Source organism: Mesoplodon mirus (genome assembly GCF_964341445.2).
Source record: "Mesoplodon mirus genome assembly, chromosome: 10".
NCBI classification, from domain to species: Eukaryota; Metazoa; Chordata; class Mammalia; order Artiodactyla; family Ziphiidae; genus Mesoplodon; species Mesoplodon mirus.
Window position 1 is genome coordinate 51278073 of NC_138986.1, and position 121896 is coordinate 51399968.

At 44.1% G+C, this 121896-nt stretch overlaps 1 protein-coding gene across 1 annotated transcript; it reads left to right on the plus strand.

Annotated features, from left to right (window-relative positions):
- The first annotated feature begins 6729 nt into the window (after positions 1–6729).
- Positions 6730–120274, plus strand: SCML4 (Scm polycomb group protein like 4). The gene is made up of 8 exons (XM_082633944.1): positions 6730–6845; positions 60412–60626; positions 80843–80972; positions 83179–83379; positions 87750–87944; positions 107870–108160; positions 116913–117058; positions 119655–120274. Exons 2-8 carry the CDS (start codon positions 60471–60473, stop codon positions 119778–119780), a joined length of 1245 nt encoding a protein of 414 aa, XP_082490070.1. The 5' UTR covers positions 6730–6845; positions 60412–60470; the 3' UTR covers positions 119781–120274.
- The last annotated feature ends 1622 nt before the right edge of the window (positions 120275–121896 follow it).

Sequence of the window (121896 nt, forward strand, 5' to 3'; positions counted from 1 at the left end):
CCATGTCTGTGGGTCTGTTTCTGTTTTGTAAATAAGTTCATTTGTATCTTTTTTTTTTAGATTCTACATATAAGCCATATCATGTGATATTTACCTTTGTCTGGCTTACTTCACTTAGTATGATAATTTCTATGTCCATCCATGTTGCTTCAAATGGCATTATTTCATTCTTTTTTATGGCTGAGTAATATTCCATTGTGTGTTTTGTGTGTGTGTGTGTGTGTGTGTGTGTGTGTGTGTATACCCGACATCTTCTTTACCCATTCATCTGTCAATGGATATTTAGGTTGCTTCCACATCTTGGCTATTGTAAATAGTGCTGCAATTAATATTGGGGTGTGTATGTCTTTTCCAATTATAGTTTTCTCCGGATATATGCCTAGGAGTGGGATTGCAGGATCAAATGGCTACTCTATTTTTAGTTTTTTAAAGAAGCTCCATACTGTTTTCCATAGTGGCTGTACCAATTTACATTCTCACCAACAGTGTAGGAGGGTTCCTTTTTCTCCATATCCTCTTCAGCATTTATTATTTGTAGTTTTTTGATGGTGGCCATTCTGACTGGAGTGAGGTGATACCTCATTGTAGTTTGGGTTTGGATTTCTCTAATAATTAGCAATGTTGAACATTTTTTCGTGTGCCTATTGGCCATCTGTATGTCTTCTTTGGAGAAATGTCTATTTAGGTCTTCTGCCCATTTTTTGATTGGGTTGTTTTTTTTTTTGATATTGAGCTGTATGAGCTGCTTGTATATTTTGGAAATTAATCCCTTGTCAGATGCATCCTTTGCAAATATTTTCTCCCATTCTGCAGGTTGTCTTTTTGTTTTGTTTATGGTTTCTTTTGCTGTGCAAAAGGTTTTAAGTTTAATTAGGTCCCATTTGTTTATTTTTGTTTTTATCTCTGTTACTCTAGGAGATGGATCCAAAAAGATATTGCTGTGATTTATGTCAAAGAGTGTTCTGCCTATGTTTTCCTCTAGGAGTTTTATAGTATCCAGTCTTACATTTGGGTCTTTAATCCATTTTGAGTTTATTTTTGTATATTGTGTTAGGGAATGTTCTAATTTCATTCTTTCACATGTAGCTGTTCAGTTTTCCCAGCACCACTTATTGAAGAGACTGTCTTTTCTCCATTGTATAGTCTTGCCTCCCTTGCTGTAGATTGATTGACCATAGGTGTGTGGGTTTATTTCTGGGCTTTCTATCCTGTTCCATTGATCTATGTGTCTTTTTTTGTGCCAGTACCATACTGTTTTGATTACTGTAGATTTGAATATAGTCTGAAGTCAGGGAACCTGTTTCTTCCAGCTTCGTTTTTCTTTCTCAAGATTGTTTTGGCTATTCAGGTTAAAAAAGAGTAAATTGCATATACTCTACTTTATTTGAAGTCTCTTTTTCTGTCTCTTTGGAGTATACATACAGGTATGGCTGAGGCTCACTTTCTCTAATTCTAGGAGTTTCTCAGCATTCCAACATTGATCGCTCATATTTAACTTGGGGAAAATATTTTAGGAGCTTAAAGGAAACCTATCAAATAGCCAAAAGTGTTTGGAGATCACCTTTATGAATGCTGAATAAAAATTCATCAGTTTCAAACAAACATGGCTCAAAGCAGAAGTGATCCCAAGGAGATAGCATTTTTAGAGCATAAAGGTAGAGGGAGATAGGAAAGGGAAGTCATCCTTTCAGTTTTAACAGATTAGGATTTTTTTTTTTCTGATGGCAGATATCCAAAGTCAGTCACTTTTTGGGGGGGAAAAGGAATCAGGTCTAAAGCCTATACTAATATTGATTAAGATTAGGTCACCTTTTTAACCACTAGTTTCTTTTATTCATTAAGCAATAATTATTTGTTGATTTCCTACTACAGACCAGACACATGTTGGGGATTCAGTGGAGAACAAGACTGGTTCCTTGGCAGCTTGGAATCTACAGACTAGTTACCAAAGAAAAGTCCCAGCTATTGTCCCCTGCAGCTCTCCTGGCTGTCAGCACATGCCCTCACTGACTAACCCTGTTACCAGACACTGCACCTGGGATGAGGGTCACTGGACTTGCTACCACCAAAACTGCCAGACCCTGAGACAAATATTTCCACTAAGTCAATCCTTGAATATCAGCCAGGGCCACAGGCCCAGAGCCACAAATACAGTAGGCCCCATCTGAAAGGAACTAAGTTTTAGGCCCAAGAGAATTTTAATGAGTCATTTTTTCCTTGGATGGGGGTGATTTTCACTTCATTCGATCACCTTCTCCCCTCACCAACTCGTTTATCTTTAGAATATGGCTTTACTAAAGCAAGACTGAGTCTCATCAGGTGTGAAAGGACCCCACAGACCGTGGGAGCCCTTGGGTGTAGAAGGATAGGGAGTCTGTCCCTGATTTTGTGTTAGTTGTGCTGGATACGCTGCATGGGCTCAAAGATATTAGGTGATGGTGAAGCCCAGAGTGGAGGACAACAGGATAACTTGAGAGAGTTGGGGAGCAGTCTTCAAGCTTGAAGCACTGGCTAAGGCCATGGCTGAATGTAGTTTAGAACCACCAGGCACAGGATTTATTTTTATTTCATTGATGTAAAAGAAATTTGAGGTTTAAGATTTATGAGAATTATAAGCAAATATGTTTGCAGATGTGATAAGGAAAAATTGTCACTAATCAATTAATTCACATTAACTTTTTATTACCACATAAAGTAGGTGTTCCTTTATAGAAAATATAAAAAAGAGAGATTAAGAAGATAAAAAGTACTCATAATCCTGTCACCAAGGGATCATCACTATTACCATAGCTCCAGTATTTTTCAAATCTTTTTCTTTCTTTTCAAAATAAGATTCTATTCTGCATATTCTTTTGTAACTTGCATTTTTTGGCAACTATATATTGAGAACATTTTTTCACGTCATGGCTTTCTATGACATCCTTTTGGTTGGTTGGTGGTTACATTGTATATTCTATAGTATGGACACATGATACATTAACTTAAATAATCTCTTTTTATTGGACATTGAGATTGTTTCCCGTTTAACTTCACTACAAAGAACAGTTTTGCTTCTAATTTTGAAAGATTCCTGCTTGTGTAGTTTAAACAAAGATCTGGCCCTGTGGAAGGTAGGGCTTTGGGTTGAAGAAGTGGCAGTTTGGAGGAACTAGGAGATCTGGGTCTACTAACTGTTTACCTCTCGTCTGACTAATCAGGTTAACCATCTGCTGCCTTGATTTCCCCTCTGGCAAAATGGGATCATAAGCCTCATACCTTCCATAACCCTGAAACTTCTCAAATTTTCAGGAACATTCAGGGAAAAGTCTGTGTTGAATGATGTGGAAGCAGTGTCATGGGGCTTCTTGACTGTGGGAAACTGGTCTCCTTTTGCTACTTCAGGAATGGAGTCTTGGCCTTTAAAACTTCCCTATTCTTTCTCTACGCTCTCTCCCCTCTACCTCCATCCCAAATTGACAGTCCAAAGCACGAGTTTATCAGATCTTATTCTAATGAAAGAGAGGGTGCTATTTTCCCCCTTAGTAGTCATGGCCATAGCCACAACCATAACTGAGTTCTCCTCCAGCCCAAAGCATTTGCCTGTTCCAGCCCAGCAGATAAAGCAATTCATTGGACTGTAGAATGTCAGGACCATAAGAGACCACAAAGGTGATCTAGTCTCCTACTCCTATCCCCATGTTATAGAAGGAGAGTGTAATAACATTCGACCAATGTTTTTGGGTTAATGGCAGAGCTGGAACAAGGGGCAGTGCCAGGAGGCCATGTGGCCAAATGACTAAGTACTGTGTCTTTGGGGACAAAATGCCTGGGTCAGTCCTGTATGCAACACTTCTGAGCTGCATACTTTAAATAAGTATTTAAATTTAAATAAGTTGCCCAAGCAACTTATTTAAAGTCCTCAAGTCTCAGTTTCATTTTCTGTAAAATGGGGATGGTACTCATAATACTTATTTCATAGGGTTGTTGTAAATGAGATAACATATGAAAAGGGCTGGTACATGATATTTCCCCAGTAAATGTTGGCTATTATTATGATGACAAGGGTTGTTTTTCCCATAGCACTGACTCCTTTGTCCAGGACACAGCCCTCTCCAACTGATTCTTGTGTTGGAACCAGAACTCTTTACCAGCAGCTGACATAGGGATTACTCTTCAGAGAGAGGCTACTCTAAGTAGGTTTGCATTTGGGATGCCCTCAAATTAACCTGTTCCCTCTGGCTGCCTCTTGCTAACCACCAACCCAGTAGCATTTGTGTAGAAAGAGTGAAACGTGCTGCCTGTGGTCTGAGACAGAAATGTAACCACAGTACCAAAGAAAATTAACAACGTGGCATAGCCTAAGCATCCTGATCCTAGCCCAGGGAAGTATAAAACCTGGAGATACATTAGCTCGGAAGGGCCCCTTGTCTTCTCAACAGAGCCCTTAGCTTGTATGCAGCCATCCCACCAAATTTCCTTTCTCTTACATGTTTAACTTAAATTTTTTTTGGAATTAAAAACACTGAGGAGGGCTTCCCTGGTGGCGCAGTGGTTGAGAGTCTGCCTGCCAATTCAGGGGACACGGGTTCGTGCCCCGGTCTGGGAAGATCCCACATGTTGTGGAGCGGCTGGGCCCATGAGCCATGGCCGCTGAGCCTGTGCGTCCGGAGCCTGTGCTGCGCAATGGGAGAGGCCACAACAGTGAGAGGCACACGTACTGCAAAAAAAAAAAAAAAAAATTGAGGATTTTTAAAAACATGAACTTAATTACTTAAGACCCACAGTCATGGTTGTATAAAGAAAGAAATCCCAGTAAAATTACCTATCTATCTATCTATCTATCTATCTATCTATCTATCTATCTATCTATCTATCATCTATCTGTCTATCCATCAAGCATCTATCTACTTTTTAAAAGCAAGCGAGGTTTAGTTAATTTCCATTTTAAGCCTCATTGTGCAATTGACCTGTGATGCCAGTGCCTGCATCCCAGACACACTTGACTTAAGGATGGGTCTTATGCACCCCAAGGACCAGAATCACAAATTCTCTAGAGCTGGGTAGGAAAACTGAAAACTCCTTTATTTCAGGCAGATCTTGACAAGCCTTTTTCTTCTTTTGCAGAAATTGGGAAATATTCTAGATTATCTAGGAAATTTTTATTTGATTTATCTGAAGAAATATTTTAAAGCAAAGACTGGTCTAGCATCTCAGGCCAAGGTGCTTCACTGAGTGTAGTGTAGGATTGTGTTCAAGGCCATGGGCATAAATACTACCACTGTGGCTGCAGCAGAAATGCTGGCCAAATTGAACTCATCCATTGGGTCCTGTTTTCTTTCCTCCTCCTCTTCCTCTCCCTCCCTCCTCTTCCTCCTCCTCCTTTAATGAAATGAACTTATATTAAATGAGCAAAATGAAAAACTACCAAACTTGCCTTTTCCCACACAAAACAAAACAACAAAATTAGATGATTAAGTAGTGAATTTACTTCTTGTTCAATAAGTACAATGCTTTGACTTCAAAAAAATTTAATTTTTTTCTATGTTTATAATTTGAGGAGAGAGATTTCTTATTTCTTTCTTTTGTGACTCTGTATATATATTTGGAAAAACCTCAAATTGTAATTTCATTTTTTTCATTCTCAGTAACTGTCCAAGTTGTGGCCTAAACCTTAATTATCCCTGGTTGATGTTTAGTCCTGGCTAAATTTGCTTGTTGTTCACCCCCAGGAATAAGCCTGCAGGTGGTCACATATTAAACAGATGTTTCATCTTGTAGGAAATACTTGGGAATAAAGTGCCAGAATGGGGTGAATGAAATGGGCAATTGGGAGCCTTGCTCCACTTTACAAAAAAAAAAGAAGAAAAAGTCCCTTTACCACTATAACTTGATTTGCCACAGAGAAAACAATAGGGCATGGAGGATGAATAGTGGCCCTTATCCCATGTGAGGACCATTCTACCTCATGCAGGACCCGACCATGTTTATGAGTGTAAACCATGTTTACGGTTCTGCACTTACACACAGATCTGGAGCCCAAGTCAGTGCCCCGTTTAAAAGAACTAATCATATGTGTTGTATGCAGCTGTAGAGTCAGTACGTATGAGCATGGTGTGCTTACCTGTATAGGCACACTCCTCCGGCAAACACACAGTCTCTCCTGAACAACGAGGTCATTAGAATAATTCTTTTTATTTTATTTGTTCAAAGTCAAGCATTCACTCCTTCAGATCACCAGTATCTTATAAGCCCGGTGCTGGCACACTGCTGCAGGACTGGGACAAAGAGATGATGTTACAGTCTGGTTTCTATGGCAACAGAGGAGGGGTAATGAAAACCGAAATGTTGGAAACACCCATTCTGACAATTGTGACATAATTCAGGTTATTACAAGGACGTAACTACCAAAGAAGCAGAAGTGTCATTACCTTGCAGCTCATGTCAGCAAAAAGCTACACTGCACATTTCTCTTAGTTGGGCTGCTAAGAGGAAGGAAACACAAAACACACACACACACACACACTCGCACGCCTCGTTTTCTGCATGTAAAATGTGTGTGTTCTTTAAAAGCCAGTGGTTGGCTGGTTTTCTGGACATGATGTGGTTGAAGCTGTCATCGTAATGGAAATTCATTGCTGTAGCTATGGTAAATCGAGTTTTCTGCCTGTGCTGAATGCATTAGTCTAATGAGATGTTTGCAGCCGGAGAGCGGGGCTGCTGGAGACTAACTGTTAGCTACTAACACACGGGTGGAAGATTAGCTTTTGCAATACTCGGCTTGCATGTACTGAAAGTCATCTGTCTTCTGAGTCAACATTCCCGACCTGGTAAAGAACCTGATCAGGGCTCTGGTGAACGAGCTGTAGGTAAGGGAGATGCACAATCGGAGGGTGTGCCGTTGACATGGGATCCTTCTCTTTTCACTATAAGCATAACAGATTACCTGTTTTAGTTCTTCTGGATTGCATGCCTACATTTACGGCAATGCACGAGTGTCCTGCACTAAAACCGCTGAGGCAGGCAGGTAAACTTTAGTTCCTCCGACTCAAAATACAGTGTTTGATTTCTTGACCAGATCTCAGAGGGGAAGACATAGTATAGAATTATATAGTTTATCAATTTGGGGTACATATACTACTCTTTCACTCTGCATTTGAATATGTAGAAAGTTATTTTTTTTCCCAAATGTGCACTCAAATAATTGGTTAGTTTTTTTTTTTTTTTTTTTTGGCATGATGATTTCACTTTGCTTTGTTCTGTTTTTTTAATTTAAAAACTTGTAGTATGTCTTGGGATAAAAATATTTACCTAAAATTTAATTTTTATAATCAGTATGTTGTGAACATGTAAGAGTGGTTTTTAAAATTGGATTTTGTTTTTTATATCTCAGATGGAATATTTTTTATGTCTTTGTACTAGTTTCTCCTAATTTACCAGGATAGATGAGAATACTATTTACTGCTAGTTGCTGGTGTTGGTTAGTTTTGGGGAAAAAAACCAGGTGACTATGGAGTGTCAGGAGCAGTTTTCCCAAGTTCAAATACAGAGTCACCTCCTTCCCAGGTAGGGCTTTGTGTGACTTGAATCCAGGGGCGTGATTGCTTGCTGCGCAGGATAGGACAGTGGATGAGGGTGAGGTGAGGGCTGCAGGTAATCATCAGATTGATGGTTGAGGTGCTCAGAAGTTCCTTCCGTTACCTGTAACAGTGAAGGAGAGGAGGCGCTGGATTCTGTGATGATACTCAAGAGGATCCGACAATCAGTAGCTTTCTGAGAAAGTGGCTTTTTGGTTGGTCTCAGAAATTGCGGTATTTGAGAAAGTAATCCAGGCACTTCAGAATCCAGATGTTTGTTGTATACTCTGTTTTTCTTCCTTTTCAACCAGAGGAACCATTTTTGAAGAGTGAGAAACATAGTTGCTTTTTTTTCCTCGAGACTTTAAAATATATATATAAGATAGGATATTTGGAGTGAAAGCATAAAAATAACTATGAAGGAATTTATAGTGTGGAAAAGTAAACTACCTAGGGGTGCAATATTCATGTGCAGCATTTTTTGTGTGTGTTGCTTGGTAGAACTAGCCCGAAAAAATGAAGCGGGTATTTGAGCAACAGTGCTTGGTGCAGATTACCTAGAAAAGCAGTAGTGAATTGTCTAGACTCAAATAAAATGTGAATGTAGAGCCTTCAGTTTTAGGGAACTTGTCTGGTGGCTTCACAATCTACCTTTCAAACATACTTGTGACAGATATTTTTAAAAATATGAATGTGTTTTCTTTATCTTTGTGTGTGTGGAGAGGCTGTGTAATATTTTGGTAAATAATTTATGTCTGCTTGATTTGTGGAATTATAAGAAAAGTGAAAATTCCACAAGCACCCAGTTCTTTTATGTTTAACGTGTTTAAATTTCTTCCCTATGCCACTAAAATGACTTCTATTTTTGCTGCCAGGACCCACCCCCCCAAAACCACGACAACAGCAAGAATAAAACAACCTGAGAAGTAAATGAACAATAATAGAAAGAAAACAATAAGAGATACAAGAGTAAATTGCTTTGGGTCATTTATCTGCTTTTGGTAGTGTGTTTTTGAGGCAAGTGAAACCAGCAGCAGTTTCACTTTCTAGTTCTTGGCTTCTGTGGGCTGGGGTCGCAGGGGCTCCTCCAACAGCAGGTAAGACAAGCAGACCAGCTGCTAGAACACAAGCCAGCCCCAGGTACTGTCTCTGCTGTAAAACTTTTATATTGAAACTTTGAAAGAATAATGACTTTTAAAATGTGAAATAATATTTGCTTATTATAAAATTCAAGCGATGCCCCAGAGTACAAAGATAGAATTAAAAAAAAATTTTTAAACTTTAAATGATGTGAAAAATCACAAGCAGAAACCTCTCATATTGTGGCGGCTTTTATGTATTGTTTAATCTAAATTTTGGATCTTAAATATTTAAACAAGTTTAAGGAAACATTGCTGAAGTGCCCTTAAATCAAAACAAGGAATGCTCAGAGAGAAATAATCTTTACGCACACGTGGGAAGTTATAGTTTAGAGTGTTTTGGAGGTCTGCAGTTCGGCGTGGCTGGCTGACACATCACACACATTCACTCGCTCCTGAAGACACTTTAGAGCGAACACGGGGTCCTGGCAGGCAGACGTCGGGTGGAGCTCGGAAGTGGCTCCCTGGGGCCCCGGGCAGGGCTCCGCGGGACGAGGTTCCTCCCGAGTCTGTACCCCTGGAAGTCTCAGCGTCACACTGACGCCAGGTGGCTGGGCGTGCTTACCCCGATCAACACGTCCTGGAGAGAGCAGGAGGCGACACTGCCTGGGAGCTTCACAGCCCAAGCACCTCCAGTTTCATTCAGTGAGGCTTTTCTTCCACGGAGCCTCTGCTTTTATTTGCAGATGGTGTGGGAGAGAAGGGAAAAGAGATGAGGAAAGACTCTTTTCCCATCAAATTAACAAAGGGCATAAAATTAGGTCTCACATTTTGGAAATGAAGTTTGTGAAAGCAGTCCCTTTTGGTGTGAGCACATGTGATTCTTAATTTCGGTGGACAAATCTGACATTTCTAGGAGAGAGCTTTGTTTAAGTGTCTTCTGGACATCTTACTTCTTAATCCTGCAATCTCTCAAAAGGCTAGTTTGAGATTTACATGTTTTTAATGTTTTTGTTGCCTTCAAAGGCAGACAGGTGAGGAGAGGTGAGGGGGGTAAAAAACAGCCCCTGGGAGAAAAATCAAATGGTTTTATACTATATAATGTAACAGAAGCCACCACTGTGTCTAGTAAATTACTCTAAATTTTAATTGAGTCACAAAAGCCACACCATAAGCTTTAAAAATTACCCCTTTATCAATAAGGTGATAATTAACTTTCTCTGGAATTAGCAATTCTCTCAGCCCCGGGCAGTCTGCAGCCTAGTAAGTTCTCTGGAATCTTGCCAATTTTTAACAATTGGTCTTTTGGCAAACCTACTGGACTTTAATTCAAACATCTATTGCGACATTTCCCAATGTGCTTCGAAGACCATTAGGATCACTCAAATTGTAAAATATCTGAGGTTGAAAGAGTGACTCGGAGTGTTTGGATTCATTTGCATCTGTCGCTTTCTCTTCCTTCATTTTCCTTTTCTACCTTTCCCCCCAAACCCTCTGCATTTGCAAGAGGGCCACACGCTAGTCTCTGCTGTAAATCTCTGCTAGAATCTCTGCTGTAAATCGCTGTGGCGAATCGTGCATTCGTTGGTCCGTTCAAACCAAGTTCGAGTGTTTGGCTGCGAGCCCACGAGGTTCTAAGTGTTTTTCATTGTTGCGCTCATCTCGGCTTCAGTTCTGGCAAGGGTTTGTTCCTTAATACGTCTTCAGACTCTCACCCTGGGGTGGTCAGATGCTGAGATTCAGACTGAGGCTCAAAGTAGAGGAGCTGCAGGCCATTTTAGACGTGCTCAGGGCTGTTTGAAATTTGGCTTATTCTGACCTATGTGTATAAATGTCTGAGGAGGTACAGGAGCTCTGGGCATTTCAGAGCAGCCTGCTCCACAACAAAACCCCCGTGCCCCACTCTCCAGTGCTGTTGGTCACTTGTGGGTGGCATTCAGGGGCAGCCTGAGGAGGGACGCTGCTATTTGGGCACAGCAGCTGGAAGGCAAGTGGCGATGTGTGCAAATCACTCCTTCCAGGAGTCAGACCTCTCTCTCCACCCTCTGGGTTCTTCAAATGTCAGCGTTGGTGAGCTGTTGCTCCTCTCAGCTAATAGACATGGAGACAAAACTTCCTGCTGGGTTAAACTGGCAGTTCTGACACAGTCAAGAACATCCCTGCCTTCAGGAGCGGGGGACGAAGACGAACAGCCAGCAGGATTTCTGCATTCTGGAATAAATCAGCATTTTTCAATCTGAAGAGGCACTTTGCCACCACTGAGGAGATAAAACACCTCTTGCTTCTTGAAGTGATTACTTCGTGGACTATCACTGCCTCTTTTTTTTTTTTTTCATTTAATTTTTAAAAATTTATTCATTTTTGGCTGCGTTGGGTCTTCGTTGCTGTGTGCAGGCCTTCTCTAGTTGCGGCGAGCGGGGGCTGCTCTTCGTTGTGGTGCACGGGCTTCTCGTTGCAGTGGCTTCTCTTGTTGCGGAGCACGGGCTCTAGGCAAGTGGGCTTCAGTAGTTGTGGCATGCGGGCTCAGTGGTTGTGGTGCATGGGCCTAGTTGCTCCGCGGCATGTGGGATCTTCCCGGAACAGGGCTTGAATCCGTGTCCCCTGCATTGGCAGGTGGATTCCCAACCACTGTGCCACCAGGGAAGTCCAGTCTAGACATTTAAATCATTTTTTTAACTGATGAATTATTTGAAAAATTATTAGCAATATACAATAAAGGGATAAAACTTTGAACAGTTATTTAAATCAACCTAAGGTACAAATAATCAGCTTAAGGGAAGTTGTGATTAAGAACCTGGCAGTCCAGTGGTTAGGACTCTGCACTTCCACTGCAGGGGGCACACCTTTGATCCCTGGTCGGGGAACTAATATCCCGCATGCACATGGCCACACACACACACACAAAAATGCCGTTTCCTCCTGTTGATATAGTAACAATCGTCCTCAAGCTTCTTCTTCAGAACTTCAGGGATTTCTATAGTTATTGTTCTTTCTTCCATTTCCTTTTTTGCATGCAGCTCTGGTTCCTCCTTCACTTCAGTCTTTTCTTCAATATCACTTTCTTCACTTATTTCTTCATCCTTTTCTTCACTACTGTCATCAGAAGAACTGCTTATTGAGTTTTCAACATTTTCATCTTTTTCTTCAGCAGGGAGGCTTTTTAAGACAGAATCCACACCAGGCAACCTGCAGCGCTTCTTCTTTCTTCCTGTGCTTCTCAGGCGAGCTACAGCTTTCCTTGCCAATTTACGCTGTAATCTCCGATTTTCATCGGTGTCACGAAGGACATGATCTTCAGCTGCCCATCTATCCCAGCTTCTGTTCCAACCATTAAAATGGATCAGATATCCTGGGATCTTTCTGCCTTTTTCGTCTTTCCCAACAATAACATCGACAATCTTGGCATCGTACAGCACTCGCGCCTTGGTGGGGTCAGGCTCGAAGCACAGCACCTTCTCCCCTGAGTGGAATTTAAATTTCATGCCCTCGCTCGCGCTCATTTGCTCATCGTATCACTGCCTCTTGCAGTGATTATTTTAGGACAGAAAGGAGTTTATTACCCAGTGGCAATTCTCACTTTGCATTAGGCCATTCCACTGAGTCTATGTGACACCTGGAGTAACAGGAGTATATTCCGAGATCCACGTTGCGGGCTTCCCTGGAGTTGCTGTTGTTACTGTTTGACCAGTTGTGATTTAGAGAGAATCTGGTGGCACCAAACTGTATAAACTCCTCTTTACTCTCCCACAAACTCAGACACGTTCTCCCTAAATTTTTATTTGTGGGGAGGCAGGTGTGCATTCTTTTTCATCAGCTTCGTTTATTGATCACATAAATGGAACTTGGTCCCAGTGTTGCTGCTTTTTAGGAAGGATTGCACCCTCCTTTGAGCACTTTGGGGTGGCCTTACTGTCTCCAGAGGGCATTCAGTGCAGAAGCAGAGGAGTGGAGTTGGCTGTTGTGAGAAAATTAATGTGCCAGGGAAAAATAGTGTCAACGCTGTGCTTTGAAAGGTGGTGACGTTGTCTGGTTAGCCCTGTGATGGTGACTCAACTTTCGTGAGCTGAATATTTGGTAACAAAAGACTTTGCCCTTTTTGTCTCTCTGTGCTGACCATTCTAGAGCAAAAGCCCAGTTCTTTCAAAACACACACATAGGGCTGAAATTCATTCTAAAGAAATATACAGCCTTTTATGAAGACGGACCCTAAACTTGGGAGCAAATGCTGATCTGGGCAGAGCAAAGAATTACTCTGGTTAGGTCCTAGTCCAGCCCAGGGAAAATGGCACTGAACAAAGATAAAACCCAGAGGAGAGAGCCTATTCCATCCCTCTTCCAATGAGGACTTGGGCATCACCCTCCCTCCTGTATCCCCTGGTGCAGTTCAGAAAGGATTCGGTAATAGCCAACAGGAGCACAAGGCTGTCAGCTCACAGAGCTTTATGGGTTGTTTGTCTTCTTTTGGAGGGAGAGATTTTCTATGTTCCCTTTCGCATTTGTCCACAAGTCATCCTGGGACATCATCATTCTAATGAGAAAACCAGGGTGGAACGCCAAGGAGTGTGTTTTCCTCTGGTCTCCGGAGGCAGGCCCTGAGCCCTCTCACCAGACTGATGTTAACCCTTAACAGCAGCCATGTGTGAGGGTCTGCCTTGGATTCAGTCTTTGAGCAGGCCTGGAACTGGCCTCAGGATTTGAATCCTGTTTTGACAGGGCCTTGGTAAAAGAAAAAAAGAAGAATTGAGGAGAAAAACCCAAGGTGAAAACCAACTTCGGGGCATTCACAATTTTTGTTTTGGAGCCAGGATTTGGAGGTTGTGTTACTTAATTCCTTTGGGCCTCGCCATGTCTAAACTATTACAAGCCAACAGGAATCATTCTCATTCTTTGTGGCCTTCCAGAAAAGAGGCTGACCTCTTTCCTTCACAACCTCTAGGATTCAGTGCTCTCACTACTGGGAAATTATGATGATGCCAAGGCTTAATCAAACAATTAGCTTTTAAGATATGCTATTTATCCTAAAGTGAATAACTCAGAAACATTGGGGGAGGCATTGGGTTTATTGATCAGGAAGGAACTCCACTGTGGGAATAGAGTTGTGTCACTTTTCAGTCCTGAGAAACCTGTGGTCACTGGTTTGATTCATACTGTTGCCCTTGTTGCTTGTGCTAGGGGACTTTGCCATGAAATTTGGGAGTCAACCCAATAGCCATCAGTGCATTCCCACTTCTATTGAGAATTCCCCCTTACAGATGCCAAAAGATACTCAAGCATGTTTGATTTATCACTTTAAGACCTCATTTGCAAAGATGCTTCAAGTGGAAAGCTGTAGAAAGCTTTAAATTTTGGTGCACAAATTAAGCATAGAAACAATGAGAAGAAAAAAAACAACAACAACTGGCTCTAACGCCTGAAATCACCACCTACAGTGTGAAAATATAGCCCTTGTACTGAGTGTTTGTAATGTAATTAATACTAAGTATTTAGCACAGTACAAATGTGTATTGTATTAATGAAAGCAGGTGAATATAAACTGTCTCCAGGGAACTGAAGTCAGAAACTGAAGTTGGGATGCAATGGTGTGTGACGATGTGTGGTGGTATAATTGACTGGTCCTTTCTTTCTATTGCCCTCCTTTTAGTAAGAAGTCTTGTGGCATGAACCTAGTAAAGAATAAAGGACCTAAAATTTCTCTGATAGCAGAGTAAAGAAAAAGCACATTCAGAAATGTTTGTCTTTTACACACGTTTCCCTGGAAGCAGCCCAAATCTGCTAGTGTCAGGTGTGGAGAAATTGAGTTCTTATTAGTTGGCTTGAGACCAGAGTAGTGTGGAATAAATGGGAAGTATAATCATTAAAAAAATCTATTTCTGTTAGGCCACTGCTTTTATGACTATATTTGGCATTTTCATGCCTGAGGAAAAAATATTTCCATGGGACCAAAGACTTAGCCAGTCTTTGTAGATTTCTAACAGTGGACAGTTACATGGCTTCCTGGGCAAAATTAAGCAGTCCCAGGCTGCCCTTTGGTTGAGATTTCATGTATTCTGCTTGTGTACTTGGTAGACTGATTATCAGTTTCCAGGGGGTTTTGTTTTTCATCCCTGAGAATACGGATTTGGGACAGGATAAGAAGAATTTACACTGGGACCATGGATCCACTTAAGTCCCAGACCATTTTCTAGCCAGGTCACCCCTCTGTGGAAGCTGGAAGGTTAAAGTAATAACCTAAATAATGAGCTTAAGGGAAAAACATCTGACATTTGAAGGGAAGAGTTAAAAGTAAAAACCTCTACTCTGAGAAGTGATCTCTAAGTGATTCCCAGATTCTTTAACTGAATGGGTTTTGAAGGCCTCCCTCCCAGGGCAGCCTCAGTCTCTCCCCTAGTGTCTGCAAAGGATGCAGCCTACATCCTCAAGGGGCTGCCCCTTTCCACTGTTGGAAGCTCCAATTGTTAGCAAGGGAATCTCTCCCCCAGAAGTTCCCTCGGCTTCTTCCTCCAGTAAATTTTTCCTACCGTGAGGGTGTTCTTTTGTCCTCAGAGCTGCACATAATAAATCTGAATGGAGCAGCATGGATTTTGAGTGGCTACCAGTGTGACCCAGTTCAAGTATCGTGGCAACTCTGGGTCGTCCTGAACCTCCCCTCCTCCCAGGGATGGTAGTCCTGTTAGTCCCCACTGCTGAGGCCCAGTGCCTTGAATATGCCAAGTGCTCAATAAATATTTGTTGAATGAATGAATGAATGAGAAAATGAATAATGTCAGCATGGGTGGAGGCAGCATAGTGTTGTGGAAAGGGCATGCACACTCTTTGGTGTTACCCCTACTTTACTAGATCATAGGATATAATATTTCAGAAGTTGGGAAGATTACTTGGGATAATGTATATAAAGTTCAAAGGAGACAGTATATAGAAAAGAGCATTATAAACTGTAAAGTGCTGTATGAACAGTAATGTTACCAACGAGGGTTCTTAGCCTCCTTAATCAATGGAAATTGATCAGAGGCTAGACAAGAAATTCAGGCAAGGCTTTATTGGGGCCCCTGGTGCAGCAGGAGGGAGCGAGGACAAGTAAGTTTCCCTTGCTCACTTGCTGGCTTCCTGAGGGCAAGCCAGCTGGTTCCTTATATGGGGTGAGGGTAAGGGGTGTGTCCAGGGGTCAGGCTGGAGGGGTAGCTTAGGTGGTTTGCCCACCCCTTTGGTGGTGTTGTGTGCAGGGGGCATGCGCAGTGCCCTGCTTTTGCTCCCAGCACCTTCCTTTTGCTCCTGGCTCTTCAGAAGTGGCAGTTGGGTTTTTGGTCTTTTGGTCCATGATTTGCCCCAACTGCACATGCACACAGCTATTTTTAGTCCCTTATAGTTTCTTCGTATTTTGTTGCTTCAGGAGACATTTGTCCGGGTGCAAGCACTGCAGCAACGGGTCCCAGGTCCCAGGTCCCAGCCTATCTCAGTAATAAATTCATGTTTCCATTTATTGAGCATTGTATGCTCAGGGGTGCTGAGGGAAGCACTAAACATGCTTTATCTCATTTGTTGGATTTAATCCACATAGGAAGTCAATATGGGAGGGGCTATTTTTATCTCCATTACACAGATAAGGAAACTGAGGCTTAACTTGTCGTGTGTCACATGGCCTTGTGAAGTCTCCTGAGTCTTGCCTTAAGTTTTGAAAAGCTGATGAAGCATCCATGTCTTTTCACCTGTGAGGGCTGAAGAGAAAGAGCTCTTTCATGCCTCAATGCCAGCTGCTCCTGCTTGGCCTGGCTGGGCTGCTCCTAGGTCCAGCAGGTTCCAGAAAGGAAATGATTCCTTGGTGTTTCCACTTGGAAAGGCATTTTTGATCCACACAAACTTCTTTTTTTTTTTTTTTTTTTTTTTGCGGTACGCGGGCTTCTCACTGCTGTGGCCTCTCCCGTTGCGGAGCACAGGCTCCGGACGCGCAGGCTCAGCGGCCATGGCTCACGGGCCCAGCCGCTCTGCGGCATGTGGGATCTTCCCGGACTGGGGCACGAACCTGTGTCCCCTGCATCGGCAGGCAGGAAAGCCCAAAACTTCTTCTAAAGCAGTGGATTCTCAGGCCTGTCACCCTCAACCCTCATTTTTATTACAAATATCTTTAATGCCCTGTTTACAGTCCTGAAGTGAATTTCCCAGATAATATAACCCACCCACATCCGCAATTTAAGAAAAATCAGCATGATGTCACACCTGAGATCCAAAGAGGAACGAAGGCAGCGTAATTTGTAATTACTTCCAGTGCAGGTGCCTGGCTCTGGATGCCAGTGACGTGATCAGGTGCTTGACATTCGCTACCTCCAGTGCAGCTAAAACAGGCGAGTGATACTGGAGACTTGAATAGCACAAGCTTCTGCTGCTGCCAGTGACATGATTTTCCAAAATGGTAAACAACTCTTGGAATTCTGAACAAAATAGAGACAGTCTTTCCTTGGTTTATGTACTACTTGAATTCTTGGAAAATATTATAGCTGAATAGAAATACATTATGTTTATACGCAAAACGAAGTTAGTTCTAGATTCAGAAAAACGAGGTCTTCACTTATGTGACTATACGGTGAACAAGTGCTTCATTATGTGCGACAGCTGCGTGCACCCAGCGTCCCTAGTCTCTGCCCTCCAAGTACAGTAATGCTCACCCTGCCCCCTGCATTGGACCAGCGCATTTCCAAAATGCCCCTCTGCAGGGATGTGATCACCACCGCCGAGCACCTGTGGATCAGAGCATGCCAGCTGCCATGGATTTCACTCTCTCCTCCCTCCCCAAACACCTGATTAATTATGGCTTAGAAAAGAGATGGTTCTGTTTTGCCAGCTCCCTACATGATTACTAAGCAGAGCCATCTCAAATATCATGGCAGGAATTTGGGGGTGACTTTGACATTCTGAGAAGATGCTCGCTAGCGAATTTCCTCCAAAAACTGCAGCTTTAAGCTAAGTGAGAAGGCTCTTTGTATCATGTCTCATTCTCCTTCAGAGTATGAATAGGTTTTATCATAAATACAGTATTTTAAGAATACCTTTGTAAAATCATCAGTTTTTTCTGGGTTTGCTTAAAAGCATTAACTCTTACTGACTAAAGTAAGGCTTTTTACTAGGTATCCACAGGGTAGCCCTGGAACATACCATTATTCCACTTTACAGACAACACTCCCCCACCCCCGAGAGTCAGTGAGTTTAAACTCAAGGTCACCTGGCAAGTGGTATAACTGGTGTCAAAGCTAGGTGTGTCTGACTTCAAACTGATGCCTGTGCTCCAGTGTGACCTGGCTCCTGCCTTAGTTCTTAGACGATACACTTTTATCCATGATGTGGAAATCCCATGTCTGAGGACTTTCTCCTTTTTCAGTACATAAGAATGGAATGAAGGAATAAAGATGGCACAGATTCTTTGACATTCCTACCATGGAGCTGTGGAGTCTAATTCCCTCTCTTTGACTCTGGGCTGTCCTAAGTGACTTCCTTGGCTCATAGGATGTGGCGGAAGTCACGTTCCAGGACAGACAGGAGGAACCTCTGGGACTCTCCGAATGCTCACCCTTGGAGCACTGAGCCGCCACATAAGAAGTGTGACTCGGGCCTCCCTGGTGGCGCAGTGGTTGAGAGTCCGCCTGCCGATGCAGGGGATACGGGTTCGTGCCCCGGTCTGGCAGGATCCCATATGCCACGGAGCGGCTGGGCCCGTGAGTCATGGCCGCTGGGCCTGCGCATCCGGAGCCTGTGCTCTGCAACGGGAGAGGCCACAACAGTGAGAGGCCCGCATACCGCAAAAAGAAAAAAAAAAAAGAAGTGTGACTGCCCCAGGGCTACCAGGCCATGAGAAGTCAAAGCTCTGTGGAGAGGCGCTGGAGGATGAGACACCAAGGGGAGAGAGGAATAGGCATGAAACACGGAGCCACTCGACATGTGAGTGAAGATACCATCCTGGAAGTGGATCTTCCTGTCCCAGCCTCCCCAGCTGATGCCACAAGGATCAGAGACAAACTGCCCAGTGGAGCCTTTCCTGAATTCCTGACCCACAAAATGGTGAGACCTACACGATAAGCCAAAGCTTGGAGTAGTTTTAAGTGTAGCAACTGATAACTGAAGCACATAGTAATGGCATTCTCTCTGTTGTATTGTGTATTGAGTATTACTTTTGATGCCTAAGAGGAAAGGATTTTCCACTTGAAAGGAGGGTAAAATTCACTATAAAATATAGTTGATCTCCATTTGCTAGGGACTGAAATGAGAGAAGTTTTGTGCCATATACAGTTACCATCAGAAGTGTGTGTTTTCAGGGGAACTATTATTTTAATAAGTGTGTATTTAATTTTACAGTTAGCTTATATATTTATATTTTTAACAAAAATATTTGATTTAAACTTGTCAATATGACAAAGTTGCATTTTAAAATGCATTTATTTAAATAAACTATTTAAAGATTTAGTAGGTATTAAGTAAATATGGTACAGGAGGTGTATTATTAGGGTTCTCCAGAGAAACAGAACCAATAGTATAGATAGATAGATAGACAGACCAATTAGAGATAGAGATCTATTATAAGATGTCGGCAGGGAATTCCCTGGTGGTCCAGCGGTTAGGACTTGGTGCTTTCACTGCCGAGGGCCCGGGTTCAATCCCTGGCTGGGGAACTAAGATTCTGCAAGCCATGCGGAGTGGCCAAAAAAAAAAAAAAAAAAAGGAATTGGCTCCCATGATTATGGAGGCTGAGAAGTTCCACGATCTGTGGTCAGCAAGCTGGAGACCCAGGAGGGCCAATGGTGTAGTTCCAGTCTGAAAGCTGGAAGACTTGAGAACCAAGAAGAGTTGATGTTTCAGTTCAAGTCTGAGGGCAGGAATAAAATGATGTCCCAGCTCAAAGGCCACCAGGCAGGAGGAGTTCCCTCTTACTCAGCCTTTATGTTCTATTCAGGCCTTCACCTGATTCGATCAGCCCCACCCACATTAGAGAGGGCAAATCTGCTTTACTCAGTCTACAGAGTCAAATGTTAATCTCATCCAAAAACATCCTCACAGATACACTTAGAATAGAGTTTGACCAAATATCTGGTCACCCCATGGTTCAGTGAAGATGACACATAAAATTAACCATCATAGGAGGTGTTCAGACATGACAAATATTGCGAAGGTTGTAGCTAAGGATCCAAAGTTTGCTAAGCACTCCACTGTGCCCTAGGCCATCCCTATCTCTGGTCTGAGGGTTTGGAGCTGAAATCCTTAGTGATATTGCTTAGTTCACCCATAGAGACTGTGATCCTCTGAATTCTTCCCATAGTGTCTCCTGGAAGAGTTATTCTTTGGCTTTCAGAGCAGCTTTTAGAGAATGTCCCTGTTGGTGACTCTACTTCTGGGGAGGTTTGAGCCACCCTTCAGACTTCTGGCTGCCTTCCCGGGAGTGGCCGTTCCCTGCCTCTCCCAGCTGGCTGCCATGTTTGCTGTCGGTGCCTTGAGCTGCCCACAGTTCTGCAGCTGCCATTCGGGCTGCCTGCCAGCTCCTGCACAGGATTGTATGTCACAGCAAGCTTGGTTCTCTGGTGAGAGAATGTCTGCCCCAGAAGTCGGGGTCACTGGACACCCTGTCTCAATATGTAATGTGAAGCCTGGTTCAGTGGTGACAAGGAGCTCAGATGTGATGTATACGATGTGACATCATAGGAGCTATGATAGGTCCATGTCTCATGACCATGAAGGGAGCTGAACATTTTCATGTCCCCCTCTGGGCTGGGCTTGTTTGGATGATGCTATGTAGCACAATCAATTTCACTTACCCACTGTCCCCTCTCTGTGAATTTGTGTCTAAACTGCCCTTGGAAGTGGAATAAAAAGTCTTCAGGGCAGCATTTTTATCTCTTTGACCTCTTTGACTTAATGTCATAGCAGAACAGAAAATCAGTGGTGGGCACTTCAGTGGGATTGAAGAAGACACATCTTCTTCTCCAGGAGGATGCCTTTTGACTGGGGGCATTCTGGGCAGCCCTCATTTACACAAAGTGCTGCAAATCAGCAGAGCCTGTAATTGTCTTCACCCTATCTTCGATGTCTGAGAGAGGGATGAAACTTCCACTCCCTGAAGTGATGAGTTCTGGTCAGACTAGAGAAAGGAGTAGGGGTAGGTTGATTCAGAAGTAACATGAGGAAGAACAAGAAGCAAACAATACAATAAAGAAAACAAGGGGGCTTCCCTGGTGGCGCAGTGGTTGGGGGTCTGCCTGCCAATGCAGGGGACATGGGTTCGTGCCCCAGTCCGGGAAGATCCCGCGTGCTGCGGAGCGGCTGGGCCCGTGCGCCATGGCCGCTGAGCTTGCGCGTCCGGAGCCTGTGCTTTGCAACGGGAGAGGCCACAACAGTGAGAGGCCCGCGTACCACACACACACAAAAAGGAAAACAAGGAAGTTCACAAAAACAAGTTGTGTTTATTTTGATTATATATCTATAGGATGAAAACAGCAGTGATCTCTTTCTGGTACTAAAGAAGAAAATATTCATAGTGCCTGTGTTAGTCTGCTTGGGCTGTCATAATAAAATACCAGAAACTGAGTGGTTTAAACAACAGAAATTTATTTTCTCACAGTTCTGGAGGCTAGAAGTCCAAGATCAAGGTGTTAGTGGTTTCACTTCTCCTGAGGCCTCTTTCCTTGGCTTGTAAATGGCTACCTTTTTGCTGTGTCCTCACACAGCCTTTCCTCTGTGCGTGAGTACTCCTGGTGTCTCTCCCTCTTCTTATAAGGACATCAGTCCCATTGGATCAGGCTCCCACACTTATGACCTCGTTTAATCTTAATTACCTCTTTAAAGGCCCTCTCCAAATATAATCACATTGGGGGTTAAGCCTTTAACATATGAATTTTGGGGGTGTATAATTCAGTGCACAGCAGTTTTAAGATTTCAACGGACAGTTTTCATCTATTTCCTTGGAAACTATCAATGCTAAATGTGCCTCATGATGGCCTCTCATGGCTTAGCAAACACCTACTTTTCTTTGAATTTTAGGTCAGTCACATATCTGTCGAACCCACTCCAGATGGCCGGGGGACCTACCTCACAAAGGTTCCAACTCTCCACCCAGGGCAGAGGAGGTGATCTGATGTCTCCAAATTCTTTTTAAATGGCAACTGGAGTCTCCCGCTCTCTCCTCTTCCCCCAGCGGTGCAAGTTCACAAAGTTCATGAAGTTGATGGAACTCAACCAGGAGGGTTGTGCTGATAGCACCTCAGAGTTTATGCTGTGGTCGCAGCTCCCACTGTGCATTCTACCTTTCCCAGGAGGACACAAGGCATCTTAGGATGTCTTAGGAGACATCCTAAGATGCTTTGTTCACCAGTTGGGTGGGGGAGTCTTGAGGATACAGATTCTATTCAAGTGAAAATTATTAATCTAAGTTTCATCCCTTTAACTAGATTTTCTTGAACTCTTCAATCTGGGAGTTCCCTCTTATTCTTGAGAGATTAACCAGTTGAAAATGAATAATAATTGTTGTGACCTGAATTTTGACACTGATGTTTGGATGCATGTGCGCTGGTACCAAGCTTCGTTGCAAGGAGACTGATGCACCCTTGCTGCAGGGTCTATGACAGTAGTGGGGTTAGGATGAAGAGCTTGCATTCTTGAATCCCAGGCCAGAGCCGCTGTCAACGTGAACCTGTAAAGTTTTCCTAGAATCCCTCATTTGAGGATGGGCAATATGTGATGGTTGTGCATGAGGAAGTTCGAAAATACATTGCAATAACATATAACTCAAGCACTCTCCTCACTCATATCTGATGGTGTGAATTGGCTTTGACTGGCCTGTCATGGATTCGGTTGGTGTCCAGGCATTGAGGGAAAGCACTGGGATAGCCGCCTTACTTGGGGGCCAGGGGTTTTCTGGGGGCTTTTGGGGTGACTTTATTTATCTGCATACCACTTGATGCCCCTGACTGAAGATTTCCGGTGACTCTTGGCCCCGATGTGGCAGGCAGTGTGAAGAGGGCTGTAGTGAGGGGAGTGAGAATGAGTGCCCCTGTGCTTGAATTCCTCAGCTGATCGTGGTAGCATCAGGATTGTTGTGTGAGCCTCCAGGACAGAGGCCATGCTTGAACTGGCTAGTGCCTTATCCGCCCACGAATGGCCTCTCTGTTAGCCGCCCCTTCCCTGGACCACGAGGGCAGCAGGCCTGGCGTGGAGCTGCTCCCTGTGTTTTCCAGAGGGATCGAAGGAGATGTATGGACAGAAAGCGGGATGGGTGGTTACCTGAGGGGGTTATGCACCCACAGACTTGCTTGGCTAGCTTCCCAACTTCCAGGTTGGCATTTCAACTGTTTTCATGGACGTCTCCACCCATGTGTTCCACAGGTACCCTAAACTCAACATTTCCAAAGCTGGGCTCATTATTTGCTCCCTTCCCCACATCTTCTCCTTCTCCTTTATTCTGACTTCATGAAAGCGATCACTGCTTCCTCAGCTACCCAAGATAACAGTTTCAGAATCCCTAACTCTCCTCACCCCATGCCTTCCAACTAGAAACCAAGTTCTAATTGATGCTACTTCCAAAAGAGTTCCTGCACTTTCAGGTTCTCCCTCCACCCTCTATTGCCCTTGCTCAGGCCCTCACTGTCACCCTTCTCCTTGACCACGGGCTTCAGCCCTGCTCCTCTGCCTAGTTCCTCCTCCCGTCACTCACTTCGTGCATGGCAGCAAGGTTACCTTTGTAACACATGGATCCACTCTAGTCACTCAGCTGCTTAAACATCTCACATAGACTCCACTGCTTACATCAATAGGTGCCAAATGTTTGGACTGTGTTCTCCATCATAAATAATTCCTTGAGCGCACATTTCCAGTGTATGTATAGTCATAGATTATATACATACACTTGTATTAATGCAGTATACATATTATAAAACATATGCAAAAATAGAAATGAAAAAGGCCATATGAGCCTTTTGCCCTTTCCCATACATTCTCAAAGCTTCTGTGTTTTTTCGCTTTCTCTTCCCATGTCTTCCCTCACTTCTCCATGTGATGAAATTCTATGTCTTTTAAGACATTGCTCACATATCACTCCCCTGACCCTGATTCTCCACACATATTCTCCACACAGACTTTATATATAGTATTTAGATCCTTAACCTTCTCCTGCTGCACGACTTGAGAATATTTTTCTGGTGGGCAAGGAGGAAGAAGGAAGGTATCGGGATATGCATCCCTGTTGTGGCCAAGAACAAAATTGTAATAGTAACATGTCTTTCCTTCCTTGTCAAACATCCCGAAGAGGTTTTTGTTTTCTTTTTTCCTCATCCAACTTCTCTATTACTCTGGGTAAAATACGTCTCCCACAAATGAGTGCGGAAGCAGGCAGCCAGACAGACAAAGCAGGAGGGAGTAATTGAGGGAGATGTGCAAAAGTAAACCGAATTCCAAATATCAAGCAATTGGGCTGAAGTGATTTGGAACAACGTGATGGGTGATGTTTGTGTTTGTTTTCCCCTCACACTGTAATTAATTCATGGAAGTGCTGTAGGTTGTTAAGTTTTAGTAAACAGATAACAGAACCGTTCTTTGAAATAAAAACAATGGCAACAACCTAGTCATCTTACAGTTTCGTGAATGCAAGACAATTACAGTTTGCGAGAACTTCTCCATCCAGTGCAGGAACACCGGCAGGGCGGCTTGTCTTTGGCAGGGAGTTGCTGTGAGCACAAATTGCAAAGTTGATGCGTGTTCAGGGAAATGGCCAAAATGGCCAAGCATTTTCCCCATCTAGCCAAGGAGAGTGCTTAACTCACTTTTCAGATATTCCAACCAGTGTCCAACAGGGAATTGTGCTAATAAATATGACAATAACATTGTAATGGGACAAGAAAGGCTGACACAGTGTTTAGTTAGTGTTCAGCCTTAGCAGGGAGCTTTGCAACCCCTGGGCAATGAAGCAGGAGCATATTGGTTGACTGTAGGCATTTTAATTAGGGGTCTTGGGAATATTTCTGTGCTGTGGCAGCTGAGTGAGACCTGGCCCCACGAAGTTTACCCAAGGTGGGCTTTCCTCCTTGCCCTCAGCAGCCATTAAAAGGTTTTACCTGAGGCAGGGGTCTGGAGGAAGGGAGGAAAATGTTTCTAAGAAGAGGAGGACTCCTGGTGGGCTGGGGTCCAACACCAATTAGCTACTCGGCTGTCAGCACCCAGAGCCCTTGTTTTAACCAAGTAGTGGCAAAGATTGACATAAATGGCTCGACCCCATGATGGGTCCCAAAGCATTTTTAAAAGGTTCTTTTGAGTCTTGCTACCTTTTCATAATTTGGCATAAATACAGTGCAAGAATACAGACATCATAAATCAAAAGCTGTTAGCGCACATGGCCCCTGAAATTTATGGGTATTAAGTAGAAAAAGCTTAGGAACATTTCACCAAATAATTTTCCAATCCCCTAAGACTCATTTAAATTTCCCTCCTCGGGCTTCCCTGGTGGCACAGTGGTAGAGAGTCCGCCTGCCGTTGCAGGGGACACGGGTTCATGCCCCGGTCCGGGAAGATCCCACATGCCGCGGAGCGGCTGGGCCCATGAGCCATGGCCACTGAGCCTGCGCGTCCGGAGCCTGTGCTCCGCAACGGGAGAGGCCACAACAGTGAGAGGCCCGCGTACCGCACAAAAAAAGAAAAAAAATTTCCCTCCTCTCCCTCCCCTGTTGCTGATGTACATTCTCTGGCTGCCAGCGATTTATCAATTATCACACAGGAGCACCTGAGCCCTAAGGCAGGGGAAGCCAGTTCTTTGCCATCAGACAGGCTGGAGGATTCTTACAGGGCGGAGCTCAAGGCTTCATCCAGCTACCAGCACCACATGGGCAAAGAGCCAGGAACCAAGAGAAAGATATGGCAACTGCCCTCAGGTCAGAGATTTGGCCTTGGAGATGGATGAATGAGAGATGAAAAGAGGCAGTGGCAGGGCTGGGATTCAAACCCTGGGCTGCTCGGACACCAATGCTGCATCACAGAGCCTTGAGCGCCAGGCAGCAGCTGTCCTCAGAGTTTGCCCTAAGTGTGGAGAAGACATAATTGTGTGCGCGTGCACGTGCGTGCACACACACAAACACACAGAATAGATAACCTCTGACCTAAGGGAGCAGCGGATTGAGGTGCAGACCTGAATGCCCCTCCAAGAGAAAGAACAAGAACTGGAGAAAGACAGGGAGGCTTCCTGGAGGAGGTGGTCCTTGAAGGGCAGGAGACCCACTTCTGGTGCTAGTGGACCTGACTTTGTCTATCTGCATGGCCAAAGTAAGTTACTCCATGTGTCTCACCCACCAGAGGGGCTCAATAATTATTTGACAAGTTCACTGATTACAAACAATTGTAACATCCCTAATTGGTTTCTACTTCTCCACTAGCAGTGAGACCCAGTAACCACCATCCAGGGCACAGCTGGGTGGGTCCGCTCCTTAGTGTTGACCTCTGGTGGGCCCGCTGCTCTACAGACATGAACACCTATATCACAGGTAGCCATGGGGAGCAAATGAGGTAAGATGGGTATAACACTTTTAGCATGTTGCCTGGCCACAGGGAGTGTGCAGTAAATTGAAGCTGATATGATACTGTCATTTAGCACATGGATTGTCAGCTGAGCCCCTGTTCACTGTCTATTAGGACAAAAATCTCTTTTTGATTGTTTGTCCTTCTGAGTTGACAAGGGGCCCTCTAAGTTGAAAGCTGCCTGTGAGAAGTAGAGAAGGTGGTAGGCATAGGACTCTCTGTGGTATCACCTGACCCCGTGATAAATCTTATTTTGTTCAATGAGGAAAGAAAAGAAAAGGAATGTCTCCTTAGACCTTCTTCTGAGGCTGACAGAAATCTATAGATCATGAACTCATAACTGTGGCCTTCTCCACATGAATCCCTGGGTTCTCGTGCCCTCTGATCCCCTGCCAATCCTGGGTCTCCTCGGAGATAATGTCTGTCCATTTCAATGCCATTGTTCTCATTATAATTAGGAATATCATATTTCAGAACCAGGCTGATTTCTCATCAGGTCTGATTGCGAATATTATAGCTGCCGTGTGCTCTTAGATCTGAGGGCCTATAAAACAGCTCACCACATATGGGAAACTTTACATCACTCATTCCTAGGCACTTAGAGGCCAGCTGTAAGAGGAGTTCCCACAAAGCGCCATGGGTCCTCGCTGTTGGACAGGGTAGGGAGTCTTGCCAAGAAAATGCCCTTGGAACCATCTGGAAGGATGACTTTGAGTGTGCCGGACAGAGAAGGGAGGTGGGAAGGGATTCCAGCAGGCTGAACAGTATGTGCAACACAGTCTGTCTGTGGATTAGGGGGAGCATGTCCTGGGTCTGGAATGGAGAGAGGCAAGATGAGAAAGGCAGACTGAAGGTGTGAGTCTCACCATGATCCTCTAGAAACATAAAGAATTAGTCTTCCATATGGAGGGGAAAGTGGACTTCACATGTCAATCCAGAGATAGAACTAGGGCCGGGGAGAGAAGTTTCTGGGAGGCAAGGTTGAGCTCAAGATTAGGAAGAATTTGCAATCAGTCATGTCCAGCAGTGGAGCAGGCTTGAGAATATTTTTCTGGTGGGCAAGGAGGAAGAAGGAAGGTATCAGGAAGGTATCAGCGTGCTTGCTTGCATGCCTCCCATGTGTGCCAGCAAGAGCCAGGGCATGTGAGGGCAGCAAGTACGGGGGTGTGGTTCGTCTGGCAAACATAGAAGGCATTCGTGAATGGGATGAGGGGGAGAGATGAACTTGAACCCCACCCCACTCAGATGACCGGTGCTGGTCTCACGCCTCAGGCCGGGATGAGACCAGGGCCTCTTCCCAGGTAAGGGCCACGTGTCCAGCTCGGCTCTGGGCTGCCTCGACAACCCCAGTTTTGTCACACTTTTTCCTTTCAAGGGCTGAGAAAAAAATGGGACAACTGGATAATATCCTCTGCTAGCAGGAGAAATTTGGAGGGCTAGCCAATTCTTTTTTTTTTTTTTTTTTTTTTTTTTTTTTTTTTTAATTTATTTTATTTTTTTGCTTTATAACAAATTTAATCAGTTATACATATACATATGTTTCCATATCCCCTCCCTTTTGCGTCTCCCTCCCACCCTCCCTATCCCACCCCTCCAGGCAGTCACAAAGTACCGAGCTGATCTCCCTGTGCTATGCGGCTGCTTCCCACTAGCTATCTACCTCACGTTTGGTAGTGTATATATGTCCATGCCGCTCTTTCACTTTGTCACAGCTTACCCTTCCCCCTCCCCATATCCTCAAGTCCATGCTCTAGTAGGTCTGTGTCTTTATTCCTGTCTTACCCCTATGTTCTTCATGACATTTTTTTTTCTTAAATTCCATATATATGTGTTAGCATACAGTATTTGTCTTTCTCTTTCTGACTTACTTCACTCTGTATGACAGACTCTAGGTCTATCCACCTCATTACAAATAGCTCAATTTCATTTCTTTTTATGGCTGAGTAATATTCCATTGTATATATGTGCCACATCTTCTTTATCCATTCTTCCGATGATGGACACTTAGGTTGTTTCCATCTCCGGGCTATTGTAAATAGGGCTGCTATGAACATTTTGGTACATGTCTCTTTTTGAATTATGGTTTTCTCAGGGTATATGCCCAGTAGTGGGATTGCTGGGTCATATGGTAGTTCTATTTGTAATTTCTTAAGGAACCTCCATACCGTTCTCCATAGGGGCTGTACCAATTCACATTCCCACCAGCAGTGCAAGAGTGTTCCCTTTTTTCCACACCCTCTCCAGCATTTATTGTTTCTAGATTTTTTGATGATGGCCATTCTGACTGGTGTGAGATGATATCTCATTGTAGTTTTGATTTGCATTTCTCTAATGAGTAAAGATGTTGAGCATCCTTTCATGTGTTTGTTGGCAGTCTGTATATTTTCTGTGGAGAAATGTCTATTTAGGTCTTCTGCCCATTTTTGGATTGGGTTGTTTGTTTTTTTGTTATTGAGCTGCATGAGCTGCTTATAAATTTTGGAGATTAATCCTTTGTCAGTTGCTTCATTTGCAAATATTTTCTCCCATTCTGAGGGTTGTCTTTTGGTCTTGTTTATGGTTTCCTTTGCTGTGCAAAAGCTTTTAAGTTTCATTAGGTCCCATGTGTTTATTTTTGTCTTTATTTCCATTTCTCTAGGAGGTGGGTCAAAAAGGATCTTGCTGTGATTTATGTCATAGAGTGTTCTGCCTATGTTTTCCTCTAAGAGTTTGATAGTGTCTGGCCTTACATTTAGGTCTTTAATCCATTTTGAGCTTATTTTTGTGTATGGTGTTAGGGAGTGATCTAATCTCATACTTTTACATGTCCCTATCCAGTTTTCCCAGCACCACTTATTGAAGAGACTGTCCTTTCTCCACTGTACATTCCTGCCTCCTTTATCAAAGATAAGGTGACCATATGTCCGTGGGTTTAACTCTGGGCTTTCTATCCTGTTCCATTGATCTATCTTTCTGTTTTTGTGCCAGTACCATACTGTCTTGATTACTGTAGCTTTGTAGTATAGTCTGAAGTCAGGGAGCCTGATTCCTCCAGCTCCATTTTTCGTTCTCAAGATTGCTTTGGCTATTCGGGGTCTTTTGTGTTTCCATACAAATTGTGAAATTTTTTGTTCTAGTTCTGTGAAAAATGCCAGTGGTAGTTTGATAGGGATTGCATTGAACCTGTAGATTGCTTTGGGTAGTAGAGTCATTTTCACAATGTTGATTCTTCCAATCCAAGAACATGGTACATCTCTCCATCTATTTGTATCATCTTTAATTTCTTTCATCAGTGTCTTATAATTTTCTGCATACAGGTCTTTTGTGTCCTTAGGTAGGTTTATTCCTAGATATTTTATTCTTTTTGTTGCAATGGTAAATGGGAGTGTTTCCTTGATTTCACTTTCAGATTTTTCATCATCAGTATATAGGAATGCCAGAGATTTCTGTGCATTAATTTTGTATCCTGCAACTTTACCAAATTCATTGATTAACTCTAGTAGTTTTCTGGTAGCATCTTTAGGATTCTCTATGTATAGTATCATGTCATCTGCAAAGAGTGACAGCTTTACTTCTTCTTTTCCAATTTGGATTCCTTTTATTTCCTTTTCTTCTCTGATTGCTGTGGCTAAAACTTCCAAAACTAGGTTGAATAAGAGTGGTGAAAGTGGGCAACCTTGTCTAGTTCCTGATCTTAGTGGAAATGGTTTCAGTTTTTCACCATTGAGGACGATGCTGGCTGTGGGTTTGTCATATATGGCCTTTATTATGTTGAGGAAAGTTCCCTCTATGCCTACTTTCTGCAGGGTTTTTATCATAAATGGGTGTTGAATTTTGTCGAAAGCTTTCTCTGCATCTATTGAGATGATCATATGGTTTTTCTCCTTCAGTTTGTTAATATGGTGTATCACGTTGATTGATTTGCGTATATTGAAGAATCCTTGCATTCCTGGAATAAACCCCACTTGATCATGGTGTATGATCCTTTTAATGTGCTGTTGGATTCTGTTTGCTAGTATTTTGTTGAGGATTTTTGCATCTATGTTCATCAGTGATATTGGCCTGTAGTTTTCTTTCTTTGTGACATCCTTGCCTGGTTTTGGTATCAAGGTGATGGTGGCCTCGTAGAATGAGTTTGGGAGTGTTCCTCCCTCTGCTATATTTTGGAAGAGTTTCAGAAGGATAGGTGTTAGCTCTTCTCTAAATGTTTGATAGAATTCGCCTGTGAAGCCATCTGGTCCTGGGCTTTTGTTTGTTGGAAGATTTTTTATCACAGTTTCAATTTCAGTGCTTGTGATTGGTCTGTTCATATTTTCTATTTCTTCCTGATTCAGTCTTGGCAGGTTGTGCATTTCTAAGAATTTGTCCATTTCTTCCAGGTTGTCCATTTTATTGGCATAGAGTTGCTTATAGTAATCTCTCATGATCTTTTGTATTTCTGTAGTGTCAGTTGTTACTTCTCCTTTTTCATTTCTAATTCTATTGATTTGAGTCTTCTCCCTTTTTTTCTTGATGAGTCTGGCTAATGGTTTATCAATTTTGTTTATCTTCTCAAAGAACCAGCTTTTAGTTTTATTGATCTTTGCTATCGTTTCCTTCATTTCTTTTTCATTTATTTCTGATCTGATTTTTATGATTTCTTTCCTTCTGCTAACTTTGGGATGTTTTTGTTCTTCTTTCTCTAATTGCTTTAGGTGCAAGGTTAGGTTGTTTATTCGAGATGTTTCCTGTTTCTTAAGGTGGGATTGTATTGCTATAAACTTCCCTCTTAGAACTGCTTTTGCTGCATCCCATAGGTTTTGGGTCGTCGTGTCTCCATTGTCATTTGTTTCTAGGTATTTTTTAATTTCCTCTTTGATTTCTTCAGTGATCACTTCGTTATTAAGTAGTGTATTGTTTAGCCTCCATGTGTTTGTATTTTTTACAGCTCTTTTCCTGTAATTGATATCTAGTCTCATAGCATTGTGGTCGGAAAAGATACTTGATACAATTTCAATTTTCTTAAATTTACCAAGGCTTGATTTGTGACCCAAGATATGATCTATCCTGGAGAATGTTCCATGAGCACTTGAGAAAAATGTGTATTCTGTTGTTTTTGGATGGAATGTCCTATAAATGTCAATTAAGTCCATCTTGTTTAATGTATCATTTAAAGCTTGTGTTTCCTTATTTATTTTCATTTTGGATGATCTGTCCATTGGTGAAAGTGGGGTGTTAAAGTCCCCTACTATGAGTGTGTTACTGTCGATTTCTCCTTTTATGGATGTTAGTATTTGCCTTATGTATTGAGGTGCTCCTATGTTTGGTGCATAAATATTTACAATTGTTATATCTTCTTCTTGGATCGATCCCTTGATCATTATGTAGTGTCCTTCTTTGTCTCTTCTAGTAGTCCTTATTTTAAAGTCTATTTTGTCTGATATGAGAATTGCTACTCCAGCTTTCTTTTGGTTTCCATTTGCATGGAATATCTTTTTCCATCCCCTTACTTTCAGTCTGTATGTGTCTCTAGGTCTGAAGTGGGTCTCTTGTAGACAGCATATAGATGGGTCTTGTTTTTGTATCCATTCAGCCACTCTGTGTCTTTTGGTGGGAGCATTTAGTCCATTTACATTTAAGGTAATTATCGATATGTATGTTCCTATTCCCATTTTCTTAATTGTTTTGGGTTCATTATTGTAGGTCTTTTACTTCTGTTGTGTTTCTTGCCTAGAGAAGTTCCTTTAGCATTTGTTGTAAAGCTGGTTTGGTGGTGCTGAACTCTCTCAGCTTTTGCTTGTCTGTAAACGTTTTAATTTCTCCATCAAATCTGAATGAGATCCTTGCTGGGTAGAGTAATCTTGGTTGCAGGTTTTTCTCCTTCATCACTTTAAGTATGTCCTGCCACTCCCTTCTGGCTTGTAGAGTTTCTGCTGAGAGATCAGCTGTTATCCTGATGGGGATTCCCTTGTGTGTTATTTGTTGTTTTTGCCTTGCTGCTTTTAATAGGATTTCTTTGTGTTTAATTTTTGACAGTTTGATTAATATGTGTCTTGGCGTATTTCTCCTTGGATTTATTCTGTATGGGACTCTCTGTGCCTCCTGGACTTGATTAACTATTTCTTTTCCCATATTAGGGAAGTTTTCAACTATAATCTCTTCAAATATTTTCTCAGTCCCTTTCTTTTTCTCTTCTTCTTCTGGAACCCCTATAATTCGAATGTTGGTGCGTTTAATGTTGTCCCAGAGGTCTCTGAGACTGTCCTCTGTTCTTTTCATTCTTTTTTCTTTATTTTGCTCTGCAGCAGTTATTTCCACTATTTTATCTTCCACCTCACTTATCCGTTCTTCTGCCTCAGTTATTCTGCTATTGATCCCATCTAGAGTATTTTTTATTTCATGTATTGTGTTTTTAATCGATGTTTGATTCATCTTTAGTTCTTCTAGGTCCTTGTTAACTGTTTCTTGCATTTTGTCTATTCTATTTCCAAGATTTTGGATCTGGGAAATAGAATCTTGGATCATCTTTACCATCATTATTCTGAATTCTTTTTCAGGTAGAGTGCCTATTACCTCTTCATTTGTTAGGTCTGGTGGGTTTTTATCTTGCTCCTTCTCCTGCTGTGTGTTTTTCTGTCTTCTCATTTTGCTTATGTTACTGTGTTTGGGGTCTCCTTTTTGCAGGCTGCAGGTTCGTAGTTCCTGTTGTTTTTGGTGTCTGTCCCCAGTGGCTAAGGTTGGTTTAGTGGGTTGTGTAGGCTTCCTGGTGGAGAGGACTAGTGCCTGTGTTCTGGTGGATGAGGCTGGATCTTGTCTTTCTGGTGGGCAGGTCCACGTCTGGTGGTGTGTTTTGGGGTGTCTGCGGACTTTTTATGATTTTAGGCCACCTCTCTGCTAATGGGTGGCGTTGTGTTCCTGTCTTGCTAGTTGTTTGGCTCAGGGTGTCCAGCACTGTAGCCTGCTGGTCGTTGAGTGAAGCTGGGTGCTGGTGTTGAGATGGAGATCTCTGGAAGATTTTCGCCGTTTGATATTATGTGGAGCTGGGAGGTCTCTTGTGGACCAGTGTCCTGAAGTTGGCTCTCCCACCTCAGAGGCACAGCACTGACTCCGGGCTCCTCAATTTGGGATGATGTGTTGTCTATTCATGTATTCCGCAGATGCAGGGTACATCAAGTTGATTGTGGAGCTTTAATCCGCTGCTTCTGAGGCTGCTGGGAGAGGTTTCCCTTTCTCTTCTTTGTTCTCACAGCTCCTGGGTCTCAGCTTTGGATTTGGCCCCGCCTCTGCGTGTAGGTCGCTGGAGGGCGTCTGTTCTTCGCTCAGATAGGACAGGGTTAAAGGAGAAGCCTCTTTGGGGACTCTGGCTCACTCAGGCCGGGCGGGAGGGAGGGGCACGGAGTGCGGGGCAAGCCTGCAGCGGCAGAGGTCGGCGTGACGTTGCACCAGCCCGAGGCGCGCCGTGCGTTCTCCCAGGGAAGCCGCCCCTGGATCCCGGGACCCCGGCAGTGGCGGGCTGCACAGGCTCCCGGAAGGGCGGTGTGGGCAGTGACCTGCGCTCGCACACAGGCTTCTTGGCGGCGGCAGCAGCAGCCCCAGCGTCCCACGCCTGTCACTGGGCTCCGCGCTTTCAGTCGCGACTCGCGCCCGTCCGTGGAGCCCCTTTAAGCAGCGCTCTTAATCCCCTCTCCTAGCGCACCAGGAAACCAAGAGGGGAGAAAAAGTCTCTTGCCTCTTCGGCAGCTCCAGAGTTTTCCCGGACTCCCTCCCGGCTAGCTGTGGCACATTAGCCCCCTTCAGGCTGAGTTCTCGCCGCCAGCCCCAGTCCTCTCCCTGCGCTCTGACCGAAGCCCGAGCCTCAGCTTCCAACGCTGCGCGCCCCGGCGGGCGAGCAGACAAGCCTTTCGGGCTGGTGAGTGCCGCTCGGCACCGATCCTCTGTGTGCGGATCTCTCCGCTTTGCCCTACCCAGGTATGTGGGGAGTTTCTTGCCTTTTGGGAGGTCTGGGGTCTTCTGCCAGCGTTCAGTAGGTGTTCTGTAGGAGTTGTTCCACGTGTAGCTGTATTTCTGGTGTCTAGCCAATTCTTAAAATTAAAGGTTGTATGTGTCTGTGTGTGTGCACACACATATACATAGGTATAAAATACTGTGTTTGGATTCCAATATTAGGTCTACTTGGATGCTTAAACAACATATTGCAATTTGAATCTGGCTCCCATTTTCTCTGTCTCCTCTGGACTCCCCTCTGGGTGTCCTGCATCTGTAAGGCTGAAATGAAACTTGAGAAGCAAAGCCCTGGACCCCATCTTACCTTCCCAGGGGGCCTGACCTTAAATAATGGTGGGCACTCTGCCAGGACTTAACTTTGTAGCAGGCTGTTGAGGGTTATTTACTTATTTTAAATTATTTTTTCAAGATATACAAGTTGTACACACGCATGTTCATGTTTAAAATGAAAATTAGTAAATTGGTACAGAATTCACATAGCTGTGCTCTCCACAGCAGCCAGAGCGAGTCACATTATTTCTCTGGCTTGGAAACGTCTGGTGGTTCTGCATCTCAGAGAAAGAACCAACACTCATAAGTGGCCTACGGGGTACTACAGTCTCTGGCCCCTTATTCTCTCTCTCACCTAAGCTCCCATCCTCCCCTCAGACAGTCTACGCCCAATATCCTGGCCTCCATACTGTCCTGGAACACCCAAGTACATACCCACCACAGGGCTTGGAACTTGCTGTTTTCTCTGCTTGGAACCCTCTTCATTCACATATCCCCATGGCTCATTCTCCAAGTTCCCTGAAGTCTCTGCTCAAGTATCCCTTGATGAGAGAGGCCTTCCCAGGCCATCAATATAAAAAAGCACCCTCATTGCCATCAGGCTTTATCCCCCTTAACCTAATTTATTCTTATAGCATTTACCATCACTTAGCTTATAACATATTTGTTTATTTGTTTGTTTATTGCCTGTCTCTCCCCATTAGAATATAAGTTCCATGAGAGCAGTGACTTTTTGTTGTTGTTCATACTATATCCTTAGAGCCCAGAACACTGGCAGATAGTAGGTGCTCAATAAACAGTTGCTGAATAAATGAATGAATTAACAAAGATCATAGTAAAAAGTAAAAATGTCTCTCTTTACCCACTTATGTGCTCACTCTCATTCCACACTTCTCAGTCTTTAGCCTTGTAATAGCATATACTTCTGGAAACTGTCTTTGCATGTGCAAGAATACCTAGAGGCTTCTACTTCCAGTTAGGATGTAAAAAAATGTGAAATATTTTTGGGCATGGGAAGCAACAAGAAAAACTTAGAAAAATAAAACCTATACTTTTCAATGGGACTAGCAAAAAGTGATAGATGCAAAGAAACCTTGATGAACTATATTCCAGAGAGAAATGAGCCCTTCCTAGGTGTAGCAGAGAACTCTAGCTTCCATACCTAGGGAGTGAGCAGGTATAGGTAGATGTAGGAATGGGGAGTTTCCTCAAGGAGATGCCCTTTGAGCCATCTGGAAGGATGACTTTGAGTGCACCATGCCAGGAAGGGAGGTGGGGAAACATCAAAAACCAAAATATACTTAATGATAGATTTAACAAAATGTGTGAATGATATCTACACCAAAAACTACAAAAACATTTCTGAGAAAAACCAAAGAAGTCATAAATAAATGGAGAGGTATACTACGTGTAAGGATGGTAAGACTCCATACTGGTAAAATTTCAGTTCTTCCCAAATTCATTTATAGTTTCAATGCAATCCCATTCAAAATGCCAGTAGGTTTTTTTTTTTGTACCTATGTGGAAATTCAAATGTAAGTTATGAAATAATATTGAAAAAGGAAAATGAAGTTGGAGCACTTACATTACCTGATTTTAAGACTTACTATAAAGTTATAGTAAGCAAAAGAGTTTGGCATTGGCATAAGGATAGACAAATATGTCAGTGACAAAGAATAAATAGCCCAAGAAATACACTCAAATTCATACGGTTAATTGATTTTTTTTTTTTTTTTTTTTTTTTGTGGTACGCGGGCCTCTCACTGTTGCGGCCTCTTCTGTTGCAGAGCACAGTCTCCGGACGCGCAGGCTCAGTGGCCATGGCCCACGGGCCCAGCCACTCTGTGGCATGTGGGATCTTCCCGGACCGGGGCACGAACCCGCGTCCCCTGCATCGGCAGGCAGACTCTCAACTACTGTGCCACCAGGGAAGCCCCGGTTAATTAATTTTTGACAGAGGCACCAAAGCAATTCAATGGAGAGAGAAAAGCCTTTTCAATAAATTGTGTTGGGGATGACTGGCTAACTATGTGTGGGAATGAATGAATCCTGAACATTATCCCACACCACACACAATAGTTAATTTGAGATGAATCAGAGACCTTAAACTGTAATAAGTAAAATCACAAAGCTTCTAAATTAGAAGAAAACAGGAGAATATCTTCATGATCTTGGGGTGGGAAAACATTCCTTGGAGAGGGCACAAAAACCACTAATCAATAAGATGTTGCTATACTGGACTTCACTGAAAAAAAAGACCAACCCAAACTTCTGTTCATTAAAAGACACTATTCAGAGGGTAAATAGGCAAGCCACAGACAGGGAGAGAAGTTTTGTAGTACAGATATTTGACAAGGACTTGTATCCAAAATATATAAAGAACTCCTACAGCTCAATAATTTAATAGGCAAACAACCCAATAAATATTTGGGCAAAAGACTTGAGCCGGTACGTTAAATAGAGGATACGTGAATGGCCGATACACACATAAAAAATGTGCTCAACGTCTCTACTCATCTAGGAAATACAAATTAAATTCTACACACTAGAATGGCTAAAATGAAAGACTGACAGCACTGATATTGGTGAGGATATGGATCAGCTGGGCTCTTTCACGCTGCTGGGGGAGCGAAGACGGTGCAACCATTGGAAAATTGTTGTGCAGTTCCTTATAAAGTTCAACATAAACCTACCCTGTGACCCAGAGATTCCACTCCTAGGTATTTACCTTAGAAAATGAAAACATATGTCCACAAAGGACTTGTACATGAGTGTTTCCAGCAGATCTGTTCAAATACCTTAAAAACAGAAACAATCTAAATGTCTATCAACAGGTGAATAGATTAACAGGTTGTGGTATATTCATATAACAGGATACTATTCAGCAATAAAAAGAAATGAATTACTTATATGTGCAAAAATATGTTTATGAACTAAAGAAGCCAGATGCAAAAGAATACATACTGTATAATTCCATTTAAATGAAACTCAAGAACAGACAAAACTAGTCCATGGTGAGAGAAATCAGAATAGTGGTTGGCTTTGGAAGAGTAAGGTTGACTGGAAAGAGGCATAAAGGAACGTTCTGAGGTGACGAAAATGCTCTAAATTTTGGCTGGGATATGAATTACATTGTTGTATGCATTTGTCAAAACTCATTAAACTGTCCTTTAAGACCTGCACATTTCACTGTATGTAATTGTGTATCAACTAAAACAAATATTTTTATCTGGAAAATGTAAATTTAAGTGGAAAACTTTACTTGCACAAATTAGCTTGAAGGTAAAAAAAATTATGGTTAAATTACAAGAAGGGCTATCAGATTTTCTTCATCTTCCTAGGGGATGTAGGAAGAAAAATACTTTAAATTATAGCAAAAGACTTCTATAGAAATTCATATTCTAGTTAACATACCACCACAGATGGTAAGGTAAAGACAGTATTTCCCCCAAATGAAAGGTCGATGCATACTACTTGTACTGGCCTGGATAGTGTGCCCCCCAGATTTCACATCCATCCAGAATCTTGGAATGTGATATCATTTGGAAATAGGATCTTTGTAGATGAAATTGGTTAAGGTGATGTCTAACTGGATTAGGATGGGCTGTAAATCCAATGACTAGTGTCATTACAACAAGGCCATGTGGAGGTACAGAGACACACAGAGAGGGATGAAGGCCATGTGACCATGGAGTAAAAGACTGTAGTGATGTAGTTGCTGGCCAAGGAATGCTAAATATTGCTGGTGGCCACCAGAAGCCGGGAGAGAGGCAAGGGACAGACTCTCAGATTCTGCCTCAGGACCCTAAGGAGGGACTAAACCATGCTTGGCACCTTGATTTCAGACTTCTGGCTCCTGAACTGTTAGAGAGTAAATTTCTGTTGTTCTAAGCCACCAAGATTGTGGTAATTACTTATGACAGCACTAGGAAACGAATTCACTACTCAACTAGGTTATCAAAGAACAAAGTTTAAGTATTGGAACATTTGTTTGGTACACTCAAGTAGATTTTAATCAATAAAGTAAACAAAATGTGCTCTGAAAAGTACATACGCCTTTTCTTGTATAAAACAAATGAGATAAGTGTACGTGCTAACATACTCTTTGGCTACTTCTTATTGTTGTTTTCTAATGGAACAATAAATCCTGGAGACATTTCCCTGTTAGTACACAGAGAGATGCCTGAATGTGCCCCTCTGGGCTGTTCTGGGGCCAGGGAATTAGTCTTTCTAAAGACTGCACAGTGTTCCAGGATATGGATTTCCCATGATTTATTTTGTCAACCCAGCTCAGTTAGATGACAGTTTATTAAATGCCTCATCCTGAGCGCTTCTATTTAAATCTGTTCAATTCAATCCAACATAGTGCAAACCAACTCAGTAAGCATCTATGGAGAGCACCTTCCTTGTGCCAGCAACTCTGCTGTGATCACATCTTTGGTTTCATCTTAATTGACTACCTCTGCCCCTCAGGTCTCATAGCAAACAAAGATTCTTCTTGAAAATCTATTATGAAATATAATACGAGACTGATAATAAGACCAGAGTAAAAGAGTCTGATGTTTGGAATGGATACAATATTTTTCTTTTCCTATACTGACCTTCTTGTTTTAATAGGCTCTAATGTCCTTACTTAACTGGGCTTCTTAGAATTTGGGATTTGCCCCAGATAGAGAGGTGCAACTCAGCCTATAAAGAAGTGACAAAAGAGATGAAAGCAGAAAGAATGTGAGTCCACCTGAGTCACAGTGAGACAGATGCTCGCCCAGAAGCAGTGAGGAGGAAGCCAATGCCCTGTCCTGTTCAGCTCGTGTTAAGTATTTGTTTGTCCGGTATGATTCCCAGTTATTGGTTCTGTGTTTCACGTGCATGCAGGGGCTTCCTGCCCCGTAGAATAAATACCCACTGGCAGTAATACATAGTATCTCACTCAGTTCTTCTTGCTGCTGATGTAAGGAAGCACATTAATTACTGCTTTCCCAGTTTTGAGTTAGACTGGGTCTTAGATTATGAGAATTCTGAGTAATCAATGTTTCTGTTAATAATTTAATTTAAATTCTTGACACAGTGTGGGAGTGGAGATGGGGATCATCGGGGGCCATTTTGGAGGCTGCCTATTATATTCTGGTTCTGACTCGTGCCACATGGAATAATCAATCTCTTCTCCAAGCTAAGGGTCCTCAGTTATTTCAACTGTTCCACAGAGGAAAGTTTCCATATGCCATTTTCCCCTCCTTTTGGATATAATATTTCCTTTAATTTTTGCCCCCAGAAACAAGTGTAAAACTCTAGATGTTCTGCAGACAATGAGGTGGTTTCCTTTGATCTGGGCACTATACATAATCTATAATCTTGTGAGCTTTTTAATAAAATAGCCCACACCATAGTCTAAAAAAGACTTGTCGTTAACTAAAATTCCTAGATCTTTTTCACACAGAAAGCCTTCCTGTCAAGTCTCTCCTGTACATCTGTGAAGGAGGATTTTAAGTATTTTGTCTTTTAAAATTTCTATTTGATTGATTTGGTTTACCAGGTTAAAAATTTTTTTAATCTTAATTCTGTAACCTGTAGCATTAGCTGTCCCTCCCAGACTTGTGTTATCCACTTTTATTTGATAGGCCTGCTTTCCAAATCTTCATCCACGTCATCAGGGAGAATATAACTTACACTAGAGACCTGTGGCATGCCACTAGGGACAACCTGCAGATCAGTGTTGTCATTAGTTATGCAACTTAGAGCCTAGGTGGTATCTCATTAGTTACAATTCTACCCAAAAGTATTATCCTTCTACTCACATGTACTATCTTGATCCATGAAATAATCTTGGGAAATTTTGCCAAATACTTTGTGGTAATCAAGACAGCCCGTGGTTATAGCATTCCTGATTTCCAACCTAATCCCTACTTCCCCACCCACCCCCTCGCCCCACCAATAAATCTAGTTAGGTTAACCCTTAAACTTTAAGGGAATTTGCTCTTAGCGAGCCAATGTTCCAATATTAGTGATGGCCACATTCTTTTATAAGAGTTTACCAATTTGTTTAAATATCCGTTCTGTAATGGCTTATTCACATCCAGAATTCAACCTGTTTCGAAAATTGGGATAAAATATGCCCCTCTGCTCTTCTAGTACTTCTCCACTTTCCACGATTTCTCAGAAATTTCCAGCAGCAGCTCTGAGACCGTATGAGTAAACTCCTGCTGCCCTGGAGGAAGGGTTTGTCTGAGTCTGGAGAGACTGAGCTCACTGAAGTGATGAACAGTTACCAATTTTTCTGTCCCGACCCAGGGCAGCCGACCTCTTGCTCACCCTGTGTTCTGCTCCCTCCAGTTTGAGATCCTTCCCCTTCCCGTACTAAACAGGAACAAATAGTCCCCGAGCCTTTTGGCAGCTCACTGTCACCTGCGAACTCTCCAGTCTATTTTAAGCAATAGGCTAATTCCATCCTTGTTCTTCTTGCTTTGAAAAATAAAAGTTAACCCAATGGCACATCCCTGTATTCTTTAGTGCTTTTTGTCACTCTCAGCTCCTTCTGTGCTTTGATCTCTGATGAGACTTTTCTGCCTGCCTCTTGCAGTAAGTTTGCAAGGTTTGTCCCAGACCAGGCAAGCCTCCCGCTGCAGAAACTTTTCTGTTTGCATGCTTGTCCTGATGCCCCTTTGTATCTCCAGGGCCTGGCACACGTGCCTTGCACCTAGTAAGTGGTAAGTGTTCAATAAATATTCATATAGGTATGGATTTTCAAAAGGTAAATGTTGAAAGCTAATTAAGAATTGATTTAACTGCTGTTGCACAGCCTCGGGAGACCTCTGAGAAGGGGAGAAGGTGTAGAAAATTATCCAGGAAGCCCCTGTTTGCTGACTGCTAACCCATGGGAGAGAGACCAGGATGAGAGAGTCATTATTTTTTCCTTTTTTGACCTTTTCTTTCACAACCAAGCAGTAGAAGGCCACAGTTGTGTTGTTCTATGCTCCCCTCCCTCCCTTTCTTTTTATGAGTCAATCAAATCCTATTTGCTGAGGATTCACTGCATGCAGGGCCCCAGCAGGTCACATAAGCCTTACCCAGCCCAGGTACAGCAGTAATAACATCCTTGACGTCTCTCAGGTTGTGTGCAAGGCTTCCAGACTTTTCGGTCAGACATTTTAAAATATAACATCTCCCACTCCACCTCCAGCCAGAAACAAAAGCCCTGGGAGATGACACCCCTTGGGTCTCAGTGACTAGCATCTTGTTAACCAGGTGCTGGTGGTGAGAGGCTGTGTCTGGCACAAGGCACAGAGCCTCTCTGAGCCATCACCTGTGTAGCTTTGATAGACTCTTCATCCGTGTCATGGGGATACATAATAATACTTGTTTTAAAGACTTGTAGTGAGAATTTAACAAAATAATGTACGCACAGTTACCCGCTTCTGTTGTCCATTTACTTATTCATCCACTGTTTGTTACCTTGTTGGTCCTGTGAGCTGGGCCCTATGTGTAGCCATGTCTACCAGGGAGAGCGCCTGCAGCATCAGGGGCACAGGTGTGAGGGAGACGCTGACAAGGGCTGGAGGGACTGGGAATCCCGTGCTCCATGGGTGGGGTATCCCAAGGGAAGAAGGAGTTGCTCAGGGAAGACCCGCACATGAACTTGGCTGTTGTGCCATGGGCTGGCATGCTTGGTCTGCAGAGGCTTTGTATTTGTGGTTACCAGCCACCCCTCCTTATCTGGACTGAGTGTGTGCTGTGACTGCTTTTCCTTGTTGAGTGACCTGCGAGCGTCACCAGGCTAAGAGCCATCCTGGGAGATGGAGACTGAGAATTTGGCTGTGCTGTGCACACCACAACGTGCCATTGTGGCCCCCCTGGAAGGAGGTGTGCGCGTGCGTGTGTGTGTGTGTGTGTGTGTGTGTGTGTGTGGTCACGATGGGCTGGGACTTGAGGACACGTGATGACCTGTAGGTGCTCTGCTTTCCTTCTGTCCTCCTGAGAGTCTCTGGGGAAGGGATCACTCTGGGTTCATCTTCATGTCCCCAGTGGGCTCTGCACAGGGCCTGGTACACAGTACTGTGCCCAGAAAATATTTGTTGAATCACTCAAGGGATGACCAAGGGGATAAGAGTCCATTTCTGACCAGTGCTTCCCTTTTGAGAGCCAAGAAGTTGCTTTTTCGTCCCTAGTCTTGTAGTACCGTGAACTCTGGGGCCCCAGGCTGTTTAAGGGTGGCCACTGGGGGACACCGGTCCAAGAAGTAGTGACCAGCCCACCGTGTCCCTGGTGGGATGATGCTGCAACTGCACTTAACAGGACAACTGGGAAGCCTTTGTGACCCTTGGTGATCAGAAGCAAATTAGGACTACACTTTGTCTTCCTTTTTTACGTTAGGCAAACAAATACGGAACCAAAGAAACAAAAAATACCACAGGGAAAAGTTTCCCAGTACTGTTTGTTCCAGCCCCTCCTTCCCTTCACCCGTTCTATTCCCAGACCTGGTGATGGTTTCCATTCCTATTTAAAGACCCTGGGATTCTTCTTTGTGAAATAAGGGGAAGAGTGAACCAGTGCACAGTGACTGCACGTACAGATGGTGGATGGTGACAGTGCAAGGCACCAAGGACCCCTCCAGCCTCACAGCCTTCTAGAGAGCTCTGAGTCCCCCAGATGCCAGGGTGTCCATAGCAGCTTCACTCCCATGAGGAGGGTATAATCTAGCCGGGAGACAGGACTAGTGTGATGCTCTGCAGATGAAGATGAGGAGCGTGGCGTTCTCTGGATGCATTTGGGTGTATTTCTTTAATAATAATAAGATTAGGATGGGCTCTTGTGGTCATTTTCTTATCGGATTCTCAAGGCAGCCTGGTGTTGTGACCCTGGCAAGTACTGGTGTCTCTGTTTGACAGGTCAGGACACTGAAGCCCAAGCGTCACACTGCTTTTCTAGTTACTTCCCACTTCAGTTCAAAACCGGCCCTCCTGATCCTTGCTTGCTGGACCCTGACCACCAGCTCCTCCTACTGGCCCCTCGGTCAAAGAAACACGGCCCTTGTATACTGGGGAAGCAAAGCTTTCCACGCCCAAACACAGAGGACCAAAATCATTTTCAAGATAAGCATGCACCTGCTGTTGTCTTTCACCTCTAACATACATCTCTCCTTGACTTGCAAAGAGGTGAGGGCATTGGTTCCTGGGTTATTTTCATATTTGTTTTCTGTTGACTGCTGTATCCTGCCTATGTGGAGCCAATGTGTATATCTTTCTTAGACAGTCCAAGGTGTGTATCTTTCTTAGACAGTGAGTTCTTCCAGGGCAAACGTTCAGTTGCTAAGTCTCATTGCAGACCACTAACAGAGTGTCTTGGATACTTCAATGTTTTGCAAAGAGTATCATAATGCAGATAGCATAGTTTCACATTTCTGTGCCTGAAAATTTTTGTGAAAATGTTTGTGTTGAAAAGGATGCTGTCTAAAACATCCCTGTGTGAAATCCTTGAGGAATTCACAACCCCCAGGACTGCTGAATGGATTCCCATTCCGTGAGGCATTGATTTAGAGAGTTGTGATTTGTCTTATTGTTAAAGCTTTAAGAATTTTTCTTAGCAAAGTATTTTAAAGGAATCTAGGTCTACAGTTCAGTTATATGACAAAACATCGTCTTGAAAAGAAAGTTTGCTCTGTTGATAAAGACTGAACTAGAAACAGCCAAAACACCAAACCACCAGTGCTTTCTCAAAACTAAATGTAAAGTATAAATAGAGAACAAAACAGGAAATTGTGGTTTTCAAAAAAAGAAATAGTTGTAGTTGCCCTAAAAAGTGCCTTTCCCTACACTGTGGACTGAGTTCAGAGACCGAGTGACGGAAGGTCACTGGCTCCACCTCCCAGCAGAGACAGTGTCTTCCAGCACACGCTGCCTTACTGCTGCCTGCAACTGCTCTTTGTAAATCTTTCAAAAATCTTTGGATGAGTCTGTATGTCACAGGCACTGGCCAGATAACTGTGCTCCTGAATCTGTCCAGTCACCACATGCTCAGTGAGTTGATTGGGTTGCCTGAGACCCCCTAAGCTTTCCCTTAGTGTCAGTGTCACCTCTTTACATCCTATAGAGATGTGGAGGTGTGTCTTGAAGGGTTGGGCTTCCCTCCTGTCCCCCTGACCAGCTCCATTGCCAGCTCCTGGCATGCCACCCAGGGCTGACCCTGGGAGGCAGCTGTAGGGATCTGTGCAGAGGACCCTGGGGTGGAATCTGAGTTCTGCCCACTAATGGGTGATCTCATGCAACCTCTCTGGGCCATAGCTCCGCATCTGTAAATCCAAGGACAGTAATACTTACCTTAGAGAATCATGAACGTGAATAGAGATGAAGTAGGTGAAGGCCCATCTTGGGATCATGTGGGGCACTGTGTCTTGCTGGGGTGGCCTTGTTGTAGGAAAGTGGCTATTGTGGGGTAGAGTTCTGAGCTTGCTGGTGGCAAGTGCCCTGGGCTGGATCCAGCTGCCTCTGTGCTGGGGAGGCGAGGGAGTCCTGGAAGAGGGGCTGGGCTGTGATCCTCCACTCATCGTTTATTCAATAAATATTTGTTAAGTCCCTAAGTTGTACTAGATGCTAAATTAGATGGGATATGTTGATCAAGATACAGCGCCTCCTTCAAGGAGCTCAGATATATTAGGAGACACAGACAAGGATACAAATAAATGGAATGACATGTTTGTGGTGTCGTGATAGAAATTGTCAGTCACAGACACTGGGGAGATGTAGAACAGAAACATCCTATCCAGACAGAGCTGTGTGGGAGGAGTCTCTAGAAAGCCACCTTCTTGAGGAAAGTGATTCCTTTTTATCTAGCCAAGGGGAAAGGCCTCTCATTTCAGGGAAAAGCTGATGGCTTTTGGAGAAAGGATAGATCTCTCTCTTGAAAAGCTGGGCAAAGATCAAGTAACGGCACTTCTCTGACTCCGACCTTAGAGGAAACTGTGAGTGAGGGCACCACCTTAGAGGCTTCTGAGGAGACTTGTTGTGATTCAACTCACTCACCTTGAGTTCTCCTTCTACCCTTCAGTCAGACTGGAAGCGGATCGGTTTCACCACTGTGTTCAAGCCCATGAAAGCTGCCTGAAATGAGCTAGGAGTAGGTAATAGGGCAAAATTCCAGGGCTGCATCAGGGGACCCCCTTCAGTTTGGATGTCCTCTCGGTTCAGTAGCAAAGGGGAGGGTGCCCAGGGCCCCTCGGGGAGTGCCAGCCTGCAAGGACCTGTGGAGGGTGAGGTGGAGAGAGGTTAGCAGGCCCCATGCTCTGACTTCCCCTTGGTTGTTCTGTGGCCCCAAGAATCTCAGCCCCACAGACCTCTTCTCTCTGAGCATCCTGGACCCTTTGGTCCTCATCCTAAGGGTACAAGCTGCCTCAGAACCGTCCTCCTGCCATATCGTGTACAAATATCTCTTCTCCCCTCCTCGGTGCTTAGCTTCTTGAAGGCTGGAGGGGAGTATGGGGACCAGCTCAGCCATGGCACCCTGGGGATGGCACGTCTCCATGTAGGCCACCAGGCAAGGCTCAACCAAGCTGACATGTCTTGGCAGAGCCCCTGTGATGCTCCCAGGCCACGAGCGTGTAGGAGGCCTGTGAGGGGCTGCTAGCAGGCCGCTTGCCACTCACCTCCCAATCTGCCCAGGGGCCGTCGTGGGACAGTCTCCCACTGCCTCCTGGGCGAGGCCTTCGCCTGGCTCTCCCTGAGGGTGCAACTGCAGCCTCTAAAACTGCTTCCTGCAGCGTGAGGGCTCCTCGGCAACAGGGTGCAGTCATGTGGCCCTTTTTGTTTCTGTGTTGTCCTATGGGACAAGGGACACGGGGGCGTTGCTGCTCTTCTCGCTGGTGCTTCAATGTAAAGTGAGAAACCGTCTGGATTGAATGAGGGCTTGTTGTCTTCTTACTGGAGGTATCTGTCAGCTTTGTTCTTCAGGGAGTTTAGAGATAAACCCTGCACAGATTAGAGGGGGGCCGGGAGGGTTTGAGTGGTCTTTATCTCTCTGCCTGTTAGGAACAGAGCCAGGACTAGAGGCTAGCGCCCTAAATCTGGGGTCATTTCCACTAGCGCCTGATACTATGCCTTATGGCCTATGAATGCCCGTTGAAACAATTGCTGGTCCAGTCAGTCAGGTCATTGGGGTTATTAGTTGTCCTGGTCAGTACAAATGCACACAGCCATGGCACCCAATGAGCGTAGCACCCACATATCGGCTTGTGATTCGTGGTCCTTGCAGGGTCCAGAGCACCTGGCCCATCCTACCCCGTACATACTAGTGCAGATGGCCCTGGCTGATCAATGGCTGCGGATGGTAGAGCCACTCATTCATTCTTCTCTGGAGTAAGAGATTGTGGATGAGCTCATTTATTTGTTTGTTATTTTTAGTTTTGAATAGACACAAAATACAAAAGGTAGAAAACAGTATGCAGAGAAAAATCCCCGTCCTCCCACCGCCAACCTCCAAGAGATGAATGCTACCATTTTTAAACCCTTCCTGGGGTGTTTTATGCATATGTAAGTGGATATATGTGTGAGTGTATGTGTTTGTATGTGTCTCTTCCTCACCCACCATATGGTAGCACACCATCCATGCTACGATGTAAACTTAAACATTGATCTTGAAAGTCAGCTGCTCTTATTTTTCTTAGCCACGGTTCTGCTGACCACAGCAATGGCAGAAAGCATTCTATCTCCTCCCTCCTCCAGGTTCCTGCTCACAACCCATGGGTTTGCATGTGTGCAGAGCTCCAGGTATGGCCACAGAGAGACAGACTCCATTCTTGGAGGTGGCAGGAAAGATGGGAACTTCCCAAAGGAGCCTTTCTTACAAAGTTCTGCCCGGTCATGAACTGACCTGCCTTTCCATGTCAGGCTGTCGGGGTCTAACTAGGAAACCTCTTTAGTATTTTTAAGGCGCTGGGCATGTAATGCAGGGAAATGGTGGCACAGTGATGGAAGAGCCAACACAGCAGGCTGGACCATTAGCCACGGTCCCTGGAGGTGAGCCACTGTCGGCTAGAGGGGCAGAGGGACGAGGTGGTGTGGCAGGAGGCAGGCCCAGGCCACCCAGCAGAGCGTGGGACCACGTGGGCCTGCCCGGCGGGAGCTAGAGCCTCAGAGGAGAGGCAGCTCCTGGCGGAGACCCAGCAAAGCAGAGTCAGTGGGTGACAGAGCCCGGGCTTCACCCATGCCAACAGCCACCTCCAAACACAGACCGGCACTTCCCATTGAGCAAATGCAGCCAGCAGCCAGCTGTCACGGCAAGCTTGGCAAACAGCTTTGGGGACCAGGCCCCTGGTGTAGAGAACTGCTGCGCGGTATAGGGGGCGGAGCTGAGGGAGGCTGCCCAGGACTGGCCCGTGGAATCTCCCGAGGGCTGCCTTCTCTAAGGACATCACCCGAGGGGGGAGGCCTGTCAGTGTGGGGGACTGGATTTTTTAAAAAGGGGTGAACACTGGAAACAAGGAAGTGGCAGCCAGTCCCTCTGGGGTCTGGCCTCTGCTTTCCCTTGTCCTCTGAAGTTTACCTTCTGAGGAGCAGCTCTAGGCCAGATGGCGGTGCTGGAGTTAGAAGCAGCTCTCTCTTCTTCCTGTGCCAGCTGAGGGTACTGGCAGGACCCAGAAAACAGCTGATTGAGGGTACTGCCGAGCAGCTGCCCAGCCAGTAAATAATTCATACCTCTGTGGTGTGCTTGTCTCTCATTCTTTCAAATGTTCTAACATTTTTCCAAACCCTGCAGATTGGAACGGGTGTTTTCCCCACTTCGAGGCTCATAGTCTCTGCTCTTCCTTCATGTATCTTTCCTCCTTCCCCTTAAATATATGAATTTTGGCTCTCTATCACCCTGGCTGCTGCACCCTTCCTTGATGCAGAGAAGGTTGCAGAATCAGGGAGGGAGGGGCTTTTATAAATTCAGCCAGGGGTAGAATGGATGTGACAGGCTTTAGAATCTACCCTCTCAGCCAACGGCCAGTTACAAGGAGGCGGGAAGCCCTTGCGCCTACCCAGCAGCAGAGCTGGGAGTTCTGTGCAGGATTTGCCTGCACCTTGAAGTCTCCACACACTTACTATGCACATCTAGAAGCTTCATCTCTGGGGACTGAGGGGGTAAGTCTGCACGTTAGAACCCCTCTAAAGACACTGAGCAGATTCATCGCCTTCAACGTTCTCTTGAACCCACTTTCTACCTGGTTATTATGTGGCACAACTGGGGCTTGTTCCTGGGTCAGTTGCTATTTTTCCAGAATAAGCTGGCTTATTTATAATTTCTGTGTACTCACCCATGTGTATTTAGACGTGGAAAGACAAGGGCATATCAGTATGCAATCAGTGGATAAATAAATTATATTTTATTCTATTCTCCCTTCTATTGTATTAAAACAATTACAAATAAGAGTTTGGGGCCCCTTAGCTTAGTCTCCTGAGTATCATAAAGAATTCATAGCCTTTCACAAACAGTTATTTCAATTCACTATATTACCATTGTTATTATTATGGTTGATTCATAAATTGTTACAACTTGCTTCTTTGTCCTCTTAGCACCACCCCTGATATTCTTTAAGTCATCCTTGTCTGGTAATAATAAGATGTTCCAAGCTAATTCTGGCCTTTCTCTGTCCCCAAGATACAGAATTAGCTACCTCTAAGGAGTCTTGGTTTTTATTTCCAGTGGAAAATAGTAGCAGAGAACAGAAAGTGAGTGCCAGGAGTGAGTACACATGAGTGTTGGTTTTGGCTTCTGTTGGCCCAATTTTTGTGACAGAATTGGGGAAAAATATATATTAAGGGAATTCTTTTTCTCCATTCAACAGATTATATTGCTGTCCCTCTTCTTATGGTATGAAGCTTTCATTGACCAGCAAAGTGTTCTATTACGTTCATATATTTCTAGCCAAAATTAAAACATACGAATGCTCAGCTCTGACACCAGCTGTGGGCCGGGAGCCTCGGTGAGATGGCGGACTCCAAGGCGAATAGTATTGCCGCAGGTGCCAGGTGCACTCTGTGGGGGCAACATTGCACCAGGTGCTGTGAAGAGCATAGTGACAAATGAAAGAAACATGGCCCCGGGCCTCCAGGGGTGGACAGAAATCACTTACGTGCTTGCAATGAGAAAACTACATAAACCATCATTTAATCAGTGCCTGCTGAAACTGGCGGCACAGGCAATAGGTGGTGAAGGAGTTGAGAGAAGGGAGAGATCAGTGTGTGGAGAAAGGAAGGACCCTGAAGCAGGAGGGCTTACGTCACCTTGGAGAGTGGTTGAATTTTAGATAGATGCCAAGGCACATCCTAATTGCTTGAAACTACCTCACATACAGACCTAAGCAGCCTGGGGAGCCATGGGTATTAGGGTACGTATGAGGCTGCTGGCAAAAGAATGATGCTAGAGACTCTGGCTTATGGTGAATGCAACATGGTGCCTCCAGAACGAGAGAAAATAAGATTCCGGTTGTACTTTTTTTTTTTAATTAATTTTTATTGGAGTACAGTTGCTTTACAATGTTGTGTCAGTTTCTGCTGTACAACAAAGTGAATCAGTTATATGCATACATATATCCCCTCTTTTTTAGATCTCCTTCCCGTTTAGGTCACCACAAGAGCATTGAGTAGAGTTCCCTGTGCTGTACCGTAGATTCTCATTAGTTATCTATTTTATATATAGTAGTGTATATATGTCCATCCCAATCTCCCAATTCATCCCCCCCTCCCCTTCCCCGCATGTGTCCACATGTCCGTCCTCTACGTCTGCCTTTCTATTCCTGCCCTGCAAATAGGTTTATCTGTACCATTTTTCTAGGTTCCACATATAAGCAATATTATACGATATTTGTTTTTCTCTTTCTGACTTACTTCACTCTGTATGACAGTCCCTATGTCTATCCACGTCTCTGCAAATGGCACTATTTTGTTCTTTTTTATGGCTGAGTAATATTTTATTCTATATATGTACCACATCTTCTTTATCCATTCCTCTGTTGATGGACACTTAGGTTGCTTCCATGTCCTGGCTATTGTAAATAGAGCTGCAATGAATGTTGTGGTCATGTATCTTTTTGAATTATGGTTTTCTCAGGGTATATGCCCAGTAGTGGGATTGCTGGGTCATATGGTGATTCTATTTTTAGTTTTTTGAGGAACCTCCATACTGCTCTCCATAGTGGCTGTACCAATTTACATGCCCACCAACAGTGTAGGAGGGTTCCCTTTTCTCCACATCCTCTCTAACATTTACTGTTTGTAGATTTTTTGATGATGGCCATTCTGACTAGTGTGAGGTGATACCTCGTTGTAGTTTTCATTTGCATTTCTCTAACAGTTAGTGATGTTGAGCATCTTTTCATGTGTTTGTTGATCATCTGTATGTCTTCTTTGGAGAAATGTCTATTTAGGTCTTCCACCTATTTTTTCAGTGGGTTTTTTGTTTTTTTGATATTGAGCTGCATGAGCTGTTTGTATAATTTGGAGATTAATCCCTTCATTTGCAAATATTTTCTCCTATTCTGAGGGTTGTCTTCTGGTTGTACTTTTAAAATGACAGTGAGAAAGAGCATGACTGACACCAAGGTCAGAAACCCATCCCATGCAGTTAATAGAAGGAAATAATCTCGAGTCCATTAGGAGGATAGAGAGCCTTGTAACTACCTCATCTCAATGCTTTTAGAAACAACAGAAAGCCATTGGCCCTGCTTCCGGTCTGGCTGGCCCATCCCTTCTCCATGCACCACCAAACATCCCTGAACGTACCTGCTGTATCGCCAGCTCTGTGCGTTTAGCTTGCTCTGCTTGGAAAATCCTAGCTCTGATGTCACCTTTTTGTGCTTCTCCTGCATCCACTCTTTCCAACCCTGTTAAAAGAAATGATTTCTTTTCTCCTTGATGTTCTCATAGCATTTCATAGGAAACGTTTGTTATACCATCTACCTCACATATTATTATTGCCTCCTTACTTGTCTGCTTCTCCGTAGTGCATATCTTAGGGAGATGTGTTTTATTTATTCTTGTCTGTAATCCAAGTGTCTGTGCACAATACTTGACACTCACTTCATATTCAACAGATATTTCTTGGATGTATTAATAAATGAAACAGTGAATGAATGAATGGATACATGAACACATGCCTCAGGATTGAATTAGGTGACTCAATGGCCCCATGGGACTGGTGTATGCTTTGAATTTGGTAATTCCTTGTTCTTTACCTTGATGAAGTACCATTAGCCAGGATCTTGATTTATGTGTATTAGATCTGCAAGGCAAGCAGGTAAACTGTCATCCCCAAATTCATAGACTAGATCTTAGTTTCTCTTGGTTTCAGCTATAATATTTCTAGCCAAGCCTTTTTTTGATAAGAAGAGGGAGACTTCAAAAACCAGCAGCAAATCACTTGATTTAATACGTTGTCAGGATTTGACAACCACTTAAAGGTTATAACTTGGAGATTTAGAGGCCTGAATGTTAGGTTGTTCTAAGGACAGAATCTTTTAATGTTTACTAATGCTCTTTGCTCTAAGATGGCTTCTAATTCTGAAGTGAACTGAGGCAGTCTGTATTTACTGAAGTCCGCAACTGAAAGCAGAGAAATTCAGAGGTATCATATATACTTCAGGATTTTGACAGTTCTCAAATGATTTATATAGTTGGATGTATCAAATTATATGCCCATGGCTAGGATGTCCTTGGACAGCACTTGAGGTCTTTTGAAGGTCTTTGGAGATGAGTGGAAATCTTTGGGGGAAGGGCAGTAACCCAGCTGCCAACTGGGTGGAAGTGCCTGCAGGGAGGTGGTATCAAGGCCAGTAAACACAGTGAGCTGGTTCTCTCAGGAGCCCAGCAAAGCACCCCTGTCCACCATCTGTTTATGGACATTCTTAGCTCTGAAACAACTTTCTCTGTATTATTGGTTATAAAGTCTTTTGCCTTTTCGTTACAATTTATTTGAGATGTTAAAGCAGTGGCCAGTGAAGTTCTGTGGCTTAGGAGCCAAAACCATTAGAAAACAAGAAAACGAAAGGCCATCTAAAGAAGCACATATTTCCAATAGAAACTTCCGGAGAATGAGAATTATTCACTCATTGTTTATTTTCCCTTTATACTATTTTTCTGCCTATGGTTTAAAAATTCAAATAATGCAAAATGGTACAAAGAAGAAAACAAAATCATCTTTCAATATTTTTCTGCCCAGAGCAACTACCATCAGCCTTTTTGATGATTATCTTTCTCAGACTTCTTTCTATGCCTAAACACATGCAGATTTATCTCTATCTGTATATGTAAAAGAGATATGAATAGAATCATACTATAAATGCTATTTTTCAATCTTCATAAATGCATGTATATAGGTATGTATGTATATACACACAAATGACTGAGTAGTCCATTTTATGAATGTGAAATAATTTATTAAACGAAGGCTGCTTTGAGAGGGGCCTTTTGATTGCTTTCAGTGTTTTACTATCATAAACAATGTTTGAAGAATATCCTTGGCCATCTATCTTTGTGTTCTTCCCAGATTATCTTCTTAGGATAAATCCTTAGGAGTGATAGAGCTAGATTAGGAAGTGTGCACGTATAAAGCTTGTAAGTGATTTTCAAATTGTCCTCCAGAAAATTTAACCAATTTCTACTTCTACCAACAGTAAATGGGAATTTCCTCTACCCCCTTGCCAACATGGAGTATTATCAGGGTTATTCACATTTATCAATGTGATAAGTGTCAAATGATATCTCAGTTTACCTTTTGGAAGGTTACCGGTGAAGCTTAGAATCTTTTCTTGTAATAATTGATCATTTATTTCTCTCCTCTCTCTTTCCTCCCTCCCTTCCTTCCTTCCTTTTCTTTCTTCTTTTTTTTTCTTGCCTTCTCCAACGCACCCCCTGCCTTTTGTGAGTTGTCCGTGTCCTTTGCCCATTTTTCTACTGGAGTGTTAATTTTTATTTTAGTAATTTGAAGGAGTTCTTTGTATTAACCTTCTGTGGGTTCCGTATGTAGCAAATGGTTTCCTCAGAGTTTCATTTATTTTCAACCTTATTCACGATTGTACTTTTGCTGTATGAAAGCATTCGTGGTCACGTCCGTCAGTCTTTCCATGTCCACTTCCTGAGTTTTCCATCATACTTAGAAAGTCCATTCCCATCCCAAGAGTATAAAAATGTTGACTTATATTGTCTCCGGCACTTCTTAATGTGTCTTTTATTTTTGTATATTTTAGTCTTAGATATTTCTAGGATTTATTTTGCTGACGTATAGTTAAAATTTTATTGATTTCTAAGTGCCAGTTGTCCACAAATTATTTATTGAGCAGTCTGCATTGATATGAAATGATCCTAAATTTCAAACAAATGGAAACTTAATATACATTTAATTTCTGGACTAACTTTTCCATTAATCTGATCGTTTATTTCTGTACCATAATACTGCCATTGTTATAGTTTTATAACATATTTTAAGAACCAGAAGGGCAAGTCTGTCCTGCTGGCCTTTGTTTTGTCTTTCTTTTCTTAAAATCAGTTTGGCTTTTTAATGTGATTACACTTAATTTATAGAATAATTTAGGTTAAAATTATACTCTTGAAATATCCATCTGTCCAATGATAGATTAATCCTTTAATTTATTCACCTTATTTTTAAGGCATAAGTAGAATTTCAAAAACTATTATTTTCTTCATGTGACTCCTTCCACTTCTTATTAAGTCTATATGAAGAACAGAGAAGGGTCTGAAATTTTATCCTCTGCAAGCAGACAGGTTAGCCCACCCAGGTGTTATGGATGCTGGCAGAAGAAAGGTGGCTGCTAGATCAGAGGCACAGCAGGTGGTATAACTTTCATGTTCTCATCTGCTTCTCTTGTCCAAGTTCCAATGTGGATGCTTTACATGCAGTAGCCACAGCTGGGGAACTCTAAGCTTAGGGAACCCTAATGAGAACTCAGGGTAAGTTTCCTTGAGCTAATTGATGAAGAATGAGGGGACTAAGCCAGAGCAGGAGGAAAGAGCATTGTAGGCAAAGGCCCTGTGATGGGAGAAAGTGTGGCAACGATAAATATCTGGAAAAATGGCCACCATAGTGATTCCATTATCTTCTGGCTAATGGAGCTGGGGACAGCTAGCCTGTTTATTTTTCCTATTGTAAATGATCTGTTTGTTCTGCCTAAATGCTTATAGATTTTCCCCTTTGCTGTTGAGTGTATTTTTTTTAGGATTTTGTTTGTTGTTGTTGTTCTTTTTTTTTTTGCGGTACGCGGGCCTCTCACTGTTGTGGCCTCTCCCGTTGCGGAGCACAGGCTCCGGACGCGCAGGCTCAGAGGCCATAGCTCACGGGCCCAGCCGCTCCGTGTCATGTGGGATCTTCCCGGACCGGGGCACGAACCCGCGTCCCCTGCATCGCAGGCGCAGCATCGGCAGGCGGACGCCCAACCACTGCACCACCAGGGAAGCCCGTTGTTGCTCGTTCTTAGAGGAAGTTTCTTAAGACACAGAGAGGCTCTTTATGCTTGATGACAGCCTCTTAATATATCTTTGAGTATTTTACTTTGCTATTAGTTTTGACCTTTTCCTTAAATATTTGATAAATTGTGATTGTCTATCATCCATAATTTTGTTTTCCCTAAAAAATTTCGATCTGTTTTGTTTCCATTGCAGTCCAAGATTGGGACCTTTCTTTATTTTCAGTATTGATCTTTGCTATTTTTACTTTTTGTTGTTGTTGTTCATGTCTTAGTTTGGGAAAGGGAGACTTTGGGGACCCTGCAGTTTTGCCACCATCTTTTCCAAAGTGTTTGAATCTGGGGTTTTTTGTTTGTTTTTTTTACCCGCAATAAATGTGTATTTATTTATAAATTTCATACATGTGCTACACTGCAAAATTATGTGTTATAAAATGTACACTTGGAACAACAGAAATTTTAAAAGATGAGATAAAGAGAAATACATAAAAAGGTTTTGATACTTTTCTCTCTAATGGACCATCTTGATCCCTTCCGTAGGCACATACAGCCCACTTTCAAGACACTACCCTAGAGATAAAGGCTGTCAAATGTGATGCCTATTTCCCCAGCCTTTTCTCAGTGCATGTACTAACGTATATATCTTATTTGTTAAAAACGTTGAGGGCATGGCAGTTCTTTGATTGGCTTTCTCCATATAACACCACATGTTGGACAGCCTTCCTCTCATTACATAAATCAAGCTCATGATTACAGCTCCACAGTAACCCATAATCAGAAACAGTTCATTTCTTTAATCAGACACTTATTAGACATTTAGAATCTCCTGATAGACATTTAGAATGCTCCTAATTGTTCATAAAGACAAAGAACACAACAAGGACCACCACTGTGTGTTCACAGATTATTCATTTTTTTTAACCAAACATGTGACTAGAGCTGCATGGTTAATAGTCTGCTCACACCTAATAAGTTACTCGATTTGCCCAAGTGCCCTATGGAGTAGGCAGTATAGAGAATCCTTCTCATTCTGTGGATGGAGAAATGGAGGTTCCAAGAGACTACCTGATCTAACACAAAATAATAAGAGCCACTACGTTCTCCATGTATCATGCTAAGAACTTGACATAGATTATCTGATTTAATCTTCACAAAAGTCCTAGAGGATAGGTATTACTACTATCCCCATTTTAGAGATGAGGAAACTGAGGCTCTGAGAAGTCAGCAACTTACTAAAGGGCACACGGCGTAGTGGGTAGTGGAGTGAGGTCAGACTCTGCAGCCTGGGTATTTTTCTGCCTGCCACTCACTCATTAGGGCTAGGGTTGGGTGGGATTGGAGGCCAGCACACCTACAGCCCTCTTTGAAATAAAGTACCAGCTACAGCTGCAGTCTGGGATGGCCTTGACACTCTGCCCTAGACCCTCCCTTGGTCACATCCTCATGAGCAGGGAGAACATTATACGCAGGGTTAGTAAAAAATATTTCAGGCAACGAATTCAAAACTGAACTGTATATCACAGGGAGCTCTGCTCAATATTATGTAACAACCTAAATGGGAAAAGAATTTGAAAAAGAATAGATACATGTATATGTATAACTGAATCACTTTGCTGTACACCTGAAACTATCACAACATTGTTAATCAACTACACCCCAATATAAAAATAAAAACCAGAAAACCTGAAACGAAGTTAACAGAAAAATCCCCCGGTTCTTGAAACTTGTTCTCTCTCTGTTGAGTTAATCTCTGTCCCACCACCAATGTCAAAGGTTTCTGGCTTCTTCCTCCTGGGTGGGGCCAGCTTCCTCCCATAAGGGGCACCTGTCAGTGTCAGTCACGTGCTTCTCACGCATTACTCACATGATGCATAGACATGGGCGGCCCAGTTGCCCCGCTCGTGGGGAAAGGTGAGCACCCGGCCCCCGTGTTTTGCGCTACCATCTGCAGGCCACTCCTCGGTGCCTGGGAACATGTCCAGTACACTGTCGGGTACTGGCAACTTCTGGCTGGGAAGGGGGCTCTGGCCCCGACTGTGGCCTCCAGTCCCCGGCTGGCCCCAGGCCCCCGGCCTCAGCCTCATCCTCGGAGCCACTGCTGCCGTAACCCACCCGGAGTGCCACACTCATGGGGGACCCCCTCCACTATAGCACAGCCTGCCTGCCAGCGGTTGAACCACACCAGGAATTCCTCTGCGCAGGAAGTTGGATCTGTTATTGAAAGAATCATTTTGTAGATGCTTTCCTCCAACTCTCTAAAATTATTCCAAGAAGACATTTTGAGAATCCCCCATGGTTAAAATAGACTATTCAGTTTTTAACAACTTTCTGTCCCATTACTTAAAATTGGATTTATTTTTGTGTTAAAATGGTATATATTTGTAACAAGGAATTGGGGAACAGCATCTTCTTGATTGATGGATGAAATACATAATCATTCAGGTATGGTGAATTGAGGAGACTGTGGGAAGATTCCCTATCTCCAAGTATCTCCCCAACCACTAACCAGTACTTAGTATTCCATTAAAAATACTTCACTGTTGTTCCATTAGCATGAAGTCCGTTGATCAGATTTAGTTATCTGGAAAGGTCCTTCATACTCCTGCGATGGATGTGCTTCTATAGAAGGGAGTGGAAAGTAGCACGAGTCCTGTTTTTTCCTCCCGCCGGGGAGAGGGAAGTAGAACAAAAGAATCCAGTTTAAAAGATGACTATTTTTCCTAGGAAATTATTTCTGGCATATTAGAAATTTGGGGATACTTAAGTGTAATTTTGAGTGATACAAATTCTTAGGATAATGTGCTCATTAGTTTGTTACTCTTCCTTTTTTAAAAAAATTAATTAATTAATTAATTTATGGCTGTGTTGGGTCTTCATTTCTGTGCAAGGGCTTTCTCTAGTTGTGGCAAGCGGGGGCCACTCTTCATCGCGGTGTGCGGGCCTCTCACTATCGCGGCCTCTCTTGTTGCGGAGCACAGGCTCCAGACGCGCAGGCTCAGTAATTGTGGCTCACAGGCCCAGTTGCTTTGCGGCATGTGGGATCTTCCCAGACCAGGGCTCGAACCCATGTCCCCTGCATTGGCAGGCAGATTCTCAACCACTGCGCCACCAGGGAAGCCCTGTTACTCTTCCTTTACTCTTCAAAACCTGTTCAACAAGAAGAGTTTTGTGAGGGAGTGTCTCAGTTAGCAGACTATCCCAACTCACGAGGGAAGGAGTGCTGCTAATTGAACCTTCCAGAGGACTCACATTTTCATGAGAGGAAAGAAATTCAGTGCCTTCTCTGATTGTGGATTTTCTCTTGTTGACTTTTGATCTTGATGTTATTAAATACATTGCTGACCTCCTCACTAGAGGAAAGTAGAAAGGCAGAGAAACTTGTCCTAGACTAAGAAAATTCCTGTTTCCAAAATCTGTAAAGATAAACTAATTATGAAGAAGCAGAAACTTGATCATCGTAGTTCAAAATGGGATTCAGATAAAGTTTCACATAGCAAAAACCTTACTGAGTAATTTTTGTGGTTTCTCAATGTTTTTCAAAGCGTCTCTTTTGAAAATGAATATTTGGGTATTTGTTGGCACTGTGGAGCAGAGATACTAAGTCTAGAAATAGTCTAGATGTTTACATATTTGTTTATATATGGGTTTATCTGCATTGATCATAATTCCTTGACTCTAAGATGTCTTTAAATATATCACATGTCATTATTTCATATACCACTAAGAAAGAAAAAATGCTCCCTATGGAATTCTGACATGCTTACAGTGCTTTAGGGTGCATCCTGATTTCAAAGATGTTAATATGTGAGAAAATATGCATCATAGAATTGATGAGATATAGTATTTTTCTTAAACTGACAAAAACAGAAAATTGATATCCTTAATAACTTGTCCATCTATCTGAAATATTTAACAATACAGTCAATAGGTAAATTTATGCTTTAAAAATCTATTTACTAGGTATGATATTTCTAAGAAAAATCAAGACATTGATAGAATACCATTAATATTCACAGAATTAACAAAGCGACCTTACATCTATAGAAGATATGCCCCAGATTTCCCGTCATGTTTTTTTAATTTTTATTTTATTTTATTTTTATTTTTAATATTAATTTTTTTATTTTTATTTTTGGCTGTGTTGGGTCTTAGTTGCGGCATGCAGATCTTTCGTTGCAGCATGCGAAGACTTCTCTCTAGTTGTGGCACGCAGGCTCAGTAGTTGCGGTGCCCGGGCTTAGTTGCCCCGTGGCATGTGGGATCTTAGTTCCCAGACCAGGGATCAAACCAGCGTCCCCTGCATTGGAAGGCAGATTCTTAACCACTGGGCCACCAGGGGAGTCTCTTCCCTGTCATGTTTTTAAGAATTCCCACTATTTGATATTTTCATTCCTGAGTAAAGCAATCTGGTCCCTGCAGTGCTGCCCAGACCAGGGTGTAGGGATTGCTTCTATTGTCTTTTCCAACTCTTTCAGCAGCCTTTTGAGAAAGAGCCTCTCATTTCCACTATTAGGTATCACTAACGCTCAGAAATGAATTTTATCACCTAACATCACCCCTGAATTAAAGTCTAAAGTTCTGTCCCACTTGCCACTTTCCTGAACATTCCAGGAAATGTGATCCTTGAGCTCATGATACAGCTGCGTTCTCTAGGTTGAGGTTGATCAACTACCTCTTGGTGCAAGATTTAGCCAACTTTACTTGAGAAGCTTATTATAAGTATTTTTAATGCTAAGCATATTATAGTACGAGGGGGAAAGGATTTGTATGTGGTGAACAGTTACCCATAGTCCCACTATCTTTGCCATTGGCAGCATTTTCGCACATTTCCTTCTAGTTTTTCACCACATAAATTTTTGCAGAGTTGAAATAACTTTTATGTGCAATTTGTGTGATGCTTTTTCACTCAACCTCATGTTATTAAAAAGAGTATTGTTAAAGGCTTGTAGCTAGTTGACTGTTTTATTCTGTAGATATATTAACCATTCCCCTATTGCTTGTTATTGGGCTCTATCCATTTTATATTTGCAGTTCTGAATCATGTCAAAATGAACATCTCTGTATGCAAATCTCTGTCCACATTTTGATAGGGGACATAATCAACATTAATCCAACTGATTTGTACTGTTAAATTTCTTTCATGGGAAAAAAAAGGTCATAACAATCTGTCACCCAACCAAAGGGTAGGAGTGAATGTGAGAAAATGGTTGTGTTTATTTAATACTGTTATTATTTCAGCTCAGAGTTGAACTGGGAAACTGAGACACATAGGTAAAGCTGTCTCCTTGCTGGTGACACCATCAGTTGTGCTTGTTGCTGGGAAGCTGTTGTCCTCCTCACCTAGCCAGTGTCTTCCCTACTTCACTATAGTCCCGTGGAAATTCACTATCCTTGAAATTATACCAGGAGCCCAACAGCACTTTAAAAGCTCCTAATGGTGCCTGGCTCTCTCATATTTGGTTTTCCCCTCCCTAAGGGGTAGGTATGGCCAAAATCACCAAACCAGATCCATGTTTGCCTTGCAAACCAAACAAACACTTCTGTTTTTGTTTTGCTTTGTGTCTGGACTAATTCTTAGCACCTCTTCTGCCTGTGAGCGATTTGCCACTTCCTTCTGTAAGACTGGCACCAGCAGAAATGCAGTCTCAGAGGATCCCGGGGAGAAAGCGAGGCCGACCCCCACTTCACTCAACACCTATGAAGATGGCAGTTCATAACCTTTATTCTGCTTCAGCTGGTTCTTTACCAGCAGTGAAGATCCCAAAGAAAAGAGGGCGGAAACCCGGGTACAAGGTATGGCTCCATCATCTCCTTTCTCCAAAGTGGAACTGGGCTGGGGCATGGCGCTTGGGCAGAACTCCAGTGCAGAATGTGATGAGAGGTTGGAAACTGGGTAAAGACAGGGTGAGAAATAAGTTTCTCTCAATGAAGCATGTGACAGACGAGGCTTCATTGTTGCAACATGGCACACAATACATGCTGTCGCTGTCATGTGCATTTTTACAAGTGGAGAAAGCAAATTACACCAGATGGGGAAAGTTGTAAGGCGAGCAGATTTTAGGGTCATAGCTAAACACACATTATTAAGCCTCGCATCTCAATTAACGTTTCAGACACTGAGCTTTCCCCTGACTGTTCTTATGAGGGCGGCTCTGGAAGCCACTTTCCAGAACTCATTTGTCATTAATTTCAGTAGAAGCAGATGATGTCCCTGAGACATTTAAATTAATAATGCGAGCAAGCTAGTGTCAAAGGTCGTGAAGAGTTTTCCCTAATAGAGCCTCAATAAGGGGACTTATCATGAAAATTCAGGGTGTTAATTCATAGTTTCCTGCTTACAAAAGGCACTGACGTCAAGATTGGCTACAAGGAGACATATCAGGCAAAATGAAAATCCTGTTACTCTTTCAAGAATTAATGATTTGGCGAGGCTGTGGGGTGGAGAATAAATTCTCTGATGTAACTGAAATCACATAAAACAACCCAAACCCGAGGGAGAGCTTCTCCTCTAAGATGTTTTTGAAGAGTCTGCTAGCAAAGAAAGATCATTGAGTTGTTTTCCATGAGCCTTTCGGGCATTAGAAAATGAGCTTCAGAAGTTTTCCTTCGTCTATTTTTCTAGAAATAAAGAGCTTATGTTTCCATCTTGAGATCTGAATACGCAAACCAAAATGCAAATTGGCAATTAACTCCCATATATTTAGGAAAATGTATGGAAATTATTTCAGGTCAGCAGAAAGACAAAGCTTCCGGAAGAATTGGTAATGAATTCAACCTCTATCCCTTTGGTTCTTCACAGTTCTTCCAACTGCTGGAAAATAGACACAATAGGTAGGGGGAAGGTGATTTAAAGTTATTTGGGGGTCACTGGTTTTAGTAAAAGAAGCTTTTACTCAGCCAGCTCTTGAAGCAAAGCCTTCTGTCACTGGTTATTTTTTTTTAACAAAGAGAGCTTCCTTTTTCTCATGGGCACACCGGTTTCAGAATTGTGTCTCTGAAGCTGGCCCAGGGCAGGTCTTTCTGCTCAGCTACCTGTGCAGTTGCTGCGGTCTGGGAATTGCATCTGAAAGGCTGGAGCAGGGCAGCCCTTCTGTTTATAGAGCCAGGGAGTGAATCCAGGATCTAAAGAAACACACTGAAAATTTTTCTCTCCTATTTGGCCTTTCTCCTGCTCCCCTGGGAGCTGTGACCCAAGAAAGAAAATTACCGACAGACACAGCATTTCTGGGGCCAGGAAAAATGGAAATTCACTCTGTGGAATGAACCCAACTTTGCAATTTTCCTGTCTCCTGAAAAAGGCAGTTTTCAGTTCTCCTAACACTCAGAGACAGCTCAGGGCAGGAAGAAAGCTTTGGAGACAGTTAGCTGACATACGGGCCCTGCACATGGCAGGTGGATCTTATTCCCATGCCTCACAGGGTCTCTTTTCTGGGGACAACAGGCCACAGCTCTTCTTTCAGTCCACCTCCCATATATTTGAGGAAATTGTGGGAATTATTTCAGGCCAGCAGTTCCCAGATATCTCCCCACGCCACGGGCTTCGTGTTCGAGAAAAAAGGCTCCAAACCGGGTGCCAGTCTATATGAAGTTCCGACCCGCTCCTGGTGACAGGAGAAAAACGTCTAAAGTCTTCACAAAGCTAAAATGATTCTACCTAAAGGATCATCCTTTATTCTTCTTTTTTTTTTTTTTGGCTGTGTTGGGTCTTTGTTGCTGCACATAGGCTTTCTCTAGTTGAGGCGAGCGGGGGCTACTCTTAGCTGCGGTGCGTGGGCTTCTCATTGTGGTGGCTTCTCTTGCTGTGGAGCACAGGCTCTAGGCTAGCAGGCTCAGTAGTTGCGGGTCGTGGGCTCTAGAGCGCAGGCTCAGTAGTTGTGGCGCACAGGCTTAGTTGCTCCGCGGCATGTGGGATCTTCCCAGACCAGGGCTTGAACCCGTGTCCCCTGCATTAGAAGGCAGATTCTTAACCACTGCGCCACCAGGAAAGCCCCAGGATTGTCCTTTATTCTGAAATATGTGCTTCCTGCTATTTTGGTGTTAAAGTTTATTAAGTGTCATATATTGTGAGCGTTTGGTAATCTTAAAAAAAATGTCCTTACTTGGCAAAATAAAGTTAGCAACGTATTAAGTCTCTCCGGTTTTATTTTGACAATTTCTTAGACCCTGAAGCCCCATTTTACCAGTAATGAAATGGTTTTAATTGTGGAGATGCCAGCAAGGAAAGTGTACAGTTTGATTCCATTTACCAAATGGCCACTCATTTGGCAATTTTAACTACCTGGGACACAGCTGGGGAGCCAGAGTTGTTAAAAAAAAATCCTGAGCAAGTGAAATAAGATATTACTTGGTCTACCCTTAAAGATCCTGTATTTTATTACTAAGAAAATGCTTCCAAACCCTTCCGCAGTGTCTGTTTACCTTTATTATAGACGCATTTCTTACAAGCTTGATTATTGCAGTTTAATAGCCTTTGATTTGAAGGGGAAGATATTTTGGGAAGAAGATTGCACACACAGCTGGATACTGAAAGTATAATTATATGATATCATGTTAATAATTTAGAACAATAAAATATACAATAATATTATCAGTTATAAAATAATAACACTATAACTTTATGTCAGCACATTATTATATTTATATTAACAATATTATCATAATAAAATGATAAGTTTTGAGCCAGGATATTCTGAGGATGCCTGGTTGTACCAACTGTATCACAGGTTTGTGCTGGTTGACATCTGTCGCTTCTTGCCTGGTGCTGTCCCAAGCTGCTCTGTCAACCACCTCTGTGTCCCTGCACGTGTGGAAACTCTCTCTGGTCCAAGTAAGGGTATAAGCCTCTCCCTTTAAGACCCAAGCACAGCTAACACAGGCTGTGATATATAACCTCTTCTCTGAGTCTTGAGAATAACATGAGCAAATTATAGGCAGAAAAGGAAGGGTTTAACTGGCATTCAGATGTGAGTGCTCCAGAGTTCATGAGTCATTCTTCCTCCCAGGGCGCATCTGGCCATGTCTCTTGGCCCCGGCCTGCAGCCGCTTTGCTGGGGCATGCTTGCTGCTGTGAGTATCATTCTGTGGCCTTGCTGCCCCCTTCTCACCCCAGTCAAAGGAAGGAAAAACCTCTTAACGTCATATTTTCTCCGAAGAGCCATACTCTGCCATGAAAACAGCTTTCTTCATTATAAAACAGAACATTTACATCTCAGTTTGAAGAATCTGCTGTTGATTTAGGTCCTCGGTTCAGAGACTCCCCAAGGTCAACAGGTAGATTTTCCTTACATTTCATGACTAAGGAGACCATGGAAGTCTTTTTAAAAAGGTAAAGAGAGAGGGTCTGCACCAGGGATAAACCCTAACTTCCATTCAGTAGACATAGCTGATTATAATGGCTCCAAATAGCGGGATTTTCAGCTTCTGTGTCTTTATGATTTAAGCAGGAAGAAAAAAGTGCCGGTTTTTTAAGATAGCCATTTGTTCCCAGTACACAATAATAATAATTAATACTAATAGCAATAATAGTCATAAGTAACACTTACTGAGCACTTCTACATTTGAGTCTCTGGGCTTAAGCACTTTATATATATATTTCTTATAGATCCTTGATAATTTCATAGTGAGAGGAGTCAGGAAAACTGCAGGAATTAGGCATGAATTAACCATGACCCGCAGCCTGAGGCCACATACTGTCGGGCCAGCAGCCCTCGCCACCTCAGCAATCTCTTTGCATTATTGTTCAGAATAGTATTTGTGGGGCTTCCCTGGTGGCGCAGTGGTTGAGAGTCTGCCTGCCAGTGCAGAGGACACGGGTTCGAGCCCTGGTCTGTTCGGAAGATCCCACATGCCACGGAGCAACTAGGCCCGTGAGCCACAATTACTGAGCCTGCGTGTCTGGAGCCTGTGCTCCGCAACAAGAGAGGCCGCGACAGTGAGGCCCACGCACCGCGATGAAGAGTGGCCCCCACTTGCCACAACTAGAGAAAGCCCTCGCACAGAAACGAAGGTTCAACACAGCCAAAAATAAATAATAAAATAAATAAAGAATTATTAAAAAAAAAAAAAAAAAAAGAATAGTATTTGTGTTTCCTGGTTCAAAAAAGAGTAGATTACTTTCTGTTTGCTCTGTTTAACTACCTAAGAAAAGTGTAACATGCTCTAGAAAGAATATCATCCCTGAAACATTAAAAACAAATAGTTTATATGTTCTAAAATGTTAATAATTGTATCATTCAGCATACAAATTCAGCTTCTGTAACAAAGGCCAAAGAACAGTGGCTTAAAGAAGATAGAAACTAATTTCTCTCTCATGCTACTGTCTGGGAAGGCCATGTGGGGCTGATTCGATGACTCCACCGTGTGGAGGACCCAGGCTCCTCTTATATTGTTGCTCTGCTATCTTAAGACACAGTCTCTACCTCATGCTCTAAGGTGGCTCCTCCAGGTCCCGCCATCCCACTACTTCGGCCAGCAGAATGGGGACAGAGGTGGTGGAGGGCACGTTGTTCCCCTTTAAGGGTGAAACCTTCAGAGTTGTACACACCCTCACACTAGCAACTCACTGGCCGGAAGTGAGTCACTTGGCCACACTTAGCTCCACAGGAGGCAGGAAAATGTAGTGCTGAGGGACCACGCGATAAGCTGAAATCCAGGGATTCCATTAATAAATGAAGAAAGGAGCATGGATATTTGGGAAGAGCCAGCAATTTCTGCTAACTATTTAAAGGACAGTCTTCCATTAACTGGTAAATTCACTTTATAAAGAAAGTAATTTTCTAAAGAGCAAGAGTAAATGCAACCTTTTGTTTTGTTTCTCCTTTCTTATTGTCATCCTTTTCCCCCCCGAAAAAGTATGTGTTCTTGGCACTGTGTAACAAGGACGTCAAGTTAACAAAAATCTCAGTTAAGAGAATGTTCAAACTTAAGTGGAAAGGGTTGTTTGTTTGTTTGTTTCAACATTTGTTTAAAGCCTCTTTCTAAAGTGTGTTTTTATTATAACTGTTGAGTTGGTTTCTGTGCTTCTTTGATTCTCCAGATCTTGTATTGCCTTAAGAGTCATAGTTACGAACACTAATGGCAGCCTAATAGTATGGAAGGGAAGAATCGACATCTAACCTTTCCTGTGCCTACTTTCAAGGTCCCCCTCTTGCTGATGGTGCATATGAAGTACCACCTGTGGCCCATGAGGGAAATGACTACACAGGCACTAGGCAGGGGCCATTCCCTTGGGCTGAACAGTGTGCAGCACCTAGGGAGGGGACGGTCTCTCCTGGGGTTTTCTGTGACCCTCCTGCCCTCAGCCCAGAGCTGGAGCAATGGTCAGGGGTGAGGCTAAGCAGTGGATCTGGGGCAGCGGTATCTGGTGAATGTTTCCTGACCAGCATGCTGAGTGTAACTCAGACATGAATGTTAGTTGGTATTTTCACTTATGTTAAGGAGTGAGAGAAATGTAAACAGTGAAGTTGAATGTTGGAATTTCACTCATTTGTCAAGGATGTGGTTGACTTCTTTTCTGAATTGGATAATAGTTTGTGAAAACAAAAAATATTTGTTTTTTCATTCTATTCGCTGTGTAATGGCTACAGACAAGACACACTTTTAAGTTTAATTTGCATTTTTAATATTTTCTCCATCACTCTCTTAAGCCTATAAGTCAACAAAACAGTAAATCCAGCCCTATTTGTAGCATTTGCCAATTTCCAAGGTGTAAATATTCCCAACATGGCCAGTTTCCAGGCACCAATGTGACTTTCCTGAACGTGGAGTTGGTCAAAGATGTGCTGCGGTATCACTCTTGTACTCTATTTCCACACAGATGCAACAGTAAAAATAATTAGAAAGTGATAAGTTTTGAGTATCTATTACCTTTTTTTTTTTTTTTTTTTTGGCGGTATGCGGCCCTCTCACTGTTGTGGCCTCTCCTGTTGTGAAGCACAGGCTCCGGACGTGCAGGCTCAGCGGCCATGGCTCACGGGCCCAGCCGCTCCGCGGCATGTGGGATCTTCCCGGACCCGGGCACGAACCCGCGTCCTCTGCATCGGCAGGCGGACTCTCAACCACTGCGCCACCAGGGAAGCCCTGCCTTTGCTCTTAATGTATTTTAAAAATTAATACTCTGTAAGTGTATGCACTTTAACTTTTAATAATTGCCGTGTTTAACAAACAACTTGCAATATTCCTGAAAATTTAACAATCACCTCTTGTAAACCAATAGAAGCTGCTCCACCTCCCCACTGCTCTGAGCTCTGCTATGCACAGGATGCCTGTAAGTGTATGTTCCATATCCCCACTCTCGTCTTCAGGGCTGACCCCACGCCTGCTGATGCATAGGACTTGGCTCCCTCACCAGTTTCTGTAAGAAACTGCATCACAGCAAGCATTCCTTGAAATGTGTGGTCTCTACTAAAGATTGTTGGAGTCACAGGGCAGCGTCGACATTTATTAAATACTTCACATGGATGGATCTGTTTTTCTGCATCCCACTTTATCCAATGATGGTTATTTTTGTTTTCCTTTTTCTTCCTTCTGTCTCCTCGTACTCACGGAGTACGGGCTTCACGGCTTCATTGGTTCCTCTCTCGGCTGCCCTCTGTCAGGAGGAAATTAACCCATTCTTCTCAGCCCCACCCAGGCAGGATGGTAGCACCACCTCCGCCTCCGTGCACACTAACCCTAGGGCGGGGAACTGTCTCTCCTGGGGTTTTCTGTGACCATCCCCGCCCTCCTGCCCTCACCCCAGGGCTGGAGCAATGGTCAGGGGTGAGGCTAAGCAGTAGGTCTGGGGCAGCGGTATCTGGTGAATGTTTCCTGACCAGCATTCTGAGTGTAACTCAGATATAAATGTTAGTTGGTATTTTCACTTATGCTAAGGAGTAAGAGAAATATAAACAAGGCCAAAGGATACTGGCCCCTCCATCCCTTGCATGTTTAATCTCTCCCAAGGGAAAGGAGAAAAAGGTGTGGGTAAACCCAGAAACAGGCTGACTCCTCGGGAATTAGGCCATTGGCCACAAACTTCTTGTTGTTGGAGCTGATTTGCATTTCCAACAGGCAAGTTTTTTAGACTAAAGTCTAAGGTTAAACACGGTGAGGTATTCAATTTTCCCTAACCCTGCTCCCTGAATCTCCGAAGAACCCTGAGGGAGTTTCGTGTGAAGAAAGAGTGAGCCTAAAGGAGAAGTGTGCCCCCAGGGAAAGCTATGGGCAGGGACGTGGACAAAGCTATCCTCGGATGGTGTGGGAGAGGAAGGAAGGGAGAGAAAACATTTTTAAAAAATAGAATCTGGTACATCAGTTTCCTAGGGCTGCTGTAACACAATACAACAAACTGGGTGGCTTAAACAGTGCAAATTCTTTAAATTTTATTTTTATTGAAATATAGTTGATTTACAATGTTGTATTAATTTCATGTTAGATATACATATATATCACTTAATATATATATACATGTTAGATATATGTATTACTTATATATGTGTATTACTGAATATATATATTCTTTTTCAGATTCTTTTCCATTATAGGTTATTATAAGATATGGACTATAGTTCCCTGTACTATATAGTAGGTCCTTATTGTTAATCTATTTTATATATAGTGGTGTGTATCTGTTAATTCCAAACTCCTAATTTATCCCCCCCTCCTTTCTCCTTTGGTAACCATAAGTTTATTTTCTATGTCTGTGAGTCTATTTCTGTTTTGTGAATAAGTTCATTTGTATTATTTTTTTAGATTCCACATATAAGTGATATCATATGATATTTGTCTTTGTCTGGTTTACTTCACTTAGTATAATAACCTTTAGGTCCATCCATGTTGCTGCAAAAGGCATTATTTCATTCTTTTTTATGGCTGGGTAATATTCTATTGTGTACATATACCACGACTTCTTTATCTATTCATCTGTTGATGGAACAACAGAAATTTATTGTCTCACAATCCTGCAGGCTGGAAATCTGAGATCAAGATCAGCCAGGTTGGTTCCTTCTGAGGGCTGGGAGGGAGGATCTGCTGTTGCAGGCCTCTCTCCTAGCTTTGGGGGGCCTCCGGTGTTCTTTGGCTTGTGGATGGCATTCTCCCTGCGTCTTCACATTGTCTTCCCTCTGTACATGTTTGTCTGTGTGTCCAAATTTCCCCTTTCTATGAGGACACAGTCATATTGGATCAGGGCCCACTCTAATGAGCTTATCTTAACTTGATCATCTGCAAAGACCCTATTTCCCAATAAGGTCACATTTACAGGTACTAGGGGTTAGGACTTCAACATCTTTTGGTGGGGAGACACATTTTAATCCATAGCATCCAGTATAATAATCTTTATCTTGTAACTAGACATTTAGTCCATTTATATTTAAAGTAATTATCGATAAATTTGGGTGTAAATCTATGTCTTATTTTCTGTATTCTATTTGTCTCACTCATTCTATGTTCCTTTTACCTGTCTTTCCTGCCTTCTTTTGGATTTTTAAGCATATAATTCTTTCTTTTCTACTTCTTGAAGTTTAAGCACTATGTTTTCTATTGTATTACTGATTGCTCTAGAAATTACAGCATGCTTACGTACTAGAGTTTTCTAAAGTTAACCTTACCTTTGCTTCTTCCTAGATCATACAAGGACCTTAGGACACTTTAGCTCCATTTATCTCCCCACGTCAATATTACTGTCGTTACACATCTTAATTCTTTTTTGCTTTTTTAATCCCCCAAAACAATTATTTTTGTTTTGTACAGTTATTTTCATTTAGATTCACCTGCTTATTTACCACTTAAAAAATTCTTCATTTCTTTTTGCATATCATACATTCTACCTGAAATCACTGTCCATTTCCTGCAGTACATCTTTTAGAAGTCCCTTTAATATATATCCTCTAGTGATGAATGCTCTTAGCTTTTGTTGTCTGGAAGTACTTTTATTTCATCTTCACTTTTGGAAAAAAATATATTTGCTCGGTGTAGAATTCTAGGTTGTTATTTTCCTTGCAGCACATTGAAGGTATTATTCCATTTATCTTCTGGGGCCCACTGTTGTAAAGAACTCAGCTCTCCATCTGGTTTATGTGAGTGTTCCCTGGCAGGTTTTGTATTTTGAAGCTAATTTTAAGATCTTTTTCTTTGTCTTCAGTGTTCTACAATTTCATTCTGTTGTGTCTACCTGTGGATTTCTTTTTTATTCATCTTATTTAGAGTTTGTTGGGCTTCCTGAATCTGTGGATTAGAACTTTCATCAGATCTGGAAAATTCTTAGCCATTATCTTTTCAAATATAACCTCTGTTCCATTCTTTCTGAAACTCTAATGTTAAAACTTCTCATATTCGCATTGTCTTTTAACCTTCCCTCAATAGTTTTTATCTATTTGTCTCTATGCTACTTTTTGGTGAGTTTCTTCTGACATATCTTCTGGCACACTAATTCTTTCTTTAGCTATGTTTAGTATGCTGTTAGATCTGTTTATTTAGTTTTTAATTTTAGTTATTGTATAGAAGTTAAATTTGGTTCTTTTACATTTTGCTATGCTATTTTTTATAGTTTTCTGTTCTCCAGAGATATTTTCAAACTTGTTCTTTATATCTTTATACATAGTATCACACTTGCTTTTAGAATCTAAGTTTGATAATTGAAATATCTTATTTTATTTATTTATTTATTTATTTATATTTATTTATTTTTGGCTGCATTGGGTCTTTGTTGCTGTGCACAGGCTTTCTCTAGTTGCGGCGAGCAGAGGCTACTCTTCGTTGCTGTGCGTGGGTTTCTCATAAGAAGAAAGAAGCGGTGGCTTCTCTTATTGTGGAACACAGGCTCTAGTCGCATGCAGGCTTCAGTAGTTGTGACGCGTGAGCTCAGTAGTTGTGGCGCACAGGCTTAGTTGCTCCACGGCATGTAGGATCTTCCCGGATCAGGGCTTGAACCCGTGTCCCCTGTACTGGCAGGCGGATTCTTAACCACTGTGCCACCAGAGAAGCCCCGTTTCTGGGTTTTACTGCTATGTGTTTTTATTGCCCATTCTTGCTTTGGTTCCTTGCTTCCTTGTGTGTTTGGGCTGTGTTATTCACTGACTTTGAAAAATTATTTTGGGGACTTCTTTGAGACCTTTCTCCAGAGATGATTTGTGTTTGTTTCTCCAGGCAACCTGGGAGCACTGCCAGATTGGGTAATTTTTAAACTAACTTCACAGCCTGAAGTTTTCTTGGTTGCCCAAGTTCTGTGAACTTGAGCTGCAAATCTGTGTGAGCTCTGGCTTGTGGCGATATCTTCCCAGGGATTCTGCACACCCCCTCCCCCAGTGTCAAGGCAACTTTCCTTAGAGTCAGGTATGGGTGGGGTAGGGCAGGACAAGTTTACGGCTAGCTTACCCTTACCCTGAGGTTGTAGCCCTTTGGGTGAGCCCTGATCCATGGCAACTCCAAGGTCTAGATTTCACCTATATTTGGGCCCAATTATCCTTTATATATTGTTAGCGCCTCCATACTTTTACTAATCTTACATTTTATCCATTGTTGTTTTCAGTTAATCCAAATAAGATAATTTTCTATATTCCCAGAAACAAAACTCCAAAGAAATTTAGGATGCCTCATTTCTTCTAATCAGCATTCAAAATATGGCACTGACACTGGTTTTATCTCACACTCTTTAATGATTTCAGAAATAGTCTAATGCAAGGTACATACACAACATTACGAGTTGGAATAGAACTTAGAAACCAACAAGCTGGGATTTCGCAGGTGGTCCAGTGGTTAAGACTCCGTGCTTCCACTGCAGGGGGCACGGGTTTGATCCCTGGTCCGGGAACTAAGATCCTTTATGCTGAGTGGCAAGGCCAAAAAAAAAAAAAAAAAAAAAAGCCAACAACCCTACCCGCATTAATGGCTTTGGAAGATGAAGCCCAGAGGCACTGAATGGGTTGCTCAGAGTCCCATGTGAGTCAGGGGCAGAACCAGGATTAGAACCCCAGCCCTCTCTGAGTTCTGTGTTCTCACCACTCCCCTGCAGCTCATTGGGCAATATGAAATCATGTCAATTCTCAGTGTTCATTTCCCAGATGAGGAAATGTGGATGCTCGACTTCTTTTTCACGTCCTCTCCCAGAAGTTCTGCATAGAATGTTTCCTGTAGTATTCTGAAATTTTACTGCTTGAGTATTAGAGGAGGAATGTTTTGAACCTTAGACACAAGCCAGTATTATGGCTTCCCCAAAGTTAACTAAATGAGCAACAAGTAAAATGCTAATGTTTTAAACTAATGTAATAAAAATATACTATCAAACAAAGTTTATGTGAATAAATCTAGAAGTTATCTTTGATTTTGCACTTTCTCTCTCTAATCACCTTAATTTCACCTCCAGAGTACACCTGAATCCAACCAATTCTTTCTGTCTTCACTACTTTCACCCTAGTTCAGCCACCTATGCCTCTTGTCTGGACCATGTGATAACCTCCTCACTAGTATTCTTTTCTCTATTTTGCCTCTCCCCACCCATTCTCTGTATAGCAGCCATACTTAATTTTATAAAATAAAAACTGGGTTGTGTCTTTCTCTGCTTAAAATTCTCTAATTGTTTCCATAACTCTTAGAATAAAATCCAAACTTTTTAATCTGACTGTATTTATTTACTAGGAGTGCTATAACAAAGTACTACAAACTGGGCGTCTTAAAACAACAGTTCTGGAGGCCAGAAGTCCACAATCAAGGTGTTGGAAGGGCCATGCTCTCTCTGAAGTTTCTAGGGTAGGATCCTTCCTTGACTCTTCCTAGCTTCTAGTGGTTGCCTGCAATCCTTGGTGTTCCTTGGTTGTAGACATATCACTCCAATTTCTGCCTCCACTGTCACATGGGATTCTCCCTGTGTGTCTGTGTCTGTGTCCAAGTTTCCCTCTTCTTATAAGAACACCAGTCATTGGCATTAGGGCCCACTCTAATCCAGTATGACCTCATCTTAACTTGATTACATCTGCAAATACCCTATTTCCAAGTCAAGTCCTATTCACAGGTACTGGGAGTTAGGACTTGAACAAGTCTTTTTTGAGAGGGACACGATTCAGTCTACAACACTGACTTAGAAAGCCCTCATGATTGGGCCCTGACCACCCAGCTAACCTCATCTTGCATCCTTCTGCCTCTTGCTCATAATTCCAGCCACTCTGGCTTCCTGGTTCTTTGAAGAAGCCAAGCTTTAGGAGGCTTACACTGACCACTCTGTCTCCTTCAAAAGTTCTTTCCTCAGCCTCCCTCTTTTTTTTTTTTATAAATTTATTTATTTTATTTATTTAATTTTTGGCCTCATTGGGTCTTTGTTGCTGCGTGTAGGCTTTCTCTAGTTGTGGCGAGCGGGGGCTACTCTTCGTTGCGGTGTGTGGGCTTCTCATTGCGGTGGCTTCTCTTGTTGCAGAGCACGGATTCTAGGTGTGCGGGCTTCAGTAGTGGTGGCATGCAGGGTCAGTAGTTGTGGCTCGTGGGCTCTAGAGCGCAGGCTCAGCAGTTGTGGCACACAGGCTTAGTTGCTCCGCAGCATGTGGGATCTTCCCGCACCAGGGCTCGAACCCGTGTCCCCCGCATTGGCAGGCGGATTCTTTTTTTTTTTTTTTTTTTTTTTTTGCGGTACACGGGCTTCTCACTGTTGTGGCCTCTCCCGTTGTGGAGCACAGGCTCCGGATGCACAGGCTCAGCGGCCATGGCGCACGGACCCAGCCGCTCCGTGGCATGTGGGATCTTCCCAGACCGGGGCACGAACCTGCGTCCCCTGCATCGGCAGGCGGACTCTCAACCACTGCGCCACCAGGGAAGCCCCTGGCAGGCGGATTCTTAACCACTGAGCCACCAGGGAAGCCCTCAGCCTCCCTCTTGTCATTCAGATCTTGATGTAGGTGTCACCTCCTTATCAGCCTACCCTAGTCACCTGGTCCCTTTTTATCACATCCCTATATTTTACTTCTCAGAGTAGTACTTATCACAATTTGACATTTTTGTTGTGTTTCTTATTTGTTTCCTCCACTATGATATTACCTCATCAAGAACAATGACCTTATCTCCCCCATTTACAGATGTATCCTCAGCACCTACAACAGTTTCCTGCACACAGTAGGTGCTCAATAAATATTTGTTGAGTAAATGACTGCTTCATGGAATGAATTTTTTTCCCTTTTTAGACTTAGCTTAAATGATACAACTTGGAAAGGGCAGCTCCTGCCTAAGCAATACTTAACATACTGGGAATATTTCTTAAAGGGGATTATGTGCAATGTGTAAGGTAGGAGGGTGGGTTTTCAAAGATTTGGGAAGATGTGATCCCAAGTGGGTAAGTGTAGAAAATGTAGATGGGTCCTAGAAGAAAGGCGGGCAATTTCCCTTTCCTGCCATGGCTACATGAACAAGAAACTTGGAACTCACTTGTATTTCTAGAATTTCTAATAATAAAATTATAATACTAGCAGCAATAATGATCAGAAATACTTACTGAGTTCTCACTTTGCACTAGCCCTATGCTAAATGTTTACTTCATTCTTGTCACATCCTTGTGAGAAGGTGCTGTTATCCTTACCTTACAGATGAGGAAATGTAGGCTCTGAAAGTCTAAGTGGTGAGACTTAGGACAGGGTTAGTGAGTGACTGAGCTGGGCTTTGAACGCAGACCCAAAAGCTAGTGCTCCATTGTATGTGCCTACTGCTATCCTGAACTTATTTTAGTTTTGCTTTGCTGCTTCATCCTCTGCTGATGTGCAGGCAGGCTCTACACATCTTTATAGTCCCCCCGACCACATTCTGTATCCTTCATTTACTAACCTCTTGTTGTCAATCTAACAAATACTCTTTAGTCAGTACTTCTGTTTCTCCACACTTGCATATTTCTGGATAAATACTTGAATTTTACATCAGCTGATCCCTTCTTCTTTAGTGTGCCCTGGCCACACATCTCAGTTTGCAGACAAATCCCCTCCCAACTCTTTGCAGTGATTTTCTAGCAAATGTCTTAGAGAAGGTCTTCCCCTGAAGACAGTGGGAGCAAGAAACTCTCCAGGTCCGTATTTTGGATCTGTGAATGGAAAAGAAAGATGAGCTGATCCCAGATTCCCCAGCCCCTTTGGTGGAGACTACAGCTGGCAGGGGCCGCCTCTACGCCTCTGCTTCACCCCACCATGATGCTTTAAGAAGGCAAAGCACAGCCACTGGCAACCATACCCTGGATGAGGAGTCGCCTTACCCATTTGATCGAGGTTTTGAATTTCAGGTAAAGGTGCCAACTTTGCCAGCAACTGTACAGGGCTGTTGGCTTTGAAGGCCAAGGATTAGCTCCTGCATGTCAGAGCAAGGCATCCTGGGCAGCAAATCTTCTTCCAGTCTTATGCAGCCAAGAAAGAGGCCTCTCCTCCCTCCTTCCTCTTTATTTTCCCCAGTTTATTCTGCCAGATTCTGTTTTGGATATTTTAAAAATAAAGTATACTTTAGAACAGTTTTAGGTTTAGTGAAGGGTTGCAAATCTACAGAGGATTCTCATGTACCCGACACCTAGTTCCTCCTGTAGTTAACATCTTCCATTATTATGGTACATTTGTCACAGCTAGTGAACCAATAACCATACAGTATTGTTAAACAAGGTCCATATTTTATTGAAATTCATTAGTTTTCCCCTATTTTGTTCCAGAATCCATCCAGGATACCTCATTACATTTAGTCCTCATGTCTCCTTAGGCTCCTCTGGGCTGTGAAAATTTCTTAGACTTTTCTTGTTTTTGTTGACATTGGCAGTTTTGAGGAGTATTGGTCAAGTATTCTATAAAATGTTCTGCAACTTGGGATTTTTGAAGTTTATCCCCTGAGTAGACGGGAGTTATGGAGTTTTGGAAAGAAGATCTCAGAGGTAAGGTGCCATTCCCATGACGTCATATCAAGGGTGCGAACTATCGACATGGTTTATCACTGTGGATGGTGATCTGGATCCCCTGGCTGAGGTGGTGTGTGACCAGTTTCTCCACTGTAAAGTTACTTTTCCCCCCATTCCCATACTGTCCTCTTTGGAAGGAAGTCACTGTGTGTGGCCCACACTTAAGGAGGAGGAGTTATACTCCACAATAAAATATTTGGAATTTTTATACATGGGAGATCTGTCGATTCTCCCCATGTATTTTTACTTAGTCAGTCACTCATTTATGTGAGTATGGAGTCATGGATATTCACTGTATACTTTGAATTATAATCCACTACTACCTTCTTTATGTGTTGCTCGTGTTGCTCCAGGTTTGGCCATTGAAAGCTCTTTCAGTTGACTCCCGTGTCCCTATGACCTACCCCTCTCCCTTTTCTAGGTTACCTTACTTTTGATTCATTCTTTATATTAAGCAATGAGATAGAAATTTCAGAATGCTGAGTCAAAGGATATTCCTACTGATGATTTATCCTCTTACCAAAAGGATATTTTTTAAAAGTCATATACCACCCACAGTTGCATGAGGTTCCTTCTTTGTTCAAAAGTCCCAGAAGTTGTTTTACAGGTTGAATGAATGAGTGAATATGTAAGGTTTTTCCTGCAACCAGCTGACTTATTCTAATCCCTTTCATTTGCTTCACCTGGGCAGAAATTATGGGCAGAGGTAACAGCCAACTATATTATTTCATTGGAGGTGGGTTCAATGGACAGATCCCCCTCTAATAAATATTAAAATAGTGAGCAAGTATTAAAGTTAGGGTCATTATGAAGTTTACCTGAACAGTAAACAGTGTCTGCTATCTAAGTCTTAGCTGCCGTCATCCTCCTTCTCATCATCCATCTCATCATCACCATTGTCATTTTTCTCGGGAAGGATCACACGGATCTTTGTGTAATTTACTTAAAGAACACAGGGGGGGAAATGACGACTTACTAATCCTGTTTATTTTCCCCCACCAACACCGTTATCTGTATGTTGGGCATTGAAGGGCTTTAAGCCTGTAAAGGAGGATTTAGCCAAGGTTCTTCCAGAGCCTGTTGCCCACGGTCCTTGGAGACTGTCACCACCAGCCTCTCCATCACAAGCTGTACCTTCCTAGAGATACCACTCCTAGAGAGACCACCAGGGGAACCCTTGGTGCCTGAGCTGGGAGAACAGGCAGAGTGGCCGCAGACCTCTTCACACTTGGCAGATGAGGAAACCCTGCCATAGTCATGGTGACTGAGTCACAGGAGGTTTCCCATCCACTGTGTCCCACCACTGAAGTTTCTTTTAAATTATTTTTGTAATACTTAGTATGGTATTGCTACATGATGAGCCTTTTAATTTTTTCAAATGCTAAACTCAAATTAAGATGAACTATCTATTGTTAATTGCTGCTTCTGATTAACACAGGATCTCTAGCAAGAGCCCCAGACTCTGCACACATACAGCCTTGTGTACCCAACATGCTCACTTTTGGCCTGTCTCCTTTTAAATTCATTTCAATTAATTTAAATTCATTTCCGCACATCCCACTCTGCCCTCAGTGCTGCTCAGCAGCCACATTCCATTCCCCCCATGGCCTCCCACCCTCCTAGTTCATTAACCCACCCTCCTCCACCCTCACACACAGCTTCCAGCATCACTGAGAAATTAGAAGCCATTGCAAAAGGCCTTCTGTAAGCTCCCACCTCCACATCCACCCAAATCCAGAGCCTCATATTCCTCCTTCCTTCCTACTGCAGTAGATGAAAAGTCCTTGTTTCTTTCTAAGGCCATAGCCCAGGTCATTAAATCTCATCCTCTCTCACCTGTTCAGAGTCTCAATACCAGCAGTTATCCACACACTCCCCTGTATCATCAATTTTTCCCTCTCTACTGGGCTATTTCCACCAGCATTAGAACATATTTCCCCCTTCTCAAAAACAACAACAAAAAATCTTTTAAAAATTAAAAAATATAGGGCTTCTGTGGTGGCGAAGTGGTTAAGAATCCACCTACCAATGCAGGGGACATGGGTTTGAGCCCTGGTGCAGGAAGATCCCACATGCTGCGGAGCAACTAAGCCTGTGCACCACAACTTCTGAGCCTGCTCTCTAGAGCCCGTGAGCCACAGCTACTGAGCCTGTCTGCCACAACTACTGAAGCCCGTGTGCCTAGAGCCCATGCTCCGCAACAAGAGAAGCCGCTGCAATGAGAAGCCCATGCACCACAATGAAGAGTAGCCCCCACTCGCCGTGACTAAAGAAAGCCCGCGTGCAGCAATGAAGACCCAATGCAGCCAAAAATAAAAATAAAATTTTTAAAAAATTTAAAAAAGTAATTGTGATAAAAACCACATGGCATAAAATTTATCATCATAACCATTTCTAAGTGTACAGTACAGTAGTTTAAATATATTCACGTCGCTGTGCATCCAACTTCCAGAACGTTTTCACCTTGCAAAACTGAAACTCTATACTCATTAAACAACGACTCTCCCTTTCCCCCTCCCTCCCTCCCTTAGCAGCCACCATTCTTCTTTCTGTTTAAGTGCATTTGACTACTCTAGGTCCCTCATATATGTGGAATCATACAGTAGTTGTCTTTTTGTACCTGGCTTATTTCACTTAGCATAATGTCCTCAAGTTTCATCCATGTCGTAGCATGTGTCAGAATTTTCTTCCTTTTTAAGGCTGAATAATATTTCCTTGTATGTATATACCACATTTTGTTTATCCATTCATCTGCTGATGGACATTTGTAGTTGCTTCCACAATGACTATTATGAATAATACTGCTATGAACATGAGTGTACAACTATCTCTTGGAGACACTGCTTTTAATTCTTTTAGAAGTGGAATTTCTGGGTAATTCTATTTTTAATTTTTTGAGGAATGCACCATTTTACATTCCCACCAATAGTGCACAAGGGTTGCAGTTTCTCCACATCCTCATCAACATGTGTTATTTTTAATTTAAATCTTATTTTTTTTATAGTAGCCATCCTAATGGGTGTGAGGTGGTATCTCATTGTGGGGCAAAAATCTTTCAGTCCTACTTTTCCTGCTGCTATGGCTAATTGGCCACTCCTTTTTAAGACAAGACTCCTTGCAAGAGTTGGCTTTACTTCCTGATCCAGTGCCTCTCTTCCCACTATTTCTTAAGCTTATTCCAATCAGGTTCTCATCCCACCTACTGCACCACAGCCTCTCTTGTTGAAAAGTTGCTACGTGGCCACTTCTGGTCCTCCGTGTCTGACCGAGCATTTGACATGGTTGGTCACTCTCTTCTCCATGAGACACTTTCTCCATCTTGTCCCTGCAGTGCCGTGATCTCCTGCTTTTCTTTCTACCCCACTGGATAGAGTTCCTGGTTTCTTTTGCTGGTCACCCCTCTCTCTCCGACTTCTTCATGTTGGAGTCTTTCAGGGCTCAATGAATGGATCATCCTCTTCTCCACCTACCCTCAATTCTCTGATGATCTCATTCATTATCATAGCCTTAAATATCAACTCGCTACTTACGATTCCAAAATTAGATCTCCGTTTAGACTTTCCCCCAGAACTCCGTAGTCCAGTATACGTAACTGCCTACTTACCATCTCTTCTTGGATCTAAGCATCTTACACCTGACATGTCCAAAATCAACCCGACCTTCCCTCATTGTCTCCACCCTCCCCTCCTCCTTCCCCCACCTGCAAACTCCCTGGCCCAAACCCTCGGAGTCATCCTTGACTTCTTTCTTTTTCTCTCACACACTACCTCCAGTGTGTCAGAACGTCCTTCTGGTTCCACCTTCAAAATCTGTCCAGAATCTGTCCCCTTCTCTTCACCTCCACTGCTCTCACCCTGATCCAACCTACCATCGTCGCTCACCTACTCTAGATTAGTGGTCCTCTCACTTTTGCTCCTTTCATCTCTTCTCAATACAACAGTCAGAAAGATTGTTAAACATGTCAGTTTAGATTCTGTAGTTTCTCTGCTCAGAAGGGCTCAGAGCAAACGTCAAAGAACTTACAGTGTCTTGCAAAACCCCGTGGTTTTACCACCTCTCCAACCTCACTCTTGCCTCCTTCATGTGGCACAAACACTCCAGGCATGCTCTGCTGCAGGACCTTTGCAGTTGGTATTCTCATCCACTGGAATGTTTTTCCCTTAAACACTGGTATGACCTAAATGAATGAATGTAGAATGGTTGGAGAACTAGCAGTATGAATACTATTTCTCCAGGACTACTATTATTATTACGTCCTAAAAATCCAGGAATCAAGTTAGGATATGGATGGGAATTGCACATACATTAACAACAGAATGTACACCCTTGCTACTCAAAGTGTGGTCCATGGACCAGCAGCATCAGCATCAGCCTTTGATGGTCTCCACTGCAGGAAATAAACCCTGAGAAGCATGTCACCTTTTGGAAGAATGGCTCCTGCTGTCTCTTCTAGCAGGACCCAGTGATCTTTGTGAACAGAAAGTTCAGCAGAGTGAGCAAAGCTTCAGGATTGGTCACTGGGTGGCTGTCAGGAAAGACCTGTCCACAGGAACCTCAGGAACACAGGGGCTCAGGCTGGGAACTGTCCCCCACCCTGCATCCTGCACTCAGGAGGCTTATAGGCTGCAATTCCTCACACCTCGGTGTGTCCCACACCCGCTGCCTGACACAGTCGTTTCCTGGGTGGCTCCACTGTAAGGACAGGGTGCAGAGCTGGCCTCTGGGTGTGACCCAAACTTGAATCTTTTTTTTTTTTTCTTTTTTTTGCGGTATGCGGGCCTCTCACTGTTGCGGCCTCTCCCGTTGCGGAGCACAGGCTCCGGACGCGCAGGCCCAGCGGCCATGGCTCACGGGCCCAGCCGCTCCGCGGCATATGGGATCCTCCCAGACCGGGGCACGAACCCGTATCCCCTGCATCGGCAGGCGGACTCTCAACCACTGCGCCACCAGGGAGGCCCCCAAACTTGAATCTTGATTGTGAACTTGAATCTGAAGTTCAGCCCCCAAAGCTGCACAATAGAAAGGTGTGGAAGAATGACAGAGTAGCAGTGGTTAACTGAGCCCAGGAAGGATCCTGGGAAAGTGTAGAGAGCATCTCCAGATTTTCATTGACTCCCTGGGTTCTCTCTTGCAGCTCAAGTCTCGGGTTCTCATGACGCCTTTAGCCCTCTCACCCCCGCGGAGCACACCAGAGCCCGACCTCAGCTTCATCCCTCAGGATGCAGCCACCATACCCAGCTTGGCAGCACCACAGGCTCTCACAGGTAGGTGAGGCGAATGAACTCCAAGGCTGGGATGGCCTGCCCGCCAGCTAAAGTTACTTTGTGAACTAGAGAGCTGCCACTGAGGTCGCTCAAATGAAGGATTCAGTGTGTCAGCTGGACAGTAGATAGGATGACCAAATTCTCTGAGAACAGGAGTTTAGTGTCTCACAGCTTGGATTATTTAAAATTGGTTTTCAATGCATCTTAGGTTCAGCTGGTTGCTGTGGGTGGGTGGAGTCTAGAAAGAGTGGTTGGCGGCCCAGACTATCTTCAGAGCCACGTTTACTTTGCACCAACAGTGAGCCTGCTCACCTTGAAGAGTTTCTATCCCTGTGTTTGTACTTCCAGATCTCCTAAGGATCCTAATGCCCCTCAATCCCACCCAGTGCCTTCCAGTCCAGTTCAGGGTGGAGCTCGGCCCAGTCTCTCTCATGGGGCATCCACCAGCCAACAGTTCCATCTTAAGAGTAACAGCAGTCGGATGGTCTCTCTCTCTCTCTCTCTCTCTCTCTCTCTCTCTCCCTCCCTCCTTCCCTCCCTCCCTCTCTCTCTCTCTCTCTCTCTCTCACACACACACACATACACATACACATCCATAGTTCACCCTCATCACAAACCATCCGCAGCCCCATCCCACTTAAATCCCTCAGTGCTCTCCTAATGCTGTTAGGTAAAGACCAAATTTTGTAGTATGGCCAACAAGGCCCTGCTCTTAGTCTCTAGGGCCTGTCATAGGATCGTAGCATATTCTCTTTCCTTCTTCTGGAATGATCTTTCCTCTGGGGTCAATCTATTCCTCCCTTGTACCTCAGCTCAGGTACATCCCTCCAGAAAGCGTTCACTGACTTTCCTGCCAAGGTTCCCAGGACGGGCTCTCCTAGCATCTCCCTAATGTTTCTTGTAGCCAAGGTCCCACATCACTTCCTGTGATTCTCTGAGTAGGTCTGTCTCCCCTTCTGGGCCCTAAGTTCTCTGAAGTCAGGGATTGTGTAGATTTTCTCTGTAGGGCCTAAAACACTGCCTGGCATGAAGGTCCCTTAGCAATTAGATTTTCCTTAATCATGTGGGATTCGTTGAAGAAGGAAGCCTGGTAGAGTGAAAAGAGCACAGGCCATGACATCAGAAAGACGTTAGTTAAAATCCCTATTGCACCATTAATTACGCTTTCTGAGCAGCCACTAACCACTTTTAACCTCAGTTTCTTCTTTAGTAGAGGAAGTAATAATATTTAATTCTCAGGCTTATCTTGAGAATCAAACAAGATAAAGGATACACAGTGCCTGGAATATAGTAGGTGCTCAATACAAACTAATTTTCTTCAACTTTGTTGTTACTGTTTAATCCTTCCAAAGTCCTATTGGTCTCCTCCTAAAGTCCCTCTTTAACGCTTCTCTGCACTAGTGGCCCCCAGGGTAAGATGCTCATACCTGGGCTGGGGGCAGGGGGAGACATAAGAGGAGTCATTAACCTGTGGAAGAAAATATGACACCTACTATTAATATTTCTTTTTATCTCATCCTTTAAAATTTTCTATTTTTTGGTTACATCTTTAAAATGTATGTAATACATTAATACGGTTGAGAATGTATATAATCTATAAATAAACACATGTTAGGGCATGTGGTAAAAATTTTTTTACCAATGGGGTATATTACTTTAAAAGTGTGGGGACCATTGGTTGGGCTCACCTAAATGGACTGCTGAGTGTTCATTATCCTGAGATTGTAAATAGAATCCTCTTTAGAATTTCATCGAATATGTAGTCTTTGGAGTAATTAGCAACATGTTGATTTTTTTAAATTACTGAAGGTTAACAAAAAAAATGGCAAACATTATATATAGCTTGATAGCTTCCTGGCAGGAGAAGGGAAGATTTTGTGTATGTTCCCAGCACATAAGTACATTTATATACATGGTCCACAATTGTTCATAATTGTCTACAATTCAGATTTGAGTACATCGGAGGGGACATGCCTATTTCTTCCCAACCAGGAGGCCTTTCTGAGAGCAAGCCCTGGCAACTGGAAGTGATTGACTCTATTGCCTCTTTTACTTCTTAAGTTGGGAAGAACTGGTCCCACTTTGGCCTTTGGTTTCCCAAGACCAGGGCCAAGGGGACATGGCTGAGGCACCCCCAGTGTGCACGGGAGCCACCCCTGGCCTGATGTGCTTCGATGCTGAGGGCTTTGTGGGTCTGTTTCCACAGTCTGCCTCTACATCAACAAGCAAGCCAACGCAGGGCCATACCTGGAGAGGAGGAAGGTACAGCAGCTCCCCGAGCACTTTGGGCCCGAGAGGCCGTCGGCTGTCCTGCAGCAGGCTGTGCAAGCATGCATCGACTGTGCCCACCAGCAGAAGCTGGTCTTCTCCCTGGTCAAGCAGGGCTACGGTGGTGAGATGGTGTCAGGTAAAGCCCTGGAGCAGGCTGTATGAGGAGGGCCGTGGGTGTGTCGCCAAAGAGGAAAATAGTTATAATCAGGCTTGGGGGACTGTGGCCAGGGTCTGTCCCCATCTTCTGGGCTCCAGGGTCCTTAAATGAGCCTATGTGCCAAAGGTGTCTCTTGGGGCTTGAGGAGAAGATACTTCCAGATCTGGATAAGAAGACTGGACATCTGAATCCTCTCCTTTGACTTGCCTCTTTTACCTCCCACTTCCAACCCATCAATAAATCCTATTGTTCTAACTGCAGAATATATCCAGAATCCTTTCAGAATCAACTTCAAAATATATCCAGAATCCTTTCACGATTCTGGTTCTTTCAAAATCTAAGTCAGATCATGCCCCTCCTTTTCTCCAAACCCTCAATGGCTCCCATGTCACTCTGAGAAAAAACCCACATCCTTACAAGGGCCCCCAGGTCCTATGTGACCTGGTCCTGGGAACTTCCTTGATCTCCTGGTCACTTCTGTTGAGTCCCAGACTCTGCTCTGGCCACAGTGGCTTCACTCCTGTGTCCTCCAACCATGCTCCTCCTGCCTCAGGGCCTTTGCACCTGCTGTTCTCGCTTTCTGGAATGCTCTTTCCCCAACTGTCCACGTGACTTGCTCCTGGAGTTCCTTCAGATTCCTACTCAAATGCCACCTTATCAAAAAGCCCTTCCCTGACCACATTGCTAACACATCAGCCCTTGTCACTATTTATTCTCCCTTCCTCTGCTTTATTCCTTATTCATAGCACTTAACACCATGCAGGGAAGTGGGGAAAGTTCATGGTCTAAACCCCACCTCACAGGACATTTTTTTTTTAAACAAGAGCCTTCAGGGTCAATCCCATCTCCCATTGTCACCGCCCTCCTCCAGTTTCCACCCTGACCCAACAGCATCCAGAGGGAGTGGAAACTGTCACCACAAGTCTGAGGCAGAATTGGGAGCTCTGTCCCCTTCAAATGTTTCCCCGCAGAGGCTCTGTCTGTCTTACCTGAGGCTCTCCACGTGCACAGTGGTTGTTACCACCTGCCCTTAAGCCCTGGAGCTCCAGGCCTTTGCAAGATGCTTTGACTCCAAGGGGACAGCCTGGTGTCTTCTCTGGCCCAGCATCATAGACACAGCCTCCATATCACCAGGGAAAAGGGATACAATTCCCCAGCCTCGGGGCAGTGCAGGTGACCCTGCTGGCTGGCTAAGATAAGGGTCGGGGAGAGGGGCCTTTAATGTGGCTGCGTCCTGAAAAACCAAAGCATAAGTGTTTTATTTAACTCCAGATTGATCCTGAGGGCTTGCAGATGGGGAGATTTTCCAACACAGCTTTACCAGCTCTGATTGATTCAGCCCTCCTTCTGGAGCTCCCTCTGAGCAGGAAGCTGGGTCTGACTTGCTGGTAATTGATTAAAATAGAACTTGGCAAGGTCTGGGTGCATGTGTCTGACCCAGGGTGACTTTTAAGAGACTTCAGCAGATGTGCGCAGAGACAGGACGAAGAAGTACTGCACCAAGAGAGGCCAGGAGGAGAGTCCTGCTGTCAGGCCTCTGAGAGCTCCTTGGCTGTTCTTCTTCTGGGTTCTCTTTGAGAGCCAGGTTCTTGATCCTGGCCTGCCCTCTGAGGTTGAAGCCCTTGTCCTTTTCCTTGCTAAACAGCAGGGCTCAAGACGCAGACGCAGTGCTAAGAGAAAGCTCCTCCTGTACCGTGTGTCCCCACTCTTGAGTGAATCTGTCTGAGTTCTTTGTGGCCCCTGCCCCCCAAGCTGGGAGAGCTGACCCCGTTCTCCCTGCTCTCCCGCTCAGCTTTTCTGTGGCCTCAGGGGCCTCGGTGCTGGGGAGGAGGCTCTGCAGTGCCTGGCATCAATGCATGAGCGGGCAGAGCCCTGCCAAGTTTCCCTTGGCTGAGGGATTCCCAGGAAGGCCGGAGCTGAGGACTTGGTCATGGAGAATGCAGTAGCGCTGAGGGGCCTTCTCATGCCACCTCCTTAGGTTGTGAGGTGGCAAGGTGGGCGTTCACGTTTCTGATGGTGATGTGGCAGCCCAGCAAGGTGGCGCTAGCCCCCAGGTGGTTTAGGGAGGGACTCAAGGAGGAATAGTCAGACTCTCCCACTCTCCACCTAGAACCTGATCCTTAGGGCACTGCTTTCTAAACATCCCCATGGCACAACATGTAGAAAATGGTGAACACTGGTGCTGGCACCATGGGCTACGGGAATTTAACCTGCTGTGGCTGGGCCTTGGGCCACCCCATAGGCTGAGGGGGAATAGTATCTCAGTACCCATGACCCATTCCTAGCACACCTGTTGGGACGCTCTGCCTTAGTCACACTCTCCCAGAGGGGTAGATTTTGTGATCTCACAAATTCCATGTCTGCTTCCAGGAGGTGGAATTTTCCTACTATGTGACCATCCAGGCACCTCTGGGAATGTATACACACTGATTTATGGCACAGGCCTGATGACCCCGACCTTCCTGCTGTGGGTTCAGTTTCCAGCACACCTACTCTTTCAAGGTATCGGAGGCAAGCAGCAGTGCCCACCTAAGGGGGAATTTCCAGAGTGTTCGAGTGGCCAGGATGACCCCCTTACTGAGCATCTAAGCAGCTCTTTGCTGGCTCTCCTAATCTGAGTCACCTGGAGTATTAAAGTGACAGGCAAGTGCCACTTACAGGCCTCATGAACTGGAAAAAACCACTCTAGGCCTTCTCCTCAGTTTCCTCATCTGTATTATGGAGTCATAACCTTTTCTCCACTGTCCTCACAGGGCAGTCAGAAGGCCTAAATGAGGTGACAGGTGTGAAAGCTCTTGTCCAACTATAAAAAGCTACACAAAAGAAATAGATTGTTTTGATTTCTAATTTAAATGGGTGTGGAGTTTTTTTGTTGTTTGTTTTTTAGCTCTGAAATCAAAACTAGTTCTGGTAGCCCTGCCCCAGCCCTTACAGTGTGCTAGCCTTTGAGAGATATAGTATAAAAATCCAGGCTGCCTTCCAGGTGCTGGTGCTGAGGGCAGAGCCCAGGTGGGAGCAGAATGTCCTGCTGGGGATCTTCTCATGTGTTCTGCACCCTGGAGCTGCTGTGCGAGCTTCATGCAGCAGCAGAGGGCTATGAGGAGGATTACAGAAAGAAACATGCTCTGGGCTGGAAGAACCAGGTGTTTCTTCTAAATTCTGGTCACCCTAGAGAAAATGAGTTTGATCTAACATCACTGTGGAGACATTATTGTTCTTTTATAGAGACTCCTCCCCTTTAGGCTGAATGAACCCTGAACACTGTGGTGCTGTGTTAAGAGTTGGAGATCTCAGTACGAACTCAGGTTTATTTGAATATACCTATATGTCTAGATCTAGACGTATCTATGTAGACCTAACTATTGATCTAGATCTATCTATCTAGAGTTGCTTAAAATAAATGAGGGTATGTCACAGGGACACAGGAGTCAGTCTGAAAGATCCCAAAGACAAAAATGGGAATAATTTAGCAATAAGATACATAATATAGTATTGGACAACCCACGACACAAAATAAATATATATTTTTAAAACTTTTATTTATTTATTTATTTTTGGCCACACCATGTGGCCTGTGGGATCTTAGTTCCCCAACCAGGGACCAAACCCAGGCCCTCGGCAGTGAGAGGGCTGAGTCCCAACCACTGGACCGCCAGGGAATTCCCCCAGAATAAATATATTGAGTCTGCACTGATATTAATGAATAAACAAATAAATAAATGAAGGAAATGGGACAAGTCTTCCTTTATAGAAGAATTCCAAATGATATAGAGACTCTTCCCTCTCCAGGAGGTAGAGTTTAATCCCTCCACGGCCCTTAACTGTGGGTAGGACCTTGTGACTTATTTCCCAGGAACAGAATACGAAGAATACAGTGGAGAAATGTGGCACACACTGTCTTGGCCAGGAGATAAAGGTTAACATCCCAGTGATGAACTGTGGCTATCATGTACCACCCCCCACTGCCTCTGTGGTCTTCCTCCTCAAAAACCTATAACCCCAGTAAAATCATAAGAAAAACATCAGACAAACCAGATCGAGGGACGTTTTACAAAATACCTGACCAGTACTCTTCAAGACTGTGAAGATCATGAAAAACAAGAAAAGACTGTGAAACAGTCACAGACCCGAGGAGACGGAGTTCACACAACAGCTACACCCAATGTGGTCTCCTGAATGAGATCCTGGAACTGAAATAGGACATTAGTGAAAAAAACTGGTGAAATCCCAATACAACTTAGTTGAAAACAAAACAAAACTGAACAAACCAAAACCTCTTCCCCAGGGCTGACGGGCTGACGGCTTTCTCCAGAGCCCCGCTCTGAGTCGCTGTCTCTGTGCTCTTCCAGTCTCCGCGTCCTTTGACGGGAAGCAGCACCTGAGGAGTCTGCCCGTGGTGAACAGCACTGGGTACGTCCTCCGCTTCCTTGCCAAGCTGTGCCGAAGCCTCCTGTGTGACGACCTCTTCAGCCACCAGCCGTTCCCCAGGGGCACCAGCGCCTCCGAGGAAGCCCCTGAGAGCCAGGAAAACAGGATGGAGTCAGGTAGGGTTTGCCCGTCTGTCTTCCTGGGCCTGCAGGTGGTTCCAGGTGTCCCCGCCCTCCCGGGGCAGGTGAGGCTGCCACTAAGGGGGCTCCTGGGAGCTCTGCTGCTGGAAGCTCACGGGCTGCTCCTCTGGGCGCCTGGGGAACAGTCAAGGCTGACCAGGACCAAGGACACCCCGACGGTCCCTGCCCAGGCTGCAGTGGGAAGAGATGGCTCCAGCTACTGAGAGCTGACATTATAGCTTCTAGGCCTATGTTATTAGAATTTAGACAATGAGACCACATCACATGCAATGAGTGATTTTTTTCCTCTCTTGTAATTAAGTCTCTTGGGCATTTATTCATCATCGTTGAGTAATTGAAGGACTACTAGCCTAAGGAACAGAGAAATCCTGAAGAAACAAGGGCTAACGAATTGATTACGTTGGTCCTGTCTGGGGGCCTCAGATTCCTATCCAGGTCAATAAAATGTGTAACAGAGTGTCTGTCGTGGCAGGAATTTGACCTGCCCATAAATCACATATGTCCTCCAGTGAGAGTGTTTCTCTCTCATCACAGGATAGAAAGTGACCCAGGGGCTGAACGCCTTTTGTATCACCAGCCCCAGAATAGCTCAGCATAGGGAAGTGGCCAGTGGGAAGGGTAGCAAGGCCACATGGGCAAACTTGCCACACCGCTGTCTGCCCAGTGGGCTGCTCCTTCCTTCCCCTCTTCCCCCCGCCCACTTATGGATTTGCAAGGAGTTGAACATGAGTCCAGGTTCTAGATTCCAGGTTCCCAAGGATGAACAGGCATGTTGCCTTTTTTCTTTCTCTGGAAGCAGTGTTGTTGATACATAAAGAACACATAGACAGTGAAATGGAATCTAACCATTATGTCATTCTGCAAACACATGCTGAACCTCTTCTGTTCCAAGCACCATGTGAGACCCTGTCTTGGAATAAGGCAAATATGTATGTGAGCTTAGGAAAGTTTTTGAGGTATTGAGTGACCAGTATGAATGATGAAAAACTTACATTTGCAGGTATGTGCTCACAGACAGCCTTAGAGCATTCAACAAAAGGATACTTATAATAGGAGTGGCTATGTTTTAAGCCTAGGAGGACATCAGGGAAGGATAAAGTTAGATTCTAAGCATAGATTTTTCTCACAACCTGTCAAGAGCCTTGTCTACAATTTTACTTTAAACTTTCAGAGACCTGGGAAACAGGAAGAAATCTGGCCTTTAAAAAGAAATGTACCTAATTAAATATAGTTTGTGTGAGCAGATGCTATATACTTCTGTGTTTTTCTTGATGCCTCTATATGTGTGAGCTTGGGAAAGTCTTCTCATGTCTCTGGGCCTCAGTTTCCTGTGTGAAATGATGGGCTGAGTTGCTCATGTGTAATGTTCCGGTTCTGACAGTCTATGAATCTGGCCTCTCCTGTAAACCTTAGTTGACTCAGAAACATATTGTAAAGCTCACGTATCTTCCAGTGAATCTTGCAATGAAAATAGCAGATGATGATCTGATTTCACTTCGCACACCCCAAAGTCATGGTTACATTGAACAAGCAGTGACCCATGGACATAATCATAAAGCCACATAATTCATGTCTCCCATTCTCCTTTAAATGAAAGTCTCCTGTGAGACCACTTCTTCCCTGTCCACGGATGAAATTTAGGGCAAATCTCGTGACTTTTCTGGCTCCTTTCAGATAACAAAACATTCTCTAGTAAATAATTAATATGTCCAGGTCAGTGTGATCATCAAACTTTAAATTTCACTCAAAGATGGAACTACTCCCCATTCCCAGCTCAGCCCTGCTTCAGGCCAGTTGCCTGCAGCAGTAAAGGAGGGCATGGTTGGCTTCTCCCCACCTCCTGCCCAACCCTATGTTTTTGCCCCTTCCTTATCTAGCTAATAATGATTCCCAATCCTTCCTGATCAGAGTGAGGGAAGGAGGAGAGGCAAGAGGTAGGAGGGTTTTTACTTGACTAATCCCGCTGTGAGCTGGCATCAGCCTCCCTGGTTCTGGCAGGTGTTTCAAGTTGATTCTGCATCCTGTGGGCTCTTGCATGGGTCCTTTGGTGATCCTACCATCTCTCATCTGCACGTTCCTTGACATGGACAAAGGTAACTCTTCTCTGGCTGGTCACTTACAATTCTTCCCACAGCCTCAAGGCATCCATGGGTACATCTCTAGCTTCTTTCTGCTGAGGCCCCCTTGTGCCTCCAGACAGTCCTATGGAAAGGATCTAAGACCATCTCACTTCAGATCTCTCTTCTGATGGCCCGCATCTGGTCCCTTAGAAACATCCTTTGCCCAAACAAATTCAGGGCGTGCAGGCTGATCTCAGCAGGCACCTCGCCTTTGTCCTGCCATCACAGCAGCCAGACTTTTTGGTTTCTCATGGAAATCAAGCAATAATCCATTGTGTCTCTTGAGCTCCAGGGACAGATATCAAGCTATTCACACGGCCACACTGAAGCCCTTGGATCACATGGGGCAGTTCTCTCCACAGTTCATCTTCTATTCAACCTGCTTTTCGACCTCTACAATTTCTTTTGCAGGCTGCATGTGGGTGATCATCTACACAGGTAAAACTGGCTTCCCACCACCTCTTTTTGCTAGATCTCCACACTTCACTCTGGTATGGGGAGACTGTTGTCTTGCAGCTTCAGCAAAACTGAAACTAAAATAGTTTCATTTTAACGTCCTGTCCCAGGAACCCCCCTTCAGCTTTCCTTAAGCGATCACTGAGGAAACCTTTGCCTTGGTTTCCTCCTTATTCTTTCTCCTTCCAAGCTCACCATGCTGACTGGAGTTCCTGTCTTTTTCCTGGGAAAAGTGTAGTGTAGCCACCTCACTTCTTCCCTTGGCTGAGGCCGGTATTTCTGCCTGCAAGCTGGTTTCTTTCCTAGTTGGCTTGGCTTTGGAAGTAATGACTCCAGTTGTCTTCATGAGCCCTTCCCTAGCCTGTGGCTGCTTTGAAAAAATGAATTGCTCCAGTTCTTGTGGAAATTGTTCCCCGTGCCCTGGGTGCTACAGAACCAAGCGCTGTGTGTTTCTTGTGTCTGGGGCCCCAGGGGGGGTGGAGGAAGCAGCTACGGCACGGTAAGATTTGAACAGCCCCCTGGCACACATCTCTCCTACCCGTCTGCCATGGGGCCTAGGATGACACCACTAAAGAGTTTGCCTTTAGACTAAGACATTGCCTCTTTAGGATTGCCTTGTCAAAGTTCCCTTAAAGGATAACATATCAAGTTATTATTACCTTGGATGAGGAATTAGTTTATTACCCACTTTCCCACGATTGTGGCAAGAAAGGCAGGTGTATTTATAAGCGAAGGGATGGAGGTCTTCGTTGATTTTAGGCTTCATATCCACCCATAGGACCACGTCGTTCCTAAACAAGATCGTACAGTCTTGAACTCATTTGAACCAGATCCTCCTCTGCCCCAAGGTTGTGCAGTCAAAGCTGGAGTGTTCCAGGTTTGGTGCCACACAGTTAGAGGGTTTGTCAACACTCATTAGGACATTTCCAAAAGACAGTTAATCAGACAACAAGAAAATGCAAAGCCATGACACATAAGGAACTTAAGGAACTATATAAAGAAATGGATGATTTGGGGAAGACACAATTTTCTGTTCTAGGATATGACAGCAGGTCATGTGGATTTGTTCTCTGTGGCCCTGAAGATAGATTTAATTAAACCTCACGTCTTGCCACTCCAACTCTGGTCAGGAGCACTGTCATAACCTGGGAAAGGGAAAGCTCAGTGGCCCTCCCTCACTCCCACAACAGATCCCAGGTGTTTTGAAGACACTTAAAGTTGGAGAAGCCTGGTTTCAGGAATACTCTCCCACGTAGAGGACTTGGCAGCTGAATAACCAGGTGGAACTCTCAGAAGACAGCTCCCTCAGGATTCAGCTGGGGTTGACATTGTAAAGAACTTTGAAAAGTCAAAGCCATTCAGAAGTAGAAGGAGCTGCTTGGATGGAGATATCTCCTCATTACTGGCGACAAGTGCAATGTCCACATGTCAGGGCCATTAGGGTGAACTCTGGCAACCCAGAGGAGTAAGAGCAAGCTGTCCCCTCTGGTCCCTTCCAAGCTGACAGTCATGGCTGGAGGTGGCAGAGGAAGGCCGTGGACAGCAGGAGGTGAGAGGCCCTAGAAGCCCTGGGGAGGGGTCCCCCAAAGGGGCAGATGAGGATACCAAGACAGAAGGGCTCACATTAGAGCAGAGAGAGGGCTTCTTCCAAATCTCTTCCTCAGACCTTTGAAATATAAACTCTGTCACCAAATGATCTTTCTCCTGCATTCAGGGAAAACCAGGTTTCAGACCCACTCAGCTGCCTGAATTCAGTCTGGAAGGTAGAGTTCTTGGCTTGAGACCAAGAATTTTAGTCATTTTCCTCCAAATCTATTAACCTTACAGCCAAATGTTCATGTTTTCAGAAGAAGAGCAGTTCCCTGGATGCTTTAGGAGAACAGAAGCAAAAACATGGATTTGATAACATTTGTGGTTCTGTCAGAAGTCCTGAGATGATCATGGGGAAATTTTACCTTATCTTTGAATGTTGAAAAAAAAAAGTCTCAATTATAAGTAAGCTTTAGCCAGTGCTTCTCAAACTTTAATATGCCCTGGTACCACCGGGGCATCTTGATAAAATGTGGATTCTGGCTCAGGAGGGCTGGAGTGGGGCCTGAGAGTCTGGTTTCTAACAGGCTCCCAGGTGATGTCCGTGCTGCTGCTGGTTGGGGACCACACTTTGAACGAGAAAGTGTGTGCTGACGGAGTCCTGCTCCCAGAGGTAAATTTATTTCAGGTTTTCGGTAAAATAAGTCTCTCTGTGCTAGGATGGTGCCAAACCTGTAAAAGCATTGCTGCTGAGGATGATCTGGTGCCCCGTGGAGGTGTCTGTGGGCTGGAGAAGAAGAGAGGGGCGTGAGGAGGCAGAGTAGTCAGGAAAGGTGGCACATGTGCAAATCCAGGTGAGAAAGAGGAGGTCTGCAGTGCTGGGGAAGAGAGTGAAAGAAAGGAAAGAATGCTGACAGGCAAATTTCCTGGTGTGGCCTGACCACCACCGGCAGCAGGGTCTCTGTTGCCCTCTAAGCTTCCCCAAATTCCTAGAAGACCCTAGGGATCTGTTCTCTCAGACCCTTGTTTACATACCCTCCCTGCCTTATACTGCTAGAACCTGGGTCCAGACCTCATCTCCCTGCTAGGTAGACTTGAGGGCAGGGACGTGCAGTCCCCAGCAGAGCCTGAGATGTAACAAGTCCACAGTAAATATTTACTGTTTCGAATTATATGGGACACAACAGAACAAACTGCTCACCAAGCGTTGGGGAGATCGTCTTTGGAAACCACAAATGTGATAGCTGAACTCTTTTGCACGATCTAGTTTAGTGATTGGTTTCCTGCCTTTTGAAGGTTTGACATGATGGGAACAAATTGTTTACTTTTTGTTGAGTAGCTTTTTTTGATACACAGACAGTGGGGGTGGGAGATGAGAAAGGACATTTATTTTTGAGACTTGATGTTTTCTTCCTTGGCTGATGGTCTTGGAGCCAGGCACCAGAAAACTACTGGAGTAACAGACACGCACGGTACGTTCTGCTGTGGTTGAACCTTCATACCCAGCATCTAGAAATCAAATCTGCTTCCTTGTTAAACTACAAATTTGTCTAATGTAATAGCTCTACAGAGAATGACTATCCAGAGCATATCTCTCTTTCCAAAAGGTTGTTTATTTCTAAAAGGAAATAGAGCTTATCAAGTGGCATTAGTTCCATTATACAGAAATATCCATATGATCAGTTGGCAAACATTTTCTGAGCTCCCTCTACGTGTGATACCTGCAGAGCTAAGGCTACTTGTTCAGAGCCACACAGAAAGGCAGCAGCAGGGTGGAAGCTGAGCCTAGGTCTTCTCCTCTCTGGTCCTTTGCTTTTCCTCCCAAGCCTATCGGTAGGGCCCCATTACCCAACACTTGCTGGGGTGTGTGTGTGTCCTGTTCCCTTGCTCAGAAGCCTGACCGCACAAAATGGATGTTCACAAGTGGCTTGTGGTACCCCTGTGTCACCTCTTCTAGCAAAGATGTAAAAGAACAAAACAAACACAAATGCCCACTTAGCAAAATCTAGGCAGAAACTGCACTCCAGGGACATCAATTATCTTTTCTCCTTCTGGGTTAATATCTTGGCCCCAAGGAGTGTCTCATCCTTATCCTTGTGCCCTAGCTACATCGTTGCTAGATGACATCCACAGGACAGTCAGAGCCTATCATCCTGGACACCAGGAGAACTTTCTCATCCCTACAAAACCCACACAAAGTGGCCTACTCCACCGACAGTAGGTGTGGTTTGACCTGGTATTTTAAATAATATATGAAATGATGGGGGGAAAAAAGAAATGAAGGAAGGCATGTGCAGGCCAATGATTAGAATATTGCAGAGCTATGTTCACCCTGTCATAGCCACGGGCCATGTGAACAAAATGAGCCATCTGGTTCTCAAGCCATGCATTGGAAAGGGGGTCATTTGGAAGGAGAACAAAGTATCAGTGTCAAGCTCAGTTCTTAAGAATCTTTGCAGAAAGTTTTGACGGAAAGATGAAAAGAAGAATGTCCGCAAGTACGGCAGCAAATATAAAAGGGCTTCCTCTATTTTCGGACAGATAGGTCCAGGAGAAGCCCAGCCAGAGCTCTTACAGCATGGAATAGGGAGTGTTTGCCATTGTAGAATTCCTGATCTTAGCTCTTCCTGTGTGCCAATATGAATTCATTTAGGAAAAACTATTTATCATATTTTCAGTGATATCATTCATTGAAGTATAATATCTGTACCTATTTGAAAACATTGAGCTAAAAGGGAAAAATGTAACCACTAAGGAAAACACTGGGTTTTGTAGAATTTGAAATAGATTTTCACAATGCTCAGTAATTTATTAGATCCCTTTGCACTGTAATGATTTGCTTCTCTTTTGAATCCTGTAGATGTTGAGGAAGCACAAGGATTCAATAATTATTGGTTAAATGAATGAATGAATGAATGTTCCAATTAAGTTGTTGGAACCTCCCAAGGTACTTTAAATATGGGATAAATAGGCTACTATTGAATCATGGTGACCAATTTGGTACTATTTTAATAGAAAGTATATACATTAAAATGAAACAAAAAGAAATGAAGATAACGCTCCTCTTGTCCAAGCTCACAAATAAAGTCATTTTGTGGATTAAAGATGCCCACACCAAAGACTTGAGGAGCAGAATGATGATGGTGGTAAATCCCCAGTAGGCTTTCTACTGCTTGGAGAGCTCCTTCTAGGAGGGAGTGTGGAGGAGAAAAAGAGGCTGCCAAGAAATAGGTGGTATGAACTCTTTCTTCCTACAAGGCTGGTCTCAGGAATCCTCTGAAAGACACCCCTACCCCTGCCCCATGCCTCTCTTCAAATGAAGAAATCTACTGGAAATCTTCCCCTTTGTTCCATGAAACTATCCTTCATGTGACATCCCTACCCCTACTCCATGAGACACTCTTGAACTGGGGACGATGCTGGGGACAGCTGAGTCAGGTGCGGAAGGCCCTCTGTGTGTCTGGCAGGCCTGTCCAAAGAGGCTCCTGCCTTGATGGAAGAGTAGATGTTAGGGAATGGGCAAGGTCTCTAAGGAGATCCAAGGAGATGGTGACCAAGGTCTCTGGTTTATACATCAGAACACAGAAAGCACAAGAACTGATGGAAACAAAGGATCAAGTATATGAGGTTTGGCCGTCCCCAAATCTCCAGGGCCCAGAGGAGCTGTAATTGGAGACTCTATTCTTTGGGCTGCTCCTCTGGACTAATACCCTGAGCCCCTGTGGTGGGTCCTAAGGTAATATCTGCAAGTTATCCACACCAGTATCTACTGACCGTGCCTCAGAACTAGGGTTAAATTGGCAAACCATGCCAAGAGGAATTGAAGGAGCTTTGGAAACCAGTAGCCTTCTAAGATAAACTCCATGAGCTTTCTCCTATTAGTTGGTAGTTTCTGGGTCTCAGACATAAGTAGCAAACCCTTTGATTTTGGGGGGAAAAAAATCCCATAAACTTCCTCTCAGAGAATTAGGTATTCTATAGCAGATACATCCTAGCTGCTACCGAATTAATAGTTACAACTTCCAACCTAGATATGCAGAGTCAAGAGGAATGAAACAAATTCCCCTTTCCCACCTGTATTATTTATCTATGGCTGTGTGACAAATTACCCCAAAACTTAGTGGCTTAAAATAACATTTATTATCTCACAGTTTCTGTGGCTCAGGAATTCAGGTGCAGCTTAACTTGGTCCCCTGGCTCTGGGTCTTTCACGAGGCTGCAAGCATCCCAGAGTTCAACTAGGGCAGGATCTACTTCCTAGCTCATTCGTATGGTTGTTGGCAGGATTCCATTTCCCACAAGCCATTGGTTCCTTGCCATATAGGCCTCTCCACAGAGCTTCTCACACCATGGCAGCCTGCGTCACCCACTTGAGAAATACGGGAAAGCCTTCCTAAAAATTAGGATGTCCATTTAGAACCAAAAGTTATATGGTGTTCTCTATTCCAGGGACTCCAACATTTTCCTGATTAAGGGTCACTTTAAATTTCCCCAGAGTTCTATGAAAGACCAAAAAGATGGGGGGGGGTGCTATTGAGGAAACAGAACTTGACTGTGGGAGGTCTCACACTCTCACCCTCCCCCGCCTTCTGGGAATTCATTCCCTTAAGCCTTGGGGTAGAGGCTTGGCAAAGCTGCAAAGAAAAAACCACAGAGATGGTGGTTAGGGAACCTGCTCTCCTCTGGAGACTGAAAGGGCATTCACTATTCTCAAACGGCTGACGCTGGGCAAAATTGCCTTTGGGCAAAATTTCCACAAGAGGAAATCTTAACTCTTAAAGACAAAGTCTCAGGCAAACCAGCAACATTGGAAAGGACTAAAGAAGTTCAGGTGTCAGGGGGAAAGTATAAATGTACTTAAATGGACCCAAGGGGAGTTATAAGGTAGATTCTGAGGGCTGAGTGATCTGTACTTAGAGACGAGCTTGAAGAGAAAATCTATACTGGCCAGAGGCCAAGTTAATGGAAAATTTAATTGAAGCGAACGAAAGGCTAAGCCTCATAGGTGGTGTGGCCTGGTGCCCTTTGAACCAGGAAGGCTGGGACAAGAGGCCACAGGGGGCCCTAAGGGAAAACGTGATGAGCTTATCTGAGCCAGAACAAGGGGCGGGACCGAGCCGGAGTAAAGGAAACCTGCAGACCTCCACAAGAACCGCAGTGAAAGGCGGCAGGAGGGCAGAGAGGAAATCTGCTGGTTTCGGACACCGAGGAGTCCCGCCGAGGGCCTCCCTGCCGCCCACAGCTGAGCACGCGCTGGGCGCTGGCGGCGGTGCTGGCGAGAAGCGTGCATGCGGCTGCCTGGTGGCGGAGACCCAGCCACTCAAGGTAGGAAGTGAAGCCCAGGTCCGGCTCTGAGCAGGGGAGGGGCAGCTCTACCGGGACCTGCTAATGTCTCCTGGCCCTTCTCCCTCCTGCCCCCCTTCCTCTTTCTGCTTCTCTCCTTGCAGGTCTCTTTCCCTGCATTCCTGAACTCACTGGCTGTGCTCCTTAGGTGGTGGCACCTGGTTAAGCAGAGGGGAATAGTTATTCCACGGGTATTCACGTGGCGGTGTTATCAGGCCGACTCTGTTACTTCCTTTTGTCGTCTGGGGTTCAGGGCTAGGGATCCGTGGTGCCGCTATCTCTTTAAACAGCAGAGCCAAGGCGCTCACACACGGAGCCCTCTGGACACTGGTCCAGGGGTCTGACCTTCTTGTCAGCCTGAGCAGGGTCACGTGGCCTGCTGGGCTGGGCAGACCCGCTGGCAATCAATCCCAAGAGAGGCAATGGCTTTCAGCCTGGGGGAAGGTAGCAGAGCTGATTGCAGAAGGGGTTCACTCTGCAGTTGCTCCTTCAGCTGGGAAGTTGTGACTGATGTGAGGAAAGGGGAGTGGAGGGTGAGTGTGTGTGTGTGTGTGTGTGTGTGTGTGTGTGTATGAGAGAGAGAGAGAACTGTTTAGTGCTGGGAAGAACAGTGTCTGAGACTCTGGGATGTAGGGTTATTATTGCACGCAGAGAGATGACTTGAGAATAATTTTGCAGACGGTGGTGTTGTCGCCGTTCAGGGCTTCATTTGGTCAGAGAATCCAAGTAAAGTGCCATTTAAAATTCTTTAAATAAATTAAATAGTCCAAGCTCACCTAACTGTGAGCAGTTGGCTCTTGTGTCCTACCTGAAGAGGGGCCAGCACCCCCTGAGCTAAACCTCCGGCAGCAGAGTCTGGAGTCTCATCCACGTGGGCCCCTCTTCCCTCCCTGGACGGCTGTCGCCGCTTTGGGACTTTCTGTTTCTCTCTCTGGCTCTTGGCTTTCTCCTTCCTGTCCCTCTGCCTCTTCCTGCTTCTCTCTGGAGTTTCTGCACTTTCCAGGTGCTCAGCTGACCCTCCAGAACTGCAGCAGGAAGGGCTGTGCTGGGCGTCCCCCAGGCCTCTGCAGGGCTGTGGGTGGAGGGAGGAGTCCACACACTCCTGACTCAGACCCTAGAGCTTTGTTCTCCAAACAAGGAGGCTTAGACCTGGTTCAGGTTCAGGAGCAAAGGGGTATCCTTTGAGGCTTGAGTGGGTTTGAAGTCTTCTAGAGTATTTTTTAGCCTAATAGGCTTTATACGTAGCAGCTGGGGAAACCATAGTCCACAAGCAGATTAGCTATGATGAAAAAGGCACGTTAGCCTCTTTTGAATGTTCCTAAGACACCAAACCTTGAAAACGTGGCAGCCTTCTTTGAATGTGCCATTTGTGCCTGTGCCTTTCTATTTAAGCATGCTCTTGTGATCGTATGAAAGCAGATTAATCCTTTTTCTGGAGGAAAGATTTAATGATTTATAAGTGGCATCCTTAGTGTCTTGGATAGAGGCAGGGGGTTATAGAAGAGAAGCACATAAAATGCCTCTTGTTTACCTTGCTTTGCTGAGCTGGTGTGCACAGCGATGAAACGGCCTTAAATAGAGGCTGGGCTGGATCCTCTTGTTTAATGAGAGGTGCCAGGGTGACAAGGCACCTCATTTCAGATGAGAAGGGATTTTCTAAGAATCCAGGAAAAAAGACTGGGAACGTCTTAATCTGTCAGCCCTGTGGTTTACCACAAGTCTGTGTGCGGGAATCGGATCCACGCAGGGCACTCTCCGCAGATGATCCCAGGTCTGCTGGCCCCATCTGGTGTTCACTCACCAGTCAGCCACAAAACTGCTTGAAAAGTGTAGTTCTCTCTCCAAGGAGATTTGGTCCTTTTTTTTTTTTTTTTTTACCAACTTTAAATAGTGGTTTTGGGTAACAAACAATTCACGAGCCACACTTTATTAAATTCAACTTACCTGTATGTTGGATGACTTAATGGTTTTAATAGTATAAAGGGTAGGTGCCCGGAAGTCATCGTTTTAACTGAAGCAAGAGGAATTGGGGTTAGGTGTAAGGAAGATGTTTCAGGCAACGAGGTTTGTGACCTAACTGTGAGGAGATTGTAAGATCTCTTTTGGGGAAGCTTTTAAATAAGAGGCTCAGTTATTTACTTTATTTTCCGCTCCAAATACCACCCTGCCTGAAAAGAGAATTTGGGGCAAGCTCAAGGCATTCCACCGTTAATTTACCACCTTCACAATTTTTGCTATGTCTGACTAAAACCTATAGAAATGTTTACTCAAGATATTCCTTGAAATGGATTCATTTCTTTTAACCATAGCCTTTAGTCATCTTAAGCAGTGATACCTTATCAGTGAAATCATAGTTTGATGAGCTAACTATATTTTATTGCTGTGCACTAAAATATATGACTGTAATAAAATAACGTTCACCTGTTTTTGTGTCCTCCAAAAAGATACATGTTCAAGTCCTAACCGCAGGTACCTGTGAAAGGGACCTTCTTTGGAAATAGGATCTATGCAGAGGTAATCAAGTTGAGGTCACACTGGATTACAGGCGCTAATCCAGCGACTGATGTCCTTATAAGAGGGAAATTTGGACCCAGACACAGACAAAAAGGGAGAATGCCATGTGACCACAGAGGCAGAGATTGGAGTGGTGTCTGCAGCCAAGGAACACCACGGATCATTGACTATTTCCAGAAGCAGGTAGAGGCAAAAAAGGATCTTCTAGAGCCTGCAGAGAGCATGGCCCTGACGACACCTTGATTTCAGATTTGTAGCCTCCAGAAGTGGGAGAGAATATATTTCTGTTGTTTTAAGTCACCAAATCTGTGGTAATTTCTGCAGCCTTAGGAAACTAATACAGCTAAGTACTGCCAAGAATCATCCCCTGGTGGGCCAGTGGGACACATTTTAACACTCGGGGAAATGCTGAGCCGGGTGCTCTTTGAAGGTCCTTTTCAGTCCTGTGGTTGAATGATGATGGCCTTCATTGTATCAGTCATTTTTACACTCAGGTATGATGTTAAGTGTCAGCACCCCCATTTATAAAGGTGAGGAAAAGGCTGTGTTAATCGGGTTTGAGCAGATCCATCTGGTCAATTCTGAATGGCGCCCTGATGTGTACACCTGAACGTGCTAATCACTCCCAGGCTTCCTGGGAGCTACAGGCTGTGTAGGACCTTGGCTGGGGCCTAGTGATCTGTTTCCATGGCCATCCACCTGGCCGCCTTTGGAATCACTGTCACATCCTTTGCTGGGTAGAGGGCTATTGCTTGACGCTCTCTCAAGTAGGTTTTACTTTCTGATGAACTCATTTGGATCATAGCCCAGAAGCTGGCTTTTATTACCTTTGATCTCACCCATGGTTGTCAGCAGTTTTTAAACGAATAAGGTCCATATTCCCTTGTTCCCCGTTTCCACATGTTGTCATAGGAGAACAATATTCCATCTGCGTCTCTATTTTCCAGCTGTAGTGCAGATTGGTGAACTATCTGCATTCTCTACCTTAGACTATCAGACTTCCATAGGCATATTTAATTTGGATTTAAAATATGTAATAAACAGGATAAATGTTTTAGATTTTTTTCATTGTTAACCAAGCATCTACATGAAGAATTTATATTTAGTTCTTTATAATCTGAATTTTAACACGTCTTCTGTGTAACAGCAGCCTTACTGCCCAAATGTCTACTTAATATTTATTGAGCGCCTTCTGAATGCCAAGCACCATGCCAGACACTGGGGACACTAAAAGGATTAGTATCCCAGACTATGAAAACTTTTCAATGAAGGGAATATAATGGCAGGCTTCCTGCTCACTGGCTTGGAATGTGCTGGCCCATAGTAGGTGCTCAAAAAATGTTAGTCTTTCTCTTCCTCGCTCCATTCAAGAAGCAGCCTAGTATCTGGCTCCATAGCCAGGTCCTTCCTGCTGATGTCTTCTGACCAGGAGGGAAGATGCCATAGAGGCCATTTAGGGGAAGGTGCAGGGTTCCAGGTTCCTGAAGACATCGTTCAGCACTGCATTAGCCACACAGCACGAGGCACAGAGCATGCATGCCTACCCTTTGCTGCTCAGCTTCCCTGTGTCCAAGCGGCCAAAGCACTGTTGCACTTGACTGTACAACACTCGCAGAAATGTGTTCACAGCCAAACACTGGGCCTCTGCAATGAGTTTTTAAAAGCAGCTTTATGGAGATATAATTCATACATCATACAATTCACCCATTTAAAGTGTATTATTCGGGCTTCCCTGGTGGCGTAGTGGTTGGGAGTCTGCCTGCCGATGCAAGGGACACGGGTTCGTGCCCTGGTCCGTGAGGATCCCACATGCCGCGGAGCGGCTGGGCCCGTGAGCCATGGTCGCTGAGCCTGCGCATCTGGAGCCTGTGCTCTGCAACGGGAGAGGCCACAACAGTGAGAGGCCCGCGTACCGCAAAAAAAATAAATAAATAAAAATAAAGTGTATTATTCAATGGTCAACCCCCATTCCCCCAACCTCCAAATCCTAAGCAACCACTAATTTACTTTTGTCTCTATAGATTTGCCTATCCTGGACATTTCATACAAATGGAATCATTTAATATGTGGTCTTTTGTGGCTCAGTTTCTTTACTTAGCATAACATTTCAAGGCTCATTCACACTGTAGCACGGATCAGTACTTCATTCCTTTTTATGCCTGAAATTATTCCATTGTATGCATATGCCATGTTTTGTTTATATATTCATCAGTTGATAGCTTTTTGAGTTATTTCCACATTCTGGCTATTGTGAATAGTGTTTCTGTAAACATTTATATATAAATTTTTATGTGGAAATTTCATTTCTCTTGGGAATATATAATATATATATATATATATATATACATACATGTATATATACGTATATATATATACATATATATATACACACACATATATATATACACACATATATATATACACATGCATACACACACACCTAGGAGCAGAATTGCTGGGTTGTGTGGTGAATTTATTTTTAACCATTTGAAGAAGAGCCAGACTGTTTTCCAAAGAGGCTGCATCATTTTACATTCCCACCAGCAGTGTGTGAGGGTTCCAATTTCTCTACAGTATCACCAACGCTTGCTATCATCTGACTTTTTGATTATAACCATCCTAGTGAGTGTGAAGTGGTACCTCATTGTGGTTTTGATTTGCATTCCCCAATAACTAATGATTTAGAACAAGTTTTCATGTGCTTATTGGCCATCTGTCTATCTTCTTTGGGAAAATGTCCATTCAAGCCCATTTTAAAATTGGGTTGTCTTTTGATTGTTGAGTTGTAAGAGTTTTTTTTAATATACTCTGGATATGAATTCTTTATCAGAGGTATGATTTGCAAGTAATTTCTCCCATTCTGTGGGTTATTTTTTCACTTTCTTGATAGTGTCTTTCAAAATGCAAAAGTTTTAAATTTTGATAAATTCAATATGTCTATTTTTTCTTCTGTTGCTCATGTCTTTGGTGTCAAATCTAATAATACCTTGTCAAACCCAAGGTCATAAAGATTTACCCCTATATTTCCTTCTAAGAGTTTTATAAGTTTTTGCTCTTACATTTAGGTCTTTGAGCCATTTCAAATTAATTTTTGTGTATGGTATGAAGTAAGGGTCCAACTTCATTGTTTTGCATGCGGATATCCAGTTGTCCAAGCATCAGTTGTTGAAAAGACTATTCTTTTCCTATTGAATGATCTTGGCACCTTCACTGAAAATCAGTTGAACATGACACATAGGTTTATTTCTGGACTCTAAACTCTATTCCATTGTTCTATATGTCTCTCCTTAAGTCAATACCACACTGTCTTTGTTACCATTGCTTTGTAGTAAATTTTGAAATTGGGAAGTGTGACTACTCTACTTTGTTCTTCTTCTTCCATGGTTGTTTTGGCTATTTATGGTTCCTTGAAAATCCATATGAGTTTTAGAATCAGCTTGTCAATTTCTACAAAGAAGTCAGCTGAGATTCTGACAAGAATTGCATTCCATCCATAGATGAATTTAGGGTGTAAGATGGTAATAATCTTAATAATATTAAGTCCTCTGATTCATAAACATGGAATTTTTTCCAATTAAGTATTTAGATCTTCTTTAATTTCTTTCAATAATGTTTTGTAGTTTTTAGAGCATAAGTTTTATACTTCTTTTGTAAAATTTATTCCTCAGTATTTTATTCTTTTTAATACTATTATAAATTGAATTCTTTCCCCAATTTCATTTTCATATTGTTCAATGCAAATGTATAAAAGTACAACTGATATTTGCATATTAATTTTGTATCCTGTAACTTTACTGAATTCATTTACTAATTTCAATTAATAAAAGTATTTTATTGGATTCCTTAGAATTTTTTACATACAAGAGATATTTTTACTTCTTCCTTCCCAAATTAAATGCCTTTTCTTTTTCTTACCTACTTGCCCTGGCTGGAACCTCCAATACAATGTTGAATAGAAGTAGCAAGAATAGAGACATCTTTGTGTTGTTCCTGATCTTAGGAAGAAAAGCATCCAGTCTTTCGCCATTAAGTATGTTAAGTGTAGGTTTTTTTATGGATGCCCTTTTTTTTTTTTGTGGTACGCGGGCTTCTCACTGCTGTGGCCTCTCCCGTTGCAGAGCACAGGCTCCGGATGCGCAGGCTCAGCGGCCATGGCACACGGACCCAGCCGCTTCGCGGCATGTGGGATCTTCCCAAACCGGGGCACGAACCCGTGTCCCCTGCATCGGCAGGCGGACTCTCAACCACTGCGCCACCAGGGAAGCCCTATGGATGCCCTTTTTCAGCTTGAGGAAGTTCCCTTCTATTCCTAGTGTGTTGAGTGTTTTTCTCATGAAACAATGTTGGATTTTTTTCAAATTCTTTTTCTGCATCTATTGAGATAATCACATGACCTTTGTTTTTTATTCTATCGATATCACATATTACATTAATTGATTTTCAGATGTTAAACCAACCCTGCATTCTTGAAACAAATCCTACTTGATCATGATGTATAAGTCATTTTGTATGTTAAGGATATGTTTTGCTAGTATATTGTGGAGAATTTTTGCATCCATATTAATGAGACATTAATCTGTAGTTTTCTTGTGATGAGTTTGTCTAGTTTTGGTATCAGGGTATTAGTGTTCTCATAGAATGAGTTGGGAAGTATTCCCTCCTTATATTAGTCTGCCTGGCTGCCATAACAGAATACCACATACTAGGTAGCTTTAACAACAGAATTTATTTTCTCACAATTCTAGAGGCTAAAAGTCGGAGATCAAGGTGTCATCAGGGTTAGTTTCTGGTGATACTTCTCTTCCTGGCTAGTGGACAGCCACTTTCTGTGTCTTCACGTTGCCTCATCTCTGTGCATGTGTGTGAAGAGGGAGAGAGCTCTCTCATGTCTCTTCCTCTTCTTGTCAGTACTTTCTTTTTAACCAGTCCTATCAGGTTGAGGTCTTACCCTTAAGACCTTACTTAACCTCTATTTCCTCCTTATGGACCCTCTCTCCAAATATAGTTGCAATGGGGGCTAGGGCTTCAACATATGAACATTTGAAGGGGACACAGTTCAGTCCATAGCACTCTTTTTTTACTTTTTGGAAGAATTTGTGAAGAATTTGTTTTAATTTTTCTTTAAATACTTGTTAGAATTCACCTATGAAGCCATCCGAGCCTGGAATTTCTTTGTTTTTTGATGACTAATTTAATCTCTTTAATTGTTATAGGTCTATTTAGATTGTCTATTTCTTTTTGTCAGTTTTGGTAGTTTGACCATTTCTTCTAAGTTACCTAATTGTCATAGAATTGTTTGTAATATTTGCAATATTTCTTAATAATCCATTTTATTTCTGTGAGATTGGTGATAATGTCATCTCTTTCATTTCTGATTCTAGCAATTTGAGTCTTCTCTCTTTTTTTCTCAGCCAATCTAGCTAAAAGTTCGCCAATTTTGTTGATCTTTTCAAAGAGCCAGTTTTTGGTTTCTTTGATTTTCTCTATTTTACTATTCTCTATTTAATTAATTTTCACTCTAATCTTTATTATTTTCTTCCTTCTGCTTGCTTTAAGTTTAGTTTGCCCTTTTCCCCCCAGTATCTTAATGAGGAAGATTAGGTTATTAATTTGAGAATGTTCTTCTTTTTTTGTTGTTTTTTCGCGGTACGCAGGCCTCTCACTGTTGTGGTCTCTCCCGTTGTGGAGCACGGGCTCCGGACGCGCAGGCTCAGCGGCCATGGCCCACGGGCCCAGCTGCTCTGCGGCATGTGGGATCCTCCTGGACCAGGGCACGAACCCGTGTCCCCTAAATCGGCAGGCGGACTCTTAACCACTGCGCCACCAGGGAAGCCCGAGAATGTTCTTCTTTTTAAATATAAGTATTTACAGTTACAAATTTTCTCTAGGCACTGCTTTAGCTGCATTCCATATGCAATGGTTTTTATTTCCAGGCAAGCTCCATATGCATCCCCATCTGTGAGAAGACCTGCTAGTTCCCGTAATAAAATCAATTCTTAATCTTTCAATACCTATGTTGTGCAAGGAATCCATACATGAAGAAGACATCTGGATCTTGTGGCCCAAATGTGTTTACTCATTGCCAACATTGGAGGATCCCTTGGTTTTTGTTATTCTAATGCCTTTGGGGAATGTCTATATCTGTTTTGATCATGTGTAGTATATAGATGATTGTTGATGGGGCCAGACAGATATGATCTTGTCTGGGGTGGGAGGGACTGAAGAAAAGGAATTACTAGAATATTTTTCTTCCTCTTTCTATCCCTATAATTCCTCTGGACTTTGTTCTTCAAAACAAAACAAAGTAAAACACCCCACACCATTTGGCCACAGGTATAGCTTGCAGAGTTCAACAGGCTGCAAGAATGAGCTTTAAAAGTGTAGAAAGGCCTGATCTACTTGGGTGGGGGAGCTGATGATGAGGTTGGCAGAGTCTCCAGGTCCTCTCCTCCCCCTGCACTTTAGATTGGTTCTTTCTCTCTCATCTGCAGGGTTTGGGGAAAACCATGGGGCCATCCAGATCAGGATTTGTGTCCCTAGTTTGTTATCTTTGGTGGAAGGTTAGTGCCCTTGTATGTACTGGAACTAAAAGTGTGCGGAGGAAGCACCATCACACCTGTGTCAGGACCCAGGCCAATCATCAAAAAATCTACAAACAATAAATGCTGGCGAGGGTGTGGAGAAAAGGGAACCCTCTTACACTGTTGGTGGGAATGTAAATTGGTACAGCCACTATGGAGAACAGTATGGAGGTTCCTTAAAAAACTAAAAATAGAACTCCCATATGACCCAGCAATCCCACTACTGGGCATATACCCTGAGAAAACCATAATTCAAAAAGAGTCATGTACCAAAATGTTCATTGCAGCACTATTTACAATAGCCCGGAGATGGAAACAACCTAAGTGTCCATCAGCAGACGAATGGATAAAGAAGATGTGGCACATATATACAATGGAATATTACTCAGCCATAAAAAGAAACAAAATTGAGTTATTTGTAGTGAGGTGGACAGACCTAGAGTCTGTCATACAGAGTGAAGTAAGTCAGAAAGAGAAAAACAAATACCATATGCTAACACATATATATGGAATCTAAAAAAAAAAAAAGTTCTGACAAACCTAGGGGCAGGACAGGAATAAAGACGCAGACATAGACAATGGACATGAGGACAAGGGGAGGGGGAAGGGTAAGCTGGGACGAAGTGAGAGAGTAGCATTGACATGTACACACACACCAAATGTAAAATAGACAGCTAATGGGAAGCAGCTGCATCACACGGGGACATCAGCTCGGTGCTTTTTGACCACCTAGAGGGGTAGGATAGGGAGGGTGGGAGGGAGATGCAAGAGGGAGGGGATATGGGGATATATGTGTACATATAGCTGATTCACTTTGTTATAAAGCAGAAAGTAACACAACATTGTAAAGCAATTATACTCCAATAAAGATGTTAAAAAAAAAAGAACCCAGGCCAAAGTTGTTACTCCTAACTCTGGGACACTGTGACTCTGGCTTGATCTCTCCCAGGAATCATGGGCCAGGTGTGGGAGGCAGTGGTGATGGGCAAGAAAAGAGGAAGCAGGGAGATTCTGACAAGCTGGCGGAAACTCCTGGAGGAACAGAGCCATGGAGGGAGAAAGACCTTCGTTTGAATTTTATTTACACGTCATCAATAACCAAGATAATCACATTTTCCTCAGAGCATGGAGGGTCACATGTCCCAATCCCTACTAAAATATGCTTCGTTGGTGAGGCGTCAATCTGCTGAGAGGTGAGCTATTTGGGATTATGCCGCGGTATCCATTCCTTCTCATCTGCCATCCCCACAGATAGTGGTACCTGTGCTGCTGGGGAAAGGTTTTCCAAGGCTCAGCACCAGGTGTCTTCTTGAACTGCTCTCTGATCTCTGCTTCTCTGCCCTGCCTTCTTGCTTAGCAAAAACGGTCACCACTGAGGAGCGCCTGGTGAACCCTGCGAGCATGAACCGCTACAGCGTGGACTCCTCCTCCTCCGCCTTTAGCCACAGGGGCTCCCTGCCCATCTCCTCTTCGTTGTACTGCAAGAGGCAGAACTCTGGAGACGGCCACCTTGGGGGAGGCTCAGCCACCACAGTCGGTGGTCCCCATACCAGCCCCACGTCCTCTGGAGGCCCCTCAGCACCTGGGCTGAGGCCCCCTGGCTCCAGCCCCAAGAGAAACGGGACCTCTCTTGAAGGAAACAGATGTGGTAATGTAATGCGTGCACTGGTTTCCCCATGACCTAACCTCCTCTGCCCTTGCCCTGGGACCACCAAATGTAGGGAGACCGGGGGACTGTGGCTGTTTGAACACAGCAACACTGGGAAATTAGAAGTTTCCACAAATCCCTTCATGGATTTTTGTTGTTCTTGAGGGCAGCTGACTTCAACCTTTGACCATAAGCAAAGAAAATGGTGTATTAGAGTAAGTTAGGCTGTAGGAATAAGTAGAATCCAAAATGTACAGTGGCTCAAATACAATAAAAGTTTTTTATCCAGGAGTCCAAAGTGGGTGTTCCTAGTTGGTGTGTGCACCCAACTCAGGGACCCAGGATCTGTCCATTTCGTGGCTCTCCTGTCCCCTGTGGCCTCCATGCCCCATGCATCTAGTGGTAGAAAGGGAAGGAACAAACGAGGAAGATGAACATGTATCCCTAGAGCCTGGAAGTGATGCCCATTGCTTCTACTCACGTTTCATTGGCAAGAGCTGGCCATTTTACCACACTTCACTCTGGGGGAATCTGAGAGGTGTAGACTAGCTCTGTGCCTGGAAAAAGAAGAACCAGAAGTTGCTAAAGACTTTTCTCTTGCACAGTGGGTGACTCTTGCAGGGTACAAATACATGGGCAGACCAGAGTTAAGTAAAATTCCCACAATGCTGGTTATTTATTTTTGTCCCGTAAGTTTTTTTGTTTGGGTTTGGTTTTCCATTTATTTATTTATTTAGGCTGCACCAGGTCTTAGTTGTGGCATGTGAATGAACTCTTAGTTGTGGCATGCATGTGGGATCTAGTTCCCCAACCAGGGATCGAACCCGGGCCCCCTGTGTTGGGAGCCCGGAGTCTTACCCACTGGACCACTAGGGAAGGCCCCCCACAATACTGGTTATGATGCTACTTCTGTCTCACCCATTAAAGTTAGCTTATTGGAATGCAGTGTAGGAAGGTACTGTCATTCTAGGGGTAGCTTGATGTCCATTTTGATTTATGTTATTAAATAAAATCATTTTCAGTTCAGTATTTGAGTATGAATAGAGCATAGTGGATAATCACATGGACTATGGAGCCCGATGGCCTGGGCTGGAATCCTGGATCTGCCATTTTCTGACTGTGTGACCTTTTGCAAGTCTGAACTTCTTTGTGCCTCAGTTTCCTCACCTGTGAAATTGTAATAATAATGATAACACCTACTTCATAGGTTTGTTGGGAGGATTAAATAAACTCATATGTGTATTTAGTACAAGGCCTAAGAGTTAGTAAGAGCTCAATAAATATCAGCAATCACAGATCACGTGAACACACCCCTCAACAGATCACAGCCCATCAACTCTACACCTGAGAACTGCTAAAGAAAGGAGGCCAGAGGCCCAGGAGTCAGGGAGTCTTCATCTTGCCCCTCTGGTGCCTCCTGCGGGCTGGCTGTCTTCTCTGGCATTTCTGTTCTGAGCCTTGGCTCGTCCACTGGTAGCCCTGACAGCCACAGTGGTGAGCTATTGTGTATGATCCCAGATCCTCCACACACTCCCCTCAAAGAGCCTCACCATCACAGGTGAGCCTCTGTGGGCTGAGGAGGGCAGGCAGTTTTGAGGGGCAAGGCACTGTTCCCTCAGCCATGGGGGCTCTTGCCAAACGTGGATGACCCTGCTCCCCAACATTGTCACGCAGGGCCGTCGGCCAGGCAGGTTTGGGTGGGCAGAGCCCATTTTCCAAAGGGGAGAGACGTTGTTGCATCTCATTTCTAAGAACAAGAGAAGGGAACAAAATCTGGCACAAACCCGCATCATAAAGTAAATGAGGGGCAGCGGTTATTTCCTAGGTGTATCCCCAGAGTTAGTGTAATATCAGACGTATAGTAGGCGTTCAGTCAACATTCATTCTCTCTACCCCACTCCACTCCCCCCACGGAGCCCAGTGCCCTCGCATTGCCCCTGCTTGTCAAAGCCCTCATTCTGGGGTCCCTCTGCCCGTCACACATCTCCTTCTCTCAGCCTCTTCTCCTCAGTGCAATTCCCAGCTGCTCGAGGTGGTGATCACAGGACACCAGCCTGATTGAATGGATTCATAAACCTAAGAGTATTGCCATTCTTTAAAAAGGAGATATTTACTCTCCTATTTAAGTTGGTGAAATCTTAGACCCTATGTCTTAAGCGTAGGATTTCAAGCAGTAAGGGGAAGGCACGATTTGAATGGAGAGAACTTCTACCACTCCATCACTGAAGAGTTGTCTGCCCCACCCCAGCCCATCTGGTGGCCCAGATGAGGGGAATCCAGGACCCTTCAAAGGGGTCTCAGGTATTTAGCTCCCTCCCCCTTTCTCTTTCTGCCTCCTCCCAACAGAGTCCTGGGACGAACTCCCATCCCAGCTCCAACAGCCCCCCGTCCTTCCTTTTCATCTCTGCTTCAGCCCTTTGTTCTCCTGGAATTAGGTCATCATCTACTGTCTGAGTAATCTAGCCAAAGGGAAGCCCAGACCCTTGCTCAGAACAAGCTCTGAGAGAGCCCTCTCTGTCAGAGCCCTAGATGCACCACAGGAGAGCCCCACTAGCTCAGGACTTCTGCCTCTCAGGATCTTGGGTGAGACCAGAGAAATGGAACCCACCAGTGCCTGCTGCCTTCCACTCCAAGCAAGCCACTGACTGTGGCCAGGAAGATGTAAGCAGAAGTGGAAAAAAGATTGGGTCGGCAACTGGCAGTTTCAGTCCCTGCTGATTAGAAATGTCCCTTCCATCCTGTTTCCTCCTGTGGCACTTTGTCTCCTCATCTCTAGTACTTCCTCTCTCTTGTCCCATAGTAGGAGCCAGACTCTCAGCTTCATGAGGTCTCTCACTCATATTTGAGTCCTCCGCAGCCCCAGGAAAGGGGCCTGTTTGAGGCATATCCTAAATAGCTATTTATTGAGCACCTACTGTGGGCCAGACACTTTCCACACAATATTTATGACTTATTATAAGTTATATCTTATAATTTATTATTATAGCAAGTATATATTATTATTGTAGGTATTATTATATTCAATTTGCATATAAAGCAATTGAAGATCAAGAGAAGGTCAGTCAAGTGTTGAGTCAGGATTTGACTTCAACTGACTCCAAAGGTGGCTTTCAAAATTATCCCAGGGATTTTCAAACCATGCAAAATGGGCTTCAAGGGGTCCCTCAGAGGTTCTAGGGCATAGGAGAGAGGGGATGGGGGCAGATAGTACCTCAACACTGCCCTCTCTAACCAGGGCCTCTTCACATGTGAAGAGTGGGGTTCTACATTTGTGTAGTTTGAACAAAGTTTGCACAGCTAAACGCATTTGGAAACCATGGAGGTAAACCATGCTGAATTGAGTGGCAGTATATTAAAGTAGGAGAGAAAACCCCTGGCCTCCTTACCCATTTGTCACCTAGCTGCCAGTCCAGGTGCCAGCTGCAGGCCCTCTGGAGGGCTGTTAAGTTTTCCCTCCACCCAAAGAAGTGCTCAGTATTGCTCTGAAATTGCATCCCAAGTGAAAGCAGTTGGTATTAAGAAACCATATCTCTTTAAGGGGGTTTGACCTAAGTCATAAACCTGGAAGGGACCTAGAAATGGATTCTCCCCCATGGTGCTAATCAAAATGGTTTAAAACCGCAGAAGCCAGAAAATGGCATGAGGTTGCACAGGACAGTAGGTATCGACGACATGACAAACTTCTCAGTCCTCTCTCATGTGAATACCTACCCTGGCCTCCTGTTGTCTTTTTTTTTTTTTTTTTTGGAAATGTGCAGCTCTTTTATTTAAAAAATTATAAAATATTATTAAAGGACATAAAAATGAATAAATCAGTAGTTAAATTATACCCATCAATTGACCCAGTATCATGATGGTGCTAATGCTCCCCAAATTATTGTATATATTCCATTAAATATGTTCATGTCCTATGACCCAATAATACTTCTAGGAACATAACCTATAGAAACTTCCTCAGAGACATGTGCAAGGAAATTTTTTGCAGCACTGTTTGTAATTCCTCCTGCTGTCTTGATATATCATGCCCATCGCCTCTGTCAGTGGACTCTGAAGGGATGTATTCAAAGGACACGTTTCCCTGTTTTTTGCTGATACTCAGGTGAAAATCTGAGAGCTCTCCTCTGTCTCTCATCCAAGATATAATCACTAAGAGCTATAAAGAGGTTTTAGATAACAAAAGCTTCCTGACATTTGCATTAACAGGAGATGCTGTAGAATTCCCAACCACAAGTATGTCCAAGCTTCAGAATTGAAGTGACTCTGACATTGTTATTAGCACTCATATGCTTTCCATGGGTTGGAGTTTGATTCCATAGGGTATGGTCTTGGGTGACAGATAGAGAACAATTCAGCAAGAGAAAGAAGAATGGGGACAGCGCTCGATGTGGGGGGCGGGGAATGAGTGAAGGTGTGGCACGGCTTATTCATTCCAAGGAAAGAGAAGAGTTTGTGCAGGGACGCCAAGGGAAATCATGTGGGAAATTTGGGGTTCAAATCAAGCAGACTGGGCTTTCTTTACTCTGTGGACACCAGACATGGCTGAGCAGGGAAGTGAGCTGACAACCACAGAACTTAGGAAGACAAATCTATTGGCCATTATGGAATGATACATAATAAGAAGAATAGCAACTATCTTTTGATTAATTCTTACCATTTAATGCTTCACATTACCCTATTTAATCCTCACAACATGGTAGGCGTTTGACAGGTGAGGCAACTAAGACTCAAAGAGATGTTGGTCAGTCCTGGCCAGCAGATACTTATGGAGCACAATGTGCCAGGGCCTCTTCTGAGGTCCAAGGATGGAGCTGTGAGCAAGACAGACGTGGGCCCTGCTCACTGACAGCGTCCAATTCCAGAGAGAAAAAAGTTAACAAATGATTCTGAGGGGCCCCTTTTGGAGACTGATGGGCTTCCTTCCAAGATGCTTCTTGTCAGGCTCCAGCCCAAAGCCATATAGTCACTTGACTCCTACAATACTTTTGAGAAACAAGATGAAGAAACGGAGGCTCATAGAGAATAGAATGATCAGGTCCAGGAAGGGGCTCAAAACCTGGCCATTGGCTCTGCATTCACTGTGCTTTGCACACAGACACACTGATGAGGCTTCAGATGTGTGAGAAAGTAGCTCCCTCGTGTTGCCCGGGACAGCCTGTGGTGTGAAGGGACCTTGGAGATCCTTCCCAACTCCTTATTTCACACCAAAGAAGCACAGAGACGCTTGCGCAGAGGGCGGGTGGTAGGGGCTTCTGACTCCCAGCTCACTGTTCCTTCCATTCTTCCACGTGACTCTATTGTTAGCTAAAAAGTTTCCTCTGAATTATGAATGAACAAAAGGAAATTATGCACGTGCTTGTGGGTCTGTGTGAGACAGAGAGCGACTCACAGGCAGCAGCATGAGTACCGGGGCTGTGAAGATATCCGGGGTTGCTTTAGGCAGATTCACAGTCAGTCTATTCCTGGTGGATGTGAGTTCAGCGCTAGAAACAGCCACCACCATCCTTCATTCTACATCCATTCACAGCTGGGTTTTACTATACACACGTCTCCCGCATTGCCCAGGGAACAGACCTGACCACGTATGAAGTTCTCGGCGCTGGAGAATGCCACCTCCCATAAAGGCGGTTGGCAAGTGCTTTGTTCCTTTAGGAGCAAGATATTTTCACCTCTATCAAGTCTGACTGCTGTCCAGTCACATCTGCCTGGCCTGGCTGTGTCAGGCCAGACCCATCTGTCTTCCTGAGATCTTCGCAGCAGCTGGAGGGGCTAGTGTGCTTATTATCTTTGTGTGAGCACAGGCCATTGCAAAGCCTCTTCAAACCTGCTAGAAAGTTCCCTCTCTTCCTCCTAGAGCTAGTTCATGTGCTTTGGATCCTGAGCAGGTCCCGAGGTGTGACAGCTTCCCGCTGCTGTCTTGTATGACTGTGAGGCACCTCAGAGAGCCAAATGAAAATGCCCACAGCTAGTACCAGGTGCCAGGAGCGAAGCCACTTCCCCTCCACATTCATCACCTGGAGAGCCTCCCCATAAAGACAAGCCAGACCAACTTGCTCAACTCCATGGCTGTAGCTCATGGGGAAAGTATTTCCCTGGCCTTGCTCAAAGGACCTTAGGCTCCCATGGATGATGCTGTGAGTCGGTCTGGTGGTTTTCCTTCCTGTCAAACACAGGAAATTAGATTTGACCTCCGCTCTGATCACTCTAAAATCATTCTTGGCACTGAAGACTTCCCGCCTTTGTAATCAGAGCATCTATTATCACCCTGATTATCGCTGACAGTCCGATGGGGCAGGCTCCAAAGGCAAATGCGATTTCCGTGGTTCCTCTTCCCCATGTTGAGTGCAGATGTCTTTAAATGCAGTGAAATCATCTCTAATAAGCATGCGTTGGCATTCAGATGGCCCTAGGGTGTATTAACAGTTTCCCGCCAAAATGCACCGCCCCAGCCCGTGCCAAATCACCTTAGGGGACACTTCCAGGTCCAACAAGGAAAAGGCAGGGAAAATCTCAGACTAAATCCAATTCTCAACCAAACTATTATGTATTTAGGACAGACTTCAAATGTGATGCTGTACTTTTCTCAGCGCTACTGGAGAACTGTGCACTTCTCAAGTACATTGAAAAGAGGAGGAAAAAAAGGAGCAGAAAACCACTGCACCCTGAGATTAAAGAAGGGAATGGAAGTGAAGGCTTCTCAACTTCTAATTTAGGATTATTCTGTAGGGAAGCTGCTTCATTGTTCAGGGCCTGAAAATAGGATTAAGGATTACTCGCACAAAGCTTTTGTGTAAGTTACGTATACTGTTTCTGCGAAGTATATTGATTCATTTTACATTCATTGAACCCATACTACAAATATATTTGCATGGAGCTGTGGAGAGTCAATGATTATAAACTCTGTAACGAGAGGATCCCATTTTTCACCAAACACTTTGCCCAGGACCTGGTACACAAGAGACACTCAGTAGATGTCCGTGGATGAACAGGGGGAAGATGAAAAAGATCATCCTCAAGAAATTAAAACTAACTGGAGGTTACAGGCAAGCACAGGCATAATGGTACTACAAGGCAGATGTGGAAAGCATCTTTAAGAAAAGAACAAACAAAGATTTGGGAGTTAAAGGTAGAGGAAGATGACATCCAGATGGCAGGACATGGAAATGCTGCCTGTGAATGGGGTCTACCTGGGCTTTGACGGCTGGTAGAGCTTCTTTGGAAAGGAGGGAAGGTAAACACCTTCTAGAGAGAAGCAAAAGCACTAGCTAAGGTGGAGACTGGAAGCTGGAGGAACATTCGGTCAGAACCAGTATGCCCAGATGGGGGTGCGCAGAAGGGCAGGGAGGCGGGCAGGGAGGCAGGCAGGGTGCCTCCTTCCCTCTGTGGACCACCTGATGCAGGTCAGCCATAAGGCCAGCCCCAATCCCATTTCCATCCTCACACCTGCCCTTCCAGGTGGAGAGCATTGCCATTTTACAGCTAGCGACGGGGAGCTCCAGGATTTGTCCCTAGGTTTCTCTGGCACCAAAGCTCTTCCGCTCTATCCAGGCAGGAAGGATGTTATTGAGACCAAAGAGAGCCCTTGATCTTGTGGTAGAGTACGGACTTGGTGCACGGCGAGGGCCATCCACAAGGGGGCACTAGGGAGAGTGTGAAGCCGGGACAGTTTTTGCTCTAGAAGGAATAAAGCGTGAGGTGAGGACATCTGCTAGAAAACCTTTGTAGAGGGTCAGGTAAGAAGTTCCCGGATTGGGGTAGCAGGGATGGAAGAGAGGAGACCAGTGTGAGAGGCATCCTTCTGATAGCTTCAGAGTAATTAAATGCGGGGAGCAAATAAGGGACAGGAGGTAGAGATATCACTGAGGTTTCAGAAACATGAGAGATAGGAGGGGATGCTGGTTCTAGGGAAAGAGGATGAATTCCTTTGGGACATACAAAACAAGTCACCCCCTAAATATTGCTTAAATATTAATTCACTACTCTCTCCTCCTTCATATGTCCTGCACCTTTTAATCTGCCATGTGGGAAAAGCATTTATGCAGCAATGCAACTCATGCCACAATCACTGACCAGCTGTGGACCAGGCACAGGATTAGGTTCCTGTTGTCAAGGAATCCCTCGTCTAGTGGGAGGTTGGAGCACGTGCTCTGACAGACCCGAGGGCTGGCGAGGTGCTCAGTGTAGGCGGTGAGTCTCCTTTCTGCACATGCGGAGCAGGGCACGGACCTCTCACAGACAGGGCTTCTGAGATTGTGGCACCAGAGACCCAGGACAAGCACAAAATGCCCCTCCATTCTGCCGCGTCCTTCTTGTCTCAGGGTGACACCAGTGGAGGCAGAAAGGACCTGAAGTCATTTTGGCATCACAGCACTACAGAGGTCTATTTGGAGCTTCATGGAACCTGGTTACAGCAGGCCCGGGGCCCGCTGAGACAGGACTGATCAGGGGGGGTCTTTAAAACTCTAACATGGGTCAGCATTTCAACCTGCTGGAGGAGATCCGTTTTCCAATGCTCTATTCCCTGGGAGAGCAGAGAACCTCTGTATTGAGGGGGGAGGCTGCTGCCCTTAGGAGTGGCCTCCGGTGCTCCAGGCTCCTGCCAAGAGTAGGCACTCCTGGCCTTTCTCTGTCGCAGGAGGTCACTCAGGCCGCTGCCTTGGACTCGAGGGCCAGGTGGGGACAGGAGGCACCAGGTAGGTGCCAAGGCCCGAGGCCCGCTGTCTCATGGCCTCCCTTTCTGTGCTCTACCTTCCAGCCTCAAGCCCTTCTCCGGACAGGCAGGACACCCGGCGGCCAAGGAGCAGGAACCCCTCTACCTGGTCCGTGGAGGATGTGGTCTGGTTCGTGAAAGACGCAGACCCGCAGGCTCTGGGGCCCCACGTGGAGCTCTTCCGGAAGCATGTACGCTCAGTGGTGGGCCTGGGGGCGGTCAGGGGGCTGCGGGGGGCCTCTGCACTATGCCCGGGGGCACCACTCAAGGGAGGCCGGATGGAACCACAGGGTTCTCAGAGCGGAACAACCACCTAGTTTTGTTTGTCCCATCGGTTCCCTCACTTTGGCCTTTATCAGGAGTGCCTGTTTTCCTGCCCATCCATCCGTCTGTCTGTGCATCCGTCTGTCTGTGCATAAACAAACATTTATAGCACACCTACAATATGCCAACAGACAGTGCCTATTCCTAAGCTGCTTTGAGGATTAAATGAGAAAATGCACATAAAGTGTTCCGCACAGCGCCTGGCTCGTAGATGGCCTTTGGTTAGCAGGCCATCTACATATTTGCATAGTTAGTCAGGAGATTCTAAAGCATATAAAGATGGTAATTTTTTTTTAAAGGTAAGAATTAGTACTTTACCTGCCAAGCTTACTATGTCAGTTATCGATTGTTGCTATAACCCGTTACCACAAACGTAGTAGCTTAAAACCACACAAGTTTATTATCTTACAGTTCAGTGGGTCAGGAATCTGACAGGGGTCTCACCGGGCTAAGACCAAGGTGTCGGTGGGGCTGACGTTCTCTCTGGACGCTCTGGGGAGAATTCATTTCCTTTTGCCTTTTCAGCATTGAGATCCACCCTCATTCTTGGCTCCTGCCTCGCTATTCTCATCCTCAGAGCCAACAACATCAAGCTGAGTCCTTCCCAGGCTGCCAACTCTTCGGTTTTTTTCTTCTGATTTCTTCTTCCACTTCGAAGGGCCCTGTGATTGCACTGTCTCCTCCCTCCCCAGTAATCAAGGATACGCTTCCTATTTTAAAGGCAGCTGATTAGGAGCCTTAATTCCATCTGCAGCCTTAATTCCCCTTTGCCAGGTAACCTAACATATTCACAGGTTTCAGGGATTAGGACGTAGACATCTTGTGGGGAGGAGAGGGAGCATTCTTCTGTCTACCAGAGTTACCATTATTTTTTTCCTCCCTGTCTTTCATTTTATTTGAACTGAAGATCATAGAAATCATACACTCAGACCTGAGGAGGATCATCATCTAATCCAACACTCATATTTTATTAGGGATATATTTGACCTCAGCTAACAGTGGGGCCTTGAGAGCAAGGACTGCAGTGGGGTTATGTTTAGACAGATCTGGGTGGGAGGACTCTGGCTTCCTTCCAGCATGACAGGAGGCAGTGGAAGTCTAGGAGGTGGGGGAAAGAGAGAACATTCAGCAATGAGGCCCCAGGGAGGGCCCACAGATGAGCTCTGAGTGACGCAGGGTAGGTGCTTCATCAGTGCTGGCTGAGTGGCTGGCTGGATAGAGGAATGAGAGGGGCTGCTATATCAGTCCTGTACTGTGCCTCTTCTCCCCACCTGAGCACCCAAAATCTCTACCCTTTGTCTCTAGTAATCTGAAAATAGCACTATAGGTGAAGGAGGAAACCCAACCTTACTAAGTTCATGAATTCAACATGCAGTCTGGAGGGTTACCATTTTCAGAGACAAATGGGAGCAATATTGGGACCTCAGAGGATTGGCATTCCCTTAGTAATTATTTGTGCTAAACTTTAGATGAAGCAGGTGCATTATTTAGTTGTATGCCACCTAGTATTATTGACGGCCAAAAAACACCTGAAATACCTTATAGAGTGTTATTAGCAATTTGGTAAGCAGCGAAAGGCAAGTGAGTGTCCCACAAAAAGAAACCAGAGATTAGGATGATGGATGGAAGTCAGGGTCTTATACCAGCACCTGGAATGGAAAGGTAACTACTAGTTTCAGGGTCTAATGGGATGATACTTTGCCTTAGTCAGTCCAGGCTGCTGTAACAAAGTACCACGGACTGGCTGGCTTATGAACAACAGCGATTTATTTCTCGGTTCTGGATGCTGGAAGTCCAAGATCAGGTTGCCATCAAGGTCTGCTTTTGGTGAGACTCTTCTTCCAGGTTTCGGACTGCCATCTTCCCACTGCATGAGGACACTAATCCCATTCACAAGGGCTGCACCCTCATGACCTAATTACTTCCCAAAGTCTCACCTCCAAATACCACCACTTGGAGGTTAGGATTTCAGCATATGAATTTGGGGAGGGGGTAGGGGTCTTGTTCTGCCTCACTAGAGGGCAGACTACTAATGTATTTTCGGTACCCTCACTTCAGCAGCCTGATATTCAATACCCAGTGGATGGATTAGGGTTTCTGTGAACAAGACCTTCTAAACAAGCACTTCTTGCTTGTTTAGCCCTAGATTGGATGAAGAGGTAAACATATGTGAGATATTGGGAATATGGCTGGGATTATGTTAGATTCCTTCAATCAGGAGAGAGCAGGAATATGAAAGATCCAGTGTATCAATGACCCCAGGGAGAATATGGGAAGAGGAGCACATAGTATTTGTAGGCTTTCGTTTATTTTCTTAAGGTCTTGCCTTGGGACTAAGAGAATATGCATCTAAGTATATCCATATTCCCTTACTTTATTCCCTGACCATACTCTAACTGTGGCCACTATTTGATTACTTTGACCACTTTCTGGGTTTTCTTTTTTCTGATTCTGTTCCACCAGGAGATTGATGGCAATGCCCTCCTGTTGCTGAAGAGTGACATGATCATGAAATACTTGGGCCTAAAGCTGGGACCTGCACTGAAACTCTGCTACCATATTGATAAACTGAAGCAAGCCAAGTTCTGAAGGTGTTTAAAAGATAGAAGCAAAATCCAGACAACAGATCTCCAGATCATCTTCTGCCTTACCAACATTTGCCACCATCACAAAGATTCTCTCCTGAAAAAGAACAGCCACAAAGACTTGGTCTTTTTATAAAACTCGTGCATCTTGACCTTTTAAAAAATTCAACATGGCCCTTTTGAAAGGTTCTTCTGTGTTAATGATTTGCCAAAAAAATTACGAAGAAGCCTGTTATTTTTAACATTTCTGGTAGGTTGGTTGCTCTTAGGGTGGGTACTGTTTTTATAATGAGAGTGTGGGGAACTGAATGCTATCATCCAAGGAGGACCCTGGAGACGTCCAAGGATGTGAGAAGAACCTTTGTCCCTGCAGGCTCTGCGGGGACGCCCACCGCAGCACTACCTGTCTTTAGCTCTGACTTGGGGACCCTATCATTGTGAGCCTTGCTTAATTCAGCTCTGGAAGCTGTCTTCTGAGGATAAATGCCTCACCTTGCACTATCTGGAAAACTTGAATTCTTTTGCTCTCTGAAAGAGAAGGGAAAAAAAATCGTTTCTATTCCTAGTTATCTGAAGTACTGTGTTGCCCCACTAGAGGGCAGACTGCTAATGTATTTTCCAGACCCTCACTTCAGCAGCCTGATATTCAATACCCAGTGGATGGATTAGGGTTTCTGTGAACAAGACCTAGCCTACACAGACACAAGGAATTTATTCCACAATCAGCATCACAGATTGCAACTTGGGAAGAAACCGTCTTCTAGAAGGTTCTAGTTCATATCCACTCATTACTGACTGACTGAGGTGCACCAGCACCAAAGTCAAGAATTTGGAAGCACGTTCTTCCCAGATGGGGCTTTGGAGTTCCTTCCCTTCCAGAGTCATTACTGAGGTGTCAATGTATTGGCATGCCGGAGAGCTTAGTGACATTTAGCCATGGTGTTTCTTTAAAAAAGAAGAAAGATGTCTCTACTAAGCTTTGAAATGGGAGAGTGTTGATTTCTAGTTACATCGTGGGATTATATAGTTGTGTGTGTGGCTAATTTTAATAATAATAGCATGTACACAGACATGCTATTATTGGGTTTAATTGAATTTACAAATAGGTTTTCCTTTCTCACCGTGGAGTAATAGAAAAAAATTGATTTCTACCCTTTTGCAGCTGTGTCCAGGGATGGACAATGAATCCACAATTTACTAGGCAGAAGGGCAGCCTTGTCTCCATTCTTCTTTTTATCCTTTTCCTTTCTCTCTCTCCCTGTCTCTTTTTTCCTTCCTCTCTCACTGAATAGGAAACATATCTTCAAAATGAATTTGCCTTTGCCGTGGGCATGTCCTCTTCCTTAAAAGACATCCGTAGTGACGTAAGGGAGGAGATGAATACTAGCCTTTGTGATCTCTGGGAGGGGGACGATCAAGGGCCACTCAGGGCCTCCCTTGGCCCAAATGCAAATCAGAAAAGGCACACCATCCTCGGGATGCAGCCTGGACGGGCGTCTTGGCCGGTGAGTGGAGCAGGGTGGGACTGCAGCCTTCTCACCCCTCCACCAGGTGACCTTGTGCAGGACAAGACCTGGACAAACTTGAGGGCAGCCCTGGGTAGATTTGTATATTGATCCTCTATAAATCAGTTAGAACTTGGATGAGGATCATAAGAAACATTCCATGCCACGCTCTTAGACCCACTTTGATGAGTGGTATTTGAGAAAGCACATCAGAGCAAAATCCTTTTTAGACACGCAAATGGTGGCGGACTTAAAGCGTGACAGAAAAGGGATAGAGCAGAGTGTTCTAAAACTGCCCATGGAACTGAGCTTGAGTTATCAGGCTGCAGGAGAGCTGAATGTCTGTTGGTCTCAGCACCTCACAGAACTACCCTGAATCAGGCCTTGGGACAGCGTCTTCAAGATTTTGAAACAATAAATTGACTCTGTCCCTCAAAGTTTGTAAATCGTGAAGTGCTCACTGTTGATCTGGAGTTAGATAGTTGCCCTCAAAAAACCATGAGTGGGCTTCCCTGGTGGCGCAGTGGTTGAGAGTCCGCCTGCCGATGCAGGGGACGCGGGTTCGTGCCCCGGTCCGGGAAGATCCCACATGCCGCGGAGTGGCTGGGCCTGTGA

Bases quoted from the DNA above. Each gene is read 5' to 3' on its own strand.
- SCML4 (XM_082633944.1), top strand. From the start codon at position 60,471: ATGCAGTCTCAGAGGATCCCGGGGAGAAAGCGAGGCCGACCCCCACTT. The intron at 80,973-83,178 runs GTAGGTGAGGCG...CTGTTTCCACAG, and splicing joins AGCACCACAGGCTCTCACAG to TCTGCCTCTACATCAACAAG. The intron at 87,945-107,869 runs GTAGGGTTTGCC...CTTCTTGCTTAG, and splicing joins GGAAAACAGGATGGAGTCAG to CAAAAACGGTCACCACTGAG.